Source organism: Microcaecilia unicolor, chromosome 10 (assembly GCF_901765095.1).
Source record: "Microcaecilia unicolor chromosome 10, aMicUni1.1, whole genome shotgun sequence".
In the NCBI taxonomy this organism is placed as follows: domain Eukaryota; kingdom Metazoa; phylum Chordata; class Amphibia; order Gymnophiona; family Siphonopidae; genus Microcaecilia; species Microcaecilia unicolor.
Window position 1 is genome coordinate 126,301,714 of NC_044040.1, and position 144,179 is coordinate 126,445,892.

The 144,179-nt window shown below is 47.5% G+C and overlaps 1 long non-coding RNA gene across 1 annotated transcript; it reads right to left on the reverse strand.

Annotated features, from left to right (window-relative positions):
- Positions 1–43,854: 43,854 nt before the first annotated feature.
- LOC115478888 lies at positions 43,855–99,345 on the reverse strand. Its single transcript, XR_003943587.1, has 3 exons — positions 99,266–99,345; positions 61,179–61,364; positions 43,855–45,197 (listed from the first exon to the last, which is right to left on the reverse strand). It is a non-coding gene; the product is annotated as an uncharacterized LOC115478888 (long non-coding RNA).
- Positions 99,346–144,179: the final 44,834 nt, after the last annotated feature.

Consider the following 144,179-nt stretch of genomic DNA (forward strand, 5'->3'; position numbering starts at 1 on the left):
GCCGGAGTGAGGCAAGCAATTGTGGCTCTATATACTGGTATGGAAGCATATGTTACAGCAAACGGGAGGCTCTCAACGAGGTTTCAGATAGGCAGGGGAACGCGTCAGGGCTGCCCCTTGTCCCCACTCCTGTTCGATCTCAGACTAGAACCACTATTACGTCTTCTAAACTCAGATCCGGGAATCAAGGGAGTATGGTTGGGAGAGCAGGAGGTCCGAGCTCTGGCCTATGCCGATGACGTCCTCCTGGTTCTGACCAACCCCCAGGAGTCCTTCAAGGCTGCCCTGGCATTGATCAAGGAGTATGGGCAGCTGTCAGGGTTCAGCCTTAACCTTTCTAAATCTTGCGTGATGCCCATGGATAGTGACACTAAATTATGCTGGCAGGGGGAGGCTCTACTTAGATGGGAGACAACAAAAATGAAATACTTAGGGGTGTACATAGCTAGTGATGGGTCCTCCATGTACAGAGATAACATAGGCCCATTGATAGAGATGACTAGAAATAAGTTGTCCATGTGGAGGGAATTACCACTTACAATCTGGGGTAGAATAGCGCTATTTAATATGATGGTCGCCCCTAGGTGGTTATATGTCTTCCAACAATTACCACTGTTTTTGAAACGCAAAGATGACAAGCTGTTGCAGCACCTGATACAAACGTTTCTCTGGCAGGGGAAGAAACCTAGAATACCTTATCATCAGATGACAGCCCCAAGGGAGGGGGGAGGCATGGGACTTCTAAACATCAAATTTTTGGCAATTGCAAGTTCCATGAGACATATAAATGACTGGTATCGGGGGACATCTGATTTCTCTATTACACCAGTGGAGACCACTTTAGCCACCTGCTCCACTCCGGGACTCCCCTGCCTACTGCAGCATTTCAGAGGCACCCTCTTTTGAAATCTCTCAGGGAAACGTGGAGGTGGGTGTGTAGACGTTATCACTTCTCTTCCTGTACATCCCCGTGGCTATCAATATGCGACAATCCAGCATTTCCACCAGGCCAAGGGGTTAGCATATTTAGCAGATGGGCACAAAAGGGGATAGTATACCTGGCACATATAGTCACAGAACAGGGACGAATTCTCCCATATCTAGAACTTCAGGCCCGGTACAGAATTCTCCCGACATGTCAATTTGCATATCGCCAGCTGAGCCACTATGTTGCTTCCCTAGAGTGGACAGACCTTACAGAGGATATGGTGGAGGTTCTCTCAGAAGAGTTTACTCTGGGAGCACAGCTCCCAATACCACTAAGATTCCACCACCAACAACTTAAAGACACGGCAGCAGAATTAGATTTTCGGCAGCTTGCGCGGGAGTGGTCAAGGGATTTGGGCTGTACACTCACAGAAGCAGAGTGTAGATCATATTTGAAATCCATTTATAAGCAACGGCTTTCCATACCACAGAGGGAGAGGCTATATAGATGGCTGCTGAGAACACACATATCTTCTCACAGAGCACAAAGGGCGGGGTTTACTACTGAAGGAACCTGCCCTAAATGTAACCAAAGGGCGGCCTCTCTAGGGCATATGTTCTGGAGTTGTCCCTTTGTGGAGCGGTTCTGGAGGCAGGTTGTGAAGGGAATAGACCAATTATGGAATTGCACCCTTATTTGGGAACCCCTAATCTTATTTAATCACTTCAAGTTCACTGTGGAAACCCCAGAGGGCTTTAGGGCATTTGTCAAGGTGGCTATGTATTTTGGAATAACTACAATTTTGCAATTTTGGAGGGCAAACGAAACACCCCCTTTACAGACATGGCGTGCGCAGCTAGTGCAACAAATGAGAATAGACCGGTGTGGGGTGACTGATTTGGAAAGCCCCGCGGGCCTTAGGTTCAGGGCACAGTGGGAGATGCTTTGGATCACTCTTCCGGCCAAAGCACGAAGTCTACTGTTGAATTTTTGAATCTTCCCCGGTACCCCGTGGCCCCGGTCAATAAGTAGAGCGACTGTTGATGGCGGTGTGGGTGGTATAATACCTACTGATATGTGGGGCATGCAGTATGTAATGAGTATGTAATGAGAGACACCATTGCATTTGATACTGACCACTGAGAGAACCGAATAACAAACACAGTTGACCTTACAATGGAGCAAAGGGGGGGGGGGGGAAGGGTAGAGGGAGGGACGGGTAGGGTAGGGTGGCAGGGAGGGGTACACCTCAAGGTTAACATAGTTTAAGTAACTCACACAAATCGCAGCGGAATAAAAGAGTTTATTCTGGAGTAATCTAGCCAGATGATTGTTAGCTGTTGCTCTCGTTATATTTGTAATATTGGGATGTGATAAGACATAGGGAGTACCAAGGTACCCTGAGGGGAGGGGGAGGGGGAGAAAACACAAATGTCATACTGTAACTTGATATGTTGCTTGAGCCTGTTGGATGACAATTTCTGTATATATCTTTTTCGACAAAGAACTGTCTAATTGTCTGTCACAATTAATAAAAATGATTTAAACTAAAAAAACGGGAGGAGTATCAAATAAAATAGACAGGGCACGGTACAAAGACATAGCAAGATGAAAAAGATAAAAAGGATAAAAAACATACCGATGTCTCTGCAGAAAGAAACCTCCGTTATGTGTTGATTGCTCCAGCACTTCTCTTCAAATGAAGAAAAAAGGGTCTCTGAAAAACCGTTATTGAAATATAGTAAAGCCCGCCCAAAAGCGAAATGAGCAGAGACAAATGATTGGTTGTTCTCGGACATTGTAACAGCTGACGTCATTCAAAACACACATCCCTTAACGAAGGGGGCGGGAAAAAGAAACAGAACTCAAGGTCCTATACTCCATAGGTTAAACAGAAGAGAGAAAAATAATAATACATAGATATACCAAAAATTATTAATGTATACAAGAAAAAAGCAAAAGCAAAAGAAATTCAATTAAAAATGAATAAAGCAATTATATTAAAAAATATATATAATAAAAATGATAAATTAAAAATATATATTAAAAAATAATAAAAAGGTAAATAAAAAAAAAATGAGAAAATAAAAAATATATAAATGTACGTAAAAAATAAAAAAGTATTTTATATCTATAAAATATTCCACTACTATGAGAACATATTGTTTATTATAAAATGTATTTCAAATTGATATATAAATACAAATGGATAAGAAATAATAAATATTAAAAAATATATAAAGTCTACCTGAGGCAAGTAAAATACTCTGCCGGAAACTTATTATTGCTTTTGAGGAAAACACTTCAGACACTCGGTCCAGCTGATTCTAATTTCGTTAGGACAGCTGACCGGCTTGCTTAGCATATGAAGCATCAAGCGAAGCAGGAGCTCGCTGTTGGGCGTGGACACACGATATAGTCTCGGCATAGAACACAGCTAAGTACCAGTTCCTTAACTTGTTATCAAAGAAAGTAAAGATTCAAACACAGTTTACAACATTGAGGTTTTTCTGACTAATGAGGATACTCGCTAGCGTACATACGGTATTGAATTTAAGGCATACGCTAAGCAAGCCGGTCAGCTGACCTAACAAAATTAGAATCAGCTGGACCGAGTGTCAGAAGTCTTTTCCTCAAAAGCAATAATAAGTTTCTGGCAGAGTATTTTACTTAAATCACAAAAAATCAGGAAGAACAAATCCACAAACCAAGTTAAACCTTAAACTCACTATATTAAACTTGGGTTCAAAATAATTTAATCTTTTTTTATTTTTATGTTTGCACTTTAAAAAAATACTATAAAGTGTTTTAAATTATTTTAAATGTGCTCAGACCATACCGTTTACACCCATTATATCCCCAAGAGGAATATGTGGTGGTGTCACAATGGAACCATCATTGCACATATGATGTTCCACTTGAGCTCAAACCTCCACCCATAGATTATGGTGCTTTCCTTATTACCATCTAATACATGGATAATAAAACATACCATTCAACATTTGTTTGAACCTAAAGGAGGTAAATGATAATTCATGACACCCTGATCTCACTTCCCCCACATATCTTACAAAAACCAACCCACAATGCGATATACACTCATATTCACATAATTATTTCACTTCCCTTGGGGTATATTGTGCTCGTGCTTGTGCTTCATTAAAATCACATATCATTCATCCATTCCAATCTTGCCCTTTAGGGAGCAGTTATTTTGATGGCAAGATTTATTATCCATGTATTAGATGGTAATAAGGAAAGCACCATAATCTATGGGTGGAGGTTTGAGCTCAAGTGGAACATCATATGTGCAATGATGGTTCCATTGTGACACCACCACATATTCCTCTTGGGGATATAATGGGTGTAAACGGTATGGTCTGAGCACATTTAAAATAATTTAAAACACTTTATAGTATTTTTTTAAAGTGCATACATAAAAATAAAAAAAGATAAATTATTTTGAACCCAAGTTTAATATAGTGAGAGTATTTTACTTGCCTCAGGTAGACTTTAGATACTTCTAATAGTGGCAAGTACCAGATATTTGGTTTATTAAAAAATATATAAAATGTATGTGGAAAAATGCATATCATTTAAACATGCCTAAAAAAATGCATGTGCATATTGATCTTATATTAAAAAATAAAAAATGTTTTATAATACATAAACAAAAATTATTTTTAAAAAAGTAGAAAAATGGTAAAATAATAAATGAAAAAAATATATATATATAAAAATATATAAAAAAACTAAAAAATGATATAGTAAATAAAATAATAGAAAAAAGAAAAAAATTATACATATCAAAAATATATATTATAGAAAAAGCAAAAAAAAAAAAGGATATATGTATACATATGTATGTATAAAGACCTGAAAATAAGTGAATGAAAATAATAAATAAAAAATAAAAAAAATTATATAATCAAAAATCAATGACAAACCAAAAATAAAAAAATAAAACATAAAAAATAAATAATAATAATCATGAATATGAATAAAATTTCATGTATAATCTACAAAAAATGTTTAAATTCGATATCTATGTTTAAACCTAAGGGTTCCAGAGTCTGTAAGGTAAAAATCAATTTCTGTTCCTCCTGCAGTAGCATTTTATCCGTTATATTCCGACGACAAGTGTTTTTCAGTACTTTAATGATGAAGAATTTCAAATCTGATATTGAATGATTCATGTCCTTCCAATGTAATACCAAGGGTGCAGATTCGACTCCTCTCCTAAGACAACTCCGGTGCACTATAATACGGGTCTTAACTGATCTCTTTGTTTTTCCAATATAAGCTCGAGGACAAGGACACATCACCATATAAATCACATTAGATGTAGTGCAGTCTGAACTATGTTGTAGTTTGTACTCTTTGTTAGTACTAGGATTAATAAACTCTGTAATCTCCAATGCATGATCACAAACACTGCATTTGCCACATCTTTTGTGTCCTACGGAAGGCAAATCGTTACTCTGTGGAAGTAGTTCTGGTAGGCTTGATGGAACTAGAAACTCTTTTAAATTTCTCTCCTGTGAGTAAGCAATTACTAAACGTTTATCTTTGAAGCACTCATGCTTTTCCAAAATGTTCCAATGTCTTCTGATAGATTTTTGTATGTCCCTTGACAAAAATGAAAATTTAAGAGTACATACTAAATCTGGTACTTCTCTTGTGGGTTTGGATCTTAACAAAAAATCACGATCTTCAGACACCGCTCTCTGATAACCTGCTTCAATATGTTTCTTAGGATACCCTCTGTTCTGGAATCTTCGTGCCATCGTTTCAGACTGATTTGTGAAATCATCAAAATCTGTAAAAAAAATTTCAAACGTAAGAATTTACATAATGGTAAATTCTTCTTCAATGTATGGTGATGATAACTATTGAAGTGTTAAAAGGTATTACGATCCGTTGATTTTCTAAAAAGTGTAGTTGTGAAATGGTAATCATCTTTATGGATTGATAAATCAAGAAAACTGATTACTTTGTCATCATACTGCATTTTAAAATGAAGATTGGGATCCTTGGTATTCAACCAATCGCCTTTCCAAATTAAAAATATATCGTCTATGTATCGTTTGTAAAACAAAATCTGTTGTTTTAAAGGATGATCACCGGAGGGTCACGTGATGCTCTGAAGAGAGGAAGACGTGGTCCCGCGATCTCCTGGGCCTTGGCTCCTTAATTTGCTTTTAAACTGGGACTATCAGCCTACAATCTCCCCCAAAACAGCATAAGACAGAGTCCAGCTCTTCATGGACAAATATCTGAGTTCGCCAACACATGCAATGGCGAACCGAGGGACAAAAAAGGATAAAGAAAAGACAAAGGCGCCAACCGCGATAGCTGAGGAACGTCCGGTGAGTGGGGGAATCCTGTTCACCATGGAACAATTACAGCAGATTGTGGAAGCGATGGACGCCGCATTGGATCCGAAGCTGGAAAAATTATACACTAAAGTGTCCAACCTGGAAGCACTTATCACGGACACGGTCCAAAGAACTGGAGAGCTGGAGAGAAGAATCTCCACTGTAGAAGATGCGGCAGGCCCCGCGACACAGAGGGAAAAGAAAATGGCCGCTACACTAGAAGCCCTGTCTGCAAAAATGGAAGACCTAGAAAATAGGTCACGGCGGGGGAACCTCCGCATAGTGGGGCTGCCAGAGTCAGTGCATGACCGCTTGTTATCAGACTTCCTAGAAAAGTGGTTGGCAGAAGAGTTCGCGCTATCGGACCATGCGGGGAAGCTGTGCCTGGAGAGGGCTCACCGCATAGGTCGGAGGCAGGAAGGCAGGCAGTCCCCACGGACAGTGATCGTAAAAGTGCACAACTATGTGCACAAAGAAGAAATATTAAGAGGTTTTCGCCAAAAAAGAAATACACTGCAGTATGAGGGGCAACAGATACGCATCTTTCAGGACTACTCAGCTGCGCTACAGGAAAAAAGAAAGAAGTTCACCCCACTGTGCCAGAAATTGCATGAAAATCAACAGGTTTTCATGCTGATTTACCCAGCAATATTGAAAATCAAACATGAAGGCCGGTGGAAGCAATATTGACGACATTCAAGAGGCACAGAGATTTGTGTTGGAGTTGAAGAAAAGTGATCAGAAAGGAAACACTGAGCCGGTAAACAGCTGAAGAGCACATGGGAAGTGAGATCTGCAGCGCAAAAGGTTTGCTGTTTGGGGACCTATACTGAGTAATGAAAATAGTTCCAGTACTGATGTAGAGTTAATGCGGGGGGGGGGGGGGGGGGGGGAGGGAGCTGGGGTCCGGGGACACGGGAAACCTCCAACACCCATTAATAGTAATGGGAGAAGACCACAAGGGTAGGGAGAAAGGGGGGAAGGGGGTCCAGGGGAGTTTCAAAGGAGAGGAGGGGGGAGAATGGGAGGGGGAGAGAGGGGGGGCAGGGACTGGGGGTCTTAATCAGAATGGATCATTGAAAGGATGGGAATCACTGAAGGGGAAGAGGTCTGAGCAGAAGGGGAGACTAGTAAATTCACAGATTAGGTGCAAACAGAGATGGACATTCCAAGGGGGGAGGCTGGGTCCCCTGAGGAGTGGCGTTGAGTGCAAACTGACGTCATATATTGCGCATAGAGGAGATGGCTAATCTGCCGGGAGGAGGGACTAGATTAATTTCCTGGAACGTAGGTGGGATTACATCCCCGGTTAAAAGGGCAAAGATCTTAGTTGCATTAAAGCGACATAAGGCGGGAGTGGCATGTATACAAGAAACTAGGTTATCTCAGTTAGAGCATCAGAAACTAAAAAGGCACTGGGTAGGAGAGGTCTTTTGCTCCTCAGCGGTGGGGAGGCGAGGGGGGGTGTGGCAATTCTAGTACACAAGGCAGCAGCAATAAGAGCTAAATTTTTATTTGCGGACAGTGGGGGGCATTATGTGGGGGTGCAATTGAATTGGCAGGGTCAGACGCGGCTGCTCGTAGCAGTTTATGCGCCCCAGTCAGGAGAGAAGAAATTTTTTGCAGATCTTTTTGCAAAATGTCAGGAATACGGTTCTGACCCATTAATTATTGCTGGAGATATGAATCAGGTCATGGAGCCGGGACTAGACAGGACGGGCCGACAGTCAAAGGGGGGGATGTCGACGCCTGGTGTGCTGGAAACCTTCTGTGGCGGGCTGGGTTTGGTGGACCCTTGGAGATTGCTGCACGATACAGAACGTGACTTTACGCATACATCGAGGGCCCACGGAACCCAGTCCCGCATAGATTATATTCTTGTTTCGCAGCAGCTGTTTTCTCAGGTTTTGAGCGCAACTATTGGTCCCGATGAGATATCGGACCATGCTTTGATCTGGGTGGACATGGAGCCCCAACCTTATTATCGAGCGTCCGGAGGTTGGTGATTCCCTGCATACCTTTATTCTTCTTCCGAGTTTGCCGCATATTTAGCTGATAAGTGGGCAGATTTTCAATCAAATAATGTACAGCACGTGGGTAATGCAGGCCTTTTTTGGTCTACTGCAAAAGTAGTAATGCGGGGGGAAGTGATAGCATACATCAGCAGGAGGAATCGGCAAATTGCGCAGCGGGTGGTACAGGCGGAGAGGAGGGTAAAACAGGCCAGGCGGAGGTACGCTGCCCACCCCACACAGGACTTGTTCGAGTCCTTGATCGCAGCACGGACAGAGCTCAATAGCCTGCTTCAGGAGAGGTTCATGAGAGCGACAGTGGTCCGCAGATATCAGCTCCATAGATTCGGAGATCGCCCGGGAGGTATGATGGCTCGGCTGATTAAGGGAGCCCGCAGAAGGCAAGTGGTGACTAGACTACGTAGCGGCCCTCATTCGTGCACCACGAACCCGGAGAATATTGCAGAGATTTTTCGAACGCATTTTGAGGGGGTGTACTCGGGGGAGCAGACAGAGAGAGAGACGCGGGGGAAGATTCGAGAATATTTAACTCGGTCTAAACTGCCGCATTTGACGGGAGACCAAATGGAGTCTCTAGATTCCCCCTTGGATGCAAAGGAAGTGATGAGGGCAATACAGGCCTTGAAAATGCACTCAGCACCCGGCCCGGATGGGTTTTCGGGTGAATTTTACAAATTGTTAAAACAACAAGTAGTGGGGCCCCTGATAGGTCTATTTGAGGAGGCGAACGAAGAAGGTCAGCTCCCCCGTTACGTGAATGAAGCGCTGATCACCTTAATCCCCAAACCAGGGCGAGACTTAACGGACCCAGCTGCCTATAGGCCTATTTCACTAATTAATGTGGACGTCAAGATTCTTTCACAGATATTGGCGGAGCGCCTGGCATGTGTACTCCCATCTATAATTGGGGAAGAACAAGTGGGATTCGTGCGCGGCAGACACTCAGTGTTAAATGTTCGGAAGCTGCTTGCAGCTGTGATGGAGGCGCCTGGAGAAGCTGCAACAGGTCTAGTGATCAGTTTGGACGCAGAGCGCGCTTTCGATAGGGTGACATGGCCTTTTATGTTTGAGGCGTTGCAGTGGATAGGTTTACGGGGCTGGTTCCTGCAGGCAGTTAAGATGCTCTATGCGGCTCCACGGGCCAGGTTATTGGTAAATGGGGTCAGAACTCAAGAATTCTTGATAAGACGGGGAACAAGGCAGGGATGCCCCCTGTCCCCACTACTGTTTTTGATATCGTTGGAACCCTTGTTATGCATAATTCGCACGGAGCCGGGAATTCGGGGCATGAAGGTGGGTAAAGGGGAGGTGAAGTTATTGGCATAAGCAGATGACTTGCTGCTTCTGGTGGAGGACCCACAAACATCAGTGGCCCGACTATTAGAGGAGATAGGGGAATATGGGATGTTATCGGGGTTTAGATTAAACCTAGAAAAGTCCTTGGCGCTCCCAATGTCCCCCACCATTAGATCTAGCTGGAATGGTCCCTTTCCTTTTAAGTGGGCGGAGGAGAAGCTTAAATACCTGGGGGTAGATGTCCCGGTGGATTTGTCCACGTTGTATAGAAGGAATGTGCATCTGCTGCTGGAGGAAACTAGACGCCTCTTGGGGATTTGGGGCTCTTGTCCCCTCTCCCTGACGGGGCGCATTGCCCTCTTTAACATGATGATAGCACCAAAATGGCTATACAGATTCCAGATGCTGCCGCTGTATCTGCGGGGGAGGGAGGAGAAAGCACTACATGCAGTTTTAAGGAAGTTTCTGTGGAATAACAAACGCCCCAGAATAGCGTTGAATGTGTTATGTAAACCTAAAACACATGGGGGCATGGGATTACTCAGTATCAGGTACCTCACAATTGCCTGCACTATGAGACATGTGCGTGATTGGCTAGTGGGAAGCCAGCAGTTTACAAACACCCAGCTGGAGGCCTCGCTGGTGCCGGGGGTGCAACTTAGTTGCCTAGTGCATACTTTAAAAATAAGACCTGCTGGACAGCAACCTTTGAACTGTTTTGTGCGATCAGCAAGAGCGATGTGGCATTGGTTGTGTCGCAGGCAAGGCTTTGCAGCAGATGCTACTCCGTTTGTGTCACTGAGTCTGAACCCGGATTTTCCAGATGGATCATCAGCAAAACATTTTAAATCTTGGAGGATGAAAGGGATTCAATACCTTTCTCAACTGCTAGATGAGGAAGGGCAGGTCAAGCCACTTGCAGACTTACAAAGAGAATTTGGTTTGACTGCGTCAGACTTTTTTGCATATGCACAGGTGAAACACTATGCCCATTCGTTGGGAGCAGTAAACTTGACTGAGGATGTGCAGGAAACGATCTCAACAGCACTCACACTGGGATCGGAAAAGTTTGTGCCACTCCGATTTCACCACAGACATCTCCTGGATACAACGGAAGATATTGATTATCGCAAAGTGGCGCAAAGATGGAAGCAGGAACTAAAGGTCGAGATCACGGCTGACATGCTACAAAGCTACCTGCTATCCATTCTGCATAGGTCAGCATTTACCAGGCAATGGGAGCAGCAGTATAAGTTTGCTACGCGGGCCTACATAGCACCAGCCAGAGCACGAAGGGCGGGTTTCAGAACAGGGAACTGCCCTAAATGTGGAGAGCAAATGGCAACTTTGGGCCATATGTTCTGGCTGTGCCCACAGATTAGAACATTTTGGAAGCAAATCTTGGCAGAGACCAGCCGATGCTGGAAGCGGGCAGTGGGAGACACCCCGTTGATATTATTTGACATATATGCTATTGCCAAACCGATCCCAGTGGGATGCACAGGCTTTCTCAGAAGGGCAGTGTTGACCAGAAAGAAAGTGATTTTGCTCAGCTGGAGAGAGACTCAGGCACCCACAAGAGAACTGTGGAGAAAGTGAATGATACATACCTGTAGCAGGTGTTCTCTGAGGACAGCAGGCTGATTGTTCTCACGACTGGGTGACGTCCGCGGCAGCCCCCACCAACCGGAACAAAACTTTGCGGGCGGTCCCGCACGCAGGGCACGCCCACCGCGCATGCGCGGCCGTCTTCCCGCCCGTGCGTGACCGTTCCCGCTCAGTTGAATGACAAGCAAAATGATGAAACGCAACTCCAAAGGGGAGGAGGGAGGGTAGGTGAGAACAATCAGCCTGCTGTCCTCGGAGAACACCTGCTACAGGTATGTATCATTCACTTTCTCCGAGGACAAGCAGGCTGCTTGTTCTCACGACTGGGGTATCCCTAGCTCTCAGGCTCACTCAAAACAATAACCCAGGTCAATTGAACCTCGCAACGGCGAGGGCATAACAGAAATTGACCTACGAAGAACAACTAACTGAGAGTGCAGCCTGACCAGAATAAATTCGGGTCCTGGAGGGTGGAGTTGGATTTACACCCCAAACAGATTCTGCAGCACCGACTGCCCGAGCCGACTGTCGCGTCGGGTATCCTGCTGGAGGCAGTAATGTGATGTGAATGTGTGGACAGATGACCACGTCGCAGCCTTGCAAATCTCTTCAATAGAGGCTGACTTCAAGTGGGCCCCCGACGCTGCCATGGCTCTGACACTATGAGCCGTGACATGACCCTCAAGAGCCAGCCCAGCCTGGGCATAAGTGAAGGAAATGCAATCTGCTAGCCAATTGGAGATGGTGTGTTTCCCGACAGCGACCCCTATCCTGTTATGGTCGAAAGAAACAAACAATTGGGCGGACTGTCTGTGGGGCTGTGTCCGCTCCAAGTAGAAGGCCAATAGTCTCTTGCAGTCCAATGTGTGCAACTGACGTTCAGCAGGGCGGGTATGCGGCCTGGGAAAGAATGTTGGCAAGACAATTGACTGGTTCAGATGGAACTCTGACACCACCTTCGGCAGGAACTTAGGGTGAGTGCGGAGCACTACTCTGTTGTGATGAAATTTGGTATACGGAGCATGAGCTACCAGGGCTTGAAGCTCACTGACCCTACGAGCTGAAGTAACTGCCACCAAGAAAATGACCTTCCAGGTCAAGTACTTCAGATGGCAGGTATTCAGTGGCTCAAAAGGAGGTTTCATCAGCTGGGTGAGGACGACGTTGAGATCCCATGACACTGTAGGAGGCTTGATAGGGGGCTTTGACAAAAGCAAGCCTCTCATGAAGCGAACGACTAAAGGCTCTCCAGAGATGGCTTTACCTTCCACACGATAATGGTAAGCACTAATCGCACTAAGGTGATTCCTTACTGAGTTGGTCTTGAGGCCAGACTCTGATAAGTGCAGAAGGTATTCAAGCAGGTTCTGTGCAGGGCAAGAACGAGGTTCTAGGGCCTTGCTCTCACACCAAACGACAAACCTCCTCCACTTGAAAAAGTAACTCTTTTTAGTGGAATCCTTCCTAGAGGCAAGCAAGATACGGGAGACACCCTCACACAGACCCAACGCAGTGAAGTCTACGCTCTCAACATCCAGGCCGTGAGAGCCAGAGACTGAAGGTTGGGGTGCAGCAACGCTCCGTCGTTCTGCGAAATGAGAGTCGGAAAACACTCCAATCTCCACGGTTCTTCTGAGGACAACTCCAGAAGGAGAGGGAACCAGATCTGACAGGGCCAAAAGGGCGCTATCAGAATCATGGTGCTGCGGTCTTGCTTGAGCTTCAGTAAGGTCTTCCCCACCAAAGGTATGGGAGGATAAGCATACAGGAGGCCGGTCCCCCAATGAAGGAGAAAGGCATCCGACGCTAGCCTGCCGTGTGTCAGAAGTCTGGAACAGAACAGAGGCAGCTTGTGGTTGGTCTGAGAGGCGAAAAGGTCCACCGAGGGGGTGCCCCACTCTCGGAAGATCTTGCGTACCACTCTGGAATGGAGCGACCACTCGTGCGGTTGCATGACTCTGCTCAGTCTGTCGGCCAGACTGTTGTTTACGCCTGCCAGGTATGTGGCTTGGAGGAGCATGCCGAACTGGCAAGCCCAACGCCACATCCCGACGGCTTCCTGACACAGGGGGCGAGATCTGGTGCCCCCCTGCTTGTTGATGTAAAACATTGCAACCTGATTGTCTGTCCGAATTTGGATAACTTGACAGGACAGCCGATCTCTGAAAGCCTTCAGTGCGTTCCAGATCGCTCGGAGCTCCAGGAGGTTGATCTGCAGATCCTTTTCCTGGAGGGACCACAGACCCTGGGTGTGAAGCCCATCGACATGAGCTCCCCACCCCAGGCGAGATGCATCCGTCATCAGCACCTTCGTGGGCTGTGGAATTTGGAATGGACGTCCCAGGGTCAAATTGGTCCGAATGGTCCACCAGTGCAGTGAAGTGCGGCAACTGGTGGAGAGGCGGATGACATCTTCTAGATTCCCGGTGGCTTGAAACCACTGGGAAGCTAGGGTCTATTGAGCAGATCTCATGTGAAGACGAGCCATGGGAGTCACATGAACTGTGGAGGCCATATGACCCAGAAGTCTCAACATCTGCCGAGCTGTGATCTGCTGAGACGCTCTGGTCCGTGAAGCCAGGGACAGGAGGTTGTTGGCCCTCGCTTCGGGAAGGAAGGCCTGAGCCGTCTGGGTATTCAGCAGAGCTCCTATGAATTCCAGAGACTGGGCTGGCTGGAGATGGGACTTTGGGTAATTTATCACAAACCCCAGCAGCTCCAGGAGTTGAATAGTGCACTGCGTGGACCGGAGAGCTCCTGCCTCCGAGGTGTTCTTGACCAGCCAATCGTCGAGATATGGGAACACGTGCACTCCCAGCTTGCGTAGATACGCCGCTACCACCACGAAGCACTTTGTAAACACCCGTGGGGCAGAGGCGAGCCCAAAGGGCAGCACACAATACTGAAAATGCCGTGTGCCCAGGCAGAATCTGAGATACTGTCTGTGAGCTGGCAGTATCGGGATGTGAGTGTATGCGTCCTTTAAATCCAGGGAACATAGCCAATCGTTTTTCTGAATCATTGGCAGAAGGGTGCCCAAGGAAAGCAGCCTGAACTTTTCTTTGACCAGGAATTTGTTCAGGCCTCTCAGGTCTAGGATGGGACGCATCCCCCCTGTTTTCTTTTCCACAAGGAAGTACCTGGAATAGAATCCCTGCCCTTCCTGCCCGGGTGGTATGGGCTCGACCGCATTGGCGCTGAGAAGGGCGGAAAGTTCCTCTGCAAGTACCTGCTTGTGATGGAAGCTGAAGGATTGAGCTCCCGGAGGACAATTTGGTGGAAGGGAGGCCAAATTCAGGGCGTATCCGCACCGCACTATTTGGAGAACCCACTGGTCGGAGGTTATGAGAGGTCACCTTTGGTGAAAAAATTTTAACCTCCCTCCGACCGGCAGATCGTCCGGTACGGACACTTTGAGGGTGGCTACGTTCCCATGGATCCAGTCAAAAGCCCGTCCCCGGCTTTTGCTGTGGAGGCGCAGGGGGCTGCTTAGGCGCACGCTGTTGACGAGAACGAGCGCGCTGGGACTGTCCCTGTGCCTGACGAGGCCTTCGGGCCGGCTGGGTGTACCTACGCTTGGGAAAAGCATAGGGCGCAGCCTGCCGGGCCCGGGAAAAACGTCCACCTGCTGAGGTGGATGCTGAAGGTGCCCGGTGGGAGAGCTTGTCGAGGGCGGTTTCCCGCTGATGCAGTTGGTCCACCAGCTGCTCGACCTTCTCACCAAAAATATTATCCCCCCGGCAAGGGACGTCGGCCAGTCTCTGCTGGGTGCGGTTGTCCAGGTCAGAGGCACACAGCCATGAGAGCCTGCGCATCACTATACCTTGGGCCGCAGCACGAGATGCCACGTCACAGGTGTCATATATAACCCTGGACAGGAACTTTCTGCACGCCTTCAGCTGCCTGACCACCTCCTGAAAAGGCCTGGACTGCTCCGGTGGGAGCTTGTCAACCAGGTCCGCCAGTTGCTTCACATTATTCCGCATGTGGATGCTCATGTAGAGCTGGTAAGACTGGATGCGGGTCATGAGCATGGAAGATTGGTAGGCCTTCCTCCCAAACGAGTCCAGAGTGCGAGATTCCCGCCCCGGGGGCGCCGAGGCGGTATCCCTCGAACTCCGTGCCCTCTTGAGAGCAGAGTCCACGACCGCCGAGTCATGAGGCAATTGGGGCCGCATTAACTCTGGGACCGAGTGGATTCTGTATTGGGACTCTGCTTTCTTGGGGATGGTGGGATTAGATAATGGTCTCATCCAGTTCCGAAGCAGTGTCTCTTTGAGGACATTGTGCAACGGTACCATGGAGGACTCTCTAGGTGGTGATGGATAATCGAGGACCTCGAGCATCTCAGCCCTCGGCTCATCCACAGAGACCACGGGGAAGGGAATGCATATAGACATGTCCCTGACAAAGGAGGCAAAAGAGAGGCTCTCAGGAGGCGAGAGCTTTCTCTCTGGTGAAGGCGTGGGGTCGGAGGGAAGGCCCACAGACTTCTCTGAGGAGAAATATCTGGGGTCCTCCTCCTCCCCCCACGAGGCCTCTTCCTCGGTATCGGACATAAGCTCGTGCAGCTGAGGCCTTGGTGTCGTCGAGCGGTGGACTCCCGCGCCGGCGGGGATGAAGCTCCCTCCATCGACATCGACGGGGACTCCACCTGCGAGGCGGTCAAGACCAGCGCCGCAAGCGGCGTCGAAGGCCTTGGCACCGGGCTAGAGCTCGCCGGCACCACAGTCAACGGCGCCGAGGGCGCAAGCACCCCCGGCGCCGGCAGAGTCTGGCGCATCAGCCCTTCCAGGATCCCCGGAAGGATGGCTCGGAGGCACTCGTCCAGGCCCGCTGCCGGGAAAGACGGGGGGGCCGGTAGAGGCGTCGGTGCTGGAAGCTGCTCGGGTCCAGGAGACTGCACCGAAGTGCTGGGACCCTGACGCGGCGGTACCACTACTATCGAGGGGGACCTCTCCTCTCGACGCTGATGCTTTCTCGGCGTCGACTCCTCTCCGGCGCCGGGGGCCGGATGCATCGATGGCGACCGATGACGGAGCTTCTTTGTTTTCTTACGATGCCTGTCATCGGCGCTAGGTGGAATGGAGGAGGAGGAGGTCGATCCCCCTCGGCCTCGAGGGACCGGGTCCGACAGGGTTCGGACCCGAGGGCCCTGGGTAGAGGGAGTGACCGGGGCCGATTGCCCACGCGGCCTCTCACCCCTGCCGTCACCGGATGACCGGCGGGCCGACGGGACCTGTGCTGATTGGGGTCGATGCCATCGGTGCCGATTTCGCGGACATCGATACCGGTACCGAAGAACCGGCCGTCGATACCGATGCCGTCGAGGTCGACGTCGAGGGACCGGCGCAAGTTCCAAAAAGACGGTCCCGAAGAACTTGCCTCGCTACTTGAGTCCGTTTCCGGAGACCAAGACACAAAGTACACGACTTGGTATCGTGCTCCGGCCCGAGGCACTGGAGGCACCAAGCGTGAGTGTCGGTCTGCGAGATAGGCCGGCTGCACTGACCACACTTCTTAAATCCACTCGGGACCTTCGAGGACATCGACGGAAAAATCGCGTCGGCGAAATCAAAGTCGTCGATGGTGGCGGTAAAATAACACCTCGAAAAGAAATCGACCGCGCGGCCACAAGGCGACGCCCCTGCTAAAAGACGAGGGAAAACAAGTACAGTGCGTTTTTTTTTTTTTAGAAGAAACTAAAGAGAAAACGCGGCAATCAAAATAAACGAAAAAATAAACGAAGATTCGCGAACACGCGATCTGGTTTCCAGGGCTGACTAAGAGAGAAACGAACACGTCTCTCTCCAGGCGCGGAAAAGAAAAGACTGAGCGGGAACGGTCACGCACGGGCGGGAAGACGGCCGCGCATGCGCGGTGGGCGTGCCCTGCGTGCGGGACCGCCCGCGAAGTTTTGTTCCGGTTGGTGGGGGCTGCCGCGGACGTCACCCAGTCGTGAGAACAAGCAGCCTGCTTGTCCTCGGAGAACAAAGATGACAGAATCGTTACACCTGGAACTGTGTGGACTTGCTAAGTCTGCTCATTCAGAGCAGGAGTGGAATGCATTTCGCAGGGTGTGGGAGCGCTATTGGACTACCCTTCAACCCCACACCAGGCAGAGGATTCTACACAGATTGAAATGGAGCGTCGAGACACCAATAGCACCTTCAACTGTTCTAAAGAAGTGACACCAGATCCCAAACCCAGAACTTTGAGGGGGAGAGGGTGAGGAGAAAGAGGGAGGGGAGGGAGGGGAGGGAGGTGGGAGGAGGGGTGGGGGGCTCATTATGGATACAATGGACTAATGATGATGTTTGCTTGTTGTTTCAGCAGCTATGAGACTAGATAAATGGTTGCTTGGTTAGTATGGGGGAGGGTGTTAACAAAAGAAACTATTCTCCAATAGATGCTGGGTAGCTATTTGATGTATAAGTCTTTTCGTTTTATCTGTTGGCAATCTTGGACATGTTTATTCATCTTAATAAAAAGATTTAAACATAAAAGGATGATCACCCAAATATGTTTTTTCAAAGTGTGCCACATACAAATTGGCTATGTCAGGAGCCATTGGAGACCCCATCATGGTACCTTTAATCTGTTGAAAAAAATTGCCCTGAAAACAAAAGTAGTTATTGGTCAATGCAATACTAGCACATGCGAGAATAAACCTGTTGGGTATTCTCTTATATGTATTGCGATTTTTAATTGTATCTTCAATGATCTGCATAGCTTCAAATTGTGGAATATTTGTGTACAATGAATCAATATCCAAGGTTACCATCAAGGTGTTGCTTAAATCACTGTCAAAATCATGAAGTAAATTAATCAAATGTGTTGAGTCTCGAACATATGACGGTATGTCCGAAACATAGGGTCTCAAAAAAAAGTCAACAAATACTGACAAAGGTTCAAGGATCAAACCATTTCCTGATATAATTGGCCTTCCTAGAGGATAAGTGATTTGTGAATTTTTGGCAATATGTAAATTGTAGGAATAGTCGGATCTGTGATATTGAGAAAATGAGCTTCTTTGAAAGTAATGTAACCAGCCTTAGATGCACACTTTTCTAAGGATGCAATGTCAGTTTGCAGATTTGGTGTAGGATCAGATGACAATGGTGCATAATAGTTTCTATCTTGAATTTGTCCCTCTATTTCAGCGACATATTGTGAACGATCCATTATGACAATTCCTCCGCCTTTGTCAGTGGGCTTGATCACTATTTGGTAATTTTTTGCCAAATGCTGCATTGCAAATTTCTTTTCTCTGGTAAGATTATAATACTACTACTACTACTTAACATTTCACTGAGGTCTCTTCTTCTGTTCAATTTTGGAAAGATCCTGTTCAATACATTAATTAAATGCTTGTATGAGTGGGTCTACTGGACCAGGGGGAATCCAGTAAGAAGGTCTTTTAATCACTGAAGTATCTATACCAGTGGGCTTATTTGAAAAGCAATGAATAATTTGCAACTTCCTAGAAAAACGAAAAAGATCAACTTGTGTTTGAAAAGCATTGTAGGGTGCTGTAGGTGAGGCCTTTTTGTAAGACTGAAGTTTCTGTAGTAGTGAGAGATATACAAGATAAATTAAACACTGGAATGCCTACCTCCAACTGTCGTGACGTGTCTGTGCCCTGTTGGCTGGTATGTATGGGCGTCCTGTCCCTCTCCCCCTCATTCCTATAGCATTGTGTCTCTGAGAATGTTCGTACATGGGGTAGGGTGGTCTGTATCATTCTGAAATCGTGGCGGAATCTCTCTGGTATCTTTGGGCTAAACCTTCTCTAAAAAAGATGACACAGGGGCAGTGGCCACAGTAGGGACAGGTGAAGACTGTGTTGTTACTCTATTTGGTTTTTCAATGCCAAGGTCCCTTTGTAGAGTAGTCCTCCCATGTACTCTCAAGGATAAAAGGTATTTTTCTGGCTATTAAAATGTACTTCTGACCAATACCATTGTGCTATTCTCACTGTTAACTGGACAACACACACATACATAAATAAATACATGTGATGCTTAAATTCACACCAATATATATGCTGATGACACACGTGAAAATGATATGCAGAAATGTGCACTTAAATGACATAATTGCTAAAGTGATTCCATGCTGAAATGCCACAATTGCCCAAGTGATGCACGCTTAACTGATGTGCACTGAAGTGACAGTCAACGTAGGGCTAGTTCAAGGCAGGGCCACAATGTTTTGGCCATGCTTGTGGGAGCTCCCAAGCAGATTGGCAGAAGAGTGGCCTAGTGGTTAGGGTGGTGGACTTTGGTCCTGGGGAACTGAGTTCTATTCCCACCTCAGGCACAGGCAGCTCCTTGTGACTCTGGGCAAGTCACTTAACCCTCCATTGCCCCATGTAAGCCGCATTGAGCCTGCCATGAGTGGGAAAGCGCGGGGTACAAATGTAACAAAAAAAAATCTCAAACAGGTTGCACAGTTTTATTCTCTGCAAGAGTCAACTGTCTTTTGAAGTCCTGGAGCTCTAGGGACTGGCAGGAAGTACTTATTGGAGATCTCTCCTCATCTCAGGCCCTGCCTCCCAATACTGCTTATTCTTGGTCCAAATTCAGAGGCCAAGAGCAATGCTATTCTGGCAGTTCCCTCCCTTCTTCAGGACGGTATTCCTGGACAGAAGATTTGACTGGGACAGCTCCTCCTTGTTGCAAACAGTTTTATTCTACCTGTGCTCCTTGATGGAAACATGTAGTGTCTTCTAACTAGGTAATTGCACACTACACAGAGGAACTTTCCTTCATCCTCATTGTATGCTTCGGGGACAACTGTTTTGGGCTCAAAAGAGGGTTCTGAGTCTACATGTTCTTGGGATCTCCATGCAGAATGGCAGACCTCTTCTCGTGTAGTTCCCCACATGAACACAAAGCCAGGGACACTCCCTTCAAGGATTTCTACCAGATGCACCCAGATTCGGTATCTTGGATCCCTCACTGCCGGCTTCTGACTCTCCTCCCTTTGGGTTAACCGTTGCCTAAGAAAAACATGGTCTTGTATCCTTGGACATTAGGGGCAAGACCTCGCTTTCAGTGCTTAGATCTCCTATTTCTAGGTCCTCCCTGTGAATGGTCCTGTCTGCAGGCACTAGGCTCCAGGACAATGGGGCCCTGTATTTTGTACCTTGTGCTCAAACCCATATGTCTCTCTCCTGGTTCAGATTCCTTTCATGGACACTTCCATTAACCCTCCCTTCTCTTTCACAGTTGTCTCCGGCAGAGAATGGATCAGGAGTCCCCTTCATGGTTATGTTGCACCACAGAAGTGAAATAGATAGGCTGAGAAAGGAGCTGTAGTCTGGGGCAGCTGAAGAGGTGACAGAGGTCCTGGTGGAGTACCAAGAGGCTAAAGTCTAGACTGAGGGCCAAATTCAGCCACTTAGCACTCCAGCAATTCTGGCTGCTAGCTCGGGAAAAAGTAGTCCACGTAATTGCAGTCAAGACAATGCTATTTGCTGATAGGAAAAAAGCTGAGGGAAAGTAGTAGCCCTCAGGTCCCTGGTGTGTCAGATTTGGTCTGGAATGGAGTCCCCTGCAGGACCTGGTATCAGCATACATGACTGACACCATTCTCAGTCTGATGAGTTTTCTGACGCTACCAAGTTTGGGATTCTGAAATGTAAGGACTTGAAGCAATAGTTATGGCTCTACAAGGTGTCAAGTAGGGTACCTCCATAAGTGGAGGGCTGGGCATATCAGCTCGCCAAAAGTCCAAGAGAAGCAAGTTCTTCAGCCAAAGAAAAACAGGGGCCAGAGAGCTGAACATCCTAGTTGAACCAGGACTAACATCCAGCCTCCTGAGCAGATTCCTGAGAGAGGCAGAGGTACATGGCATAGTTTTGCTCAAATACTCAAATGATATATTTGACTCTCTATTCTCCCAAGGCTCTGTAATAACATTAAATCAAGAAAATGGGTCATTATCCATTACCACATCTCATAGCAATTTCTCCAAATGTACATCTCAACATTTTAAACACTCATCCATTTTCTGAAAGGGCCAATCAGGAAGGATAATTCACCTTTTTCCCTTGTCAGATGATGTCCTCTGGAAGATCCCTATTCTCTTAATATCCTTCACTGCTGAAAGATTCTATATCAGGTCACCTACAGTTAGGTGCCAGTTTACATGCTCAGAGTAAAAAATACTAGTATTTATGCTAGTGAATGTTACAGATTCACATGTAAGTGCTAGTTGGGCGCTAAGGTGGTATTCTATAATCGTAACACACAACTTGCATAGCATGCAGTTGAGGGTTCATAAGGGCAGAGCATGGGTGTCTCCCATAATTACACATATATGTTACAGAATAGTGTCATCTATGTGCCAAAGTGCAAGATTTAAGCATGTGTATTTATATCTGCCACAGACATGGCATAAGTAGGCATGTATAAATGGAGCATAAATGCCAACACAAGCATTGCTATACTGGGACAGACTGAAGGTCCATCAAGTCCATTTCCCTGTTTCCAAAAGTGGCCAATCCAGGTCACAAGTAGCTGGCAAGATCCTAAAACAGTAAAACAGAGTTTACTGATTATCCTAGAAATAAGCAGTGGATTTTCCCAAGTCCATCTTCATAATAACTTATGCACTTTATTTTAGTAAACTATCCAAACCTTTGTTTTAAACCCTGCTAACCTGGCTGCCTTCACTGTATTCTCTGGCAAAGAATTCCAGAGATTTACACATTGAGTTTCCTTTAAATTTACTAAATAGTAGCTTAATTGTATGCCCCCTAATCCTACTATTTTTGGAGTAAACAAGCGATTCACTTCTACCTGTTCCACTCCATTCAGTATTTTATAGACCTCTATCATATCTCCCCTCAGCCGTCTCTTCTCCAAGCTAAAGTGCCCTAACCGCTTTAGCCTTTCCTCATAGGGAAGTCGTCCCATCCTCCTTATCCTTGCCCTTCTCTGTACCTATTCTAATTCCGCTATATCTTTTTTGAGATGCAGTGACCAGAATTGCACATGGTAATTGAGGTGCAGTTGCACCATGGCACAATACAAAGAGCGAATGCTACATACCTGTAGAAGGTATTCTCCGAGGACAGCAGGCTGATTGTTCTCACTGATGGGTGACGTCCACGGCAGCACCCTTCAACCGGAAACTTCACTAGCAAATGCCTTTGCTAGTCCTCGCGCGCCGATGCACACCGCGCATGCACAGCCGTCTTCCCGCCCGAACCGGCTCGTGTTCGTCAGTCCCATATGTAGCAAGACAAAGACAAGGGAAGACACAACTCCAAAGGGGAGGCGGGCGGGTTTGTGAGAACAATCAGCCTGCTGTCCTCGGAGAATACCTTCTACAGGTATGTAGCATTCGCTTTCTCCGAGGACAAGCAGGCTGCTTGTTCTCACTGATGGGGTATCCCTAGACCCCAGGCTCACTCAAAACAAACATGGTCAATTGGGCCTCACAACGGCGAGGACATAACTGAGATTGACCTAACAATTTATCCAACTAACTGAGAGTGTAGCCTGGAACAGAATAAACATGGGCCTAGGGGGGTGGAGTGGGATCCTAAACCCCGAACAGATTCTGAAGCACTGACTGCCCGAACTGACTGTCGCATCGGGTATCCTGCTGCAGGCAGTAATGAGATGTGAATGTGTGGACAGATGACCACGTCGCAGCCTTGCAAATCTCTTCAATAGTGGCTGACTTCAAGTGGGCCACTGACACTGCCATGGCTCTAACATTATGAGCCGTGACATGACCCTGAAGAGCCAGCCCAGCCTGGGCATAAGTGAAGGAAATGCAATCTGCTAGCCAACTGGATATGGTGCGTTTCCCCACAGCCACTCCCCTCCTGTTGGGATCAAAAGAAACAAACATTTGGGTGGACTGTCTGTTGGGCTGTGTTCGCTCCAGATAGAAACGCCAATGCTCTTTTGTAGTCCAATGTGTGCAGCTGACGTTCAGCAGGGCAGGAATGAGGACGGGGAAAGAATGTTGGCAAGACAATTGACTGGTTCAGATGGAACTCCGACACCACCTTTGGCAAGAACGTAGGGTGAGTGCGGAGGACTACTTTATTATGATGAAATTTGGTATAAGGAGCATGAGCTACTAGGGTTTGAAGCTCACTGACTCTACGAGCTGAACTTACTACCACCAAGAAAATGACCTTCCAGGTCAAGTACTTCAGATGGCATGAATTCAGTGGCTCAAAAGGAGGTTTCATCAGCTGGGTGAGAACGACATTGAGATCCCATGACACTGTAGGAGGCTTGACGGGGGGCTTTGACAAAAGCAAACCTCTCATAAAGGGAACAACTAAAGGCTGTCCTGAGATCGGCTTACCTTCTACACGATAATGATATGCACTAATTGCGCTAAGGTGAACCCTTACAGAGTTGGTCTTGAGACCAGACTCAGACAAGTGCAGAAGGTATTCAAGCAGGGTCTGTGTAGGACAGGAGCGAGGATCTAAGGCCTTGCTGTCACACCAGATGGCAAACCTCCTCCATAAGAAGAAGTAACTCCTCTTAGTGGAATCTTTTCTGGAAGCAAGCAAGACGCGGGAGACACCCTCCGACAGACCCAAAGAGGCAAAGTCTACGCTCTCAACATCCAGGCCGTGAGAGCCAGAGACTGGAGGTTGGGATGCAGAAGCGCCCCTTCGTTCTGCGTGATGAGGGTCGGAAAACACTCCAATCTCCACGGTTCTTCGGAGGACAACTCCAGAAGGAGAGGGAACCAGATCTGACGCGGCCAAAAGGGAGCAATCAGGATCATGGTGCCTCGGTCTTGCTTGAATTTCAACAAAGTCTTCCCCACCAGAGGTATGGGAGGATAAGCATACAGCAGGCCTTCCCCCCAATCCAGGAGGAAGGCATCCGATGCCAGTCTGCCGTGGGCCTGAAGTCTGGAACAGAACTGAGGGACCTTGTGGTTGGCTCGAGATGCAAAGAGATCTACCAAGGGGGTGCCCCACACCTGGAAGATCTGGCGCACTACTCTGGAGTTGAGCGACCACTAGTGGGGTTGCATAATCCTGCTCAACCTGTCGGCCAGACTGTTGTTTACGCCTGCCAGGTATGTGGCTTGGAGCAACATGCCGTAACGGCGAGCCCACAGCCACATGCTGACGGCTTCCTGACACAGGGGGCGAGATCCGGTGCCCCCCTGCTTGTTGATGTAATACATGGCAACCTGGTTGTCTGTCTGAATTTGGATAATTTGATGGGACAGCCGATCTCTGAAAGCCTTCAGAGCGTTCCAGACCGCTCGTAACTCCAGGAGATTGATCTGCAGATCGCGTTCCTGGAGGGACCAGCTTCCTTGGGTGTGAAGTCCATCGACATGAGCTCCCCACCCCAGGAGACACGCATCCGTAGTCAGCACTTTTTGTGGCTGAGCAATTTGGAAAGGGCGTCCCCGAGTCAAATTGGACCAAATCGTCACCAATACAGGGATTTGAGAAAACTCGTGGACAGGTGGATCACGTATTCTAGATCACAAGCAGCCATGGGAGTCATATGAACTGTGGAGGCCATGTGGCCAAGCAATCTCAACATCTGCCGAGCTGTGATCTGCTAGGACGCTTGCACCCGGGAGACGAGGGACAGCAGGTTGTTGGCCCTTGTCTCCGGAAGATAGGCACGAGCCGTCCGAGAATCCAGCAGAGCTCCTATGAATTCGAGTCTCTGTACTGGAAGAAGATGGGACTTTGGATAATTTATCACAAACCCTAGTAGCTCCAGAAGTCGAATAGTCATCTGCATGGACGGTAGAGCTCCTGCCTCGAATGTGTTCTTCACCAGCCAATCGTCGAGATAAGGGAACACATGCACTCCCAGCCTGCGAAGCGCTGCTGCTACTACAGCCAGGCACTTCATGAACACTCTGGGCGCAGAGGCGAGCCCAAAGGGTAGCACACAGTACTGGAAGTGATGTGTGCCCAGCTGAAATCGCAGATACTGCCTGTGAGCTGGCAATATTGGGATGTGCGTGTAGGCATCCTTCAAGTCCAGAGAGCATAGCCAATTGTGTTCCTGAAGCATGGGAAGAAGGGTGCCCAGGGAAAGCATCCTGAACGTTTCCTTGATCAGATATTTGTTCAGGGCCCTTAGGTCTAGAATGGGACGCATCCCCCCTGTTTTCTTTTCCACAAGGAAGTACCTGGAATAGAATCCCAGCCCTTCTTGCCCGGATGGCACGGGCTCGACCGCATTGGCGCTGAGAAGGGCGGAGAGTTCCTCTGCAAGTACCTGCTTGTGCTGGAAGCTGTAGGACTGAGCTCTCGGGGGGCAATTTGGAGGCTTCGAGGCCAAATTGAGGGCGTATCCTTGCCAGACTATTTGAAGAACCCAACGGTCGGAGGTTACAAGAGGCCACCTTTGGTGAAAAACTTTCAACCTCCCCCCGACCAGCAGATCACCCGGCACGGACACGTTGATGTCGGCTATGCTCTGGTGGAGCCAGTCAAAAGCTCGTCCCCTGCTTTTGCTGGGGAGCTGAGGGGCCTTGCTGAAGCGCACGCTGCTGACGAGAGCGAGCGTGCTGGGGCTTAGCCTGGGCCGCAGGCTGTCGAGAGGGAGGATTGTACCTACGCTTACCAGAAGAGTAGGGAACAGCCCTCCTTCCCCCATAAAAATGTCTACCTGAGGAGGTAGATGCTGAAGGCTGCCGGCGGGAGAATTTGTCGAAAGCGTTATCCCACTGGTTGAGCTGTTCTACCACCTGTTTGACTTTTTCTCCAAAAATGTTGTCCGCTCGGCAAGGGGAGTCCACAATCCGCTGCTGGATCCTATTCTCCAGGTCGGAGGCACGCAGCCATGAGAGTCTGCGCATCACCACACCTTGAGCAGCGGCCCTGGACACAACATCAAAGGTATCATACACCCCTCTGGCCAGGAATTTTCTGCACGCCTTCAGCTGCCTGACCACCTCCTGAAACGGCTTGGCTTGCTCAGGAGGGCGCTTGTCCACCAAGCCCGCCAACTGCCGCACATTGTTCCGCATATGGATGCTCGTGTAGAGCTGGTAGGACTGAATCTTGGCCACGAGCATAGAGGAATGATAGGCCTTCCTCCCAAAGGAGTCTAAGGTTCTGGAGTCTTTGCCCGGGGGCGCCGAAGCATGCTCTCTAGAACTCTTAGCCTTCTTTAGGGCCAGATCCACCACACCAGAGTCGTGAGGCAACTGAGTGCGCATCAGCTCTGGGTCCTCATGGATCCGATACTGGGATTCGATCTTCTTGGGAATGTGGGGATTAGTTAGTGGCTTGGTCCAGTTCGCCAGCAATATCTTTTTTAGGACATGATGCATGGGTACTGTGGACGCTTCCTTAGGTGGAGAAGGATAGTCCAAGAGCTCAAACATTTCAGCCCTGGGCTCATCCTCCACAACCACCGGGAAGGGGATGGCCGTAGACATCTCCCGGACAAAGGTTGCAAAAGACAGACTCTCGGGAGGAGAAAGCTGCCTTTCAGGGGAGGGAGTGGGATCAGAAGGAAGGCCATCAGACTCCTCGTCAGAGAAATATCTGATGTCCTCCTCCTCCTCCCACGAGGCCTCACCATCGGTATCAGACACAAGTTCATGAACCTGCGTCTGAAGCCGTGCCCGACTCGACTCCGTGGAAACACGGCCACGATAGGAGCGTCGAGAGGTGGACTCCCTCGCCAGCATCGGCGAAGCTCCCTCCGCCGACGTCGTCGGGGAGTCTGCCTGGGAGGCGGCCGTAACCGGTACCGCAAGCGGTACCGGTACCGGAGACCTCACCTTGGGCAAGGGGCCAGCCGGCACCTCACTCGACGGTACCGGTGGTGCAAGCACCCCCGGTACCGGAGGGGAAGGGCGCAACAGCTCTCCCAGAATCTCTGGAAGAACGGCCCGGAGACTCTCGTGCAGAGCGGCTGTGGAGAAAGACTGTGAAGCCGATGCAGGCGTCGATGTCAGAGTCTGTTCCGGGTGTGGAGGCTGTTCCGGGCTGTCCAAGGGGGAGCGCATCGACACCTCCTGAACAGAGGGTGAGCGGTCCTCCCGGTGCCGATGCCTACTGGGTGCCGACTGCCTCGGCGACCCAGAGCTCTCGGTACCGAGACGGGAAGGAGACCGGTGACGATGCTTCTTTGACTTCTTCAAGCGAAGCATGTCACCGGAGCTTCCCGGTACCGACGAGGAGGACGTAGAATCCAACCTTCGCTTCCTCGGGGCCGAGGCCGAAGAAGGTCGATCTCGGGGGGGCTGTACCGTAGGAGCCCTCAGGGCAGGGGGAGACCCACCCGAAGGCTCACCGCCACCAGCAGGGGAATGGACAGCCCTCACCTGCACTCCAGACGAAGCATCACCGTCCGACGACATCAGCAACAGCGGAGGTCTCGGTACCACCGACGTCGACGCAGCCTTTTGATACCTCGGTACCGACGGTGCCAAAGGAAGGAGCCTCGATGCAGTCGATGCCGAAGGTAGAGGCCTCGATGCAATCGATGCAGTCGATGCCGAAGACTTCGATGCTGTCGACGTCGATGAACTCGATGCCCATGCTGTTGTCGTCGAAGAGCCCGAGAACAACGCGTTCCACTGGGCTAATCTCGCTACCTGAGTCCTCTTTTTTAAAAGAGCACAAAGACTGCAGGCCTGCGGGCGGTGCCCAGCCCCCAGACACTGAAGACACGAAGTGTGCCTATCAGTGAGCGAGATTACCCGGGCACACTGGGTGCTGTTCTTGAAGCCACTGGAAGACTTCGATGACATGGGCGGAAAAATCACGCCGGCGAAATCAAAATTCGCGATGATGACGAAGGGCACCAAAAAGAAGGGAGAAAAAACCCGAATCGAGGCCAAATAGGCCGGTCCCGAAAGCGAAAGGAAACTTACGCGGGGAGAAAGCTGGAAACACGGGAAAAGGGTAAAGACCGACCGGTCTCTTTTTTTTTTTTTTTAAGCGAAAATCGCGAAGACGCGCGAGGTCAACTTGAGGGGCACGAAACGGCGGTAAAACACGACCGTCCCGAGCGTGGACAAAAGAAGACTGACGAACACGAGCCGGTTTGGGCGGGAAGACGGCCGCGCATGCGCAGTGCATATCGGCGCGCGAGGACTAGCAAAGGCCTTTGCTAGTGAAGTTTCCGGCTGGAGGGGGCTGCCGTGGACGTCACCCATCAGTGAGAACAAGCAGCCTGCTTGTCCTCGGAGAAGCATTATAACATTCTCATTTTTGTTTTCCATTCCTTTCCTAATAATTCCTAACATTCTATTTGCTTTCTTAGCTGCCACTGCACACTGAGCAGAGGGTTTCAATGTATCATCAATGATGACACCTGGATCCTTTTCCTGGACAGTGACTCCTAATGTGGAACCTAGCATCACGTAGCTGTAATTTGGGTTCCTCATTCCCAAATGCATCACTATGAACTTGCTCACATTAAATGTCATCTGTCATTTGGATGCCCAGTCTCCCGGACTTGTAAGGTCCTCTTGCAATTTATCACAATCCTCTTACGATTTAACAACTTTGAATAACTTTGTATCATCAGCAAATTTAATTAACTCACTAGCTATTCCCATCTTTAGATAATTTATAAATATGTTAAAAAGCAGTGGTCTGAGCACAGATCACTAGGGAACCCCACTATCCACTCTTCTCTATTGAGAATACTGACCATTCATATTTTCTTTTAACCAGTTTTTAATCCACATTACCTCCTATTCCATGACTTTCTAATTTCCTCAGGAATCTTTCAAGTGATACTATGTCAAATGCCTTTTGAAAAAATGAAGATACATACCTGTAGCAGGTATTCTCCGAGGACAGCAGGCTGGACATCATCACGCATGGGTCGTTGTCCGTGACGGCCCAGGAGCTCCAGAATTTAAAGAAAAACTTTAAAAAGTTCTAGAAGCAGCACAACGGGCGTGGGGACAACGCACCGGGCATGCGCGAATGACTTCCCGCCCGCTTCACTCAGTTAAATAATAAGCAACGAACAACTCCAAAGGGGAGAAGGGAGGGTTGTGATGATGTCCAGCCTGCTGTCCTCGGAGAATACCTGCTACAGGTATCTTCATTTTCTCCGAGGACAAGCAGGCTGGACATCATCACGCATGGTGTATCCCTAGCACCCAGGCTCACTCAAAACAATTAACAATGGTCAATTGGGCCTCGCAATGGCGAGGACATAACTGAGATTGACCTGAAAAACAAACACAACTAAGTGAGAGTGCAGCCTGGAACAGAACAGAAATGGGCCTAGGAGGGTGGAGTTGAATTCTAAACCCCAAACAGATTCTGTAACACCGACTGCCCAAATCAACTGTCGCGTCGGGTATCCTGCTGTAGGCAGTAGTGAGATGTGAATGTGTGGACTGATGACCACGTTGCAGCCTTGCAAATCTCTTCAATAGAAGCTGACTTTAGATGAGCCACTGACGCAGCCATGGCTCTGACATTATGAGCCGTGACATGGCCCTCCAAAGTCAACCCAGCTTGGGCGTAAGTGAAGGAAATGCAATCTGCTAGCCAATTGGAGATTGTGTGTTTTCCGATGGCAACCCCCATTCTGTTGGGATCAAAAGAAACAAACAACTGGGTGGACTGTCTATAGGGCTTCATCCGCTCCACGTAAAAGGCCAATACTCTCTTATAGTCCAAGGTATGCAACTTGTCCTCACCAGGGCAGGTATGCGGACGGGGAAAGAATGTTGGCAAGACAACTGACTGGTTCAGATGGAACTCCGACACCACCTTCGGCAGAAACTTAGGATGAGTGCGGAGGACTACCCTGTTAATGATGAAATTTAATGTAGGGCCCATGAACTACCAGGGCTTGGAGCTCACTGACTCTACGAGCTGAAGTAATAGCCACCAAGAAAATGACCTTCCAGGTCAAGAACTTCATATGGCGGGAATTCTGTGGCTCAAAAGGAGGTTTCATCAGCTAGGTGAGAACGACGTTGCGATCCCATGACACTGGTGGATGTTTGACAGGGGGCGTTGACAAAAGCAAACCTCCCATGAAGCGAACAACTAAAGGCTGTCCAGAGATAGGCTGACCTTCTACACGGTGATGATAAGCACTGATTGCACTAAGGTGAACTCTTACTGAGTTAGTCTTAAGACCAGACTCCCATAAGTGTAGAAGGTACTCAAGAAGGGTCCGTTTAGGACAAGGAAAGGGTCTAGGGCCTTGCTGTCACACCAGACGGCAAACCTCCTACATTTAAAACCATAACTCCTTTTCGTGGAATCTTTCCTGGAAGCAAGCAAGACTCGGGAAACACCCTCTGAAAGGCCTAAAGAGGCAACTTCTAAGCTCTCAACATCCAGGCCGTGAGAGCCAGAGACTGGAGGTTGGGATGTAGAAGCAACCCCTCGTTCTGAGTGATGAGGGTCGGAAAACAGTCCAATTTCCATGGTTCTTCGGAGGACAAGTCCAGAAGAAGAGGGAACCAAATCTGACGAGGCCAGAAAGGTGCTATTAGAATCATGGTTCCGCGGTCTTGCCTGAGTTTCAGCAGAGTCTTCCCCATTAAAGGAATGGGAGGGTATGCATACAGGAGACCCGTCCCCCAATGAAGGAGAAAGGCATCTGATGCTAGCCTGCCATGGGCTTGAAGCCTGGAACAGAATTGAGGAACTTTGTGATTGTACTGAGTGGCAAAAAGATCCACCGAGGGGGTAACCCACGCTCGAAAGATCTTGCGAACAACGTCCATGTTCAGAGACCACTCGTGAGGTTGCATGATCTTGCTCAACCTGTCAGCCAGGCCGTTGTTTACACCTGCCAGATATGTGGCCTGGAGAAGCATACCGTGCTGAGTCGCCCAAAGCCACATCCTGACGGCTTCCTGACACAGAGGGTGAGATCCGGTGCCCCCCTGCTTGTTGGTGTAATACATAGCAACCTGATTGTCTAAATTAGGATAATTTGGTTGGACAGCCAATCTCTGAAAGTCTTTAGGGCATTCCAGATCACTCGCAATTCCAAGAGGTTGATCTGAAGATGCGTTTCCTGGAAGGACCAAACTCCTTGAGTGTGGAGCCCATTCACATGAGCTCTCCACCCCAGAAGTGATGCATCCATCGTCAGCACTTTTTGCGGCTGAGGAATTTGGAATTGGCGTCCCAAGGTCAGATTGGAGTGAATGGTCCACCAGTGAAGGGAATTGCAAAATTCGGTGGAAATATGGATGATATCCTCTAGATCCCCCGTAGCCTGACACCACTGGGAAGCTGGGGTCCACTGAGCTGATCACATGTGTAGACGTGCCATGGGCGTAACATGGAGGCCATGTGGCCCAGAAATCTCAACATCTGCCGAGCTGTGATCTGTTGGGATGCTCGAGCTGAGGACACGAGGGCCAGAAGGCTGTCTGCCCGTGGCTGGGGAAGATAAGCTCGAGACGTCTGTGTGTTCAATAGAGCTCCTATGAATTCCAATTTCTGTACGGGAATCAGGTGGGACTTGGGATAGTTGATTACAAACCCCAGTAGTTCGAGCAATTGAATAGTAATCTGCATGGATCGTAGAGCCCCTGCCTCCGAGGTGCTCTTTAACAGCCAATCGTCGAGATAAGGGAACACATGCACTCCCAGTCTGCGTAGCGATGTTGCGACCACTGCCAAGCACTTTGTGAACACTCTGGGCGCGGAGGCGAGACCAAAGGGCAGTACGCAGTACTGAAAATGCTGAGTTCCCAGACAAAATCGAAGGTACCGCCTGTGATCTGGAAGCACCGAAATGTGAGTGTAGGCGTCCTTCAAATCCAGAGAGCATAGCCAATCATTTTCCTGAATCATGGGAAGAAGGGTGCCCAGGGAAAGCATCCTGAACTTTTCTCGGACCAGATATTTGTTCAGGGCCCTTAGGTCTAGGATAGGACGCATCCCTCCTGTTTTCTTTTCCACAAGGAAGTACCTAGAATAGAATCCCAGCCCTTCTTGCCGGCTCGACCGCATTGGCGCTGAGACGGGCAGAGAGTTCCTCTGCAAGTACCTGCTTGTGCTGGGAACTGAAAGATTGAGCACCCAGTGGACACTCTGGAGGCTTTGATTCCAGATTGAGGGTGTATCCGGACCGGACTATTTGAAGAACCCACCTGTCGGAGGTTACCAGAGGCCACCTTTGGTGAAAAACAGGAAGTTCGTCCGGTACAGACACTTTGATGTCGGCTATGCTGCTCTGGAGCCAGTCAAAAGCCCGTCCTTGCTTTTGCTAGGGAGCCGGAGAAGCCTGAGGCACACGCCGCTGACGAGAGCGAGCCTGCTGGGGGCGAGCCTGAACAGGCTGTCGGGAAGCAGGAGTGTACCTACGCCTATTTGAGGAATAGAGAGCACTCCTCCTCCCTCCAAGAAACCTCCTAGAAGAAGGCGTCCGGCGGGCAAGAGAGTCCATAGCATCATGGTGCTTCTTGAGGGAATCAACCATATCCTCAACCTTCTCTCCAAAAAGATTGTCCTCCCGGCAAGGAACATCCGCCATTCGGTGCTCGGTCTTCTGATCCAGGTCCGAGACACGCAGCCAGGAGAGTCTGCGCATCATGATACCTTGAGCAGCCACCCAGGATGCAGCATCAAAAGAATCAAAAGCTCCCCTGGCCAGGAATTTGCGACACGCCTTCTGCTGCCTGACCGCCTGGTGAAAAGGTTCGGCAAGCTCAGGAGGGAGAGCTTCAACCAAACTGGACAGTTACTTTATCAAGTTCCGTAAGTGGATGCTGGTGTACAGCTGGTATGTTTGAATCTTGGCCGCAAGCATTCCGGCTTGATACATACGCCTCCCAAAAGAATCCAAGGTCCTAGACTCTCTGCCCGGGGGTGCCGAGGCATAGTCCCTAGTACTCTTGGATCTTCTGAGAGCAGAGTCCACCACCATGGAATCGTGAGGAAGTTGGGCCTTCACCATCACAGGCTCACCGTGGACTCTGTACTGGGATTCGGACTTCTTGTTAGCCACTGAGTTAGATAGAGGGCAAGACCAACTTCGCAACATCACTTCCTGGAGTGTATTGTGCAAGGGGGCCGTTGCAACCTCTTTTGGCTGAGAAGGATAATCCAGGACCTCAAACATCTCAGCCCTGGGCTCATCCACAGCCTCCATAGGAAAAGGAATGTCCCTAGACGTTTCCCGCACAAAAGATGAAAAGGCGAGACACTCAGGTGGAGATTGTCTAACCTCAATAGACGGAGTGGGATCAGATGGAAGCCCCTGAGAATCTTCCTCCGAAAAATATCTGGGGTCTTCCTCCTCACCCCATGAGTGCTCCTGTTTGGTGTCAGACAATAGCTCTCGAAGAGCAGCCCGAACCCGAGCCTGCCTCGACCTCGAGGATCGATGTCCTCGTGAAGGGCGTTGAGAATTGGACCCTTGCCTGGACTCCGGCAAAGCTTCCTCCACTGACGTCGAGGGAGAGTCCATCCGGGTGGCAACCAGCTCAGGCACCGAAAGTGGTACCGAGGGCGGGGACCTCCACGCAGGAGATGGGCCAGACGCCGTCTCAGCAGTAGGTATCATAGGCGGAAGCACCTGTGGTACTGAGGCAGAAGGACGCATCATCCCTTCCAGAAGGCCTGGAAGCATGGCCCGGAGACACTCATCGAGGGCTGCCATTGGAACAAGCTGTAGGGCCGGTACGGGAGTCGGTGCCAGAATCAGATGAGGTTCGAGAGCCGGTACCTGGCTGCCAGATGACCGACGCATCGGCACCTCCTGAATGGAGTGTGAGCGGTCCTCCCGGCGCCGACGCTTCTCTGGTGCCACATCCCTTGGCTCCCCAGAGCTCTCAGTACCGTGACGGGAAGGAGATCGATGGCGATGCTTCTTAGCCTTCGCCTAACGCCCGTCATCGTCACTCCTCGGTACTGACGAGGACGTGGAATCCTCACGTCTCCTCAGGGCTGGGTCCGACTCAGGGCAGTCCCGGGGGGCCTGCATAGCAGTAGGCCTCGAGACGGGTGGAGACCCACTCGATGCCTCGCTGCTCCCAGCTGTAACAGGTCTCTCAGCAGCCATTACCTGACCTCTCGATGCCGCTTCCCTCGACGCCGTTATCGTCGACCTCGGTACCAATGTCGATGCTGACGTTGAAGGACCGGTCCGATCTGGAAAAAGCTTCTCGCGCTGAGCGTCTCGAGCCACCTGGGTCCTTTTTTTCATCAATTTACAAAGCTTACAAGAAGCTGGTAAATGGTCGGGCCCAAGGCACTGGAGACACCAAGCGTGAGGGTCGGTCGATGAGATGGTCCGGTTGCAGCGGGAACAGCGTTTGAAGCCGCTGGGAGTCCTCGATGACATGGGAGGAAAAATAGCGGTCGAAAAATCAAACGACTCGATGGTGCCACCGAAAATGCACAAAACAGGAAAATTCAACACGACCGGGCAGCCTAAAAGTGGCCGCGATCGGAAGAGGAAGGAAACTTAGAAAACTAAAAAAAAACCTACGAAAATAAGGACTTTCCTACTTTAAAAATAAATAAATAAATAAAACAATAAAGAGGCAAAAAAGGGACAATGGAGCACGTAAACGCGACGAAAACGTCTCCTGGGCCACAAACGCGAGGAGCGCTCAAAAAAATAAACCCTCTTTGTGAAGCGGAAAAAAAGAGACTGAGGGAAGCGCGCGGGCATCACAGGCGGGAAGTCACTCGCGCATGTGCGGTGCGTTGTCCCCGCGCCCATCGCGCTGCTTCTAGAACTTTTTTAAGTTTTTCTTTAAATTCCGGAGCCTGCTTGTCCTTGGAGAATCCCAGATACACAAAATTGACTGGCTCACCTTTATTCATGTTTATTCACCCCCTTCAAAGAAATGTAGTAGATTGGTGAGGCAAGATCCATGTTGCCTTTGTCTCATTAATGCCATTATACAATTTGCACTTAGTGGCCAGAATTTTGGCACACAACCGTTGCCACACTTTACAGAATTGCTCCCTTAGTGTCAAGTGATGCAACCTTTGGTGGTACAACAGAGGGGCCCATAGGAGATTTATGTTAAGAGTTTGAAGTCTCTGTGACTCCAGTGTTGGCGGGATACTGTTTCTCCTGAAGGATCTATTTCTTCAGCCTTCTTCCTCCACAACAGACTAGGGTGAAAATTAACTTACAATTCTTACAAGAAGCAGAAGCCGACTGGGATACAAGCACAGAAGCTCCCTCACTACTCATGCAGATGGGATAGTATCCTCCAGAGTTGAGCATGCAAAACTGCTACTTGGAACTTGTGTTTAGCTCTGAAGGCTCTGTTCTCCCTTCTTATCAAGCCTCATAGGGTGGAATATCTTCGGTCCTGAGACAGAGGTTGGTCTCCTTGGGTAATTTTAAAGGAAAGTGTTTCTCTGTGCCTAACACTCTCCCCCTTCTGAGTGTGGCATTTTACTCTGGCAAAATCAGTCTGTCTGTTTTTACGGATTAAAAAAAGAATGTTTGGTCACCTTTAAAAAAAAAATAAAGTTTGTAAATGCCCAGGTCCTTCTAAATTTTGGAATAGGCCTTTTTTTTGGTGCACCCTAATAAGGCACAGAAGCCTTTTCAGATATTGAGTCCAGGAACAGTCATGGAGATAATCACCGTGGGAGTTGGGAAGTCCTAGAAGGCTTGCTAGTCCACACGATCAAAGCACAAGAGTCCTTCTAGGCCGAGTTTGAGTTCAGAGGATATCGGTAAGACAGTGCCTTTGCCTTTATCATACACCTTCTCTAATTGCCTCAGCATGGGTATGCAGGTCTGAAGGTTTGGCATCTTGGAAGCTGTGGCAGTCGTGGGTTCTCAATCTAACAAATGACATAAATGGTCATGCCAAAAATTAAGTGTACCAATGCGCCTTTATGCTAGTATTCTATAACGGTATTTCGGTGCACAAATACAATTATAAAATTAGCACTTAGGACTAAATTTTATAGATGGAGCCCAAAAAATCGACACAAAAAAATAGCACTTAACGCTATTCTATAAGTGGCACTTAAAGTATGCAAGAACCGTGACTACATTAAGACGCTACCATTTACACCAATAAAACACCTTGGTGTAAATCCTCATGCCTAAATTAGGCACAGATCCCCTTTATTCTATAACAAGCATAAATTAAAGGAACGCCCCCGATCCGCCCATGACTCCTTTTTGGACTTCTGCCTAAATTTACGCTCATAAATTTTAATTAAATCCAATTAGCACCAATAATTGCTTGCTAAAATCTCAATTATTGGTGCTAATTGGCTTTTTATTCAATTGGGTGTGTACCCACATTTGCATGTGTAATTTTTAATGACTTTTACAGAATTCAGGTTAGCGTGGTGAATTGCCTTCATTACCTTTAATTTATCCATACATGGCAGGCTAACCTTTTCTGGAAAATATTTCATTAATGCCTTAATCCAGCCTCTAGAATGGATGTTAGCTTTTTAAAGACCATATATTCAACAATGGAGAAAAGCTGAATATAATTTCACATGCACCCCCTGAGCCTCTAGGCTGCCTATGGGCCACTGCTTTTTCTTCAACATAAAATCAACTGGTGGCTTCTCACACTTCACCAACAAGCTTTTATATTTGTTATTATTTAAAGTGGATGTTGTGAGGTTTATCAAGTAGCCTATGTAACGAGAAATCAATGCCTTACATAGGATGCATATGGCTTTACTTGGTTTTTCATCCATTACTATAAAGTATGTACTTCCATACAGGATTTCAATCATCCATTCCCTTTAAGTAACATTTAACAACACACTTCTATATATATAAAAACCTATATTTTGCCAATTAAACTACCAAAATGTATACAAAATATAAGTATATGAATGTTCACATCACAACATAAAGGTCAAACCAGAAGTAACAAAATACAAAGGAAGTTCATACCAGACCAGCATAAATGCACTGTAAAATTTGGTATGAAATTTTTATAGCACATTTATTATTTGTATTCATTTTCAGACTACCACTCGGCTGAATATGAATGATGTATTCTGTAGTATTTTGGGCCAAATCGGTTCAAATTTGAATATTCAGTACAGCTCTTGCTTAAACATGGTAGAGCCCCAGGGTTCGATGGGCTCATTTTCAAGTTTTATAAGATCTTTGTGACTTTACTAGCAACTTATTTGTTGATTATCTAACTCAAGTGCTAATTATTTGTTGATTCTCTAACTCAGGTGGTTATGATCAAAAGTACCGCGCTGTTCCAAACAGCGCTCTAAAAATAGCGCTGGAACAGCGCGGGCCTTTACCGCACCGATGATAATGCATGCAAATTTAAGCAGCGCAATTATCTCTGATCATGGGGTAGAAGTGCGGGCGAATTGTGCCGAGCATGCGCTCAGCACAATCCTCCCGCACTTGTTTGACAGGTCAGGGCTGTCAAAAGCCTAAACTTGTCAAACCCTCATGGGTCCATGGGACCACCAGGCCCTGTCTATCCCTGCCCCAAGCAACGGGGGCTGGAGGTCTGGTGGACCTCCGGTCCCCCCCCCCCCCCAGGTTCAGGGAGGCCTGGAGATCCGGTGGGTCTCCAGCCCCCCCAAACCCCCAGAAAATGTCGTGGCCGCTGGCCAAACCTTCTCTCACCCAGTGAGTGACGGGGGAGGGGGGGCTGGAGGTCCGGTGGACCTCCAGCCCACCCCAACTCCCCCCCCCCCCAGCGTTGTCCAACCGATCCCTGGTGGTCCAGTATGAGGATAAGTAGTAGTAGCGATAGTAGTAGTAAGGACAACCCCCCTCCCGGCCCCCCTACCTTTAGTTGGAGGAGGGACGCAGCCTGCCTCCCTCCTCTTCCTTCTGTTGATGACGCTGCAAAATGGCGGCACCCAGCCCCTGCCCATTACATCCTGGGATGCGCTGGTTAGGGCTACAGACCACGTAAGAGAGCGATTCCACCGGACCTCCAGCCCCCCCCCCCCCCGGTGCTCGCTGGGTGGGAGAGGGTTTGGCCGGTGGCCACTTGACATTTTCTGGGGGTTTGGGGGAGCTGGAGACCCACCGGATCTCCAGGCCTCCCTGAACCTGGAGAGGGGGTGGAATTGTCGGGTGGACCAGAGGTCCACTGGACCTCCAGCCCCCAGATGGCGTTTGCCTTGGGGGGGGGGAACAGGGGTCTGCCAGCATGCAACTGCATGCTGGACAGGGCTCACCATTCCTCCCCAATGATCGGCAAATTCTAACGCCAGCTTGGAGCTGGCGTAGGGTTTGCCGCAGCCAGCGACCCAAATTTTGGCATGCTGACTGCTGATCATTGGGGAGGAATACCTAATGCCCTGTTTAGCATGCTCTAATCATGAAGTGGTAGCAAACTCCGCTGCTAGTATGGCGCTAACAGCCACTAGCACCGGTGTTTGCTTTTGATTATCTGGGCATCAGTGCTAATGGAGGGTGAGCTAGCAAGCACAAGTATTGCTGTTAATACATAAAGAGAGTAAGGATCTTTTTGCAGTGCAGCTCTTACAACCTAATTTCACTATCGAACCTATATGTTAATATCCTATGAAGAACATTAGCTAAGAAATTAAACCATGTTATTGGGATGGCCATACATGATGATCAACAACTGGTGTTTATACCTGGGAGTGTTGCCTGCTCCCCCTCTTGCTTTTTGTAATAGTGATCAAGTCATTGACAGCCAAAATCAGATTGAATTGGAGGATTAGAGGGATAGAGCAATCCTTGCTGAAAATCCTGGAGGAGCTTAAGGCATATGGTAATTTATCAGGCAGTGGCGTAGCCAGACCTGACATTTTGACTAGGCCCAGAGCTAATACGGGTGGGCACTCAAACGCTGGCTGGTCACGGTGGTGGGCTTCTGGGTGGGGGTGGGCTCTTTAATGCCTAGGGCGAAAAAAGGTATATTTTAATCATTAAACATACATTTTTGCCCTAGGTACTGGCAGTGAAGTGCTTACCCCACCCAGAAATTCCCAACAATAAATTTTAATAGTGCCCAGCTAGTTTAATTTTTAAAAAATTATATGATGATGTTAAAAAAAAACCTAAAATGTTATTACCTGCAGTGCAGTGCAGCTGCTTGGCTGACCCGTATCGCCAACAAGAACCTTTCCTCGCACTAGTCAACCCCTGGCTGGCCTGGCAGTAAGCGTGTGTGCAGCTATTTTGACTGACGATGACCGAGAACAAGGCTGAGTGTGCTGCGCGGTTGGGGATATACAAAACATGACTACTCAACAGCAGCATGCAGCGAAGGAAGAGGACATCACCAGAGGTCAAGAGCTGCGACCTGCAGTGTGTGCTGAGTCTGCCTTTGCCAAAAGATAGGTGGGTGGGACTGGAGATCAACTGAGCAGGCGGCCATCGCTGGCACGACGATGCGGTATGGTAGAAGAAAAATGAGTGTGATGTGTGCGCTTTTCAACTGCGCTTGAGTAGGCGGGCCTGATCCAAGATTGGATAGGTCTGGGCCCACCCAGTTCTGCCCATAGCTAAGCCCCTGGTATAAGGAGTCAGAGTTAACCTAATCAAGTCTGAGGTGCTGAATGTCAAACTGAATGCAAGGAATATAAAGGAGTTGATTCATTTCTTTCCCTTTTGGAAAGCTAGGACTTCACGCTGATATCTGGGCATACAGCATTCAGATTGGTGCAGATATAGACTGTGTTATTCTAAGTACTAGGTCAGAGTACTTAAGAAAAAGTAAAGTGAAGATCACTTAAAAAATTTACTTAAGTAAAAATGTTTTGCCTCATATAATACTTTTTGAGTAAAAAAAGTAAAAGTACTGCAACTACAATGAAAGCAACTATTAACATTTTTATCCCAACAACTTTATTGCCCTACAATTCAATCCACTTTGCTTTTAGCAAAACTAAATTTTTGAAAATGTCTCTCTCATACGAGTGTGCTTGTGAGTCATTAATCCAGCACAGCAGAAAAGGTTTTCAACAACTGCACTAGCAGAAAGTGGATTGTTCAGTCTGATCAAATCAGACCACGATGTAATATTACTGATGCTTTCTAACAGAATTTGTAGATTTTAATTGAAAGAATCTCTGAAACATTTGACTTCCATATAACAAAGAATACTTTATCATTATTGTCATAGGCGCCGACTCCGTGGGTGCTCGAGCACCCCCAATATTTCACCCACCGGAAGTTCGTTCCCTCCCTCCCTCCGAGATCCAGGCCCCCTCCCTCCGAATTTTAAAAGTCATCTATTTTACCTTGTCAGGGTTAGGGCGGCAGCAGCAGTAAAAAGCATGCAGGCTTGGCTCGGTGCTTAGTTGTTTTCCCTTCTCTCTCAGCTCTGGTCCCGCCCTCATTTCCTGTTTCCGCAAGGGCGGGACCAGAGCTGAGAGAGAGAAGGGAAAACAACTAAGCATCAAGCCAAGCCTGCATGCTTTTTACCACTGCTGCCGCCCTAACCCTGACAAGGTAAAATAGATGACTTTTAAAATTCGGAGGGAGGGGGCCTGGATCTCGGAGGGAGGGAGGGAACGAACTTCCGGTGGGTGAAATATTGGGGGTGCTCGAGCACCCACGGAGTCGGCGCCTATGACAATAATGATAAAGTATTCTTTGCCCTAACCCCGACGAGGTAAGATAGATGACTTTTAAAATTCGGAGGGAGGGGGCCTGGAACTCGAAGGGAGGGAGGGAGACCCTGGAACTCAGAGGGGGGGAGGGAAAGGAGAGAGGGGGCCTGGAACTGGGAGGGGGGGAGGGAAAGGAGAGAGGGGGGCCTGGAACTCAGAGGGAGGGGAGACGAGGGAGGGGGCAGGGGGGAGAGGGAGGGAGACAGGGGGGAGATGGAGGGGGAAAGCACCACCTGTAAAAAAAAAAAAAATTTCAGCACCCCCAATCATGTTGAAAAGTTGGCTCCTATGATTATTGTCATTATCATCTGCATTAGTATTGCTATCTAATTCATCACTTGCATCTCCACCTTCATCCCTGTTATCATTGTCATGCTGTCCAACAGTGCCTATCAGTGCCTAGGGTCTCTGGCGCCCCCCTGCAGACTATCAGTTGGCGGCGGCGGCGGCGCCCCCCCCCCCCTCGTGAAAATGATCACTCACCACTTGCCACACAGACAGGAATTGTCAGCAATATTCTTAGAAAGAAATTGCTATACATTGCAAAATAAGATAGCAGATGTAAATTCTCAAAGTGGACATATTCCAAACACTAAAATGAAAATAAAATGATTTTTTTTCTACCTTTGTTGTCTGGTGACTTTCTTTTTCTGATCATGCTGGCCCAGTATCTGATTCTGCTATCTGTCCTCTTAACTCCGTTTCTAGGGCTTCCTTTCCATTTATTTCTTTCCTTTCCTCCTTTCTTCTTCATTTCTGGTCCTCAGCTTCTGCCTATTTTCTTCATCCATGTGCAGTTTTTCTCCTCTCTTCCTTTTCCCTCATTTCATCTCCTTCATCTCTCTTCCCTCCCCTCTATGTCCAGCAATTTCTCCTCTCTCCCTGAGCCCTGCCCTCCCAATCCATGCCCATCCATGCTCCTCTGTCCCCTGCCCCCTCCATTCATCCCTATCCAGCAATTCCCCTCTCTCCCTGAGCCCTGCCCTGCAATCCATATCCATCCATGCCCATCTGTCCCCTCCATTCATCCCTATCCAGCAATTCCCCTCTCTCCCTGAGCCCTGCCCTCCCAATCCATGCCCATCCATGCTCCTCTGTCCCCTGCCCCCTCCATTCATCCTTTTCCAGCAATTCCCCTCTCTCCCTTCCATGACTCCCCCTCGCATCCATGCTCCTCTCTCTCCCATGTCCCAGCCTGGCCTGCCCTCTTCTCCCCCGCCTTCGCATCCATGCTGTCGTTTCTCCCCTGCCCTCCCGCTCCCATTGTTCAACTGCCCACCCTCTTCTCTCCCCCCAACGTCCCTTTTCTTTTTAAATTTACCTCCGTGGCGGTTCCGACAGCACAGCGTCAGGGAAGGAGGCGGCGCTCCCGTCTAGCCTTCCCTTCGCTGTGTTCCGCCTTCTTCTGACATCATCCTTGACGTCAGAAGAAGGCGGAACACAGCGAAGGGAAGGCTAGAGACATCGGGAGCGCTGCCTCCTTCCCTGACGCTGCCGGAACCGCCACCACGGAGGTAAATTTAAAAAGAAAAAAAAGAAAAGGGATGTTGCGGGAGGACGAGCGAGGTGAGCATGGTGCGGCGGCGCCCCCCAGAGGGAAGCGCCCCCCTGCCATGCTTACCTCGCTTACCGGGTTAGCACGGCCCTGCTGTCCAATTACAAAGAAGGCTTTCACAAAGTTGTTCTAATAATTTTTCATCTGATGGCAAACTCTTGTTTGAAAATCTTTGAGTACTGATGCAAGAATGAATGTGTGGGAACCCTTCAGTCGTAAGAGCAGACAAGCAGACTTCCTCGCTAAGGAATCTATCAATCCAATAAAAAATCACCCAAATGTAAAATTTTCCATGGGATGACCAGCAGTCTGCTGTGATAGAGACATATGTCTGTTCATCAGAATTGCAACCTGCTTCAGCTTCATCTCTGCTTTAAAGTAACCCAACTCAGCACTGTTCTGTTTGGCTAGAGACCAGTAACCAATTCAACAAACACAGGAAACTCCACTGTTTTCATAGGCTATATTCACTGAACAGCAAAATTCAATATGAGATGATCCAATGTTTAAGTGATGAGGTTTGCAATAGCAAATACTGTTTCCAGTTTTGCTGTTTCATTTGGTTTGCTGTGGAATTGTCATTTACATCTCGCTTCCGCTTTTACTTTTAACTGCAAACATCATATGTAACCAAGTAAAAATTGGTGAAATTATTACTTCAGTAAAGTAACAAATGCTATCCTGTACTTCTTTACAAGTAAAAGTAACAAGTTGAGTACAGTAACTAGTTACATTTACTTAGTTACTATCAGGGGCGTGGCCAGAGCACAAGGTGGAGGAGCATATTTTGGTTGCTGCCCCCCCCACACCCCCCCAACTCCCCGCCAGCTGAAGCACAGCTGCCGCAAATACCTTGGCTGGCAGGGGTCCCCAACCCCGCCAGCTGAAGACTTTGTCTAGCATTGGTTTCTGGCACCGCCGCAGACCAGCGCTGGATGAAGTCTTCAGCTGGCGGGGGTTGGGGATTCCCGCCAGCCAACTAGGGACCCAGAGCAAATTTGGGCCCCCACCTAGCTACACCACTGGTTAATATACAACACGGGATGCATTCATGGAGTTACCCTCCCTTTTATTAGGAGCATGAGAAGGGATATGGAAAGTTGGAGTAAATTGAAACAGTCATCTATGGCTAGATAATGGTAGGAAAATCTTCCTATATCTGGAGAAGACAACCCCCAAGAGAAGGATGGAGGTACTACTGTATCATCTCATAAAATACATTGTTCTGTTCTGTTCTGTGTGTGTGCAATTTCAAAGCTATTTACACATATTTGGCCGCTGTCGGTGACAGGATGCTGGGCTCGATGGACCCTTGGTCTATCCCAGCATGGCGATACTTATGTACTTATATATGTATAAGCAAGTTTTTACTTGGGTAGAATGGTTAACTGAAAATTGCCTTCCTCAAATGCAACTAGCAGGATACAAACACTAAATTGCATCAGACAAAGGTGGTTTATGAATGTGTTGAAGGTCAGGGAAGAAAATAGCATACACACATGGGATTTCCAGCAGCAAATGCAAAATTTTGCCACCAGCACAGAGAGCAGAGCATGTGCCTTTTACATAGATGCTGTTTCCTGATTTTCCAGTGAGAACAATGCCAGTTTTTTTTTTAATGTGTTGAGGTCACAGAAACAATGTCAGCTGTTCCCTTTTGAGATTGATGCAAGGTATACAGACTAAAATAGCTTGCATACATTGTATAGAATAGGCCACATTCAGTAAATGGCGTCCAAGGTCAGACACCATTATGATCTGTGCTAAGATGGCATTCTGTAAAGGGTGCTCCGTGCAGAGCGACCTTTACAGAATACTAGCTTAGCGCACACTTCACATCGAACCTTGGGTGCAAGTACTTATGCCTGCCAGAAGCTGATGTACATGTTCATGCACAAGTAATGGCAGTTAGGCACATAAAGCCAGGTATTCTACTGCATGAGGCCTATAATTTCTGGGAATACCCTTGACTTGTTCATGCAACTTACATGGCCACATCCCTTTTTGAGTCACACGCTATGAAATATAGGCACGCATATTATAGAATAGGGTGTAGGGCAGATCCCTGTGTAATTCCTAATTACTGCCAATAACACCAATTATTGTTAGTACTGAATTGGCTAATTAGTTTAGGCACAACCTGCAAATTTGGGCAATCTTTACAGAATCCAGGAGAATATAGGCTATTAAAAACTGTTCCATATTGCTGCAGTAGTTGTATCCTCCATAAGGTAATAATTTATCTGGTAACATGATGACATATCGCAACAGTACCCTATCATATGTTGTAAGTTCTTTCATTCACCCAGATGTGGTCCAAGCTTGGTTTACAAAACAATCAAGACAAATTTCAGTATGTTGATCATTCCTTCTGGGCCTGAACAACAGGGAATGGATCTCATATAAAGGACTGGCTGGGTACTTCTAAGTGGCCACTTTTAGAGACAGGACACTGTGCTCAATGGACTACTGCTATGACCCAACATGGCACTTCTTACATTCTGACAGAATACAGCACAATCAGTGTTAAAAGAACTCCCTCTCACTTGAATTAAAATTTCATTCAATCCAATGCAAGAAAATGAGTTAGGGCTTGCAACATTTCATCCAGTTCTTCCAGGTTCCATAGTTTTTCCTACTGTTGCTGTCTGCTGCACCCCCACATAAAATGTAAACATAATGCAGCTACTGTGTCATGAATAAATACACTGAGCATTATGGACATATTTTCTACATCTGGAATAAAATCTATTTCCACCAGTCTTAAGAAATGTAGGTAAACATTAGATTGTCTATATAAAGACAGCTGAAACAAGATAGTCTTCAGTTTCTCTGGGGAAGTCTCTGTAAGTGAGGCAGGGACTCAGCATTTATATTTCATGGCAAGCTGGAAAAGAAGAAAGACACAAGAAAATTAATCTTTTAGGGGCAATTTCACCAGAAAATGGACCTGATTTTAGAAACTAGAAGTGAATTACACTAATCAGCAACTTGTCATCTAATTAACATTGTCACAAGCCGATTACCACAGGCAGAATCACTTTTTTAGATGGCGGTGTACAAATAAATTATCTTCATTCAGAAAACTAATACTCTGTCAAATTTATAAGTAAGAGAGAGTGACTGGTGAGAAGGATGGGCTTTTACAGTTTCATGCTATATGGTTTCTTTTTGATGATTATCAGGCTCATTTTCGAAAGAGGAGGATGCCCATCTTTTGACACAAATCAGAAGATGGGCGGCGTCCTTCTCACAGGGTCGCCCAAATCGAAAGCCAATTTTGGGCATCCCCAACTGCTTTCCGTCACGGGGACAACCAAAGTTAATGGGGGCGTGTCAGAGGCGTTGCAAAGGCGGGATTTGGGCGTGCCTAACACATGAGCGTCCTTGACCCATAATGGAAAAAAGGGCGTCCATGACGAGCACTTGGCCGACTTTACCTGGTCCTGTTTTCTTACGACCAAGCCACAAAAAGGTGCCCGAACTTAGCAGATGACCACTGGAGAGACTTGAGGATCAACTCCTCTTACTCCCCCAGTGGTAACTAACCCCCCTCCCACCCTCAAAAAAACTCTTTAAAAATATTTTGTGCCAGACTCTATGCCAGCTTCTAATGTCACACTCAAGTCCATCACAGCAGTATGCAGGTCCCTGGAGCAGTTTTAGTGGGTGCAGTGCACTCAGGCAGGCGGACCCAAGCCCATCCCCCTCTTTTACACTTGTGGTGGTAAATGTGAGCCCTCCAAAGCCCACCACAAACCCACTGTACCCACATCTAGGTGCCCCCTTCACCCGTAAGGGCTATGGTAGTGGTGTACAGTTAGTGGGCTCAGCACACAATGTAAGGGAGCTATGTACCTGGGAGCAATTTCTGAAGTCCACTGCAGTGCCCCCTAGGGTGCCCGGTTGGTGTCCTGGCATGTCAGGGGGACCAGTGCACTACGAATGCTGGCTCCTCCCATGACTAAAGGGCGTTCTTGGTTTCCATTATCGCTGAAAATCAGAAACGACCAAGTCCAGGGACGATCATCTCTAAGGATGACCTAAATGTCAAGATTTGGGCGTCCCCGACCTATTATCGAAATGAAAGATTTACATCCATCTTGTTTCGATAATATGGGTTTCCCCGCCCCCCCCCCCCGGGATGTTTTTCGAGGACGTCCTCAGCAAAACTTGGGCGTCCCTTTCGATTATGCCCCTCCACATCAATCAGCAACTTGTCCTTTGATCTTGTAGTTGAATCTGTTGTTGTTTTTAAATAAAATGAATTAAATATTTGAATTAAATGAAAATGTTTTTTCAAATAAACAGTGCTTATTGCCACAATAAAATATAACAGTTGATAAAACTGTTAAATTCTCGGTTAAATAGTTTTTAGCTATCAATAAATTTAGCTGAATTTGTACAATTATAAATTTTAACATTTGTTTTATGCAGATGAGAATCTTCTAAACCTTACACAATACCAAAAAAATTAGGTAAGTATTTAAGAGGCCTTTTACTAAAGTGTGATAAAATCTGGGCTTAACAGATTATAACATGGAACTTTACTGCATGCTAAACCCAGATTTAATGCAGTTTTTTAGGGCTCTTTTCCTTTTTTATTAAATCATGTACTAATGTTCCCATTAGCGCATGGTATCTGCAGAAAATTATCAGAGGAGCACTTAGCACCTGTTATTTAAGAGGTGCTAAATGCCCCTGTGATAAACTCTGCATTAACCAGTTAAGTGCATCACAATGCACAAATTTTTAGGGGCCCTTTTATAAAGTGTTGGTAAGTCCAATGCGGGCTTACCGCTCGCTATTCCAGGACTACCACCGGCTCAATGTGGCTGCCAGCGGTAGGTCCAGGTCAAGCATGCATCATTTCTGGGGGAAACTCCCCCTCCCCCCCCACCCCCGGAAATGGTTAGCATGGCAGTAACCCGGCAGTAATCGGGCATCACTGTGCACTGCCTGGTTACAGCGGGAGCCCTTACCACCACCACGGTGGGTAGCAGAAAGGGCTCCCTGCTGCATGGCCACGCAGTAAAAGTTTTCTTACTGCATGGTCATTTTATTTTTGGGGCTTTTTACCTGCTGCGGTAAAAAGGGCCCTGGTGTGTGGGAAAACTGGCCCCCACTCATAGGCGCCCGGTATAAGAGGCTTGGGGAGGCTGCAGGAAAGGGTTAGGGGTCCGGGGGGGGGGGGGGTTTGGGTGAGCGGCGCCGTGAGCCTCCCCTTCCTTACTCTCTGCCCCCCGCCGCCCTTAATCTTTAATGTACCTCCGTCCCAATGCCGGCTGCGTCATTTCGAAGCCCGCCCTGCTCGTGTCTATTCTTCTCTCCCTTCGTTCTGCAGAGTCCCGCCTTCTGACATCATTTCCTCCAGGGCAGGACTCTGAGGGAACAGAGTCCCGCCCTGGAGGAAATGATGTCAGAAGGCGTGACTCTGCAGAATGAAGGGAGAGAAGAATAGAGACGGGCAGGGTGGGCTTCGAAATGACGCGGCCGGTGCTGGGACGGAGGTACATTAAAGATTAAGGGCGGTGTGGGGCAGAGAGTAAGGAAGGGGAGACTCACGGCGCCGCTCCAGATGGATGGAGGCAGGGGAGAGGAGAATCGCGCTGGGTATGGATGGAGGGGGGCAGGGGACAAAATGGAGGACAGGGGAGATGAGGGCTGCTGGACATGGATGGAGGGGAGGTCAGGGGAGAGGAGATTTGCTGGACATGGGTGGGTGGCTAGAGGGGAGAGGAGGGTTGCTGGACATGGGTGGCTAGAGGGGAGAGGAGGGTTGCTGGACATGGATAGATGGAGGGCAGGGGAGAGAGGGGGGTTGCTGGACATGGATAGATGGAGGGCAGGGGAGAGAGGGGGGTTGCTGGACATGGATAGATGGAGGGCAGGGGAGAGAGGGGGGTTGCTGGACAGGGAGAGAGGAGAATTGTTGGACATGGATGGAGGGAAGGGAAGACAGGAAGGAGATGCACATGGATGGAGGGGAAGGGAGAGAGAAGAAATGCTGGACCTGGATGGAGGGGAGGGAAGAGAGAGGAAGGAGATGAGATGAGGGAAAAGGGAGAAAACCTGCACATCGATGGAGAAAATAGGCAGAAGCTGGATCCACTGGACAGTCATGTCTGCAGAGGACCCAGCTTTTACTTACGGATGTAAGGCAAGAAATGAAGAAGAAAGGCGGAAAGTAAAGAAATAAATGGAAAGGAAGCCCTGAAAACGGAGTTAAGAGGACAGATAGCAGCAGAATCGGATACTGGGCCAGCATGATCAGAAAAACAAAGTCACCAGACAACAAAAGGTAGAAAAGATCATTTTATTTTCATTATAGTGTTTGGAATGTGTCCACTTTGAGAATCAGGTGCTCAACATTAAAAGTTTATATTTATTTACTTATTTATGGCATTTTATCCCACATTAAACATGAATTAGGGTGTTTTGTGGCTGTACATGAGAATTGTGATATTATGATCCCTTGTTTCATATTGTTGACGGTCTGCATTTTCCGTATGGGTGGTATATTGGTGTATTAGGTTCTGCCCAGTGTAATATTTATGGTACAGTAAGGTTCTGAGTGTGTTTTTGCACAAAGTTGTGCATAGTGTTTTGCAGTTGAGTGATTGTGGTTAGTATATGCTTTGAGCAACCACTTTATTCTTTGACATATGATACATATCTAATATCTAAATTTAATAAAAGGTATTGTGACTTTTATTTTTATTTTATTTTCTGTATGTTATCATGGATTTAAGCTCCACCCCTGGCCCCACCCCTAACCCCGCCCCTTTAGCCTCCCCAAACAGTTGGGCCACCGACCGCCTATGCCCCCACTGCTACTGCAGAGCCCTTTTTCCCACAGCTTGGTAAAAGGCTCCCGTAGTGAGCAGAAAAAGGAAAAATACCACAAAACACTTAACACATTTGTGCCTGTTTCGGTATGCTTTTTGAATACCTTTTACAATATAGCGAAGATACTTACCTGTAACAGGTATTCTCCGAGGGCAACAGGCTGATTATTGTCACATGTGGGTCAACGTCCATGTCGGCCTGGGAACTGGCATTTTGCCATAGCAAAAACCAAAAACATTGCTAGTGTTCTGGTGCACATGTAGCATGTACCTCGCATGTGCGGACTGACTTCCTGCTCGCCGCGTGAGCGCATACCTCAGTCAAGTTTAAAAGCATAACAAATAACTCCAAGGGGAGGTGGGTGGGATTGTGAGAATAATCAGCCTGCTGTCCTTGGAGAATACCTACTACAGGTAATTATCTTCGCTTTCTCCGAGGACAAGCAGTCTGCATTATTCTCCTAGCATCCAGGCTCACCCAAAACAATAAACATTGGTCAACTGGGCCTCACAACAGCGAGGACATAACGTAGGTGGACCTGAAAACTATATACAGCTAGCTGAGAGTGCTGCCTGGAACAGAATAAACGGGCCTAGGGGGGTGGAGTTAGATTCTAAACCCCAAACAGATTCTGCAGCACTGCCTGTCCAAACCGACTGTCGTGTCGGGTATCCTGTTCAAGACAGTAATGTAAGGTGAATGTGTGGACTGAAGACCATGTTGCAGCTTTGCAAATCTCTTCAATGGAGGCTGACTAATAGAGGCTCATTTTCAAAGCACTTAGCCTCCCAAAGTTCCATAGAAACCTATGGAACTTAGCCTCCCAAAGTGCTTTGAAAATATGCCTCTAAGTGAGCTACTGACGCAGACATGGCCCCCCAAAGCCATCCCAGGTTGGGCATAAGTGAAGGATATGCAATCTGCTAGCCAACTGGAGATTGTGCGCTTTCCCGATGGTGACTCCTCTCCTGTTGGGATCAAAAGCAACAAACAACTGGGTGAACTGTCTAAAGGGCTTTGTCTGCTCCACGTAAAAGGCCAATGCTCTCTTGCAGTCCAAGGTGCGCATGCTGCTTTCGCCAGGGTGGGCAGGAGGACGGGGAAAAATGTTGGCAAGACAATGGACTGGTTTAGATGGAACTCAGACACCAACTTCGGCAGGAACTTAGGGTGCATGCGGAGGACTACTCTGTTGTGATAAAACTTAGTATAAGGTGCATCCACTACTAGGGCCTGAAGCTCACTGACCCTATGAGCTGAAGTAACAGCCACCAAGAAAATGACCTTCCAGGTCAAGTACTTCATATGGCAGGAATTCAGTGGCTCGAAAGGAGCTTTCATCAGCTGGGTGAGAATGACATTGAGATCCCATAATACTAGTGGAGGTTTGACAGGGGGCTTTGACAAAAGCAAACCTCTCATGAAGTGAACAACTAAAGGCTGTCCAGACATAGGCTTTCCTTCTACACGCCGATGGTAAGCACTAATTGCACTAAAGTGGAGTTGGTCTTGAGATCAGACTCTGACAAATGTAGACGGTATTCAAGCAGGGGCTGTGTAGGACAAGTGAGAGGATCTAGGGCCTTGCTGTCACAACAGATGGCAAGCCTCCTCCATTTGAAAGAGTAACACCTCTTCGTGGAATCTTTTCTGGAAGCAAGCAAGACTTGGGAGACATCCTCTGAAAGACCCAAGGCGGCAAATTCTAAGTTCTCAACATCCAGGCCGTGAGAGCCAGAGACAGGAGGTTGGGATGTAGAAGCAACCCCTCGTTCAGAGTGATGAGGGTTGGAAAACACTCCAATCTTCACGGTTCTTCGGAGGACAACTCCAAGAGAAGAGGGAACCAAATCTGATGCGACCAGAAGGGTGCAATTAGAATCATGGTTCCACGGTCTTGCCTGAGTTTCAGCAAAGTCTTCCCTACTAGAGGTATGGGAAGATACACATACAGAAGGCCTGTTTCCCAATGTAGGAGAAAGGCATCTGATGCTAGTCTGTCGTGGGCCTGAAGCCTGGAATAGAACTGATGGACCTTGTGATTGATTTGAGTGGCAAAAAGATCCACCAAGGGGGGGGGCCCCACGCTCAGAAGATCTTGCGGGTTACGCCCAAATTCAACCACTCGTGAGGTTGCATTACCCTGCTCAGCCTGTCGGCCATGACTGTTGTTTACACCTGCCAGCTTGGAGAAACATGTCATAACGGTGTGGCCAAAGCCACATCTGGACTGCTTCCTGACACGTTGGGCGAGATCCGGTGCCCTCCTGCTTGTTGGTGTAGTACATCGCAACCTGATTGTCTGTTTGAATCAAGATGACTTGGTTGAACAGCCGATCTCTGAAAGCCTTTCGGAGTGTTCCAGATCGCTCGAAATTCCACGAGGTTCATCTGAAGACTCATTTCCTGGAAGGATCAGGCTCCCTGAGTGTGAAGCCCATCTACACGAGCTCCCCACCCCAGGAGGGATGCATCCGTCATCAGCACGTTTTGTGGCTGAGGAATTTGGAATGATCGTCCCATGGTCAAACTGGATTGGATTGTCCACCACTGAAGAGAACTGCTAAAGTCGGTGGACAGTTGGATCACATCCTCTAGATTCCCCGCAACTTGATACCACTGGGAAGCTAGGGTCCATTGAGCTAATCTCATATGTAGATGTGCCATGGGTGTTACATGAACTGTGGAAGCCATGTGCTCCAAATGTCAACATCTGCTGAGCTGTGACCTTCTGGGATGCTCGAACTGTGGACACCAGGACCAGGATGTTGTTTGCCCTTGTCTCGGGGAGATATGCCTGAACTGTCTTCGTGTCCAATACTGCTCCAATGAACTCCAATTTGTGAACAAGAGTGAGATGGGACTTGGAATAATTTATTACGAACCCCAGTAGCTCTAGCACTTGAATAGTCATCCGCATGGACTCCCGAGCACCATCCTCCGAGGTGCTCTTTACCAGCCAATCATCGAGGAAAGGGAACACATGCACTCTCAGTCTGCGTAGCGATGCTGTGACTACTGCTAGGCACTTTATGAACACTCTGGGTGCAGACGCCAGATCAAAGGGCAGTACAAGGTACGGAACGTGCTGTGTTCCCAGCCGAAATCAAAGGTACTTCCTGTGAGCTGGAAATATTGAGATGTATGTAAGCATCCTTTAAGTCCAGAGAGTATTGTCAATTGTTTTCTTGAATCATGGGAAGAAGGGTGCCCAGGGAACCCATCCTGAACTTTTCTCGGACTAGGAATTTGTGCAGGGCCCTTAGGTCTAGGATGGGATGCACCCCCCCCCCCCCGTCTTTTTCTGCACAAGGAAGTACCTGGAATAGAATCCCAGCCCTTCTTCCCCTGGTGGAACGGGTTTGACCGCATGGACCGTTAAAAGGGCGGGGAGTTCCTCCGCAAGTACCTGCCTGTGCTGGGAGCTGTATGAATGAGCTCCCAGTGGACAATTTGGATTCCAGATTGTGGGTGTATCCTAACCGGACTATTTGAAGAACCCATCGGTCGGAGGTTACGAGAGGCCACCTTTGGTGAAAAAACATTAACCTCCCTCCAACTGGCAAGTTGTCCGGCATGGACACGTTTAGTGTGGTTATGCTTTGCTAGAGCCAGTCAAAAGCCCATCCCTTGCTTTTGCTGGGGAGCAGCAGGGGCCTTAGGTGCACGCTCTTGACGAGAATGAGTGCACTGGGGCTGAGCCTGACTAGGCTGTCGGGACGTCGGAGTGTACCTATGCCTAGCATAGGAATAGGGAGCACTCCATGCCCCTCCCCCAAAACCTCCTAGTTGAGGAGGCTGTGGCAGAAAACACCCGTTGGGAGGGAGAAGCAATAGCATCATTGTGCTTCTTAATCTGGTCAACCAGATCTTCCACCTTCTCTCCAAAAAGGTTATTCCCCCCCGGCAAAGTACATCCGCCATCCTCTGCTGGACCGAATGATCCAGGTCAGAGACACGCAGCCATGAGATCTTCCTTTGACTCCCACGTACGCTCCTCTTCAGTATCGGAAAGCACTTCCCTAAGGGAACTCCAAGACTGATCCTGCCTCAACGCCGAGGAACGACGTCCTCAATGGCGATGTCAAGAAGCTGATGCCTGCATTGACTGCAGTGAAGCTTCCTCCACTGACGTCGAAGGGGAGTTGACCTGGCGGCACCGAGGCGGGGATCTCATCGCAGGCAAAGGGCCAAACGCCACTGCAGCAGGTGGTGTGGAAGGCGTAAGCACCCCCGACACCGAAGCTGTCACGGTTGTGACTGTATCCCATGCCTACACTCACCTCGCCTCCTGGTGACCAGGCCCTAAGGGTGCTGTGGACTGTCTTCTTCCTGTTTCCCAAACATGTTCCAGAATCCGGTTGCAGCCAAGCCCATTCCAGTCCTATTCTGATGTTGCAGCATTCCAGACTTACTTGTGACCTCATCTGTAATTGCCTTTATTAAGCACCTGGGAACTTTCAGGCGTGCCTTTGCAACAGAGGTCTTCAGGTGAGTTTTCGTCTGTGTGTGTTTGTTGCCGTTCCAGCCCTGCTAGTTCTTGTCTTGCCAGTCTTCAACTTCTACTCCAACACTGCTTGTTCCAGCCCTGCTTCAGTTCTAATCCTGCTTGTGTTTGCCCTGTTGTCTTCAGCTTCAGTTCCTCCACTGTTTGTTCCAGCCCTGTCTGCTTTCACAGCTTCCATTCCAGATCTGCCTGAATCCTGTTCCAGCCAATCCTGTTTGAAAATCCTGAGTCCTGTTCTTGCCTTGTTTATTGTCTTGCTTCCAGTCAAGCCAAGCCCGTTCCAGAATCCAGTTCCAGTCAAACCAAGCCAAACCCGTTCTAGAATCCAGTTCCAGCCAAGCTTGTTTGAGAATCCTATCTACAGCTTCAGCTCCAGTCCGCTAATTCCAGCCCTGCTCATCTACAGCTTCAGTTCCCATCCTGCTAGTTCCGGTCCTGCTTGTACCAGCTTGTCTGTGTTCAGCCTCGCTTTCTGTTTGGGTGGTTCACCTGCTGCTGCTGGTCACTGGCAGTGGCCCAAGGGCTCACTACTCCGGACTCCGTGACAGTCCGTGACAGTCCGTGACAGAAGCAGACTGGCACAGCAGTCCTTCCAGAAGTTCTGGAAGCAGGGCCCGGATGTGCTCGTCGAGAGCTGCCATCGGAGAAGGCTGTGGGGCCAGTGGAGCAACCGGAGGCAGAATCTGCTGAGGTTCAGGAGCAGGTACCGTGCTGCTAAGAGGCCGACGCATCGGCACCTCCTGTATGGAGGGGGAACGGTCCTCTTGGCGCCGATGCCCCGGAGCTCCTGGCACCATGTGTCGAAGGAGTTCAGTGATGATGAGGATGACGTGGAATCCTCACGTCTCCTCAGGGTCGGGTCCGACGATGGTTGGTCCCAGGGGGCTGTATAGCAGGAAACCTCGAGATAGGTGGAGACCCACTTGACACCTTACTGCTCCCAGCGCGACTGGGCCTCTCAGCAGCCATTACCTCTGCTTCTGATGTTGATGCTTCCCTTGATGTCGGTGCCGCCGACCTCGGGTACCGATGTCGAAGCTGACGTTGAAGGACCAGACCGTGCCCCAAAAAGTTTCTTGCGTTGGGCTTCTCAAGCTACTTGGGTCTGCTTCTTCATACGAAGACACAGAACAGAAGAAGCTGGGCTGTGGTCAGGCCCAAGGCACTGGATACACCATGAATGGGTATCGGTACCTGAGATGGTCCGGTTGCACCGAGTACAATGTTTGAAGCCGCTGGGTGTCTTCGATGACATGGAAGGAAAAACGGCTCCAGCAAAAGACTCGATTGTGCCAATAAAAAGGGCACAAAAGGGCGGAAAAAGCCGGCCGTGTCGAAAAAGAAAGAAAGAAATGGGAAAAAAGACTAAGGATCAACTAAAAAAGGAAACCTAATCTCTTTTTTAAAAAAAGACAGAAAAAAACACGAACAATCACTCACAGAACAAAACTCTTTCCCGGGCCAGTATGAGGAGCACAGGAAGAACCTGCACACCTTGTAATGGAAAAAAATTAACTGATGTACGCGCTCGCGCGTGAGCAGAAAGTCAGTCCACGCATGCGCAGTACATGCTGCACACACGCCACAACACTCTAGCAAAGTTTTTGTTTTTTGCTATGGCAAAATGCCAGTTCCCGAGCCGACGCGGACGACGACTCACGTGTGAGAATAATACAGTCTGCTTGTCCATGGAGATTTACATTTAATTTCCAATTCCTTCACCAAACACTGATTTTGTCATTAAAAAATTTTTTTTATTTAGAGAACTACAAGTCACTATAAAGGCATAGCAATTTCACTTAAGTGACTATGTTGTTCTGTCTTGAATCCAATCCTTCCTCTGTCTTGTGGAGGGTCCCTTTTCAGGAACTCTTCAGGCTTTTCTTCCAGCTTTAGTTCCTATCGAACTGACTTAAATAAACAAAAGAGCCTAACTCCCTTTTTCAATCAGTGATTATCTAGGTGTTACCTTTCCAGTAATTTAACTGTATTAACTAGCTAATTTTAAATAGAACGATAACTGGTAATTTCTATCTAAATTTCCTTCTCTATACTTAAACGCTGTTGCCTCTTTCCAAACCAAACAGCACTTTTACATTTTCATTCAGTTTCATACAACATAGTGAATGTCTGATTATTCAGAAATCTTCTTATGGCTTAAATACATTGAATCAATCTTAAAGATGTCTTCAGAATTTCTTTCACCAGCACCAAGGAGAAATGATGCCTTACCTGATAAATTTCTCTCCTTTAGTTACAACAGATCAGACTATGGGTTATGTCCATCTACCAGCAGATGAAGACACGGAGAACAGAGCAAGAAAGTATTTCCTTGTGATCATTCAGTATTCTGAATGACAAAATAATGGAGGTTATATACAGAGGGCAGAGCATTGACATACACATACATCAAACTAGGCAGATCAGAAAATAATGTGCATTATATCATGTAAAAGAAGCAGTAGAGCAATGAAGAGGCACCTCAGTTCGTCTAGACTGATAAGCGTGCCTCAATCAAGGTAGAGCAGCATTCCAAAAGGTAGAGTGCCATTCCAAAACGCATGCGGCTCTACAATTTGTTAAAAGCTTGAGATTTTGTAGACTGCAGTAAGAATGCAATCAAGGTACAGCAGAAAAGCCATCAGAAAATTATCAGGTAAAGCAATTTCTTCTTCCTCTTCATACCAACAGATTAGTCCATACTAATGGGATGTAGAGCAGTACCCAAACAGAGGCGCAGAATAGAGCTTTAGGTAATCACCTTGACCAAAAATGTCCAAAGAAAAGAATCAATGCTGACAGCAACTCAGCTCCTGGGATGGAACACTGATAGACAACAGAATACAAATGCTCCTCAATACGAGATGTCAAGAAAACATAGTCCGATTGGCCGCATTTCAAAAGAACATGAGAGAAGGGTCGAGGTCTGTGAACATAGGAAGGGACTGTGTATACAGGGCAAGTTCCCAAACCTCAAGGTACATGCTCAAAAGCCGACGATAAGGAAAAGCTAGGAGTCCAAACACAAAATTCCCGGCACAAGAATGAAGAAAACGTTCCCCGAGAACCAGGCCAAGCTGGATATCGTATTCAGGGAACTTGAGGAACCATGGCTAAGATATGTCAATATCAACAAGAAGGAAGAAAGTGAACAGCAATTCCCAAAAATCAAACCAGACCTAACCAGGCATACCAATCTGAGATGAGGAAAGGAAACTACTCCATAAAAAGCAAAGTGAGAGGTGGTACAGAGGAAAAAAATCCCCAGAGCAAGGCTAAGGTTGTTAGCCCTGGATTGAAAATTATATACCTCTTGATTGCGCACTATGAGCTGGAAGCTAAGCACAACCTAAGTAAGGGTCCCACACTACAACCAGGTCAGGGTAAGAGAAGTGGGCCTAAAATCTAATTGCAGTACCAGATCAGTTCTGCTGAATGTAGAAACCCTTTCACAGGCATGCAACATTACCTTTACCAACCAGATCCAAATCAGGCATACCCAAAAGGAGGGCTGCTCAGAAGACCCCTTGAGGAATGGTGTTTAGAGTCCTGTTGAAAGATCAGGGGCTTAATACAAAGGAGATGCTGTAGAGGAAACTGTCATACCCAGAAGGAGCACAACATAAGGAGAACTGAGAGAGACAGAGAGAGACGAACAAAGCCAATGAATGGCCTAAGTCCTAAAGAAGCCATGGAAGCTGAATGAAGGCTGGCATAAGAGCCCTGGCTAAAGGGAATAAATCAGCTCAATTAAGACCAAGAAATTAATAGCTGTGAGCGAAAGTACCACAATCTTCCTTTTTTGTCAAAAATAATGGAAACTATAGTATTTTTGCAGCTTCAATCATACTCTGAATCTATAAATGCATTACATCCAAGGCAGTCAGGTTTTAGAAAAGGCAGTGGCATAGGAAGAGGGGGGGGGGGGGGGGGGGGGGGCGTCAGCGCCACTGGTTCCTTGCTCTCTCTGCTCCGGAACAGGTTACTTCCTATTCCGGGGCAGAGAGAGCAGGGAACCAGCGGAGCCGACGCAGCTCCCAGCGACGTGCACTCAGGGTGGAGCGGCCCTCCCACCCGTCCCCTTTCCTACGCCAGTGGTAAGAATGTGCTCTGGGGGGGGGGGGGGGTATGTGCGCGCGCCGAGGGGGGAGGGTGCGCCGTGCTGCACCCAGGGGGGGGGGGGTGCGCAGCGGCAACCCGCCCTGGGTGTCAGCCGCCCTCGCTACGGCACTGAGAAAAGGCTATAGTACAGAGACAGTAGTGACCGCACTCCTGAATGAAATACATTCTAGACTTGAACAGGGCAGGATTGCATTACTTATCTCACTTGACCTATCTGCGGCATTTGATTGATCATACTTTATTATTAGAACATTTACAATCACTGGGAATTTCTGGTACTGTCTATAACTGGTTCTCCTCGTTTTTGAAAAGTCGTTCAAAGTGGTTCAAAATTCATCTATTTCGAAAGTTCATAATATTTCCTGTGGTGTTCCACAAGGTTCAGTTTTGTCACCATTACTGTTCAATTTATTTGTCAGTCCATTGGTGTTGCTTGTTCAAACATTGGGTATTAGTTCATATTCTTATGCTGATGATTTCTTGTTGATTTACTATGTAGATCCAATAAACTTAAATTTAAAGCCTATACAAGATTGTCTCAGCAGGGTTGCCAGCTGGCTCTTTGAGCATAAACTACTACTAAATCCTGAAAAGACAATAGCTTGTTGGATAACAGGTCATAGTTCAATACCGACTCTAATTCTTACTTTGTTTGACAGGCCAATTGTCCCGGTACAATCTGTCAAATATTTAGGTGTGATCATAGATTCAGCTCTATCATTTAATGATCAGATATCAGAGGCAGAAAAATAGACTTTTTATTATCCAAGGCAATTATGTTCTATTAGAAATACAGTAGATAACTCATTGCATATCTTGGCCTATGCATACATTATGACACGTCTCGATTATTGTAATATCTGCTATGCGGGCATCACAAAATTAACTTGAAACGCTACAAACTATTCAAAACACAGCTGCTCGTATAATTTGTAGAGCTTCAATTTATGATAAGGCTACGCTTTTATTATGTCAACTACATCGGATTCCAATCCATTTGAAAATTTCTTTTAAGGTTCTCATCCTTACATATAAAGTGTATATTTATCTACACCATCATATCTTGCAAATCTAACTATTCCATACACACCGTCACAAACTTTACGTTTATTTACTGATAATAGTACTACTACTACTATACTATAAATCACTTCTATAGCACTACCAGTCGTATGCAGCGCTTTACAATTGAACATGAAGAAGACAGTCCCCCTGCTCAAAAGAGCTTACAAGCTCCCTCCCCTTTGAGTTCCAGGATGACCCCCTCCCCTTCCCTTCGACTTGTAGGATGCCCCCTCCCTCCGAGGTCCACGCCCCCCTCTCCTCCGACTTCCACGCCCTGGCACCTCCCTCCCTCTGCCCTCCAAGCATGACCTGTCCTCCGGCAGCCCCTTGCTTTCATAAATGCTGGCTGTATTTTAAAAATTCTTACCTTGGGGTGCGGCGTCCACAGTGAAGGCGAGCGGCGCTTCACACTGCCTTCGCATGTGTCTCAGCTGGGCCTCTGGTCCCGCCCTTCCGGAAACAGGAAATGAGGGCGGGACCAGAGGCCCAGCTGAGACACATGCGAAGGCAGTGTGAAGCGCCGCTCGCCTTCACTGTGGACGCCGCACCCCAAGGTAAGAATTTCTAAAATATAGCCAGCACTTAGGAAGGCGAGGGGCTGCCAGAGGACAGATTGTGCTTAGAGGGCAGAGAGAGGGAGGGAGGTGCGGGGGCTGGCAACTATACAGCATTCCCTCAACGTCGCGTTCCTTTGCCTAGCAACTCTGCAGCGTTCCCCTCTCAATGTTCCACCCTCGACGTCATCACGTTTTGACACGAGGGCGGGACAGAGAGAGATGGTTACAGAGTTACAAACCCTATGAACCCTTCACTGCAGTCTGCCACGGAGTCAGCTTCAGAACGTTGGAGGTGCAAATTATTATAGTAGATATTATTGTATTTTTATTTGTATTTTAAAGATGATATTATATGTCATTTATATTTTAAAGATGTAAACCGTTCTGATTTGCGATGTAAGAAGTAACGGTATGATTCCAAAATGTCACCTATTTGGTTGAAATCAGCTCTCTGTGCGTCATAAGTACCTCTCTGAATTCCAAAATCGTCTCAACTCCTGAAGAATCCAATTGAAAAAACTTGAACACGAAGTCCTCCTGAACAGGAACTGAAGACTAAACTTGAACCTGAAATGCAACCAGAATATAAACAGTACAGATATCTGGGAGGAGCTATGGATTGATCAGCTATGATTAATGGAAAGAAAATTATCAGGTATGACACATAATTTTACCTTCCATATCATCATGCTGATCAATCCATAGACTGGTGGGATGTACCGAAGCAGTACTCACCCAGGGCGGGACACAGAAATCCCTGACCGCAACACTGAAGCTCCAAACCGGGCCTCCGCCCGAGCAGCCACAGTCAAGCGGTAATGTCTGGAGAAGGTATGAGCCGATGCCCAAGTTGCCGCCCTACAAATCTCTTCCAAGGAGACGGACCCGGCCTCTGCCATCGAGGCCGCCTGTGCACACACGCGGTCCGGGGAGCGAATCCTCGCGCCCTCGCTCTCCGACGCCATAAGCCACGTGGAGACCAAACGGGGAACCCCCTGCCCGCTATAAAAAGGTAAAATTACCTGCTTCTCGCTCCGAGCTGTAACAAACTGGTGTCCCAGTGAGCAGCTGCAATAAACGCTGATATAAACGTTGAAATAAACGCCCTTAAAGGAAGTCAATTTTTTTTTTTTTTTTTTTAAACGGAGCCAGCGGGAGGGGGGAGAAAAGGAGGGACCTGGCACCACCAGGTTTGCACTTGCTCAAGAAGAGCCCTCAACCCCAGGTACTCAACAAAACCTAAAGATTAGGCTTGGAGACCTAGCCAGAGCTGCTGCTGTGTGTGACCACCACCTGCTGAGATAGAGAACATACTGACCACATATAGGGAGGCAAAAGGATTGCTCTCTATCTCCACCTGCTGGTAGATGGACACAACCCACCAGTCTATGGATTGATCAGCATGATGATATGGAAATAAAGGTTATGCTATATTCTCCCAGGGAGGAGGGAGGACAGGGAAGAGCATGAACCCTGCATTGTTATTGACCAACCTTCAAAAAAAAAAAAGTTTTGATTAGTCAACATGCAAATTTTTACATTAGTATACAGTTGAACAAAACAACATTTGACATCATTCATATTTAAAAACACCTCTGAAGTATTACTTCCTGCAACAGATGGCATTTGAAGTCTAGCTGGCTCTCAATACTAAAAAGACCCTACCTGAAAGGCAGACGTATGTTGAATAGTCTCCCTGACCCCCAGTAGCTAAGAAGGGGATTGGCATTTGAAGTCTAGCTGGTTCTCAATACTAAAATGACCCTACCTGAAAGGCAGATGTATGTTGAATAGTCTCCCTGACCCCCAGTAGCTAAGAAGGGGATTCTTTTCTTTTCTTAGTTCTCCGTTTGACTTGGACAGCTCCAAGCATCCTTTCATCACGAGGGGTGAATATTTCCTTATTAATTGCAGATTTGGCACTCATTGCACTGCCAGAGGAGATATTCATCACCTGAAAAAAAATTCATTGCTCAGGTTAAGAGGAACTGTGAGAGCAGGCAAGTCATACCTGTTAATTCCCTTTCTTGTCATCAGCAGCAGATGAATCCATTACGAATGGGTTGTGTCCACCTATCAGCAGGGGGAGATAGAGAACACTGAAAACCATAGTGCCTCTAGGACGGCTAGCTCCATCTGCCTCTCAGTATTTCTCAATCTCCCAGCAGGGTTGGACACAGCTTGTTCAGCTCCTTGAAGATTCTGCCTGGGGTGGCTCCTGTGCTTTTGCCAGTTACAGCAGGGGTGTTGTGGCTAAGTGGAGCCCACTTTAAAGGCACATAGGTTCGCCCTTTCCCTGCCTTACCCTTCCCCCTGTGTGGATGCAGGCATATAGGTTCGCCCTTTCCCTGCCTGTCCCACCCTCTTCTGCCTCCGGAGTGCCTCTGTAGATGTTTGCCTCCAAATTTCCTCACAGTGTTTAAAAAAAAACAACAACCCAAAAACGCGCTTTTCAGCGCTGCTATTTCTGAGACTTTTCCTGACTGTGCAGCGTGACCGGAGCTCGTGGACTCAGTCATTTGAGGTAAGAGCGGCACCCAGCTCCTCCGGGGAGGGCCCGCGGACGGCGTTCCGATCAGGGTGATTTTGGAGCGAAACCACCATTTTGAATTTTATTCCGCCGTTTTTCGGCGATGGCTGCTGAGGGAGTTAAGCGCTGTTCCCATTGTGGCAAGCGCAAATCAGCAGCGGGGCTCTGTAAAACGTGCTGTTTAGACAGTAGAGTCAGTATGAGCATGGCGAGCGATGATTCTTCCTGCTCGATTGAGCTGGCAGCGGGCGCCATTTTGGAAGCGCCGCATGGCTCGACCCCCGCAGTTGCGGAGGAGTCTGAGAGCAGAGGGGCGCCTCAGGCCGAGGCTACCAAAGGAGCTCAGTTCCGAGACGGGAGGTCAGGGTGAGTTTTTCTCCCCCGAGTTTGTGCTTATTTTACATAAAGCCTTCATGCTGAAAAGAGCTCTGCCGCAAATGTCTGACACTGCGTTGCTACCTGGCTCCCCTCTGACTGATGATGGCCTGGGGCTGATGCCAGACGTGGATGCCCCTGAGCGTTGGATGCACGCTAAGCATAGACGGGTATATTCCCTGTCGGAGAGTGGCGCACCCCCTATTCCCCCCCCCCCCCCCCCCCCCCCGTGGTTGGGCTGTAGAGACTCTGAGGGATCTGGCAGGCCTTCGTGGTCTGAAGAGCCAGAGGAAGGTACCGGTTTGCCACTGGATCTGGATGATCCCACTGCGGTTCAGATTTTCCACCGCGATGAGCTGCCAGCACTTATCTCTGATGCCTTACAGGCCCTCTCTATTGATGACCCTGTTCAAGGCGAGGCCTCCTCTGCCTTTCCTTTGCATGACTCCATCCAAGAGCTTATTTCTGCTCAGTGGGTTGACCCCGAGGGGCCCTTGAAAGTGGCCAGGGCGATGGGGCATCTTTACCATCTGAGTGAGGAGCAATTGGCCCGTTTTGGGATGCCTAAAGTGGATGCCTTAGTCACGGCGGTGACAAAAAAAGACCACCCTCCTAGTAGAGGGAAGGGTCGCCCTGAAGGACATTCAGGACCGGCGGATGGAATCAGCGCTAATACGGTCCTTTGAAATTTCGTGCCTAGCCTTAAGGGCGTTTGTTTGCAGTTCTTATGTGGCTCGAGCCTGCCTCTCTTGGTTACAACAGGCAGTAGAACAGCCCGTGAATGGTGCGGAGTCCCTCACTGAGGTAGCACCGCGCATGGAGTCGGCCTTGTCATTTTTAGCTGACGCCCTCTATGATCTGGTCAGAGCTTCAGCTAAACAGATGTCTGTGGCGGTGTCCGCCCGCCGCCTTCTATGGCTACGGCATTGGGCGGCTGACATGACCTCTAAGCAAAGGTTGGTGAAGTTGCCCTTTCGAGGCCTTCTGTTATTTGGAGAGGAGTTGGAGAAGATTGTTAAAGACCTGGGGGGTGCTAAACCCCAGCGGTTACCTGAGGATAGGCCGCAGCCTTCTTCCAAGGGTCAAGTGGTTCCCTCCTCCTCCAGACCTTGCTTCCGTGAAGCTAGAAGGTATCGCCCGGGGCGCTCTGCTGGTTTTACTCAACGTGCCCGCTTTCAGCAGAGGAACTCCTTTCGCTCAGACAAACGCTCCGCAGCGACAGGCTCAAGGCCAGGAGTTCAGGGCCGTCCTCCACAATGATGGGACGCCGGTCCACTCCTCCTTTACAGCTGTAGGAGGACGCCTTTCCCTCTTTCTTGAGGAGTGGACAAAGATTACCTCAGATCAGTGGGTCCTGGACCTGATCAGAGAAGGTTACCGATTGGAATTCGGTGCGTCCTGGACCTGATCAGAGAAGGTTACCGATTGGAATTCGGTGCCCCGGTGAGAGACGTGTTTGTGGAGTCCTGATGCGGTACTGCCGTCAAACGGGCGGCAGTAAAGGAGACCTTAGAAGTCTTGTTGCACCTTGGAGCAGTGATCCCTGTGCCTCCCACCGAACACGGCTGTGGTCGTTACTCCATTTATTTTGTGGTGCCGCGAAAAGGCGGGTCTTTTCGGCCCATTCTCGACTTAAAGAAAGTCAACGAGTCACTAAGAGTGTGGCATTTTCACATGGAAACCCTGCGCTCCGTCATTGCGGCGGTACAGCCAGGAGAATTCCTCACGTCTCTGGACCTAAAAGAAGCTTACTTGCACATTCCTATATGGCCCCCGCACCAACGGTTCCTCCGGTTTGCGGTGTTGGGAAATCATTTCCCCTTTCAGGCCTTGCCTTTTGGCCTCGCCACAGCTCCACGAACTTTTTCCAAGGTAATGGTGGTAGTAGCAGCTTTTCTCAGGCGAGAGGGTATCCGGGTTCACCCGTACCTCGACAACAGGCTCATCAGTGCAGACTCTGCAGTAGAGAGTCATCACGTAACAGCCAGAGTGGTCTCAGTACTGCAATCTCTGGGCTGGGTTGTCAATATACCCAAAAGTCACCTGACGCCCTCTCAATCTCTAGAATATTTGGGGGTCCGGTTCGACCCTTGGGGTTTGTCTTTCTACCCGACCAAAGGCAGTGCAAGCTTCAGAATCAGGTCCATCTGCTCCTGAGGATGCCTTGCCCACGAGCTTGGGACTTTGTCCAGCTGTTGGGGTCAATGACAACCACCTTGGAAGTGGTGCCATGGGTGAGAGCGCACATGAGACCTCTGCAGATTGCCCTGCTTCAACGATGGTCTCCTATGTCCCACGATTATCAACGCAGACTCACATGGCTCCCTGCGGCCCGACTCAGTATGGAGTGGTGGCTCTCAGACAGCATGCTGTGGTGAGGAATGCCGCTAGCACTTCCCGATTGGTGCCTGGTGGTAAAGGATGCCAGCCTGAAGGGCTGGGGAGCACATTGCCAGGGAAGCTATGCCCAGGGTCTGTGGACACCCGAGGAAACTGGGTGGTCCATCAATCGCTTGGAACTGAGAGCGATATTCCAGGCTCTTCTGGCCTTTCACATGACCCTGGAGGGACTGGCGGTCAGAGTTCAGTCGGACAACACAACAGCAGTGGCCTACATAAATCGACAAGGCAGCACTCAGTGTCAAACACTGGCCGCAGAGGCCGCTCAGATATGCCACTGGGCCGAGATACATCTGCAGCTTCTGTCAGCAGCTCACATAGCAGGTCAGAGCAACGTGCAAGCCGACTTTCTAAGCAGGTATCAAATCGACCCTGCGGAGCGGGAACTGGAAGACGAAGTGTTCCTTCAGATCTGTGCCAAATGGGGAACGCCCGTAGCGGATCTTATGGCCTCAAGCACAAGTGCCAAAGTCCCGTCCTTTTTCAGCAGACGGAGAGATCCTCGCTCGGCAGGGTTGGATGCCTTGGTTCAACCTTGGCCCCCGGGCCTCCTGTATGTGTTCCCTCCTTGGCCCTTAATAGGGCGAAGACTCCTGCGAATTCGGCTGCATCAAGGAGTGGTGATCCTCATTGCCCCGGTTTGGCCCAGGCGGCCATGGCATGCGGACCTCCGGCGGGTGCTGGTGGAGGCTCTCCTTCCTTTGCCTCTGGTACCGAACCTGTTGACGCAGGGTCCGGTAACCATGGAGGATCCATGCTGCTTTGGTCTTAACGGCATGGCTATTGAGAGGGCGCAATTGAGAGACAAGGGCTATTCTAACAAGGTCATCTCCACTCTCCTGCAGGCCCGCAAGCATTCCACTTCCATTGTCTATGCTCAGATCTGACGACGGTTTGAGGCTTGGTGTGTTTCTAAAGCGATCACACCCATGCGAGCTTCTGTCTCGCTGATACTTGACTTTTTGCAGGATGATATACAAAAAGGCTTGGCCTATAATTCCCTGGGTGTTCAAGTGGCAGCCTTGGCATGTTTTCGGGGGAAGGTCGCTGGCCTCTCCCCTGGCTGCGCATCCGGACATTGCACGGTTTCTTAGAGGGGTGCTTCGGCTCCGGCCTCCCGTGCGGGCCCCTTGTCCTGTTTGGAACCTGGGGCTAGTATTAAAGGCTCTTCAGTGTTCGCCCTTCGAGTCGCTGAGGCGAGCTTCGGAGAAGGATGTGACTCTAAAGACAGTCTTTTTGGTGGCCATTACATCGGCGAGTCGGGTGTCTGAGCTCCAGGCGCTGTCCTGTCGAGACCCATTTCTGCAATTCTCAGAGTCTGGAGTAACGGTACGTACTGTGCCTTCCTTCCTGCCTAAGGTGGTTTCAGCGTTTCACCTAAACCAGCCTATTTATCTGCCCTCCTTTACTAGGGAGGCGTTTCCGGAATCTTTTGGGCAGTTGCACCTTCTGGATGTGCGCAGGGCTCTGTTGCAGTATCTGCAGATGGGAAAATTAGGTTCTTACCTTGGTAATTTTCTTTCCTTTAGTCATAGCAGATGAAGCCATTACGTATGGGTTATGTCAATCAACCAGCAGGGGAGATAGAGAGCACTCAAACTTTCACAGTGCCCTCTTGGCCAGCTAGCTCCACTGCCTCTTCAGTATTTGAAGCTTCCAAAGCAGTATGGCAAACCGCAACGGGAATCACAAGAGCTTTCCTCACAGCGAACGATGGCCCATCACAAGGGCATGAACTCATAAAGGAGGGAATGCACATCCTCCTGGAGGGAATAAACTCATCCTCCTTATTGTATAAGTGGAGGGGAACACACGAGCCTCCTGGAGGGAATCACACATCCTCCCAACACACTGGAGGGAATGAACTCATCCTCCTATTGATAGAACTGGAGGGGAACACACGCGCCTCCTGGAGAGAATCAACACATCCTCCAAAAAAAAACATGCTGGAGGGAATGAACACATCCTCCTAAATTTAAACTGAACATGAATCCTGAAGATTGTTTTCCAACTTTCTCCCAAGGAAGGAACTTCAGGAAATTAGAACAGAACCTGAAAAACAGATTCACAGCATACAGACAATCATACAGGGAGGGCTCATGGCTTCATCTGCTATGACTAAAGGAAAGAAAATTACCAAGGTAAGAACCTAATTTCCCCTTCCTTGTCATCAAGCAGATGAAGCCATTACGTATGGGATGTAACAAAGCAATCCCTAGATAGGGTGGGAACAAGCCACACCACGCGCTAGCACTTGTGCACCAAAATGCGCATCCCTCCTGGCAGCCACATCCAGCCTGTAATGTCGGGCAAAGGACAGCTTAGAAGCCCATGTTGCTGCACTGCATATCTCTTGAAGAGAGAGTGCTCCAGTTTCAGCCCAAGAGGAAGAAATCGCTCTAGTAGAATGTGCCTTAAAGGCTACAGGCGGAACCCTGCCGGCCAGCAGATAAGCTGAAAAGATAGTTCCTTTGAGCCAGCGGGCAATAGTGGCTTTAGACGCTGGAGACCCTCTGCGAGAACCGGATAGCAAAACAAACAGATGATCAGAAGTCCTGAAAGAGTTAGTAACTCGCAGATACTGCAGCAGAGTCCTGCGCACATCCAAAAGGTGCAGCTGCCCAAAAGATTCTGAAAAAGAGGGCAAGAAAATAGGCTGGTTTAAGTGAAAGGCTGAAACCACCTTAGGCATAAAGGAAGGCACGGTCCGAACCGTGACTCCAGACTCTGAAAATTGCAGAAATGGGTCTCTACAGGACAGCGCCTGGAGCTCTGACACCCGTCTCGCCGAGGTAATGGCCACCAGAAAAACGGCCTTCAGTGTCAAGTCTTTCTCCGATGCTCGCCGAAGCGGCTCAAAAGGAGATGCCTGCAGGGTTTTCAAAACTAGCCCCAGGTTCCAAGCTGGACAGGGTGCTCGCACTGGAGGTCGGAGGCGAAGCACCCCTCTAAGAAACCGTGCCACATCTGGGTGAGCAGCCAAAGACACGCCTTCCACCTTACCACGAAGGGAGGCCAACGCTGCCACCTGCACCCGCAGGGAATTATAGGCCAAGCCTTTTTGTACACCTTCCTGCAAAAAGTCCAGAATCGGCGAGACAGGAGCCCGCATTGGAACAATGGCTCTGGAAGCACACCAAGACTCCCGCTTGCGGGCTTGCAGGAGAGTGGAAATAACTTTATTGGAATAACCTTTATCCCTCAATTGCGCCCTCTCAATAGCCATGCCGTAAGACCAAAGCGGCCGGCGTCCTCCATGGCTACCGGTCCCTGAGTCAACAGGTTCGGTACCAGAGGTAACGGCAGAGGAGCCTCCAGGAGCATCTGTTGGAGATCTGCATACCAAGGTCTCCTTGGCCAATCCGGGGCGATGAGGACCACTTCTCCTGGGTGCAGCCGAATCCGCAAAGCAGGCGCTCTATCAAGGGCCATGGGGGAAACACATAAAGAAGACCCGGAGGCCAGGGTTGAGCCAAGGCATCCAACCCCGCCGAGCGAGGATCTCTCCGTCTGCTGAAGAAGCACGGGACTTTGGTATTGGCACTTGTCGCCATTAGATCCATCACGGGCTTGCCCCATTTGGCACAGATCTGCAGGAATACTTCGTCTGCCAGATTCCATTCTGCTGGATCGATCTGATGCCTGCTCAGATAATCGGCCTGCACATTGCTCTGACCTGCAATATGAGCTGCCGACAGACACTGAAGATGCAGCTCGGCCCAGTGGCAAATCAGTTCGGCCTGCGTGGCTAGTGCTCTGCACCTTGTTCCACCTTGTCGATTTATATAGGCCACCGTTGTCGTGTTGTCCGACATCACTCTGACAGCCAATCCTTCCAGGGTCACTTGAAAAGGCCAGAAGCGCCTGAAACACCGCTTTCAACTCTAGGCGGTTGATGGACCACTCCGACTCCTCGGGTGTCCATAGACCCTGGGCATGCTTCCCCTTGCAGTGTGCGCCCCAGCCCTTCAGGCTGGCATCTGTTACCACTAGGCACCAAACGGGGAGTGTCAGCGGCATTCCTCGCCGCAGCATGCTGTCCGAGAGCCACCACTCCATGCTGAGACGGGCCGCAGGGAGCCAAGTAAGTCTGCATTGGTAATCCTGAGAAATAGGAGACCATCTCCAGAGTAGGGAATACTGTAGAGGTCTCAGGTGCGCTCTTGCCCAGGGTACCACTTCCATCGTGGCTGTCATCGATCCCAGCAGCTGGACAATGTCCCAAGCTCACGGGCGGGGCATCCTCAGGAGCAGACGGACCTGATTCTGAAGCTTGCACCGCCTTAGCTCGGGTAGGAACACATAGCCCGAGACTGTGTCGAACCTGGCCCCCAAAAACTCTAGAGATTGTGAAGGGGTCAGGTGACTTTTGGCCATATTGACGACCCAGCCTAGAGATTGCAGTACTGAGACCACTCTGGCTGTAGCTTGTAAGCTCTCTGTTGCAGAGTCTGCTCTGATGAGCCAGTCGTCTAGGTACGGGTGAACCCTGATACCTTCTCGCCTGAGAAAACCAGCTACTACCACCATTACCTTCGAAAAGGTTCGGGGAGCTGTGGCGAGGCCAAAAGGCAAGGCCCTGAACTGGAAATGTTTTCCCAACACCGCAAACCTCAGAAACTTCTGGTGCGGGGGCCAAATCGGAATGTGCAAGTAAGCTTCTTTCAGGTCTAGATACGTGAGAAACTCTCCTGGCTGAACCGCCGCAATGACGGAGCGCAGGGATTCCATGTGGAAATGCCGCACTCTCAGGGACTTGTTCACTTCTTTTAAGTCCAGAATAGGGCGAAAGGACCCACCTTTTTGCGGCACCACAAAGTAGATGGAGTATCGGCCGCAGCCTTGCTCGGCGGGAGGCACCGGGGTCACTGCCCTTAACTGAATCAGACCTTGTAAAGTCTCCTCCACCGCCGCCCGTTTGACGGCAGAACCGCATCGGGACTCCACAAACACGTCTCTTACTGGGGCGTTGAATTCTATTCTGTATCCATCTCTGATCAGGTCCAGAACCCACTGATCTGAGGAAATCTTGGCCCACTCCTCGACAAAGAGGGAAAGCCGTCCTCCGATGACAGGCATCGAGGAGAGGGCCGGTGCACCATCATTGAGAGGGTCGCCCCTGAACTCCTGGTCTTGAGCCACCGGCTGCAGAACGCTTGTCCGAGCGAAAGGAGTTCCTCTGCTGACCCCGGGCACGTGAAGTGAACCCAGCAGAACGCCCCGGGCGGTACCTTCTAGCTTCACGGAAGCGAGGTCTGTACGAGGAGTGGACCGCCTGGCCCTTAGAGGAAGGCCTCTGCCTATCTTCAGGCAAGCGCTGGGGTTTTGGATCACCCAGGCCGTTCACAATTTTCTCTAACTCCTCACCAAATAGGAGAAGTTCTTGAAAAGGCAACTTCACCAACCTTTGCTTAGAGGCCATGTCCGCTGCCCAGTGTCGTAGCCACAGACGACGGCGAGCCGCCACTGCTACTGCCATTTGTTTAGCCGAAGCTCTGACAAGGTTATAAAGGGCATCAGCCAGAAAGGACAAGGCCACCTCCATCCGCGGAGCCACATCCAAAAAGGGCTCCGCTCCATCTCCGGGCTGAGCCACTGCCTGTTGCAGCCAAGCTAGGCAGGCTCTCACAGCATAACAGCTGCATGCAGACGCCTGAACAGTGAGACCTGCAATTTCAAAGGACCGTTTCAACGCTGTTTCCAGCCTACGGTCTTGAACATCCTTCAGGGCAACACCTCCTTCAACAGGGAGGGTAGTTCTCTTTGTCACCGCAGTGACTAGGGCATCCACTGTAGGCATTTGAAAACGAGCCATATGTCCCTCACGCAGAGGGTATAACTGCCCCATAGCCCTGGAAACTCTCAAAGGTCCCTCGGGGTCAGCCCACTGAGCCGAAACAAGCTCTAGGATGGAGTCATGCAAAGGGAAGGCCCGAGCAGCTTTCTTGGTACTAGCCATCCTGGGATTACCCGAGGAGGCCATGCCACTGTCAGGATCTTCAATCGAGAGGGCCTGCAGGGTATCTGAAATAAGCGCTGGCAGCTCATCACGGTGGAAAATCCTCACCGCGGAGGGATCATCCAGATCCTGTGGTAAATCCACACCTGACTCTGGTTCCTCAGACCAAGAACGTCTGTCAGAGTTCTCCGAATCCTCACACCCCGACCACGGGGGGGAAAAAGGTGCACCACAATCTGAAGGGGAATTAACCCTTCTGCGCTTATCTTTAGGCCAAGCATCCGGGAAAAAAGCCTCACTGGGCAGTCCCAGGCCAGAATCCATCGGGGGGGGGGGGGGGGGGGCAATCAGAGGAGCCTCAGGCGACCCTTGAGGAAGGGCTCTTTTCATCATGTATGCTTTATGCAGCAAAAGCACAAAATCCGGGGAGAAAATCTCACCCTGGGCACCCAAATCCTGTCCGGTGCTAGCCACTCCTGAAATAACCTCATCTCGAGGTGCCCCACCCGGCTCAGGTCTCTCCGTGTCCACGGAGGCCGCGCCATGCGGTGTAAGCAAAATGGCGCCCGCTGCCAGCTCAGAGCGGGAAGAAACATCGCTCGCCATGCTCGGGCCGGCTCCTACGCCAATACAGCACGATTTACAGAGCCCTGCTGCTAATTTGCACTTGCCACAAGTGGAACAGCGCTTTACATTGTCCGCAGCCATCGCCGAAAAACGGCGGTAAAGTCCAAAATGGCGGTTTCGCGCCAAAATCGCCCTGATCGCGGGCCCATCCCGGAGGAGTTGGAAAACACTCTTACCTCAAAGGATCTAGTGTACAACTACGATCCTGCTGAAAATCAGGTCAAAAACCTCTGTTTCAGCGTCTCTGCGTTTAAAAACGCGACGCGACTTTTTTTTTTTTTTTTTAAAGCTGTGAGGAAAGCAGAGGTATTGAAGACTCCGGAGGCTCAGATGAGTGGGAAAAGCAGGGAAAGGGCGAACCTATATGCCTGCATCCACTGTTGGTGGGTAAGGACAGGGAAAGCAAGGCAATATGTCCACATCCACAGAGGTATGGGTAAGGCAGGGAAAGGGCTAACCTATGTGCCTTTAAAGTGAAGCTGCTATAGCCTCCAACACCCCGGTTAACAACTGGCAAGCCAGGAACCACCTCTCGGCAGATTTTTCTGGAACTCGAACAAGCTGCAGCCACCCTGCTAAGGGAGATAGAGAATACTGAAGAGGCAGTGGAGCTAGCTGGCCAAGAGGGCACTGTGAAAGTTTGAGTGCTCTCTATCTCCCCTGCTGGTTGATGGACATAACCCATACGTAATGGCTTCATCTGCTTGATGACAAGGAATGAGCTATTACAGCGGAGCTGCCCTGCTTGTTTAAAATCCAGACAGACACAGCTCAAATACAAACACAGACCAAAAGGCCGGATTTTTTTTTTTTTTTGGGGGGGGGGGGGGGGTCCAAGCAGCTGCCTCTCCCTTTACCTCTAAAGCACTTCCCATGAAGAGCTTGAGGAAACCTTTAGGATATTACTTTTTGGGCTTTACACAAACACCCAAAATTAACAGGGAGGCTGAGAGGGGAGGGACTCAGACACCAGAGTGTGACACCCCCGAGGCAGAAAGAGAACCCCAGGGGCCTCAGCCTCTGTTCAACAGGTTTTTTTTTTTGTTTGTTTTTAAAGATGCACAGAAATAATTATCACAATTCTCTAAGAAAATCAAAGAATATAGAATAGGGATAGAAAATGAAACAGAAGGGCTCATCACCTTCCACCTGCTGAAGACTGAGATTACTGGATCTTTCTCTACTTGGCAAGGGCTCTTATTGGCTCGCTAGAGTCACAGTTTTTTTCTCAGTCTCCACCTGCTGGAAGGCGTGCACAACCCATCAGTCACATTCTGGGCCGGTCCGGAGGAATGCTAAGGAAGTTGAACCTTAAGCAAATTCAGCGCCAATCTCTAATCAAATCCTTGCTGCAGAAACCAGAGAAGGGGGGAGGCGGAATGCTGACTGCACTAGCTCTCAAAGGCTTTCCAAACCTGGAAATAACCGGGAAATGGAAGACTTGTGGGCCTTCAGTAAGATGAAAATCATTGCAGGTGCCTTTCCCTGATAATTGCCACCTCTTAAGGGCCAAAACCATGAGCCAGAAGAGATTCAGATCCTCCATTCAACCTTCGGGAAGGGGAATCAGATCCACGTACCCTGGTCTCCGTGGCTTATCTGGGGCCATCAGAAGAATCAGAAAGGGATGCCATGCTATCCAATACAGTACTTGACATCATTCATATTTTAAAATACCTCTGAAGTATTACTTCCTGCAATAGATGGCATTACCTGAAAGGCAGATGTATGCTGAATAGTCTCCCTGACCCCCAGTGGCTAAGAAGGGGATTCTTTTCTTAGTTCTGCATTTGATTTGGACAGCTCCAAGCATCCTTTCATCATGAGGGGTGAATATTTCCTTATTAATTGCAGATTTGGAACTCATTGCACAGCCAGAGGAGATGTTCATTACCTGAAAGAAAAAATCCTTCGCTCAGGTTAAGAGCAGGTAACAGTCATACCTGTTAATTCCCTTACTTTTCGTTGGGCTGTGCCATCCTGAACACGGTGCTATCCCCTCCTACCAGTACATGGGAGGTAGAGAAAGTGATCTTTCCCAGTGACATCGCCACTGGTACAGGAGAAGCTGAAAGGATGCTGGACCCAGCTCCCATTCCCCTGGATGCAAAAGAGATTTGACTGGACAAGATGAAGCCAGCAGATTTGCTTAACTCCTGGAATCACCCTGCTTGTTGATATAGGCCACCGCAGTTTCACTATATACCATCACATGACCACTCATCTCAGTATAAGTGAGAGGAACTCCACCAGTGCCAATCTCACTGCCTTGGTCTCCAGGCAGTTGACGGACCAACAGACCTCCAAAAAGGGACCCAAGACCCCTGCACCACCCTACCCAAGTAGTCAGATCCCCAACAGAGGAGACTGCTTTGGTGGTCACAACCACCCAGTAGGGCAGATCCAATGGAATTCCCCACAAGAGATGTCGGGGACTGTTTTCCACCAGTCCCGACCACAACACGCTGTGGGAGGAAGCAGTAGACAGTAGTTGAATTTCTAGCAGGCGAAAGTCTATTGAAATGAGAGCTGCCCGAACAGGACGCATATGAGCCAACCTGGGGCACCACTTAAAGGGTGGCTGCCATGGAGCCCAAAAGCTGGAGGTAGTGCAGCCTGGAAGCCCCTGGGCCTCGGACTAACCACCTTGTGGCCTGCAGCTTTTGAGTTATTTTATAAGGACAGACTGATCCCAGTACTTATCAAACCAAAGCCCCAGGTAATCCACGGTCTGGTTTAATATATAAGGTCTTATGGATTGGCACCTTTCTATTTGATACAGTGTTTTGTTTTATCTAGTTCAGTTAGGTCTTCTTGATTAAATAATCTGTTTACCTATCTATGAAAGGTAGAAGATGTACTGATTCTTTGTTCTCTTTTCAGGTAGCTAAGTTAGATAAAGAGGTCTCCTCTCTGATTTTAAAGGCATCTGGGTTTGTAAATTTTAGACGTTTGCTTAACACATTTTTGAAACAAGGATGTTTTAAGAATTGAATGTATTAATTTTAAATGATTATGTTTGTTTCTTTGTCATTAAATTATGTGTTCCTGGCTTGTCCAGCTTCTTGTTTTGTAACCTGCATTGAACTGCAAGGTATTGCAGGCTATAAGGGAAAATTAGGTTCTTACCATGTTAATTTTCTTTCCTTTAGTGATAGCAGATGAAGCCATGGGTTGTGTCCATCAACCAGCAGAGGGAGATAGAGAGCACTCAACTTTTCACAGTGCCTCATGGCCAGCTAGCTCCACTGCCTCTTCAGTATTTGAAGCTTCCAAAGCAGTATGGCAAACCGCAATGGGAATAACATGAACTTTCCTCACAGCGAACGATGGCCCCCTTAACAAGGGCATAAACTCAAAAAAAGGAGGAAATGAACTCATCCTCCTGGAGGGAATAAACTCGTCCTCCACTTTGTATAAACAGAGGGAATACTTGCATCCTCCTGGAGGGAATAAACTCATCCTCCCAAAACATGAACTGGAGGTAATGAACTCATCCTCCTATCACTGTAACAAGAATCCTGAAGACTGTTTTCCGACTCCCCAAGGAAGGAATATAACTTCAGGAAACAAGAACAGCACCTAAAATCAGAATCACTGCAATACAGACAATCATACAGGGAAGGCTCATGGCTTCATCTGCTATGACTAAAGGAAAGAAAATTATCATGGTAAGAACATGATTTTCCCTTCCTTGTCATCAAGCAGATGAAGCCATTACGTATGGGATTTAACAAAGCAATCCCTAAATAGGGTGGGAACAAGCCACACCATGCGCTAGCACCTGTGCTCCAAAACGCGCATCTCTCCTGGCAGCCACATCCAGCCTGTAATGTCGGGCGAAAGAAAGCTTAGAAGCCCATGTTGCAGCACTGCAAATCTCATGAAGAGATAGTGCTCCAGTTTCCGCCCAGGAAGAGGAAATCGCTCTTGTGGAATGTGCCTTAAAGGCTTCAGGCGGAGCCCGGCCAGACAGCAGATATGCTGAAAAGATAGTTTCTTTAAGCCAACGGACAATAGTGGCTTCAGACGCTGAAGACCCTCTGCGAGGACCTGCAAACAGCACAAAAAGATGATCAGAGGTCCTGAAAGAATTTGTAATTCGCAGATACTGCAACAGAGTCCTGCGCACATCCAAAAGGTGCAACTGCCCAAATTAATCTGGAAACTCCTCCTCAACAAAGGAGGGAAGAAAAACAGGCTGGTTTAGGTGATACGCTGAAACCACCTTAGGCATGAAGGAAGGCACGGTCCGAACCATGACCCCTGACACTGAGAATTGCAGAAAAGGGTCTCTACAGAACAGCACCTGGAGCTCTGACACCCGTCTCGCCGAGGTAATGGCCACTAAAAAGACCGCCTTCAGTGTCAAATCTTTCTTTGAAGCACGCCGAAGCGGTTCAAAGGGAGCCCCCTGAAGGGCCTTCAATACTAACCCCAGGTTCCAAGCTGGACAAGGTGCCCGCACGGGAGGACGGAGCCGAAGCACCCCTCTAAGAAACCGTGCCACATCTGGATGAGCAGCTAAGGACACGCCTTCAACTTTGCCACGCAGGGAGGCCAATGCTGCCACTTGCACCCGCAGGGAATTATAGGCCAAGCCTTTGTGTACACCATCCTGCAAAAAGTCCAGAATTGGCGAGACAGGAGCCCGCAACGGAGAAAGCGCTCTTGAAACACACCAGACTTCAAACTGGCACCAAATCCTGGCATAAGCCACGGAAGTGGAGCGCTTACGGGCCTGCAGGAGAGTGGAAATTACCTTATTTGAGTAGCCTTTCTCTCTCAATTGCGCCCTCTCAATCGCCATGCCGTCCTCCATGGCCACCGGACCCTGTGACAACAGGTGCGGAACCAGAGGTAACGGAAAGGGAGCCTCCAACAGCATCTGTCGGAGGTCCGCATACCAAGGCCTCCTGGGCCAATCCGGGGCGATGAGCACCACTTCTCCTGGATGCAGCCGAATCCGCAGGAGCACTCGCCCTATCAAGGGCCACGGAGGGAAGACATACAGCAAGCCCAGAGGCCAGGGTTGAGCCAAGGCATCCAACGCGGCAGAGCGAGGATCCCTCCGTCTGCTGAAGAAGCACGGGACTTTGGCATTGGAACTGGTCGCCATAAGATCCATCACTGGCTTGCCCCATTTGGCACATATCTGCAGGAATACATCATCTGCTAGTTCCCACTCCGCTGGATCGATCTGATGCCTGTTTAGATAGCCAGCTTGCACGTTGCTCTGACCTGCAATGTGAGTTGCTGACAGGGACTGTAGATGCAGCTCGGCCCAGTGGCAAATTTGTTCGGCCTGCGCGGCTAGAGCTCTGCACTGAGTACTGCCTTGTTGATTTATGTAGGCCACTGCTGTCGTGTTGTCTGACATCACTCGGACAGCCAATCCTTCCAGGGTCACTTGAAAGGCCAGAAGAGCCAGAAACCCACTTTCAACTCCAGGCGGTTGATAGACCACTCCGACTCGTCGGGCGTCCACAGACCCTGGGCATGCTTCCCCTGGCAATGTGCGCCCCAGCCCTTCAGGCTGGCATCTGTCATCACTAGGCACCAATCGGGGAGCGCCAGCGGCATTCCCCACTGCAACATGCTGTCCAAGAGCCACCACTCCATACTGAGGTGGGCCGCAGGGAGCCAAGAAAGTCTGCACTGATAATCCTGAGATACTGGAGACCATCGTTTAAGTACAGAATACTGTAGAGGTCTCAGGTGCGCTCTCGCCCATGGCACCACTTCCAAGGTGGCTGTCATCGATCCCAATAGCTGGACAAGGTCCCAAGCTCGCAGGCGGGGCATCCTCAGGAGCAGACGGACCTGATTCTGAAGCTTGCACTGCCTTTGCTCGGGAAGAAACACATAGTCCGAGACTGTGTCGAACCTGGCCCCCAAATATTCTAGAGATTGCGAGGGGGTCAGGTAACTTTTGGCCATATTGACGACCCAGCCCACAGATTGAAGGACTGAAACCACTCTGGCTGTAGCTATATGACTCTCTTTTTCTGAGTCTGCTCTGATGAACCAGTCGTCTAGGTACGGGTGAACCCAGATACCCTCTCGCCTGAGAAAGGTAGCTACTGCCACCATTACCTTGGAGAAGGTTCGGGGGAGCTGTGGCGAGGCCAAAAGGCAAGGCCCGAAACTGGAAATGTTTTCCCAACACCGCAAACCGCAGAAACTTCTGGTGCGGGGGCCAAATTGAAATGTGCAAGTAAGCTTCTTTCAGGTCCAGAGACGTGAGAAACTCTCCTGGCTGTACTGCCGCAATGACGGAGCGCAGGGTTTCCATGTGAAAATGCCGCACTCTTAAGGACTTGTTTAGCTCTTTTAAGTCCAAGATCGGGCGAAAAGACCCGCCTTTTCGTGGCACCACAAAGTAAATGGAGTAGCGGCCTAGACCTTGTTCGGCGGGAGGCACCGGGGTCACAGCCCCTATCCGGCACAGACTGTGCAAAGTCTCCTCTACCGCCGCCCGTTTGGTGGCAGAACCGCATCGGGACTCCACAAACACTTCTCTCACCGGGGCATCGAATTCTATTCGGTATCCCTCTCTGATCAGGTCCAAGACCCACTGATCTGCGGAGATTTTGGACCACTCCTCGAAAAAGAGGGAAGTCTTCCTCCGATGACAGGAAACGAGGAAGGGGCCGGCGCACCATCATTAAGAGGATGATGGTCGCCCCTGAACTCCAGGCCTTGAACCGGCAGCTGCGGAACGTTTGTCCGAGCGAAAGGAGTTTCTCTGCTAAAAGCGGGCACGCGAAGTGAACCCAGCAGCACACCCCGGGCGGTACCTTCTAGCTTCACGGAAGCGAGGTCTGTAAGAGGAGCGGACTGCCTGACCCCTAGAGGAAGGCTTCGGCCTATCTTCGGGCAAGCGCTGAGGTTTGGAATCCCCCAGGCCTTTAACAATGTTTTCCAGCTCCTCACCAAACAGGAGAAGGCCTTGAAAGGGCAACTTCACCAACCTTTGCTTACAGGCCATGTCCGCCGCCCAATGTCGTAGCCAAAGAGTGCGGCGAGCCGCCACTGCTACAGCCATTTGTTTAGCCGAAGCTCTGACCATATCATAAAGAGCATCAGCCAAAAAGGACAAGGCCGACTCCATCCGTGGAGCCACTTCAGATAAGGTCTCCGCTCCATCTCCGGGCTGTTCCACTGCCTGCTGTAACTAAGCCAGGCAGGCTCTAGCAGCATAACAACTGCATGCAGACGCCCGAACAGTGAGACCTGCCAAATCAAAGGACCGCTTCAGAGCTGAATCAAGCCTGCGGTCTTGAATATCCTTCAGGGCAACACCTCCTTCAACAGGGAGGGTAGTTCTCTTTGTCACAGCCGTGACCAGGGCATCCACTTTAGGCATAGCAAAGCGAGCCAAATGTTCCTCACTCAGAGGGTATAATTGCCCCATAGCCCTGGCAACCTTCAAAGGTCCCTCGGGGTCAGCCCATTGAGCCGAAATAAGCTCTTGGATGGAGTCATGCAAAGGAAAGGCTCGCGCAGGCTTTCTGGTACTAGCCATCCTTGGATTAACAGAGGAGGCTGTGCCACTCCCAGGATCTTCAATCGAGAGGGCTTGTAAGGCATCTGAAATAAGCGCTGCCAGCTCCTCGCGGTGGAAAATCCTCACCGCAGACGGATCATCAAGCTCCTGTGGCAATTCTGCACCCGACTCTGGCTCCTCAGCCCAAGAAGTTCTGCCCGACCCCAGGGGGGGGGGGGGGGGGAAGGGGGTGCGCCACACTCAGAAGGGGAATTAGCCCTTCTGCGTTTATCAGGAGGATAAGAAACAGGCAAAGTCAACTCCAAAAGGCCAGGATCCACCGGGGGTTTGGGGGGGGGGGGCAAGCAGAGGGTCCGAAGAACCCTGTGGAAGAACTCTTAAGCACGTACGTCCTATGCAGCATTAAAACAAAATCAGGGGAAAAAACCGCTCCCTGACCGCCCGGATCCTACCCAGGGCTATCAGCTCTATTAGCCTCACTCAGAGGACCCCCCCTCCCGGATTCAGGGCTCTCTGTTGCAACGGAGGCCACGCCATGTGGAAAATCCAAAATGGCGTCCACTGCCAGCTCAGAGCGCAACTGATCGCCGCTCGCCATGCTCGGGCCGGCTCTACCGTCTGTACAGCACAAATTACAGAGCCCCGCTGCTGATTTGCGCTTGCCACATTTAGAACAGTGCTTTACAGTCTCCGCAGCCATCGCCGAAAACGGCGGTAAAATTCAAAAATGGCGGTCCACGCCAAAAACGTCCCGATCGCGGGCCCACCCCGGAGGAGTCAGAAAACACTCTTACCTCACTGGACCGAGTATCACAGCTCTGGTCCTGCAGAAGAATCTCAAGAAAAAAAAAAACTCTTTTCCAAGATCGCTGCGCTAAAGCGCGACGCAACTTTAATTATTTATTTATTTTCACGCTGTGAGGAAAGCAGAGTCAAAAGAGGTAAATAAAAACACTCCGGAGGCTCAGATAAGTGGGAAAGGCAGGGAAAGGCGAACCAATGTGCCTGCATCCACTGAGTGGGAAAGGACAGGGAAAAGCAAGCTAATATGTCCACATCCACAGGGGCATGGGTAAGGTAGGGAAAGGGCTGACCTATGTGCCTTCAAAGTGAAGCTGCTATAGCCTCTAACACCCCGGCTAACAACTGGCAAGCCAGGAGCCACCCCCAGGCAGATTTTTGATGGAGGTCAAAGAAGCTGCAGCCACCCTGCTTGGGGAGATAGAGAATACTGAAGAGGCAGTGGAGCTAGCTGGCCATGAGGCGCTGTGAAAAATTGAGTGCTCTCTATCTCCCCCTGCTGGTTGATGGACACAACCCATACGTAATGGCTTCATCTGCTTGATGACAAGGAATGTAATTTTCTGATGACGATGACTCTGCCTTGCTTTCGACCATAGAAACATATTTGGCTTTACACTTGTGAAGCCTGGCCAAAAAATGTGTTCCATGTGTTTTCAATTTTTTCAAATCATCGGACATGGCTAGATCGACTTTCAACAGTCCATGTTTAACTATGTGATTTTGTCAAATGGGTTGCAGCACGACTTTTGCTTCATTTCGTACTTTTCCAAATACATCGCTTTGTGATGCAGGCAGATTTGTTCGTCTGTGAACTCAACCTCCGATCGCCAAGTAATGAGCATTTTTTCATTGGCGGACAAGCTGTGCTGTACAACACTGATATGTTTTTGTTTTGCAATGCCACCATTAAGTAGCCATTTACTCAGATCAAAATATGTTATATTTAGTATGCTTGATGCGCTAATTTTTCTTCATTTCTAGGAAATTGAGTCTTAATAGTCACTTAAAAGTATTGATATATTTATTTATTCATTCGCATTTTATTCATTGATTGTCCAATCGTTTATTGTGCGCTGTTATCATTGCTGTTATTCCAGCTCCATCAGTGGCATCATCTGGTCGGCAATATAGTTTCCCTGAAACCGTTCTCTTGCAGATCAATGATGCTTTCAGAATGATGAAGTAACTGAAGAAGGCAGGCTTGCGATCCTGCAGTAAAAGATACCCACCCGTGGCTGTTACTGCATGGCTATCGGGCATGGCCCCTATGTCGATGGGGATGCTGGTTTCAATGTGATAACCAGTAATGGCTCAGCCATCATGGACCAACGCAATACATCACGCACACAAAATATAACATACTTTGACCTGAGTAAATGGCTACTTAATGGTGGCACTGCAAAACAAAAACACTGTTGTAGAGCACAATTTTCTCTTTCAGATGATACTGTTCACAAGCTGATTCAGGCAGACTCTTTTTTAATAATTGGCTTTGAACTTTGGTATATTTTACCATTTGCGCTGATAGTGCCAACTTTGAAGAGATCCAGCAGGGCGGTTATAGATGCTGGTTAGTTGCAAATCTGGCAGTATTATGTCCAGCACAAGCATAATGCTTGTTCAAAATTTCAAGTCCATATCTTTGTTTGCATGGAAGTTGTTGCGGTCTGAATATTGGTCCAAATATGTTCCGATGAGTCGCGACCAATTTTGATGCACACTTTGAGTCAGTCAACTTGTTTGACTGGATTTTGCATCCATAATGTTAAAATGTATTTCATCGGAATTAGCATCAAAAACTGTACAGGATTTGAATTTTTTAGCCACTCTTATGTGTTTGGATTTTATTAGACCCCAAAAATGGCATTTTGGTAAATGTTGCGCGCTCATGGACTGACAACCTTTCAGAAAAGGGGGTCCAGATCTGCAACTATTGCAGTTCTCAAATTTGTAGAAACTTCGTTTAACACCTGACTCGCACAACAGATAAAATTTGAACAAAATTGGAGACATGATGGTGGGAAGGTTTAGACCACTTGGCATGGAATGACCCCTGAAGCAGCAGAGACCGGACGGTCTGAAAAAGAACTGACCAACAGCGTAAGGCTGACAGGAATGAAAAAATAGTCCTGGACTAAAAAGACCGAGCCTGCAGTCAAACGGAGCCAGCGAGAGACTTCCCCTACTTTGGCAATGGCAGACTAAGACCTCCAAACCACAAAGGTACAAATTACAGCAACGGGGCTGCCCTCTGAACCAGCCACCGTCTAGGACCGTGAAGAGGAGAAAAACAACTGAGTTCCGTGATCTAGACATGAGCCGTGCCCCACAAAAAAAAAAAAAAAAAAAAAAAAAAACTGGTCCCACCTCAGAAGGGTCCAAGATCAGAATCAGACGCCGACCAGCAAAATTCAAAGAAACTTCACAAGCAGCCCCCTAGAATACATTGCCAAAAGGTAGAAAATAAATCAGGTAACAGGCAAGAGAAAGAAGGAAAAACAAAGTTGTTTCTTCTTTTTCTTTATTTTTAACGATCTTCTTCTCTAGTGACAGGAATAAATAAAGGTTTACCTCAGAGGCAGAAAAGGAGGGAAAAGGTAAAATTAGTTCTTACCTGATAATTTTCTTTCCATTAGTCCCGACAGATCAATCCAGAGACTGGTGGTTATGTCCCTCTGCCAGCAGGTGGAGATAGAGAGAACGGATAAATTAGACCTTACCTGCTAATTTGCTTTCCTTTACTCCCTCCGGACCGGCCCAGAATGTGACTGATGGGTTGTGCACGCCTTCCAGCAGGTGGAGACTGAGAAAAAAGTGTGACTCCAGAGAGCCAATAAGAGCCCTTGCCATACAGGGAAAGATCCAGTAATAGAGTACCAAAGCAGAAGAAAGAAAAACCTAAAATCTAAAATCTGTGCATCCAAAAAACCTGAGCAGCCGCCGGCACCTTGCCAACCAAGGGTGAGTGCCTGAAACAAACAGCCAAAGTTTGGACAGTATTGTTTCCACAACTTTATGTGCCTTCTTATTTAGCTTTCATTCATTTATATTAGAGAGCTACAACGAGCAACACAGCTCCAAACAACCAAACATCGAACCAATGGAACCCTTGAACCAAACAAATCCGGTATCTGACGGGAGGGATCTGGGCCGGTCCGGAGGGAGTAAAGGAAAGCAAATTAGCAGGTAAGGTCTAATTTATCCTTCCTTAGCCTCCCTCCGGACCGGCCCAGAATGTGACTGATGGGAAGTAACAAAGCAGTACACTTATGGGAGGGACCCCAGCAGCCCCGCCGACAACACGCGCTCTCCAAAAGCCACCCGTCGACGACTGAGAACGTCCAAACGGTAGTGCTTAGAAAAGGAATGCAAGGACGACCAGGTCGCCGCTCTACAAATGTCCTCCGGAGGCACCAGACAACGCTCCGCCCACGAAGCTGCCTGACTTCTCGTCGAATGAGCCTTGACGTGCTCTGGAACGGATTTCCCAGAAAGCAGATAGGCTGAAGCAATCATTTCCTTGAGCCAGCGAGAAATAGTAGGCTTAGATGCCATCAGCCCCTTACGCGCACCTCCAACCAGAAGAAACAAACGATCCGATCTGCGAAATTCCTCTGTAGACTTAATATAGTGCTTCAAGACTCGCTTGACATCCAAACACTTCAATCTCCGCTGCTCCTCCGCACCGGAGAAGGAACCCAAGACAGGCAAGACAACCGGCTGAGAAACATGAAACCGAGATACCACCTTGGGAAGAAAAGATGGAACCGGTCTCAAAACTACGCGATCGGGACAGAACTCCAAAAATGGAGACCTACATGACAATGCCTGCAGCTCAGAAACTCGCCTAGCTGAAGCAATGGCCACCAAAAATACGGTCTTCAGAGTCAAATCTTTTAAGGTACAGGACGCCAAAGGCTCAAAAGGGGGCTTGGTAAGAACCGAAAGCACCACATTCAGATCCCACGGAGGAAACGAACACCGAGTGGGAGGACGAAGAAGATTAACTCCCTTGAGAAAACGCACGACATCCGGATGACTGGCCAACGACTTCCCTTTGATACGACCACGAAAACACGTTAAAGCCGCAATCTGTACCTTAAGAGAAGACAAGGCCAACCCCTTGTCAAATCCTTGCTGCAAAAAATCCAACATCTGCGGCACCGAAGCCCGAAAAGGCGACAGACTATGCTCCGTACACCAGCTCTCAAAAATCCTCCAAGTACGCACATAACTCAGAGAAGTGGAACGCCGCCGAGACCGCAGCATTGTAGCAATGACCGGAGCAGAGAGACCTCTTTTAGTCAACCTAGCCCTCTCAAGAGCCATGCCGTAAGACAGAATCGACCCGGATCCGGATGAACGACCGGACCCTGCGACAAGAGATCTTGCGTGACCGGAAGCTTGAAGGGACGATCGACCAGAAGACGCTGGAGGTCGGCATACCACGGCCTGCGGGGCCAATCCGGCGCCACCAGAATTAGGCGACCCTTGTGACCCTCTACCTTCTGAAGCAGACGCCCGATCAAAGGCCAAGGCAGAAACGCATACATCAGGCCGTCCGGCCAGGCTTGAAGAAGAGCGTCCACTGCACGCGCTTTGGGATCTCTGCGACGACTGTAGAACAGCGGCAACTTTGCGTTGGTCGCGGACGCCAACAGATCCATTTTGGGGACTCCCCAGCGATCTACCAACAGCTGAAACGCCACGTCGCTGAGCGCCCACTCTCCGGGATCGAGCAAGTGACGACTGAGAAAATCCGCCTGAACGTTTAGCACTCCTGCTACATGAGCCGCGGAGAGAGCCACCAGATTGACCTCTGCCCAATGAAAGAGCAGTGACGCCTCCCGCTCCAACGGGAGACTCCGCGTCCCTCCTTGGCGATTGATGTATGACACCGCTGTGGCATTGTCCGACATGACTCTCACCGCCCGTCCGGTAAGTAGCGGAAGAAAACTTCGAAGCGCCAGACGGATAGCCCGGGTCTCCAACAAGTTGATCGAACACCTGGACTCCGGAAGTGACCAAAGACCTTGAGCCACTTGTCCCTGACAATGAGCCCCCCAGCCGTGAAGGCTGGCATCCGTCGTTACCACTACCCAATCGAGCTGATCCAGAGGCATGCCTTTGGACAAGTTGGCCTCCCGAAGCCACCAACGTAAACTGGCTCTCACCGACAACGACAGTGGCAACCTGTGAAGAAGCGACCCGGTCTGGGATGACCACCTGGATAGGAGGGACCTCTGCAGGAGCCTCATGTGAGCCCTGGCCCAGGGCACCGTCTCTATCGTCGCCGCCATCAGACCCAGCACCTGAAGGTAATCCCTTGCCACTGGACTGGACCTCTGCAAGAAAAGCCGAATCTGAGACTGCAATTTCAGAACGCGGACCGACGGAAGAAACACACGGCCCCGCTGCGTATCGAAGAGGACTCCCAGATACTCTAAGGACTGAGAAGGCTGAAGACGACTCTTTTGCATATTGACTACCCAACCTAGATGCTGTAACAATTCGACTACCCGAGCCGTCGCCTGAACGCTCTCTTGGGCCGATTTTGCCCGAATCAACCAGTCGTCTAAATAAGGATGGACCAAGATACCTTCTGCTCTGAGAGCTGCCGCCACAACAACCATGACCTTGGTAAACGTGCGGGGAGCGGTTGCAAGCCCGAAGGGAAGAGCCCGAAATTGAAAATGACGCCCCAGAATAGCAAACCTTAGGAACCGCTGATGAGCCGGGCGAATGGGAATATGAAAATAGGCTTCTGCAAGATCTAGGGAAATCAGAAACTCCCCGGCCCGCACCGCAACAATGACGGACCGAAGAGTCTCCATCCGAAACGAGGGCACTCGGAGAGCTCGATTGACCGCCTTGAGATCTAAAATCGGACGAAAGGAGTCGTCCTTTTTGGGCACCAGAAAATAAATGGAATACCGGCCCTGGCCCCTCTCCGCCGCCGGTACCACAGAAATCGCTCGAAGATCCAGCAGCCTGCGAAGAGTAAGCCGGACCGCGGCGGCCTTGACGCGAGACCGACAAGGGGATTGCAGGAAAGCATCTGACAAGGGACGAGCAAATTCTAATGCGTACCCGTCGCGAATCACCTCTAAGACCCACTGGTCCGAAGTAATTTGGGCCCACCTCTCTTGAAATTGCGCTAACCGAGCGCCGATCCGAAGGAGAGGCTGGGCCCGCACACCTTCATTGCTGAGGCTTGGAGGTGGAGGAGAAAGAACCCCCGGCCTCCCGACCTCCTCGACGACCTCCCCGAAAGGACTGAGTTCTTTGTAAGAATCTAGACCGAGGAGCTTGAAAACCTCTGACAGAGCGAAAACGACGAAAATCACGACCTCTACTACGAGCTGAGAACTGCCCGCGCCCCGAACCTCTGGGGCGATCCTCCGGCAACCGCGGAACTTTAGCCTCTCCTAGACTACTTACCAACTTATCCAACTCCGGACCAAACAAAAAGGAACCCTTAAAGGGAAGCTTACTAAGTTTAGACTTTGAGGCCGCATCCGCTGACCAACCACGAAGCCACAGAACACGGCGAGCAGTCACTGAGAAAGCCATAGACTTTGAAGAGGCCCTCAGCAAATCATACATAGCATCCGCCAAGAAAGCTGAAGCCATCTCCAGCTTAGCCACGTCATGATCAATAGCAGCAAGATCATCCGAAGAACGGTCTAAAATCCTCTCGGACCACCGAAAACTCGCCCTTGCGACCAGAGAACCACAAATAGCGGCCTGAACCGCTAGAGCTGAAACATCAAAAACATTCTTCAGGAGGGTCTCAATCCGGCGCTCCTGAGGGTCCCGCAGAGCTGTGCCACCATCTACTGGCACCGTGTTCCGCTTAGTCACCGCGGAGACAACTGCATCCACTACAGGGGAACTCAAAAGCTCTTTATCGGAATCCGGAACCGGGTAAAGCCTGCTCATGGCCCTTGCAAGCCGAAAACCAGAGTCCGGACGCTCCCACTGAGCCTGGACAACATCCCTAATGTCTTGATGCATGGGAAACGATCTACCAGACCTGCGGACTCCTTTGATCAACAAGTCCACCTTCCTAGGCTCAGCCACCGCACCATCATCATCCTCAAAACGGAGAGTAGAAGAAACCTGGGAAATAAGCTCCTGAAGGTCATCCCTATGGAAGATTCTAACCACCGAGGGATCCTCCCCCACAGGAAGGGATTCCTCCATATCACCTGTATTAGAAAACTCTTCAGACCAATCCTCCTCAGGCAACCAAGAATCCTCTGCCATGGCAGGGAACTCCTGCTCAGGCTCAAAGAAATCATCCTGCTCTGCCTGCCCAGAAGGCTTGAAGCGTTTTACAGGTACAGAAGGAGCCTCCACAGAACTCCTTACTGTAGGTGCAGCAGGAGCAGACTGCTGCAGTAAAAAAGCCTGATACATTTGAACAACAAAGGCAGGAGGGAAACCAGCTGTCCCCTGAGACGGTACTGTAGCTGGAGCAGCTGGCAGCGAGACCAGGGGATCCCGAGACAGATCAGAGCGGGCTACATCCAAAATGGCGGGCGTTCCCGCCAAAACCGGCAACGAGGGAGCGGGAGATGCAACTGCCTTACCGCTACTCGAATCGGACCCCCCCGACGGCGGAACTACTGGCGCCGACGAAACAGACGGTCCTGCACCCTGATCCTGCAAAATGTCTACCGCCGTGCAAAATTTACAGACACCACTGGATGCGAGGCCCCGGCGCTGACAAACTGCACACCGCCGCAACTTTTCCGACATCGCGAACAGCTGATCAGGTAAACAAAACTCCGGCACGAAAACGAAAGTAAAAACCGCTACTTCGCTAAAACAAACACCGGAGCTGCTCTGCTTGCCGAAGCTCAAGGAGAAAAACAGCAGGCTGTCAGAAATCACAGGATCAAAGCCTGGGTTGCTGAAGCTCCGTTTTTTTTTTTTTATTGCTCTTTTACAAGCGGCTGCCTCTCCCTGCCTCCACAGTTCTTAACATTAAGAGCTGGAGGGAATTCACTTCAGTCAGACTGCTCCTGTCAACAGTCTGCTATATAACAACAGCAGAAATAGGCACCAAGGGAGGACTAGGGGGGGAGGGACTCAGATACTCGAGTGTGACACCCCCAGGGACCTCAGCCCCTAACAAGCAGGTTTTTTTTTTTTTTGTAATTCAAATGCACAGTAATAATCTGAACCTTTCAGCAGAAACTAGAAAATACTAAGACTCACTAAGAATAAATAGACCAGAAAAAGGAATGAGACTGAAGGACTCACCACCTTCCACCTGCTGGAGACTGAGATTACTGGATCTTTCCCTGTATGGCAAGGGCTCTTATTGGCTCTCTGGAGTCACACTTTTTTCTCAGTCTCCACCTGCTGGAAGGCGTGCACAACCCATCAGTCACATTCTGGGCCGGTCCGGAGGGAGGCTAAGGAATCAGAGGTTCACTATATGTGGGCATGTGCAGCCACCCAAACCTCAGTATTGTCGATACCAAAGCCACGTGGATCTTCAACTCATCACTTAACTCGTATTCCTGTGCTTTCAGAAATACTAAAAATTATCCTGCAACCGCCCACGCAGGAGGAACTCATGCAGCTCACAGCAAGTACAAGATTCGCTCCAACCTTCGTAGAACTAACAACAAAACTCTGCAACTGCAAACTATAAACACAAACCAGAAGCATCAAACGATACTAGCAGAAATCTCTGGGTGGGCCTCTAGATTGATCTGTCGGGACTAATGGAAAGAAAATTAATTAGGTAAGGAGAAATTAGATCTTACCTGCTAATTTGCTTTCCTTTAGTCCCTCCGGACCGGACCGGACCAGGATTGGACTGATGGGTTGTGCTCGCCTTCCAGCAGGTGGAGACTGAGAAAAAAACCTGACTCTAGAGAGCCAATAAGAGCCCTGGTCATGTGACCTTAGCCTCAGTATTTGACTAACAAAGCAGGAAAGAAAGAAAGACCTTCTGTGCCGTATGGAATCCTAGCAGCCACAAAGCACTCGGCAATGCCAAGTATTAGAGCTCACCAGCAACTCTAACCAGAGAAGTGGTATGGCCCCTTTTTTATTAGAGCTCACCAGCAACTCTCACTAGAGAAGTGGTATGGCCCCTTTTTTATTAGAGCTCACCAGCGACTCTCACCAGAGAAGTGGTATGGCTTACTTATATTATAGCTTACCAGTAACTCTCACCAGAGAAGTGGTATGGCTCACTTGTATTATAGCGTACCAGCAACTCTCACCAGAGAAGAGGTATGTCTCAGTTGTATTATAGCTCACTATGAACTCCCACCAGAGAAGTGGTATAGGCCACTTAAAGTTTTACATATACATACCAGCAACTGAGCACCCTAGCAACTCTCACTAGAGAAGTGGTATGTCCCTCTCTCAATAAAGCTTACTAGCAACTCCCACCAGATGGCTCACATGAATTATAACTCACCAGCAACTCGCAGCAGAGAAAAGGTTAAGACCCTATTTAAAGTTCTATATATATATATAAACCTATACATACATATAGCTACATATAAATTCCAGCAACTGAGCCTACCAGCAACTCTGACCAGAGACATGGCATGGCCCACTTAAAGGTCACTATATATAGTAGCATCTGGTTGTTTTTTTTTGTTTTTTTTTTTAATTATTCTGTTGAAAACAAAAGATGAAACCTGGGAGGGGCCTGGTCCGGTCCGGAGGGACTAAAGGAAAGCAAATTAGCAGGTAAGATCTAATTTCTCCTTCCTTAGCGTCCCTCCGGACCGGACCAGGATTGGACTGATGGGAAGTACCAAAGCAGTAATGTTACGGGAGGGACCCTATGAAACCCTGAGGGAATACTGGAGTTGCCAAGACCGCCTACTGGCGACAGGGACCATTGAATATACAAAGGACTTTGAGGGCCCCCAAAAGAAATCACTCTGCAAAGGGACAACCGATTATCTAGTTGTGAAATGAGTTTCATTACTGTAACTGTACCCCCAGTGAGAAGACAATTAGAAGGTCTGAATTTCCTAATGCAGCAAAATATAGTGAAGCAGAAATGACCAATATGTTACGCCGATCGGCTAGAAGGACAGAAGGACTATCCCAGCGCCGAAAATGTTCAATAGTGGTGAACCACCATGTAACAGAAGGACAGGACAATCCCAACACTGAAAATGGTAAATAGTTGTGAAATACCATGTAACAGCTCCCTTCATTAGCAAGATCCCCGTTAATGTTGAAATCATTTAATCTCTTGTTATCTTAAGATCACGAAGAAGACCCCAGAACAGCAAGAAAAAAACTGATTGAGAAAGATGAAAACATGACCTTCCGGGAGACAGAAAAGAAGGAACCAGAAGAAAAAACAGCTGCAACCTGCAGGTAAAGAAAAGAGAGAGACGCGGTCCGACGATGCAACCGCAGCCTAGTTACAATTACTGAAGCAGCAAATCCTGTCTTAGCTCAACAAGGCCGTAGAAAAAACCAAAGAAGAAGACCAAAACAAACCTGTTCTGAAAGAAAGATGGGACTGTGGAACAGCAGGGCCTTGCGAACAGGAAGATGTAGAATAGACACCAAGAAAGACGCTAAAGATCCGATTATCCCGGATCTCAGGACCAATATGGAGCTGCCAGATCTACTGGGCCCCCATGTGTCTCTATCTCTTGTAAAAGACGACCTCAGAGAAAAAACGGAGGAAAGAGATAGAGAAGACTACCGCTGCAAGAGGACACCTACCCCTGCCGCTGACGAGACAGTGAGAGACTAAGCGAGGAGCCTGTGAGGACAGAGCAAAAGCAAAAGGTTGTAGAACTGAAGCGTCCCACTAAGGAACTATCAGCTGACCACGCTCATAAGGTGAGAGTCCATCCCTCGGAAACTAGAGAGAAACAAAAGAGAAAAATGCACTTAATAAATCTCGGGTTTTTTTTGTTTTTTTTTACTCCGATCACATGAAAAACTGAGAGCGACAGTAAGGCGAAAAACTACCCATGCTAATAAAGTCGCTTTCTGCCATATGAAGCGTAGACTCTACATTGATCTTTGAGAAAAGACATAGGCTGTCAAGGAATTGTCCGACGGACTCTCACAGAGAAAGAAACTCCTCTAGAAGTAAAGAAAGTATTCAAATTTTGAAGAAATTGAAGAAGTGACAAGTTGCCCACTGAAAATGGGGTAGCCTGCCTAACCAACAGGCACCCCAGCCACGGAAACTGCCAAGGAATGATAAAACATGTCCACTGTGCATATTATAGAGACATACGTGCAGTAAGGATGCTTTAGTTTGTTCTTTTACAAAGAATGAGCCAGCATTACTACTAGTAACAGGTGTGGTAACCTTAGTACTGTGGTGGTAGTGGTCGTTATGATTGAAACACCAGAACAGAGTGCTGCACTATTGAGAAGAGAGAGACCACCTCAGGTGATCCGGATATGAGAGAATAGCAGAAAAATGTCAAGAAAAATATAGCCTAGGAAAGAACTCCAACAAATCGCTGTCATGGACAGTAACCTGAATATAATGTTGAACATAAAGAACGCAACCTAGAAGCTATATTTGAATCTGCACCACCTTAGTAGCCAGCCGCTCGGTCTAAGACCGGTCAACTTGCTTGATAAAAAGTTTTCCTGATGAGCCGGACATGTAGATACTGGAAAGTAGAATTCTCTCTTCCATAAGAACTACTGCCACCACTACCAAAAGCTTGATAACGGTGGGAGTGACTGTTGCGAGATACAACGGAAGCGCAAGAAAGCGAAAAAAAAATGGTGTCCCAGAATCTCAAATCGCACAAAACGTTTGGCAAGCAGTCCTGAAAGGAATATGTAGGTAAGTTGCCATCAGATCCAAGGATATTAAAAACAGTATGCCATATTCAAATGTCTCCTTAGGAAAAACATGTGACATGGAGAACGCAGTACCTTGAAAACAAACATAATAGGCTGCTTGCAAAGTCAAAAGCTTGAAGATCCAAGAACCGCCAACAAACAAAATAGGAGGATTACAAATCAAAAATCCTGAGGGTCCAAGAGCCGCTGTAGATTGCTCCCTACCGCACTAGCAATGCAGCGAGAAGGACAGGAAGACTCTAGAAAGATGGCTGAAATAAAGTTGGCAAAGCTAGAGGCATAACCGTCTCGAAAAATCTGCAATGATTCCGCCTCAGCTGCAGAAAGTGGAAACAGGAATCCTGAACTACAAACTCCTACTTGTCTCTTACAGAGCTTGCAGTACAGTGATAGCGACAGGTAGCCTGTAAACATACGCGGAAACGAAACTGGACCAAAAGTAAGGAATAGCCTCCCCACTGAACAGAGAAAATATAGGCCCTTCTGAGCTGTAGAAAGTGTAAAAACAGGGGTCCTGAACTACCAAGCCTCACCTGATACAGTTAGGTGCTAGACTATTGGCCACATAGGAGCAGATAGCGAGATGCGCAAAGAGTGTCATCCACATCTTACTTCCTCTCCCCTGAAACCAGAGAGGTGAGAATTGAACAAATTAAACATGTACCCATAGAAAGTAAGTTATGAGAAGAAATATACATCCATACCAGGCAGAAAAACTGCGTGTGACTGCTACTGCTGCAAGGATATTCTCAGTGGGGGTTTTTTTTTTTTTTAAATCTGGCTACTGTTACCAATATTATGATGCCCAGTCCGCCTTCCAGTGGCGAACCCAGACTGCTCCTGATGAGCTGGGCACTTGCGTCATCTGGAATGCACACCTGCACCACACTGCAGCTGCCCTCTGTTTTGTTTTGGGTTTTTTTTCAGAAAGTGCAGCTACCTGAATGCCGGCCTGCCACAAAAATCGGATACCTGACATGAGAAAAGGCAAAAATAATGTGAAGGAGGTCCTCACTGTGAACTATCTACTCACACACAAAAATCAAACAGTCTGTCCAAATACAAAACCAATAGATATCGGCACCAAAAACATACAGGTATCTCCTAAAGGGTGACCTGATATTAAGAACCAAAGGGACAAGCAAAATATTATTATTATAATTACTAGTAAAAAAGCCCCGTTTCTGATGCAAATGAAACGGGGGCTAGCAAGGTTTTTTTCTGTGTGCATGTGGGAGTGTGTGTGTCCCTGCCCTCTGCCCTCTCTCCCCTCCCCCCTCTGAGACCTTCACTATCAGAACCGCGCAAAAGTGAAGAAGGGCCAGTCGAATCGCTCTGAGTTCCAACCGATTGATGGACCAGGACGCCTCCACCGGAGTACACGACCCCTGCACAGTCTGTCCCATATAATGGGCACCCCAGCCCACGAGGCTGGCATCCGTGGTCACAACCACCCAGTCCGGGACTGCAAACGGCATTCCCAGTTCCAGCTTGTCCCAGCGAAGCCACCACCTTACAGCTAGTTTGACAGACAGCTCCCCAGGGAAGGCGAACAGTATAATCCTCTGACAAGGTGGACCACCGACTCAAAAGCGACTTCTGAAGAGGTCACATGTGGCTCCTGGCCCACGGCACCACGTCTAGCGTGGCCACCATGGAGCCCAACACTTGAACATAATCCCAGGTCTTGGGCACCTGCATCTCCAAAAGATTCCGAACTTGAGACTGGAGCTTCCACCTCCGAATCTCCGACAAGAATACTTTGCCTGCTCGAGTGTCAAACAACACCCCGAGATATTCCAGGGACTGGGAAGGCACCAATTGGCTCTTGTCCAAATTGATTATCCAACCCGAGCACAGCAAAGTGACCACTCTGTCCATCGCCTGCACACTCTCCTGGTAGGAAGGCGCCCTTATCAGCCAATCGTCCAAATAAGGGTGAACCTGCACCCCCATCTCGACGCAAGAATGCAGCGATGACTAACATAACCTTGGAGAAAGTCCGCGGCGCAGTGGCTAGTTCGAAGGGCAAGGCCAGAAACTGAAAAGTGTTGTCCCAGAATCGCAAACCACGATTTGAGGCGGCCAAATGGGAATGTGCAAGTAAGCCTCTTTGAGATCGACAGAGGTGAGAAACTCTCCTGGCTGAACTGCGGCCATAACCGACCGCAGAGTTTCCATTCGAAAGTGACGTACTCACAGGGCCTTTTTCACGCCCTTGAGATCGAGTACAGGACGAAAAGTATCCCCTTTTTTTGGTACCATGAAGTAAATGGAGTAACGGCCTAAACCTCTCTGCTCCGGGGGCACGGAAACCACGGCCCCGAGCTGAATCAAATTTGTAGAGTCTCCTTGACTGCTGCTACCTTGTGCGGGGCCTTGCAAGGAGATTCCATGAAAAACTCTGCCAGGGTTCGATAAAATTCCAACTTGTAACCGTCTCGGATGACCTCCAAGACCCACTCGTCTGACATCACCCCGGCCCATCCTCCGAGGAAAAGGGGCAGCCGCCCTCCTATTACCATCGGAAGATGGACCAAGGCCTCATCATTGGGCACGAGCTCCGGCTGCTGGTCTTGAAGAGGCGCCGTCGGAGCAGTGATCCCCACGAAACGGCTGTTTCTGAGGAAAGCGGGAATTCGTGAAGGATCCAGATATGCCCAGAGGGACGCTAAGGAAAATTATTTTAAAGTCCTGACCCTCCCTTGTTTTGGAATTGGCGTAATTTTTTTTCATATTGCATTGATGGAGAAGCAGAAGATAGAAGTGTTCTTAAAAATGTATAATATAACAAAAGAGAGGTAACGAAGTACAAACTGAAGTCCAAACAAAAAAACAGCACCACGGGCCTTTAAAAATGGAATACAGTTCTTTCATGAATGAGCCTTGACAAAAAGACCCGACACAGGCCGTGTTTCGGTGACTAGCACCACAGTGATGACGTGGAAAACTTGGGGAATAATTCGAATATATTCCTCTACAATACATTATTCCTTACCCCACGTCTCATATAGTAAAAGCTACAAAGCAACAAGGCACTTTCACTTTTGTATCCAGTTTGGGTAAGGAATAATATATTGTAGAGGAATATATTCGAGTTATTCCCCAAGTTTTCCAAGTCATCACTGTGGTGCTAGTCACCGAAACACGGCCCATGTTGGCTTAAAAATGTATAAAGCATTTCTTATCTGTGTGGGATCCTTATATACATTCCCTTTCTCCCTGAGCCCGCAGTCTGATTTTGAATACTTAGTAATTTTGTATTTAAAAAATTATTTTTTATTTTTGTAGGGGGGGGGGGGTTGTGGATGGTTGGGGTGTTGACTTCGTTTTGGGATAGATGTTCTCTGTCTTTCAGCGGGGCTATCAAACTCAAAGCTCCTCTTGATTTATGTATCATTGTGACCAGTGATGCGTGATTTGTTTTGTTATTTTTTTGTTCATTTAATAAACAGATTTAAACAAAATGCACACACGGGGGGAGGGGGGGAGGGGTGGAGATTCCGTACCTTGGTGGAGGACTGAGCCGGAGAGAAACTTTTCATGCTCAACCACTTTGGTCTCAGATCACCCACAACTGGCCATCTGACTATACCACACTTGTACAATAGGAGCGCCTTAGCAGCATTCCCCAGGATACCTGACAAGCGCAGTGGGAAGTGAGCATGCCTAACACACAAATAAGTGCCCCACTTGTGCAAGGAAGTGGAAAAAGGCCACCTAATATTCAAAGCAATTTAAATGGCCCGAAGAGGCTCCTACAGCCAGATTATCAAAAGTAAATGAGGGCACTAGAGGCTACTAGCGCACACATTGACCTGCGCATAATGATCATAGGTCTCTCGTTTGCAAACAATGAGGACATTTAAATTAGCTCATTGGTATTCCCCCCTCATGATCAGAAAGCTGCACTCTGATCCTGCCATGCTCCTACTGCCTTAACCCTAAACCAGCTTAGAGCTGGCATTAGCGTTAAGGGAAGAGCCTCCCCCCTACTCTGGCAAGGCAGCCCGGGCTGTCACTGACCCCCGGACTCCCCTACATGCAAATAAAAAATAACCATCCTGGTGGTCCAGTGGGACCCCTTGTCCTCATTTCCCCCAGCCACTGCCCCGAGTCTAATGTGACACGTGACAGGGGGCCTGACCTGATCCACTCCCCCCGAAAGCTTTCCCTGGTGGGCTACTGGTGGATGGATCCCTCCAACCCAACCCCCTCCCCAGTACCTTGAAAGCTGGAGGAAGCAGTATGGATGCCACATCAAAATGGTGCGTGCCCTGCCCAGTGCATTTTGAACTGGCGACCACTGGGGAGTGCTAGTCCCCCCCTCCTCCAACTTTCAAGGTCACTAGACCACCAGAGAAAGCTTTCTGGGGAATGGGTCAGGTCAGGCCCCCTGTCGCAGGTCACACTGGACCCACAGTGGTGGCTGGGGGGGGGGGGGGCAGTGAGGACAGGGGTCCCACTGGACCATTAACGTGGTTGTTTTTATTTGCATGTGGGGGTCTTGGGGTCCACCGGATCCTCAGGGCCATACCGATGGGGGTCTGGGGGGGGAGGTGACAACCCAGCGACACTTGACAGCCCGCATCCTGGGCATGTGTTCAAAATTTGTGCTTAATGAACAACTTTTGAACATATGCAACAGGCACCATCCGCCCACTTTGCTCCCTCATGAAGGAAGCTAATAGCATTCAAATCATTTGCACACTATTAGCTTTGATCATGAGGGAGTTAGGTCAGGGCACTGCTGTGTCAGTGCACTCCAGCGCTGTTCCTTGCAGCGCCAGAGTTTTGATCATCAGGCCATTTAAGTCACTTGTCTAAGACTAACTGCAAATATTCAGGTGCACTTAATGTAACCTAAGGGTTAATGGAAAAAAATAAATAAATACTTACCTGGGTTTTCTGGGGTGTGTCTGGGCCCCAGAAGATGATGAACTGGCAGTGCTGGGTAGTTGTGGCTGATTCTGGCCATTCAGAAGGAGTCCTGCGGGTTAGGGAAGCAGGACAGGTTGGGGCAGGTATTAATAATAGGGATTTAGTAGGGCTGACCAACATTCCGTTGGTCAGCAGGAAGGTTTGGAATTCTGAAAAAGGCTTGGGATTGTCTGGGGAGTGCTCGGAATGGCAAGCCAAGACTGGGTTTCCTAGGAAACGGGTGTTAGTGGCAGTTTAGAGGAGTTTGCTGCTTTGATGGGGAAAGGTGATGTCTGATTGAGCTCTGAGTGCTGGTGAAAAACTGAGGATAAATTGAGGGTAAAAATAGGATTTTCAGAACTGAGGTGTGTGAATGAGTATGGTAAAGGTGTGGTAATAAGGGAAAGTGCAGGAGAATCTGTTTGAGGTAAAGTAAAGGGAGTTGATGGTTGACAGAGAATGAAAGCCAAATGGTGATTGGGTTTGAGTGAGCAGAAGGGGGGATTGAATGAGGTTGGATGTGAAAAGGGAGAAAACCATTTATTTAAAATTTGAAAAGGAGTAAAATGGTTTGAGGGTTTTTTGTATCCAATGTACCAAGAGAGAGCGGAATAGAATGTTCACTGCCTGAATGAAAATAGAACCTGGAGTAGAGTGAGTGGCAACCAAAGCAGTGCAGCGCCTCAGATTAGGGAGCTTCAGTACAGTATAGGTGTTTAGAAGGGAATACTTAATTAAATTTATTTTAATTAGAAAAGCTGACCACAGTATTTGAGTCCTGATTAAAATTCCCATTGAGGTTGCTGAGAACTGATAGGAAGATAAGGTCTTGCTTCCAGTTATTTTTTTTAAAGAGTGTGAGGTTTAGGAAGAAGAATACGGAAGGGAAGGAGAATATTACAGCGATCGTCTGGGCCCCCACGCAAGAAAGCAATTGCTCCATCTGAAGCTTGCCGTGCAGCTAAGTGACTGAAAAAGGAAGAGAACCCCCCCCCCCCCCCCCCCACAAAGAATCATTTTCTTGCAGGGTGATTTTACATGTTATAGTTTGAAAAAGGGAAGGAAAGGGAGATTTGAATATTTTAAGTGTTTTAATGATATATGTACTTATCTGATAGGCGTCTAGCTGGTTGTGGGTGGGACACAGTTCTGTAATGAAGTAAAATCATACAAGTGTTCACATGGTTATGTATAGTTGAAATATTTTGCAAAGAAAAGAAATTGTATGCAGAGTGATAGTACTTAAATGGTTATTTTAATACATGCAAATAAATGCTGCATTTGTTAAACCAAAGATTTGAATTTGTGCTTACTAAAACAGGAAAAATCTAACTTTAGTTTATTTTCCCCACACACTCTTTGAGAGTAGGTGGCGAGGTTAGTGATTTGTAAGTCCCTCCGGTTTCAGTGGTGAGCCTGAATATTGGTCACGACTACTCACAACAGATATTCTGATGCATCACCTTTGCTGAAACTCAGGGGGGGTCTTTTACATTAACCAGTTGGTGCCAATGATCATCCACAGTTAGCACCTAAGCAGAAACTGGTTAACTGTGGGTGTTCCAGGGACGGAGTAAGCACTTATGTGGTTAAGTGCCGATATTCAGCCCCTAACCACTAAAGAACCACAAATTGGTCTGCATCAGTGTTGCCAGGTGGGTGGTTTTACCGCCCAATTGGGCGGTTTTCCGCAACCCGCCGCGGGAAATTTTTGCCCGCGGCGGGTTGCGGTTTTTTGGGCTGCTTTTTGGGCTTCAGGGTGGTTTTTTCGGCCGCGGGGGGCGGGGTTAGTGACGTTTTGGGCGGGGCTGATGACGGGGGAGGCGGGGCCGATGACGGGGGAGGCGGGGGTGTCAGGGGCGGGGTTTGGGCTGGATTTAGGCTGGTTTGGGTGGGGAAAAAAATTTCCACCTGGCAACCCTCGTCTGCATAAAAAGGCTGTCCTATGTTTTTAAGGGCTGTATATTGCACTTAACTGCACAAGTTTTTAGCAGCCAACATACAACCTGATATTCAGTGCGAGTGCCCGGAAATGAATCCAGCATTCAAAATCCAATAATACAGCCAGCAGCGGACATAAAAACACTGACCACCGCCAGCTGAATACTGACAGGACGGTTTTTACTATGCATACACATATGTAAACTACACAGACCATCACACTTAATCTTTGGCAAGACAGCATCCTATTCCTACTTAAGAACACAAAATGAAACAGAAACGTTACTCCGAAGCTACCAAATTAACAGTTTAAATGAACTATAGAGTAAAATAAGGTTTAGCAACTAATGTATCATATAAAATTTAAACGGAAAAAAAACCCAACTCAGGGCCCATTCCTAAAGGCCTGCCATTTGTTCAACTGTAGAAACTCGCTAGTCAAAACTGGTACACTTGATTTATTAACCGAACATTAAAGCCGCATTGTCACTGGCAACAAGTACACCTGGGGCCAAAGCAGGAAAAAAAATGATCTCTTGCTTTTTATGACAAAAAACAAACCCTTTTCGACGATCGTTACAAATTAGAAATTACGCTTCATTATTCACATAGACAACACAGAACAAAAACATTAGCAGAAGCCTTTGGAACCAGGAAAACAAATCATTCGAGTGCCAACGTCCATGGCAGTTTGGGATAAACACTAAATCAAACTAAACCACAGGAAGAAACATTTGGTGCAGCTTGTGCTAATCAAAATTCGGCAGAGGGCTTCCTCACAAAGTGGAACGAGATTAAAAAAACATTATCGCTGCTCATTTACACTACTTCTTCTGCGATAAAGTTTTTGCAGAAGCTTCGCTTCAACTCTCTTGACAACTTTTCCCCCGCACCCAACTCACTCATACACGTTCCCCGTCTCTCACAAGTACACTCCAGCGAACTCACCTCGAAAGCAGGCTAAACGAAGCCTGCCTGCCAACCTGCCTGCTCACTCACTCGAAACCTGACAGCATATAGCATCCCGCCTCCACTCCAGACCAGGGTTGCCAGGTGGAAATTTTTTTCCCAGCCTAAAGGAGCCCAAAATCCAGCCCAAAACCCGCCCAAACTCAAACCCCGCCCCTGACACCCCCGCCCCCGCGTCATCACCCGCGCCCCCGCCGTCATCAACCCCGCCCCCGCCGTCATCGGCCCCGCCTCCCCGTCACTAACCCCGCCTCCCCCGTCACTAACCCCGCCTCCCCCGTCACTAACCCCGCCTCCCACGTCACTAACCCCGCCCAGAAACGTCATTAACCCCGCCCACCGCGGCCGAAAAAAGCCGGCGAAAAAACCGCAAAAGCCGGCGAAAAAACCGCCCCGAAGCCAAAAAGGAGCCCAAAAAACCGCAACCCGCCGCGGGCAAAAATTTCCCGCGGCGGGTCGCGGAAAACCGCCCAATTGGGCGGTAAAACCGCCCACCTGGCAACACTGCTCCAGACTCGGGATTCTGAATAAAACCAGGCATGCGCACGCGCCCAACCCCTCTCCCCCACCCCTTCATACCCCGTTCCTGCCCGGTAACCATGGAAACCACCAACCTCAAGCTCCAAAACAAAATTATTAGCGGCAAAGCCCACTCATTAGCTCTCAATGCCAGTCTTAAAAGGCGGGAAACTCCTTTCTCTAATCTCCGGTTCTTTTGCATGTAAAAGGAGAGGTGGAGTGGGTGTAGACGTCACGGCAAGTGGCAAGTGCCTCTGCGCCACCCCCTCCCCCAACTAAAACTATACAGTACCTATAAACAGGAGACGAGATGACGTCAAAAAGTTACTTTAAGCCGATTAGTTAAACTTGTTTCCTTTCCTCCACGCAGCCGTCATCTCCGTACCAGTGTTGCCAGGTGGGCGGTTTTACCGCCCAATTGGGCGGTTTTCCGCGACCCGCCGCGGGAAATTTTTGCCCGCGGCGGGTTGCGGTTTTTTGGGCTCCTTTTTGGCTTCGGGGCGGTTTTTTCGCCGGCTTTTGCGGTTTTTTCGCCGGCTTTTTTCGGCCGCGGTGGGCGGGGTTAATGACGTTTCTGGGCGGGGTTAGTGACGTGGGAGGCGTGGTTAGTGACGTGGGAGGCGGGGTTAGTGACGGGGGAGGCGGGGTTAGTGACGGGGAGGCGGGGCCGATGACGGCGGGGGCGGGGTTGATGACGGCGGGGGCGGGGGTGATGACGCGGGGGCGGGGGTGTCAGGGGCGGGGTTTGAGTTTGGGCGGGTTTTGGGCTGGATTTTGGGCTCCTTTAGGCTGGAAAAAAATTTTCCACCTGGCAACCCTGCTCCGTACACTAAAAACAAGTCTAACAAACGTATGAGCTGCTGAATCCACTTTGTCGTTCTTTATTGTTGGTAGCCTTTTTATTTAATCTCACTTATATTTTCAAACATAACAGCTTGTGCAGCATACGGATGTACACAGAGGAAGTATAATAACAGAATAACTTTTCATAGGTAGAGTAATAATTTGTTATAAATGCGGAGGGAAAGATTTTTTTTCCTCCTGTTAAAGAGCCACTTTGAACAGTCATCATCTTAGAATCAGGTGCTCAACAGAGTTTCTATGTATTTATTTACTTATTTATGACATTGATATCCAACATTAAACATGAATTAGGTTGAAACCTGGGAGCCTTTAAAATCCATTTTTTTTCTAGATCAAAAAGAGAAATATGGTTTGTGTGAACTTGCTCATTTTGATTTGTAGAATGCAGAGGTATGTTATAAAAATGCACTTAATATTATTTATTACTACTATTTAAAAGACAAATATTGAATTATGAGGGCAAAACTACCTTCATGCAGAAGTCTAAAAGTGCCAAGATTCTCCAGTTCTATGATATATATTTATTTCTTCTTCAAGTCTGTTTGATTGTAAAAGGCATGATTTTGTGTGTGTGTATGGGGGGGTTAATCTTTGTCTTCTGGCTGCGTGTTTGTATATAGATGAGTCCCGGGAATAATGATGGCTAAGATGCTGTAGGAGCTGAATGACATGTTTCCCAAACGGTGATGCACAGCTTGATGGGATTTCCTTGTTGTAAGACCAGAGTAAATCATTTGTTAGCTTCTTGTTTAAAATTAACCAAGGAGGAACAAATCTGGTGAAGGGGAAATGAATCAGCATGAATTCTGCAAACAAACTCTAGCCTTAAAACTATTAGGTGGTTGATAATCAGCAGAAGTTAACCAGATTGTCATCAAGCTTCCTAATATGATTTGATAACAACATTTTCTCAGTTATTACCCAATTATAACATGTCTGCCTCTGATGGTAATTAGGGTTACCCATTCATACAATAATAGCCGCAGTCTACAATTTGGTAATTGTTACATGTTCTTTGCTTAGGTTTCCATCAGAGCCCTTTCTTTGACAGCTTTCGTTAACTAAAGCTGTGGCACAAAAATATTTGCAAGTGCGATTTTATTATGCAGGTAAATAATACACTGCCAAAATACAAAATAGCAAGCAGCACAGATTTAGCCTTTAAGTTCATACAAAGTTAATTATTTTCAGTGGAAATTAAATCTGTGGGCTGCCTGCTATGTGAGTATTCCATCACTGTTTCATTATTGCTACCAAGTATTACATATTTAGGGCATATGCCTTAAACATAGATTGTTTAAATTCATTTATCTAGACCTTACATGTAAGTGGCATTGCTTGTTAAACCCAAAGGCAAAACCTAAGGGTGGTTACACAATTTGGTATAAACTGTATTGTTTATGACTTGACTTGTTTTGTACTGTTTTGGGTCCTACTGATCCATACATCTGTTGTGTTGTTTTGGTGAGTGGAAACAGTTGGGTGGGTTTATAGGGAGGGAGGAAGGGGAGTACAGAAGGGGAAGGTTTCTTGGGGTATGTTCTCTGTAAAACATTTTATTGTACCATGTTGGACGGTTCACTGTCTTTTCTTGTTCTCTATTAAGCTTATCAACCAATGTGTTGTGCTTTGAATATAGATGGCTGTTATGATTGTGGTCATAACTCCTCTCAAACTTACCTTTTTCCTGGTGGTCAGCTTAACTGGCTTCTGTTTCTTTTGTCTGTCCTTTCTGAGCTGGCTCTCTCTCTCTGTGCTGGCAGCTTCCAGCAGCATGGGGCTAATTGTCTCACTTTACTGCAGCTGTGAGTGTTGCCTGAGTTGCTCTACCTCTCTTTGGGTGTACTGGCTTCAAGTGCCTCACGGTGCTGCATTGGTGTGGGTTGGGCCTCTATGGGTTTCAGTGTGTTCTCTGTGTTTCAGTGTGCTGCCTGGGTCTAGGGAGTGTGACATCATCAGGGAGGGCCTTGATAAGGAAGTGGTGTTCTTTCTTTCAGGGCCTTTGCAACGGTGGTGTTTGTTTTAGGTAGGGTGGTGCAGTGTGCACTTCTGACTTTGTGTCTAGTTTCCCTGCTTGCTTTTGCTAAGGTCCAGGTTAGTGTTAGGGCAGTGTGCACTGGTGTCTGTGTGTTTAGGTTTCCTGCTTTTCCCTTGGGGTTCCCCTGCTTTTCCCTCTTGGTTTTGGAAGCACCTTGTTAGTTTTGTGTCTAGCTTGCTAGGGTAGTGCTTAGGAAGCACCTTGATAGTTTGTGTCTAGCTTGCTAGAGTAGTGCTTAGGAAGCACCTTGTTAGTTTTATATCTAGCTTGCTAGAGTAGGGCTTAGGAAGCACCTTGTTAGTTTTGTGTCTAGCTTGCTAGGATAGTGCTTAGGAAGCACCTTGTTAGTTTTGTATCTAGCTTGCTAGAGTAGTGCTTAGGAAGCTTGTTAGTTTTGTGTTTAGCTTGTTAGTATAGGGCTTAGGAAGTCCTTTTGTTAGTGTAGGCCTAGGAGTGCCCTGGTTAGTCCAGTTCCTTGGAGCACTGTTGTCTCTTCTGTTTCCAGTCCTGGTCCTTGTGTCATCCGGTATCCGGTAAGTCCTGCCGGCCACTCAAACCCAAGGGCTCAACCCTTGGGGGGGGGGGGGGGTAGTAGCCAAGTGCAGGTGAAGCTGTACGGACCAGACTAGTGTGCTCCAGTCCAGTGTGTTCCGGTCCGGTGTGTGTTCCAGTCTGGTGCACTCCAGTCTAGTGTGTTCCGGTCCAGTGTGTGTTCCAGTCCTGTGTCCTCCAGTCCGGGGGATTGCAGTCCCGTGTTCCAGTCCTGTGTCCTCCAGTCCGGGGGATTCCAGTCCGTGTGTTCCGGCTCGCTGGGCGGTGCCTGCAGTCCCTGCCGGTGCCGGTGTGTTTGCCCAGCGTTGATTGGTGGGTTTTGCCTGCTGCTGTCGCTCCTCGTCAGCAGCCCAAGGGCTCACGTTTGCTCCAGAGCCCGGCCCAGCGGGCTCTGAACCTGAGAACCTGACAATGATTAAAACATAAAAAATATGTTTTGGATGCTACTGAATTCTATTATTCTATCTCATAAGAACATAAGAGTAGCCATACTGGGTCAGACCAATGGTCCATCAAACCCAGTATCCTATTTCCAACAGTGGCCAAGCCAGGTCACAAGTACCTGGTACAAACTAAAATCATGGCAACATTCCATGCTACAAATCCCAGGGCAAGCAGTTGCTTCCCAAAGTCTGTCTCAATAGCAGATTATGGACGTTTCCTCCGGTAACTTGTCCAACCCTTTTTTAAACCCAGATATGCTAAACTCTGTTACCGCATCAACCAGCATCAACCAGCTTAACTATTCATTGAGTGAAAAAATATTTCCTCCTATTTGTTTTAAAAGTATTTCCTAAGTGAACTTATGTGTTACAAATTTACCTATATTCCTTAAACATGGAGATGATAAACTGGTGATGCGTCTGGTGACACGTTATCATGGCAGGGTAAGAGACCTAAGTTACAGGCGTCTCAACTCTTTCTCCCTCACCTGCAGGGGGGAATGGGGCTACTTAGTGTAAAGCTATATTCGGTGGCCAGCAATATGCGTCATCTTACTGATTGGTTTCGTGACTCTTCTTACTTCTCGTGTACCGAGGCCGAGACAGGGTTGCTTGCTCCGCTTCATTTTAGTGCTTGGCTGCATGCGTCGCCAAGGAGTCTGTGTACGCCTGCCGCTTCTGCACCGTGTGGCGTAGCGTTGGATGTCATTTTTATGGCTTGTCAGCAGAGTCCTCTCCATTGTTACCGTTACAGGGTAGTGCGGACTTTCTGCCAGGATCCACCTCAGTGAATTTTGCTTCTTGGGCATCTAGGGGGTTCAATATTTGCATCAGTTATACAGAGAGGATGGAGCCCTTAAGTCCCTGGAGGACCTGCAAGTGGAGTATGGTTTGGAGGGCGTGAACTTTTTCTGTATGTTTCAGTTGCGCCACTATGTAAGGTCTGTTCCTTCGTCTTCTTTAACACCACAGGTATGGGAAAAGCTTCTTACCATTTTTGGGCTCGATGCTCAGTTGTCAATCCCTCTCAAATATTATCATTCTATTTTGCGGGAACACTTGGGTGAAGTTGATTATGGTAAATTAGTGTGCAGTAGGAAAAGAGAGTTAGCAGTGAATCTTCAGGGGGATAAGCTGAAGACGTGTCTCTTGGGTATTCAAAATTTAACTGAAAATGTGACATTGCGAGAAACACATTATAAATTTTTACTGCGGATGTACATATCCCCACATAGGGCTTACCAGGCAGCCATGAGGGCGGATGATGTATGCACAAAATGTGCTCAATCTCCAGCAGTCTTAGGACACATGTTTTGGACTTGCCCACGGATTTTTGAGTTTTGGAGGCAAGTGTGTCAAAATGTCTCTTTGCTTTGGGGGGTTATTTGGCAACCAAATCCGTCCCAACTGTTTGACATTTTCAGGGTGTCCCCGTTTTTGCCTAAGGATTTGAAGCCATTTTTAAAAAGGGCAATCCTTATTGGTAAGAAATCCATTCTTCAGCATTGGATAACTGTGGAGTCTCCAACATTACAGCAGTGGTGATCTAGCATGATTTTTCTCTGTTCATTGGAACGCAGAGGTATAGGGGACTTGTCTTCCCCCAAGGAAGAATATTTCTTCAGAGGTGGTGTCCGTTTTGGGAATCATTGACCGCAGTGGCACGTAGTAGAATACTGAATGCTTAAAGTAGTGTGAAGTGGCATGTGGCATGGGTCTGGGTAGAGGGGGGATGGTTGGGATTGGGGAGGGGTAAGGATAAGTTTTTCTCATTTATGATAACGCCAGCAATGGGTTAATATCACGCAGTTACTTGATATTTTGATATTGGAGTGTCTTTAACAGATGTTGTGTTATGCCAATTGGGAGGGGCATTGTTATTGAAATGTGTGTGTATATCAATGAGATATTTGGTATGTTGGCCAGGTTGACTATAACTAATTAAAATGCTCTAATATAATAACTGGGGGAAGGAGGGGGGTTGGGGAGGGAGTAAATTGGGGGGGGGGGGGAGGGATGGGTGAGGTTAATTGAAAAATTGTAATGGATGGTGAGATTCAATGCGAATGTGCAGTGTTGTTATGTGCACAGTCTGGTTGTTAATGAGACAGTTTCAATATGTTATTTGTCTTTTGCTTATACAATCAATAAAAACATTGAAATATTAAAAGTATTTCCATGTAATTTCCTTGAGTGTCCCGTAGTCTTTGTGCTTTTGGAATGAGTAAAAAATTGATTTACTTCTACTCGTTCTATACCACTCAGGATTTTGTAGACTTCATTCATATTTCCCCTCATCCATCTCTTTTCCAAGGTAAGAGCCCTAACCTCTTTAGCCTTTCCTCATAGAAGAGGAGTTCCATCCCCTTTATCACTTTGGTCACTCTTCTTTGAACCTTTTCTAATTCCACTATATCTTTTTTGAGATACGGCGAGCAGAACTGAACGTAGTACTCACTGTATTTCCAGTTTTGGCACAGTATAAGTCATCACAAGAACAAAATATAAGAAAACCAATGTACTGCATTAAGGTCTTACAGCCCATTTAGTTATGTTTATTTTTAAATAGTTTTTATTAACGGTAACATAGCAGATACAAATCTCAAGAACTCCACAGATACAATATATCATCATCGTAGCTAATATCACCATACAGTTTTATCTTTTCTCTCTCACTTCCATACCCCCCCCCCCCCCCACGATTAACTGTAACCCCTACTTATTCTATGGTTCAACTTATCTTGCGCCAACCCTGTGTGCATGTGTCTGTCGAGCGCAATGTGTCAAGTATTCCTTCGACAGAATATACAACCAAATGTCACCAAGAAAGCACATAACATTTTACTACTTGAGGCTGAGTGCCATACAGTATTATATATTGCCCAGGGCCTTGTTTCTTATAGCCCTTCGGTTGGGAGTGTTGCCTCCACTATGTTTAAATCTATTATTTGATGACAAAGTTAAAATACATTTTCGCTTTCGCTGTGAAAAGTGATCCACATTCTGTCCTCATTACCCGCTTGTTAACTTGAGAATACCTTATATTAATAGTAACAGTATCTTACAAGCACACCCATATAACGAGGGTGTATGTTGAAATTTAGTCTATCCTGCTTATAATTGAAAGAGAAAAATGCCTATATTGCGACCCAAATCGGGAGATGGGCGTCTTTCTCCCATGGGCGCCCAAATCGGTATAATCGAAAGCCGATTTTGGGCGTTTCCAATTGCAATCCGTCGCGGAAACAGGTAAAGTTGACGGGGGGTGTCGGAGGCATGGTGAAGGCGGAACTGGGGCGTGGTTATCGGTCAAGGAGGGACACCACCTTTTAAGTGGTGGAGGGGCTTCCGTGTTTCAATGACTTAGAGGGCTATGCTGAAGGGTTACCCATATCAGACAGGCCTCTGAGGAGAAACCAGACAAAGAGTGTCCCAAACTGGAGGATCCAAGATGGCGTCGAGGGAGGACGTACGTTAGTTGAGTTCCCGTTTTACACCAGAATACCTGAAGAAGTAGGCGCACTCCCCAGAGAATGGGGAAGAAATAAGGCAAAGCCGTGGTGGTGTCCTCCTCGAACATGGCTGGGGTTCCCACCACTTCTCAGTCTACTTTGGAGAGATTCGGGGTCATAACGTCGGGGATATCGGTTCCTGCTTCGGGGAACAGCAAGGCTTTATTGCCGAATCTCAGTGGAGAGGGAGTGACTTTGAGTCCCCCTGTTGGCATGACCTCTCCAAGACCCGGAAACAGTAACGCTTCGCTATGGAGGTCGACAGTGGAAACGCCCGAAGTGGGTTAGGATTCTCACGCGATCTGAGGAGGTCCTGGCGCAGCATTGACTCTGGATAATAAACCAACTGGGGGATTGGAGAGTGAGCTCTTCCCCCCGAAAATATCTGGAGCGGTTTCTGTGGAGAAATTGGACCTGGTGAAGCCAAAAAATGTCATAATGGACGCACTATGGGAAGTGTTGCAGAGTGTGAATAATTCTCTTCTTCAGATGTCAAAACTTTTTCAGGAATATGTGATTATATCAATACTTATCTAACAAAGTGGAAGTCCAAGATATAAAAATAGAGACTTTGATTACGGAAATGGTTTCTCTACGAAAATCAGTTAAGCTGGTAATGAAGGACAGTCATGTTTCTTGTAAAAAAGTGGAACTTCTGGAGAACCAATTAAGGAAAAATAACTTGAGAATGATAAATCTTCCTAAAATACCCTATATAGAGAGTTATATTACTAGTGACTTTTGCCTTTGATTTAGATAGGAACAATGTTTTGAAATTGTATTTCTGATACATGGCTGATAGTTTTTTGGGTTCAAAGATAAATATATTTCCTGATATATCAAGGGAATCGCAGACTAGGAGGTGTGAACTCTTGGCTTTTAAGCCAAGAATCATTGCCCTAGGTGGGACCTTCCTAGAGCGATTCCTTTGTAAGTGTTTTATTTCCTTATTACTTATTTGTTGAACCCAAGAAATTACAAGAGTTTGTGGAGTTAAAAGAACAGATGAAGAACCCTCTGCAGCAACTTCCTTTAGTTACCACTGTACTGGCTGCAATTACCGATTAACCAAAATCTCCTGCAAAGGAAAGGTTTAATTCTGACCTATAAATCCCCACACTTCTCAACTAGCTGGTTTCTCTAGGTGAGCTACCTGATCATCTCTTTAAATTTTAATGCTTATTGCTTAATAATTTTAATTAGCACTGTGAAACCTCTCTCTCTTTCTTTCTGGCTTTCTTTCTGTTCCTGCCAAAATCTGATAGAGAGGAACTGCTATAATTATTGGGAATATTTAGACTTAGTGATAAGGAAAGTTAGCAATATCAGTTTTAAAAGTTAAATCAAGTGAAAATTCTTGCTCAGACTGGACCATTTGGGTCCATTCAACTAGAGCATTCCCTTGATAACAGCAGCATTTAGCTGACACTTTGGGACTTATAATCCCACCCCAGGGTTTGCCACTCATTTATAGACAAACCAGTCCTCATTAATTTACCCAATCATACACAGGCAGTCTTGCAGGCTATTACTCCAACATAGTACACCTGTTCATACCCATTTCAACCAATCAGGATGACTTGTATTCTCTGCAATAATTGTGATGCTTTAGTTTCAAGGCCAATCATCTGGAGACTTAAAGCTTGTCCTATCTGTCTTCAGCTATCTACTTTAAAACAAGAGCTCTGTAAAGTAATGCAAGAATTAGATGCAATTAAAGCAACTTATAGGACTGTGCAGAATCATAACTTCTCACCACTGCCTCAAAGAATAAAACCACATAAGAACAGATGGTTCACAGTAGGCTCGGGCAGACTTCATCATGTGACACAGAAGCATCCGCCCGCACAAGTGTTGCCACTACAAAATTCTTTTGCTCCACTACTGCACTCTGATGTTCCTGAAAATAAAACTGAAGCGGAAAAAGAAGAAAAAGCAAGGAAGGGGGAACAAAAATATGAGAAGGTACCCAAACAGAAAACACCCTCACAAATCACTAAAACCAAAACACATACTAGGAAATGTACATGGAAAGCGATGACCACAAATGCTCGCAGTCTAAGCAATAAAATTCCTGACCTTCAAGCCCTGATTTTGGAGTCTGACTTGGACATAGTTGCAGTCACAGAGACATGGCTCAATGGTTCCCATGAATGGGATGTAAACATACCAGGCTATAATCTTTTTAGGAAGGATAGAGAGGGACATATAGGTGGAGGAGTAGCTCTGTATGTGAGAAATGATATCCCAGCGACTGAAATGACAGGGAACTGGGGAAAGGAGGAAGCGATATGGATCACCTTAAAAAGAGAGGATAGAACCTTGGTCCACGTGGGTGTTGTCTATAGACCCCCGACACAATTGGTAGAACTAGATGAAGATCTGATTGCTGATATTCAAAAGTTGGGGAAGAAAAGAGAGGTGCTGTTGTTGGGAGATTTTAAACTGCCGGATGTAGATTGGAAGGTTCTGTCTGCAAAATTGGAAAGAAGTAGAGAGATTGTGGATGCTTTCCAAAGTGCTCTGCTCAGACAAATGGTGAACGAACCCACGAGGGAGGGAGCCACGTTGGATCTGGTGCTCACGAATGGGGATAGTGTGTCAAATGTCCGAGTGGCTGCGCACCTGGGAAACAGTGACCATCAAACGGTTTGTTTTGATGTAACGGCTCATGTGGACAGCGGCCACTCTAAACTCAAAGTCCTCGATTTCAAGCGAGCTGACTTTAACAAAATGGGAGAATACCTGAGGAAGGAGCTGATGGGCTGGGAGGACATACGAGAAGTGGAAGGACAGTGGTCCAGGCTAAAAGAAGTAATAAACAGGGCCACAGACCTTTATGTAAGGAGAGTAAATAAAAGCAAGAGAAAAAGGAAACCGATATGGTTCTCAAAGCAAGTGGCTGAGAAAATAAAGATTAAAGAGTTAGCGTTCCAGAAATATAGAAAATCTCAAGAGGAGGAACACGGGGAGGAATACCGGATGAAACTGAAAGAAGCCAAGAGAGAGGTACGTCTGGCGAAGGCGCAAGCGGAAGAACAAATGGCTAGAAATATAAGGAGGGGAGACAAAAACTTCTTCAGGTATATTAGTGAAAGGAGAAAGACTATAAAGGGAATTGTGAGACTAAAAGATACAACAAAACGCTATGTAGAAAATGATGAAGAAAAAGCCAATTTGCTAAATAGATACTTTTGTTCTGTTTTCACTGAAGAAAACCCTGGGGAAGGACCGAGAGGGACTAGCAAAAGTACACCTGAGAATGAGGTGGATAGAGCGCCGTTCACAGAAGAGAGTGTGTATCAACAACTCGGAAAGCTGAAGGTGGACAAAGCCATGGGGCCGGACGGGATCCACCCCAGAATACTGAGGGAGCTCAGAGAGGTTCTGGCGGGTCCTCTTAAAGACTTGTTTAATAAATCCTTGGAGACGGGAGAGGTTCCGAGGGATTGGAGAACGGCGGAGGTGGTCCCTCTTCACAAAAGTGGGGATAGGGAAGAAGCTGGAAACTACAGGCCGGTAAGCCTCACTTCGGTTATTGGAAAAGTAATGGAAGCCATGCTGAAGGAAAGGATAGTGAATTTTCTGGAAGCCAATAAGTTGCAAGATCCGAGACAACATGGTTTCACCAAAGGGAAATCGTGCCAAACGAATCTCATTGAATTCTTTGACTGGGTGACAGGAGAATTAAATCAAGGCCGTGCTATGGACGTCATCTACTTAGATTTCAGCAAGGCTTTCGACACGGTTCCCCACAGGAGGCTCTTAAATAAACTAAACGGCCTGAAGATAGGACCCGAAGTGGTGAACTGGATTAGGAACTGGTTGACGGACAGACGCCAGAGGGTGGTGGTGAATGGAGTTCGCTCGGAGGAGGGAAAGGTGAGTAGTGGAGTGCCTCAGGGATCGGTGCTGGGGCCGATTCTGTTCAATATATTTGTGAGTGACATTGCCGAAGGGTTACAAGGTAAGGTTTGCCTTTTTGCGGATGACACCAAGATTTCCAACAGAGTGGACACCCCGGAGGGTGTGGAAAACATGAAGAAAGATATGAAGAAGCTAGAAGAATGGTCTAACGTTTGGCAATTAAAATTCAATGTGAAGAAATGCAAAGTGATGCACTTGGGGAGTAGAAATCCAAGGGAGACGTATGTGTTAGGCGGGGAGAGTCTGATAGGCACGGACGGGGAGAGGGATCTTGGGGTGATAGTATCTGAGGACCTGAAGGCGACGAAACAGTGCGACAAGGCGGTGGCAGTAGCTAGAAGATTGCTAGGCTGTATAGAGAGAGGAGTGACCAGCAGAAGAAAGGAGGTTTTAATGCCCCTGTATAAGACGTTGGTGAGGCCCCACCTGGAGTATTGTATTCAGTTTTGGAGGCCGTATCTTGCGAAGGATGTTAAAAAAATGGAAGCGGTGCAAAGAAAAGCTACGAGGATGGTATGGGATTTACGTTCCAAGACGTATGAAGAGAGGCTTGCTGACCTGAACATGTACACCCTGGAGGAAAGGAGGACCAGGGGTGATATGATACAGACGTTCAAATATTTGAAAGGTATTAATCCGCAAACGAACCTTTTCCGGAGATGGGAAGGCGGTAGAACGAGAGGACATGAAATGAGATTGAAGGGGGGCAGACTCAGGAAAGATGTCAGGAAGTATTTTTTCACGGAGAGGGTGGTGGACGCTTGGAATGCCCTCCCGCGGGAGGTGGTGGAGATGAAAACGGTAACGGAGTTCAAACATGCATGGGATATGCATAGAGGAATCCTGTGCAGAAGGAATGGATCCTCAGAAGCTTAGCTGAAATTGGGTGGCGGAGCAGTTGGGGGGAAGAGGGGGTGGTGGTTGGGAGGCGAGGATAGGGGAGGGCAGACTTATACGGTCTGTACCAGAGCCGGTGATGGGAGGCGGGACTGGTGGTTGGGAGGCGAGAAATACTGCTGGGCAGACTTATATGGTCTGTGCCCTGAAAAGGACAGGTACAAATTCAAGGTAAGGTATACACATATGAGTTTGTCATGGGCAGACTGGATGGACCATGCAGGTCTTTATCTGCCGTCATCTACTATGTTACTATGTTAACCTTCCTCCCTCAGAAAATATGAATCTGTAAGACTAACCACTTGGTGTTTTTCTTATTTTCTTTGAGATTGTTTTCCTGATCTTGGTCCCCCCAATTGTGGACAATTATATATATTGTTGAGAGAAAAAAAAATCTCAAGAACTCCACAGATACAATATATCATCATCGTAGCTAATATCACCATACAGTTTTATCTTTTCTCTCCCACTTCCATACCCCCCCCCCCCCCCCACCGATTAACTGTAACCCCTACTGATTCTATGGTTCGACTTATCTTGTGCCAACCCTGTGTGCATGTGTCTGTCGAGCGCAATGTGTCAAGTATTCCTTCGACAGAATATACAACCAAATGTCACCAAGAAAGCACATAACATTTTGCTACTTGAGGCTGAGTGCCATACAGTATTGTATATTGCCCAGGGCCTTGTTTCTTATAGCCCTTCGGTTGGGAGTGTCGCCTCCACTATGTTTAAATCTATTATTTGATGACAAAGTTAAAATACATTTTCGCTTTCGCTGTGAAAAGTGATCCACATTCTGTCCTCATTACCCGCTTGTTAACTTGAGAATACCTTATATTAATAGTAACAGTATCTTACAAGCACACCCATATAACGAGGGTGTATGTTGAAATTTAGTCTATCCTGCTTATAATCGAAAGAGAAAAATGCCTATATTGCGACCCAAATCGGGAGATGGGCGTCTTTCTCCCGTGGGCGCCCAAATCGGTATAATTGAAAGCCGATTTTGGGCATTTCCAACTGCAATCCGTCGCGGAAACGGGTAAAGTTGACGGGGGCATGTCGGAGGCATGGTGAAGGCGGAACTGGGGCGTGGTTATCGGCCAAGGAGAGATGGGCGTGTTTAGCTGATAATCGAAAATAAAAAGGCGTTTTTACCGCGATTTTGGGTCACTTTTTTGGACCCTTTTTTTTCACGAACAGATCCCAAAAAAGTGCCCCAACTGACCAGATGACCACTGGAGGGAATCGGGGATGACCTCCCCAGACTCCCCCAGTGGTCACTAACCCCCTCCCACCAAAAAAAAAAACCACTTAAAAAACTTTTTTTCCAGCCTGTATGCCAGCCTCAAATGCCGTACCCACCTCCATGACAGCAGAATGTGTTCTATCCTCTGACAGCTTTTCCCTGGTTCTGATGTGGCTCTCGGGTGAGTGTGACACCTTTTCTGTTATGCGCACTGCAGAGTCACATCAGCAATGCATTGTGGTGGGTTTAGGGTATTGGGCTCCGTGATTCCACTAGCTTGTGGCAAATGCTCACGATGTTGGTAGTTGGTAGGCTACTCCCATGGTGCTTTTCCCCCTGCTTACTGGGTCAGAGTGTGCCCTGCTTTGTTTCCGGTAGTCCATGAGGTAGTGGCCATTTTTGTAAGCCAGTTTTAGATCCCTTTCACGTGTTAGCCACGTTACAGAACTTAGTTCTTACCTTGAATGTGGCTGAAAGAGGGCATTGTACAGCATTCTGCCAGCTGGGACGTACTGCTAATCTCAGTACCAGGGAGACTCGTTGCCAGTGGGGCACAACCTCTGATCTGCAGTTAACTGTGAGTAAGCGTAATTAGTCTTCAAGTGTCAACTGGTGTGCCAATGTTATATAGCAGCAACAAGTCCTAGAGGCTTACGTGTATGCAGGTCCCTGGAGCACTTTTAGTGGGTACTGCAGTGCACTTCAGCCAGGTGGACCCAGGCCCATCCCCCCCACCTGTAACACTTATGCTGGTAAATGGGAGGTCTGCAAAACCCACTGTACCCACATGTAGGTGCCCCCTTCACCCCTAAGAGCTATGGTAGTGTTGTACATTTGTGGGTAGTGGGTTTTGGGGGAGGGGGGTTGGGTGCTCAGCACCCGTGGTAAGGGAGCGTTGTCTGAAGTCCACCGCACTGACCTCTAGGGTGCCTAGTTGGTGTCCTGGCATGTTAAGGGGGCGAGTGTACTACGAATCGTCACCCTTCCCATGACCAAATGGCTCGGATTAGGACGTTTTTGAGCTGGGCGTTTTTAGTTTCCATTATCGCTAAAAAAAACAAACGCCCAGCTGAAAAACGTCCATTTTTTCGAAAATATGGTCTGTCCCGCCTCTTCACATACCTGTTTTTGGACATAGACGCCCATGGAGATAGGCGTTTGCGTTCGATTATGCCCCTCAAAATCATTATAAACAGTACCAACATTATCCCAACATCTTTTTAGTTTAACTTACTACACCCTCCCCCTCCCTCCCCCTCCCCTCCTTCCCCTACACTTTCTATCTAAAGTCTGCAATGATCTGTTCCTTGCCAAATCCAAAGGTCACTACTCCATCCTTATCCTCCTTGACCTATCCGTCACTTTTGACACTGTCAATCACAACTTACTTCTCTCCACACTGTCCTCACTTGGGTTCCAGGGCTCTTTCCTCTCCTGGTCCTCTTCTTATCTCTCCCACGGTACCTTCAGAGTACATTCTCAGGGTTCTTCCTCCACCCCCATCCCGCTCTCTGTTGGAGTTCCTCAGGGATCTGTCCTTGGACCCCTTCTTTTCTCAATCTATACACCCTCCCTGGGTTCCCTAATCTCCTCCCATGGGTTCCAATATCATCTTTATGCTGATGACACCCAGCTTTATCTCTCCACACCAGACATCACTGCAGAAACCCAGGCTAAAGTATCGGCCTGCTTAGCCGACATTGCGACCTGGATGTCCAACCGCCACTTGAAACTGAACATGGCCAAGACCGAGCTTATTGTCTTCCCTCCCAAACCCACTTCTCCTCTCCCTCCACTTCTATCTCTGTTGATAACACCCTCATCGTCCCCATCTCATCTGCCCACAACCTCGGGGTCATCTTTGACTCCTCCCTCTCCTTCTCTGCGCATATCCAGCAGATAGCCAAGACCTGTCGCTTCTTCCTCTATAACATCAGCAAAATTCGCCCCTTCCTGTCTGAGCACACCACCCGAACTCTCATCCACTCTCTCATTACCTCTCGCCTTGACTACTGCAACCTACTCCTCACTGGCATCCCACTTTGCCATCTATCCCCTCTTCAGTCCATTCAAAACTCTGCTGCACGTCTTATCTTCCACCTGAACTGGTACACTGATATCACCCCTCTCCTCAAGTCACTTAACTGGCTTCCGATCAGGTACCGCATACAGTTTAAGCTTCTCCTTTTAACCTACAAATGCACTTGATCTACAGCCCCTCCCTACCTCTCTACCCTCGTCTCCCCTTACATTCCTACCCGTAACCTCCATTCTCAAGACAATCCCTCCTGTCAGCACCCTTCTCCACCACCGCCAGCTCCAGGCTCCGCCCTTGTGCCCCACACTTGAGGCATGCTTCATCGGACGATGCTCCCATAAGAAAGGCTCGTCTTGGTGAGATGTAGAGGCGCAAGGTAAACTTGTAGTTCAACTCCCAGTGTGCCAGCATTTTACCAGCATCGTGGAGTGACAGTATATACACTTTAAGTTCTGATTTTGAAATATCAACTCCTAGATCTAAACTCCAAGCTTCCGCTAATTTGTTGTAATCTAGTTCTAATGTGGTGTCTCTGATATGTCTATGATGCATTCTTAGAGCAACTTTATTCTGTGCTTGCAAAGAGAACGCTGAGGATATCTCCTTCTGCACATCCTCTGTCAAGTCTGTCCATGGCAGTGAAGTTATATAATGCTTCAGCTGATTATAGTGGAAGAGATCTGATTGTACACAGGGAAATCTGGTCTTGAGTTGTGCAAAATTTTGAATGCGACCTTCCTCAGTTAGTACTTGTGATAAATAGGTCAATCCACCTCTGTGCCATCGACGGTTATGTTTAAAACAACTGAGAGATCTGCATGAAAGAAAATATTTTTTTTCCAAATCCTTTTTATTTCAAGGCAATTCAACATATTCAAACAGCTCAAAAGAAAGTTACAACACAATGTTTGGCTTGCCTGAAAATTTTAACATTTTCCGAACTCAACCCTTCCCCCCCCTTTCCCCTCCTTCTATCCTCTAACCCTATCCCCCCCCCCCCCCCAAAAAAAAAAAAAAAAAACAACTTCAGGAGTTCAATATCTTGCTTCTTGCCATTGGAGTGAGAGTGTCCCAGAATGGAGACCAGGTGCAGCAAAATTGGTCACCTCTCTTGGAGGCTAAGTCTCTTATACCTTTCTTTTCTATGGCACATGCTTGAATCATTGCGGACCTCCAATGTGCTATACTCGGGTGGTCTGCTACCAGCCACAGTTGCAATATGACACGCGGCCGCTGCATCTCAAAGAGATCAAACAGTTGTTTGGGAGTTGGTCTCCATACATGATTCCAAATTTGAGAGACATGTCTGCTCAGGTCAGTCCAAAAGACATTAATTGGCGCACATGTCCAATACATGTGCCCCAAATGAGCCTTGATGCCATTACATTTTGGGCAATTGTCCAAGTCTCGGAGCGTGGCTTTATGTGCTCTGTGCGGGGATACATGTAAACGAAGTAAAAATTTATATTGTAGCTCCCACCAGGCAGCATTGTCTGTCAGGGTAGAAATAGATTTAGGCATTTGTCAAGTTGCTCAGGTTGGAGATTAATCCGCAAGTCCTCATTCCAGGCTTGCGCCACCTGGTGACAATCAATTTGCTGCAAAGAGTCCCTCAAACCACGATGAAAGTAGCTCAAGGGCACTCGTGATTGTGCTTCTAGGCCCAATATATCATCAAAATTTTCCCAGGAAACATTAGTTAATGATTCTGCCGGCAGAGAGTTTACGTGGTGCCGTAATTGCGTATATGCTAACCAGTCATTCACACTCAAACCATACTCTTTCCTCAATTCCTCAAATGCTTTTATTGCCCCTTGCTCGGTTACCACATGAAATAGATACCTAATTCCCACTGTAGCCAACCTCTGGAAGGGGACCAAAGAACCTCCCGCCGGGAAAGCCAAATTACCCCCCAGGGGCAGTAAAACAGAAATCCTTGTATCTATCCGGTGGAGTTTACCCATCCATCTCCACATGGCTCTCAATGGTGAGAGAATCGGTTGATAAGGACCCAACCCCGGCAATTCTCCGGAGGGCGCATGGAGCCAATAAGAGAAATGCATTTTTCCCAAAATTGCCACTTCTGCTCCTGTACAAGAGAAAAAATTTGAAGAGCAGAACCAATCTGACAGGTGTCTCATGCTACTAGCCAGAGAAAACAATTTGAGATCTAGTAGTCCCAATCCCCCCTTTGAGCGCGGTAGCAGTACTTTGGAAAAGGGCAAATGGGCCCACTTTCCCTGCCATAAAAAATGAGTCAATTTTTTTCCGCAGCCAGTGTCCATCACGGGGCCTCAAATGAAATGGCAACATTTGAAACACGTAAGTCCACTTAGGGAAAAGGACCATATTATAAAGCGCTATTCGTCCCAGTAAAGTGATTGGAAGTGCATGCCACCGCTGTAGAGTCTCTACCGCTCGCCGCTTTATCGGCCCCATATTGAGTTCATAAAGCTCCACTAAATCTGTGGGAATATGGACCCCCAGATATTTAATACTGGAGTTTGCCCATTGAAAAGGGAAATTCCCCTCCCACTGAGTTTGAATGTCCGCTTGAATAGGGAGGGCCACGGACTTGTGATAATTTAGGGAAAATCCTGCAAAAAACTAAATTCATCTAAATTTGCCATTAAGTGTTGCACCGACGAAGCAGGATTAGTCAATGTCAGAAGGATATCATCGGCAAAGGCCAACACCTTGACCTCCAGCGATGGCATGCTTATCCCCACAACATCCGGGTCCCTCATGATCGTTCGGAGCAGTGGCTCTAAGTATAATAGAAACAGTAGTGGGGACAAAGGACAACCCTGCCTAGTACCCCTCTGTAATTGAAATGGAGCAGACTGGAGCCGATTCGCAACTACTCGAGCAGAGGGGTTATTGTATAGTGTTGAAACCGCCTCCATGAACCAGTCCCCCACGCCGACATGATTTAGCACTTGAAACAAGTAGGCCCACTGTACCCTGTCAAATGCTTTTTCAGCATCTAGGCTTACCAGCCGCTCCCCTATGGCATGACTGCGTGCAATAGACAACAGCACCTTTCGTACATTTACCGTTGCCTGACGGCCTCTAACAAAACCAACCTGATCATTTCCAATTAACGATGGCAAGTGCTGCACAAGCCTGTCCGCCAAAACTCATGCCAAAATTTTTATATTCACATTTAACAAAGATATGGGTCTGTAGGCTTCTACTTGGTCTGGAGATTTACCCGGTTTTGGAAACAATGTAATAAGTGCTTCGTTTTCTCCAGTTGAAAAGTAACCACACTCCACCGCAGCATCAAAATACGAGGTTAGGGACCCTACCAGCTCCGGGCCCAAGATTTTATAATATTCACTTGAGAATCCATCTGGACCCGGAGCCGATTTCAATGGGAGGGACTTTATCACCTGTTGGATTTCCTTTATTACATTTATTTTGTTCCAAAGATCCATAAGTCCACTGTGGATCCTCCTGGTCGCCCCATTGTGTCCACAAGGGATTCCATATTGGAACCCCTGTCTCAGATGATTGATTATATACTCAAACCATTTGTAAGTCAGGCACGCTCGTATGTTCGAGATTCTTCAGATTTTATTACTGTGTTAGATAATAGGGACAGAGGGGAATATATAAAGGAGGATGGTAATTTTTACATGGTAGGTTTATTTTTTTTTTTTTATTTTTTTTTATTATTATTTTTATTAAGCTTTTAACAAACATAATTTCACATTTATGAATGATATTACACTATATAGAAATATCCAACAGAAATAATTTCTAAACATAAGTTATAAACTTTATATCGACCACAAGTTAAAGAAATGATCCAAGAAGAAAGATTATTCAAATAACCTAAAAAGAAATAAATCAGTAACACAATTTACAATGATGCGCCCGACCTGGGTAGTTCCACCTGCTCCGGTTAATCAGTGTACATATAAGATTACACCTTAACATTTACTTCTTCCCTACTTATTATAAATTCCTCCAACTGTTTGGGATCAAAGAATTGGAACTGTTTAGACTGAAATACAATTCTACAAACACAAGGAAATTTCAACAGGAAACTAGCTCCTATTGCCAGAGTTCTTGTGCGCAAAGCCAAAAAGGCTTTACGCCGTTTTTGAGTCTCTCTTGATAAGTCAGGATAAATTCTTATTTTAGACCCCAAAAAGTTTGAATCCAGGTGTCTTAATGAGAGCCTCAAAACTGCATCCCTATCAATCTCTAAAGCAAAGGTAACTATTAACGTTGCTCTCTTCGTAATAACCTCTAGTGATGATTCCAAAAAGGCTGTTAGATTCATCTCTCCACCCTCTTGAGGAAATTTTTCTGATACCCTAGGATCAATTTGTAAATAAAATGCACGAGTAATGGGTGGGAGAGAAGTGTCCAACATACCCAGTATTTCTACAAGATATTTTTTTACCATTTGTACTAGGGATACTAGAGGAGAGCTAGGAAAGTTTATTAGCCTTAAATTAAGTCTTTTAGACTGATTCTCAAGATATTCCAACCGTCGTGAAGTAAAATTCTTTTCTTTAATCAGCGATTGAGCCAGAAGTTCCATCTTAGAAGTTCTTTCAGTAAGACATTTTACTTCTTCGGTTTGGGAGTCAGTCTTTTTCATTTGTAATAATGCAGCCTCTGATAAAGTTTTAATAGTCCCCACATTTTTAACCACCAGAGATTGTAGGGAGGTGTATGCTGTGAAGGTTAAATCCCATAGTGACTCTAAAGTCACTACGGCTGGCTTTTCCATTCTCCCAGCACTAAACTCAGGAAGTGGTGCATTTGCAGCCAGCTCCAGGGTACTCACTGTCTGTGTAGACAGCGTCGAAGATGGTAACATCACTGGAACTTCTGTGCTGACAGCACTTCGATCTCCATGCGTCTCCATCTGGCTCCCTCCCTGTGCACATCGAACTCCATTTCGGGCCGAGGCATCTGGACTATGAAGGAAACGTTCACTTCCTGGTTGCAGGGGCGCCGCACGTTCGACAGGGCTCAGGGAAGCCCCGTCTTCACTGACGACCAGCGTCGAAGCGCCAGCCTCATCGGAAGGAGTAGAAACTCTCCCAGGACCCAGCGCGATGTTAAATTCCTCCATTTTCGCTTGGCGTAGCTGGTTGGACCCGCCAGGGAGAGAGGGAATCTCCCTGACTTTGCCTCTCCTTTTTCCCATGGCGAGAATCAGGTAGGGAACCGCTATCCGCCGCGTTTCAAGGGAGGAGACAGATCGCGTCTGGTTGCGCAACTCAGACCGTCGCCATCTTGGATCCTTACATGGTAGGTTTAGACGTAGTATCCTTATATACCAGTTTGCCCCAAGATAAAGTCATCGACGTTGCCTGTACGTACTTTGATAAGTCATCCATACCGAAGTCTAAAATACCAGTTTTGAGACAATTGCTAACTTGGGTTATCTGTGATAACTATTTCGAATTTCAGAACAAATATTATGTACAGAAACAGGGTGTAGCGATGGGGGCGACGGTCGCCCCATCGCTTGCATGTCTGTATATGACAATGTTTGAAATTAATCATGTTTATACCTCTTCCATGTACAGCAAAGTAGTACTATGGAAGAGGTATATAGATGATGTAGTTATGTTTTGGCAGGGATCTGAACAAGATTTATATACGTTCATTGATTTCCTCAATACGGCGGACCCTTGCATCAAATTCACTCATCGAATTTCAAAATCAGACATAGAATTTTTAGATATAAGAATTTTTAGTAGGGAGGATGGAGGTTTCTCTACTTCTATATATCGGAAGATTTACCCGGTTTTGGAAACAATGTAATAAGTGCTTCGTTTTCTCCAGTTGAAAAGTAACCACACTCCACCGCAGCATCAAAATACGAGGTTAGGGACCCTACCAGCTCCGGGCCCAAGATTTTATAATATTCACTTGAGAATCCATCTGGACCCGGAGCCGATTTCAATGGGAGGGACTTTATCACCTGTTGGATTTCCTTTATTACATTTATTTTGTTCCAAAGATCCATAAGTCCACTGTGGATCCTCCTGGTCGCCCCATTGTGTCCACAAGGGATTCCATATTGGAACCCCTGTCTCAGATGATTGATTATATACTCAAACCATTTGTAAGTCAGGCACGCTCGTATGTTCGAGATTCTTCAGATTTTATTACTGTGTTAGATAATAGGGACAGAGGGGAATATATAAAGGAGGATGGTAATTTTTACATGGTAGGTTTATTTTTTTTTTTTTATTTTTTTTTATTATTATTTTTATTAAGCTTTTAACAAACATAATTTCACATTTATGAATGATATTACACTATATAGAAATATCCAACAGAAATAATTTCTAAACATAAGTTATAAACTTTATATCGACCACAAGTTAAAGAAATGATCCAAGAAGAAAGATTATTCAAATAACCTAAAAAGAAATAAATCAGTAACACAATTTACAATGATGCGCCCGACCTGGGTAGTTCCACCTGCTCCGGTTAATCAGTGTACATATAAGATTACACCTTAACATTTACTTCTTCCCTACTTATTATAAATTCCTCCAACTGTTTGGGATCAAAGAATTGGAACTGTTTAGACTGAAATACAATTCTACAAACACAAGGAAATTTCAACAGGAAACTAGCTCCTATTGCCAGAGTTCTTGTGCGCAAAGCCAAAAAGGCTTTACGCCGTTTTTGAGTCTCTCTTGATAAGTCAGGATAAATTCTTATTTTAGACCCCAAAAAGTTTGAATCCAGGTGTCTTAATGAGAGCCTCAAAACTGCATCCCTATCAATCTCTAAAGCAAAGGTAACTATTAACGTTGCTCTCTTCGTAATAACCTCTAGTGATGATTCCAAAAAGGCTGTTAGATTCATCTCTCCACCCTCTTGAGGAAATTTTTCTGATACCCTAGGATCAATTTGTAAATAAAATGCACGAGTAATGGGTGGGAGAGAAGTGTCCAACATACCCAGTATTTCTACAAGATATTTTTTTACCATTTGTACTAGGGATACTAGAGGAGAGCTAGGAAAGTTTATTAGCCTTAAATTAAGTCTTTTAGACTGATTCTCAAGATATTCCAACCGTCGTGAAGTAAAATTCTTTTCTTTAATCAGCGATTGAGCCAGAAGTTCCATCTTAGAAGTTCTTTCAGTAAGACATTTTACTTCTTCGGTTTGGGAGTCAGTCTTTTTCATTTGTAATAATGCAGCCTCTGATAAAGTTTTAATAGTCCCCACATTTTTAACCACCAGAGATTGTAGGGAGGTGTATGCTGTGAAGGTTAAATCCCATAGTGACTCTAAAGTCACTACGGCTGGCTTTTCCATTCTCCCAGCACTAAACTCAGGAAGTGGTGCATTTGCAGCCAGCTCCAGGGTACTCACTGTCTGTGTAGACAGCGTCGAAGATGGTAACATCACTGGAACTTCTGTGCTGACAGCACTTCGATCTCCATGCGTCTCCATCTGGCTCCCTCCCTGTGCACATCGAACTCCATTTCGGGCCGAGGCATCTGGACTATGAAGGAAACGTTCACTTCCTGGTTGCAGGGGCGCCGCACGTTCGACAGGGCTCAGGGAAGCCCCGTCTTCACTGACGACCAGCGTCGAAGCGCCAGCCTCATCGGAAGGAGTAGAAACTCTCCCAGGACCCAGCGCGATGTTAAATTCCTCCATTTTCGCTTGGCGTAGCTGGTTGGACCCGCCAGGGAGAGAGGGAATCTCCCTGACTTTGCCTCTCCTTTTTCCCATGGCGAGAATCAGGTAGGGAACCGCTATCCGCCGCGTTTCAAGGGAGGAGACAGATCGCGTCTGGTTGCGCAACTCAGACCGTCGCCATCTTGGATCCTTACATGGTAGGTTTAGACGTAGTATCCTTATATACCAGTTTGCCCCAAGATAAAGTCATCGACGTTGCCTGTACGTACTTTGATAAGTCATCCATACCGAAGTCTAAAATACCAGTTTTGAGACAATTGCTAACTTGGGTTATCTGTGATAACTATTTCGAATTTCAGAACAAATATTATGTACAGAAACAGGGTGTAGCGATGGGGGCGACGGTCGCCCCATCGCTTGCATGTCTGTATATGACAATGTTTGAAATTAATCATGTTTATACCTCTTCCATGTACAGCAAAGTAGTACTATGGAAGAGGTATATAGATGATGTAGTTATGTTTTGGCAGGGATCTGAACAAGATTTATATACGTTCATTGATTTCCTCAATACGGCGGACCCTTGCATCAAATTCACTCATCGAATTTCAAAATCAGACATAGAATTTTTAGATATAAGAATTTTTAGTAGGGAGGATGGAGGTTTCTCTACTTCTATATATCGGAAGCCGACCGACAGGAACACCCTCCTCCATTACAACAGTTACCATCATATAGGATTAAAGAGAGGGGTTCCTGTCGGTCAGTTTTTGAGGCTGAGAAGACTATGTTCGTCACTTGAGGACTTTAAGTCTCAAGCGGAGGATATGATGCATAGGTTTCGCCAACGAGGGTATCCTATGAGCGTTTTAAAAAAGGCATATAAGAGAGCGCGGTATGCGCACAGACCATGGTTGTTTGTTCCCAGGCAGAAATCTATGGTCAGATCTATAGCATGTGTGATTCCATTTTCCCACCGAGCATCAAAGGTTGGACAGTTAGTCCATAAATATTGGCACGTTTTATCAGTGCATTCGGAGTTCAGCGAGCGCCCCAAAATAGCGTATCGGCGTAAATCTAATGTGGGAGAGTTATTTAAAAAAACGGATAGATATAAAAAAGAGGGCACTCATGGGCCCTGCGGTAGATGTGTCTACTGTAAACATGCAATTAATACCAGTTGGATCAATATTCCAGGGTCCAATAGACGGTTTTATTTATCTACCCACACCACTTGTGAAAGTGAAAGGGTTATTTACTGCATTATATGCCCCTGTATGCTGTATTACAAAGGGCACACGAAGAGGAAGTTTAAGACTCGCCTGGCTGAACATGTTAGTAATATCAGAATTCAAAAGGCAGAAGCTCCACTGGTTAATCACTGGATAGAACAAAAGCATAAGATTGAAGATTTAAAATGTGTAGTGTTGATACAGCTAACAGGGTCTGCTCGTGGGGGAGATATAAGTGCCCAGCTTCATAATATGGAACAGCGTTACATCTTTGAGTGGGACACAGTGACCCCTAATGGCCTCAATCTTGAGGTAGAATGGCTTTAGAGTGATTATGTAGCCAGGAGGGAGGAGCTAGGTGAGTTATAAACCTCCGGGTTCGTTGAGCTTTTGTATACAGCATTTTTTGATGCAGGGAGACAAACCCTGATTTGGATTGAAATCCCGATGGTAAGCAGTTTAGTCTTTCATTGAATAATTTATGAATAAGAGCAGGATTGAAATTATATTACTTGTGCCTATAGTGGTATGCTTTTCTTTTTATATACATCACACAGATATCGGGTGTTAGTTCCTCCTGATGAAGGACATTTCCGAAATGTGGACTCGCATATTTAAATATGGTCTCGCATAGAGAGAAACTGGAGAAGAGGAGAATATCAGCTGGCTTTATAAGGCTTTAAAAAGGTCTTTTCAATAAGGAGTGAATGCTGATGACTAGTGTCCCTCGCTAGCCTTTCTCACACAGCGGGGCTCCACATGGAACACAGGTTTAATTGCTTTCCAACACAGCTATTTGGAAACACAAAGATGTTTGGACTTTGAACCTAAGGAACTGAACTGATAAAATCAGCATAAACATTAATAGGCACCCTAACCGGTACTTAAGAAGGATGCCTGAAGTAGATCTGGAGGCATTGATTAGAAATGTTTTGAAACAAGGCAGTGAAACAACTGTATAGCTAGTGCATTGTATCAGAAAGTGAATGTAGAAGTTAAACGGTTGATTAATTGACAAGGTAATATATAAAGGTACTGTGAGCTATGTGTGAATGCAATGTGAGAATGTGAGTTTCGAGGATAGAGGTATTAGGCATATGTAATATAATAAAGAAATAAGTTTAAGATACTTAAGGTGTAAGGAGTACTTTATATAAGTAGCCCTAATGGGGAGGGCCAAGGAATCGCGGACTCGCGGCTCCAGGCGCAGCATACCTGCATCCTCTAGGTAATCTTGTATCAGTGGACCCTGATGATCCCCTGGTTGAGAATATATCCCTTTAAAATATTCCCGAAACACAGTTATAATCTCTACTTTGACTTTGTCTTCGCTTAACCTCACAATGTAATCCATAACTGATTTGTAACAAATCATATTTCCATTATTTACAATGTATTGTAAGCCACACTGAGCCCGCAAATAGGTGGGAAAATGTGGGATACAAATGCAATAAAATAAATAAAATAAATAAATACTGGCTGCGAGAGCCGGGACCCATCTTGCAATTGGATATGAGGAATAAATTGATTTGATTTCCTAATTCTAGCTACTTGTGCTAATAGCCTACCAGTCTTATTTCCATATCTTAGAAAATTAAGACGCCTAGCAAAAAATAAGCTCTGATATTTTTCATGGATCATTGTATTCAATGCTACCAAAGCAGCTGCCATGTTTTCTTTATTTTCCTTAGTTGGATTAGCAATATGGAGTCTCTTTGCTGCCCTGTATGCCGATTCTAAACGAATGATGCCCGTCGCCAGTCGCTTTGCACGTGCGCTCATAAAGGCAATGACCTCTCCCCGGAGAACTGCTTTCGAGGCCTCCCAAAATATTGTTGGCGCCACGTCAGGCTGAGTATTCATCTCTACATAAAAACGCCAACGAGCTCTCATGTGATCTATGAATGTTTGATCTTGGTAAAGATAGGAAGGGAAGCGCCAATATCTGCTACGAGACCCACTGACACCCAAGTCCAACTTTATCCCAATTATAGTGTGGTCTGAAATTTCAGTAGGACCTATGAAGGCGTTCCTTACTCTAAAAAACCAAGACTGGGTCAACAAAATATAATCAATCCGGGACCAAGAGTAATACACTTTAGATTGGTGAGTATAATCCCAGGTATCAGGGTGCAGCAAGCGCCAAGGATTGACCACATGCAGGGATTTACATAGGGCCGGTAGGCCCCTCCCACAGCTCAGCGCTGCTATAGCCTTGGGGGAAGATCTATCCAACACTGGATCCATTACTTGATTGAAGTCCCCTGCCCACACCCACGGGGCATCCGTATATTGTAAGCCAAGCGCTGCTAAAGATTGAAAAAACTGCGGGCAATAGGTGTTTGGGCCATAAACAGTGCAGAGGTAAAACTTTGTTCCCTGGTAATTAAAGTGCACAAGCACCACTCTCCCCTCCGTATCCCTATATATCAATTTTGAGTGGCAAGGGACGCCTTTTTTACCAAAACAACCACTCCACTTCTGCGATTCCCAGAGGACGAGTAGTGACAGTCCCCCACCCACTGTTGACAAAGTTTGGCGTGCTCTACATCGGACAGTTTTGTCTCCTGGAGAAGCAATATCTGCTCCATGCGCCCTCAATTGTGATATAATGTTGTATCTCTTCACCGGGGATGTAATCCCTGCCACATTCCAAGAAAGGATATTCAACTTGTTTCTACCCTGAATCTCTAAAAATTAAAAATTGGACAGTCCCAAGTCCTCCCATCTCAAGTAACCCCGGGAGCCCAGCCTCCCCCGAGGGTGTCTGCCTCCAAATGTTAAGCCCTTGATTAGCTTTTCCAAAACCTCCCTTTCTCCCAGTAAGAACAACGGCAAACCTCTCCACTCTCACTCCCCGTTCATTCGCTCCATCTACGCCCCCCAACCCCCTGTACCCCTCCCCCTCCAACCCCCCTCCCCATAACCAATCCTGTGCACCATCCTCTGGTGTCACTAAGGTCACTTGCCTGCTAGGGACCCCACTCCCCAAATCCAAAATTATACAACTGTTACTCAACATAACATTCCCTTTCCACCAGATTTTTTACCTACATAGGTGTCTCATGAAATGTCCAAAGTCCACTCCTCTGCTTAGTAAAGTCGTCCTGAGCTGGCTATCTTGCACTCCTCAAGGAGTAGAGACCTGGCCATCAATTTCTCTGTTTATAAAATCTGTAGCCAGCTGCTCTGAAACAAAGCTTTGCCATTTCCCATTCCTGTAGATCTTAAGGACAGCAGGATAAGCCAGTGTGAAACGAATCTTCTTCTCCACTAGTGTTGTGCATAAAGGATGAAATCTCCTTCTCTTTTCCTGTAATCCAGTCGAGTAATCTGGGAAAATCAGAATCTCATACCCTTCAAATGTCAGGTTGCCCCGTTTGGACTTAAATCCCTGTATGATTTCCTCTTTGTGTATATAATTATGAACTTTGAGAATAACAACTCGAGATTTCTTGCCTTCTTGATACCGTCCAAGTCTACGTGCTCTTTCAATATAGAGGCTTTCCCTGCTGTCCGATAATGCAAATTCATGCTGGAGCCATTTTTCTAGTGCAGGCCCCAGATTTTTCTCCATCACGAACTCAGGAATGCCCACCAGTCTCATGTTGGAGCGTCACGCTCGATTTTCTAAATCATCAATTTTCGCTGCCTGCGTGCTAATCTGCTTTGCCAGCTCTGCGATCTTTGGTTCTGTAGCATGCCACGTGTCCTCCATGTCCGACACATGCTGTTCCAGCGCTTGGGTACGTGTCGCTATCCCCGCTATAGTAGCATCCAATTTCCCCAGGTAGACTGCCAGGGAGTCAAACCTCGTTTCCAGGGCTGCTTCAATCACCTTCGAGATCTGTGCCAGCTGGCACTCTGAGAAATCTTCCCGCGCCGCTCGTTCTCCATCTGCCATCTTAGGTTCCGCCGGTGGAGGCGAGGATTTCCCTTTTTCCGTTTTAATGCTGCGTTTCGCTGTTCCAGCTGACATCGGGACCAAATATTGGTCCATACAGCTTCCCGCAGCAGTAGACAAGGTCAGAAGAGGTATTTCTTTATCTTTTCAGTAAGTTTTTCAGCTGTATGAGGAGTGGGGTCCCCGGAGCTCAGCCACTACACTGCTGACGCTCTCAGCACATCACATGACCTTCTCGAAAATATTTATTTTTTAAGTTTGAACAATTTTTATTCAGGATCAAACATATCCAACAACTAAGTATCAAGTCTATACAAGAACTTCAATCAAATATAACAGAATAAAAATCAAAGACAACAAACAGCAAAGAACTGGATAACACATGATCCCATTTTTGTTTTGTGAGAATGCTCCCCCACCCTCCCCCCTCATTACCCTAGTCCTTGTTCAAAGTATCAATTTGCATTCAAAATCACCCCTCTCCCCCCTCCAATCCTACCATACCCTGAACTTAAACACTAAGATAACCTGGTATCTGGCGTCACACCGCAATGCCTCTTGGGTGTACTCAGTTCCTTGTGAGGACGGGGCCAAACCTCCCCTGCGGGTTTTCTATACAACCTTGCTTTTTAATTATTTGAAATCATCACAGTTAATAAACATAAAGCTCTATAGTCGTGGGACCCTTCTTCTTCTGGTTCCCTCTTTACAAAACAACTAAGTTCAGGCCGGGTGCTGACTTAAGTCTTTTGCTTATCAAGGGCACCAAATAAGGCTATCCAAGTACAGTCAGTATGTGCTAGAGATGTAATGCAGTAAAGTGATACTCAAAAAGAATAAACTCTAGCAAAACAATTACTCACATGTGTGCTCAAGTATTTCTCTGGAGAGAAAGCCCTCAGAAACCATTAGAAAACTTGCTAATGGTTTAAAGCACTATTACGTTACAAGGACTTTTAAATATAAAAACGTGCTAGATTTCTTTCATTGGGCAAAAAACTCCAAAGAGATTTGCTGATTTATGATAAATATTTTACTTCTTTGTCAAAAATAATAATCCTCTCAGCTATAGATTTCACTTGACTCATTCTTAATACAGCACTATTTCTTGATTAGCAGAATGTATTAAGTTATGTCCAATAAAAAAGGTATCATCTTATTTTCTTTTCCATGTTTTATTTTGTTTGATTTCTATTGATAACCTTAAGAGTGGACTATCACGGCTACCATACCTCTCTACTTAATCAGAGATAAAAAAAAATTTTGATTAACAACAATCCCACCATACCTGTCATGTATTTTTTTTTACCAAAATTACACAAAAGATTAATAAGTCCGCCGGGTAGACCTATTCTATCTGGCAAGAATTCTGTTTTAGAACCACTTTCCACATTTGTTGATGCGTTTTTAAGAGCAGAAGTTTCAAAAAGTCCTTCATACATCAAAGACAGTACTCATTTTCTATCAAAATTACAGGAAGTCAATTTTGAACATAGTCCATTATTGATGGTCACTCTTGACGTCTGCTCACTATATACTTCCATTCCCCAAGAAGATGCTCTGCTAACCATCAGAAACACATTGGAAGCCAGGGAGAGACCACACCTCATGCCTACTGATTTTCTATTGACTCTTGCTAGAATTGCTCTTAAAGAGAACTATTTCAGGTTTAATGGCAAGTTCTATTTGCAAACTAGTGGAGTAATGATGGGTGCTACCTTTGCACCTTCCATCGCAAATTTATTCATGATACAATTTGAATCTGAATGGATTGCCAAGTCGCCCTTCAGCTCAGTGATTGCACATTGGTGGAGATATATTGACGATGTATTCATGTTTTGGAAAGGCACAACGTCAGAATTAGCCAACTTTATGATTTGGATCAACAGTTGCAATCCCGATCACTGAACAACATTCTTTTTCTCAGATACACTACTTGGATGTTGAAGTATCTATAAAAGAAAAAAATGTTGCAACTAAGGTCTTTAAGAAAATCACAGATCGCAACACCTTTCTTCATAATTCTAGCTGTCATCCTGCACATCTCAAAAATAGCCTCCCGTTTTCTCATATGTTAAGGTTTAGAAGAATCTGCACTGATCTGTGCACCTTCAAACAACAAGCGCAGTCACTAATGGTTGATTTATTGATTTATTGGACAGAGGGTACTCCAAGAATGTTTTGAAGATAGCATATAAACTGATTGGGAAATTGCTTCCAACTTCTTCATAAGGTTTCTCCATTCAATTCAAAACATAATTTTAAATCTTTACCATTGTGGTTTTTCTGAGTAACCAGCAGGCTTATTTTCGAAAGAGAAAGACGCCCATATTTCGACCCAAATCGAGAGATGGGCGCCCAAATCGGTATAATCAAAAGCCGATTTTGGGTGCCTCCAACTGCAGTCTGTCGTGGGAACAGACAAAGTTGACGGGGGCGTGGTGAAGGCGGGACTGGGGCGTGTTTATCGGCCGAGGAGAGATGAGCGCGCTCGGCCGATAATGGAAAAAAGAAGGGCGGCAGAAGTGAGAATTTGGGCCACTTTTTTGGACCTTTTTTTTCACAAACAAGTCCCCAAAAAGTGCCCCAACTGCCCAGATGACCACCGGAGGGAATCGGGGATGACCTCCCCTGACTCCCCCAGTGGTCACTAACCCCCTCCCACCAAAAAAAGAACGTTAAAAACGTTTTTTTTTCAGCCTGTATGCCAGCCTCAAATGTCATACCCAGCTCCCTGACAGCAGTATGCAGGTCCCTGGAGCAGTTGTTAGTGGGTGCAGTGGGACTTCAGGCAGGTGGACCCGGGACCATCCCCCCTACCTGTTACACTTGTGCTGGTAAATGGGAGCCCTCCAAACCGCCCCCAAAACCCACTGTACCCACATCTAGGTGCCCCCCTTCAGCCTTAAGTGCTATGGTAATGGTGTAGAGTTGTGGGGAGTGGGTTTGGGGGGGGGGATTTGGGGGGCTCAGCACCCAAGGTAAGGGAGCTATGGACTTGGAAGGTATTTAAAATTTGTTTTAATTGTTACAAGTGCCCCCTAGGGTGCTCGGTTGGTGTCCTGGCATGTGAGGGGGACCAGTGCACTACGAATCCTGGCCCCTCCCACGACCCAATGCCTTGGATTTGTTCATTTTTGAGCTGGGCACCTTCGGTTTCCATTATCGCTGAAAACCAATACTGCCCAGCTCAAATCTGCCCAAATCCGATGCATTTGCCCGGCACCAACCGTATTATTGAAAAAAAAATGGACGCCCATCTTTTTTGAAAATACGGTCTGGCCTGCCCCTTCGCAAACCTGTCCTCAGAGATAGACGCCCATGGAGATGGGTGTTCACATTCGATTATGCCCCTCCAGGTCTGCTACAAACAAGCCTCTACTTAAAATCATTAGACAGGCACATGTCATTTAGGGAAAAACAAATTAGGGAAACATAAAAATTACACCAGTATCCAATTATTGACAGTGGAAATTAAGGAAAATAAAGTTCTAAACAAAGGATACAGAAAATGGAAGAAAATAGTTTAACATTCCAGATGTTTGTAAAGAGTATCTAAAAAAAAAGAAAAAAAAAGATATATATATATATATATATATATATATATTTATCTTGAAACACCCCTCTTGTTGCTGAAACAATATGATGAAAGAGAAGGCAATTTAAGCAATTTGGGGCAAACTAGGCAGTTGCCTAGAAAGGTTATGTCTTTGTTCTGGGACAGTATAAAACATTTTATTTCAAGGCACATAAAATATCTTAACTTCTTCTTAATCTAAACATTCATCTAGATTTACTTTTCCTGTGAGGCAGTTTCTCTAGAATCTCAGCTACCTGATGTGAAGTGACACAGATATTAATGAACTAAACATATTGAGTAAAACAGGACACAAATGTTACCTTGCATTATTAGCAAAACAAAAAGTTTCAGCAGGACTGTTGTAAATCCTATGTTGATGAATCTCACTTGCAAAGTACAGCCGATTGCTCAGGGATATAAGAATGTAAACATATGGGAACAATAAAGCATGTAGAAATAACAGAAAAATACAGGCAGGAACCTTACAGTAAATCTCACAGTTAATGTAAAATTTATCCTTGTAAATCAAAATCCAAAAGTGAATGTTAAAGTTTTGAAACCAATCTAAGAAAAATCAGCTTTAAGAAAAGTCCTAATGAGGCAGACAAAAAGCTGTATCCTTGACTGACCTTTACAAAGAGTCACATAATCAAGATCGGGCAAAAATATCTTCAACATAGAAGTTATCTTTAAGGGAAAACTGTATTCTTAAAGAAAATGAGGCCGTAATTCTGTACGGAATGTGAAAACATTACACTTTAGCTTGTAACTAATACATTTGCTACCACCCCCCCTTCTGCCTGGCGTTTTCCTGGAAAAAGGCAAGACAGAGATATTTGGGCTTATCTGAGCAGTATAAGGGTCCGGGAGTCTATAGTATTGTTGCGTTCTCGAGGGCCTTGGCATCCTGTCAGGTCCTCGAGGCAGGACTGGAGTTCGTGAGCCCTTGGGCCACTGCCGAGGAGCAGCAGCGGCAGGCAAGACCACATTGGAACTGGATACCCCGAAGAGCAGTATTGGAACTCTGGACTGGAGTAGTACAAGGCAGGCAACTAGAACAGATGAAACAGGAACAGCTTCACCTGCACTTAGCCACCGTTCCTTCAGAGTTGAGCTCCGAAGTGCAGGTGGCCGGCAGGACTTGCAGGATCCAGAGGACCCACCCTGGGTCTGGGATACACGAGGGAGACCAGACTAGGAACTAAACACAGACAGTGTGTTGCTGCACAGCCACTAGCAAGACCCAGAAGACAGACCAAGGAACACAAGGCGTACAGAAGCCTAGCAGGAGCAAGGACTAGGGCAGCATACACTCTAGGCAGAACGGGAATCCGGGAATACCCACAGGGTAAACCCTCTAGCTAGTTGGAGACAGGATACAAGAATAATCACCCAGGAAAACACACTAGCCAGACAGATACAGGATTCAGGATATACACTCAGGATATACAAGCAGGGTAGGCACACAGGCTAGGCAAGGCAGGACTTAGGGTAAAGAGAGCAAACCAGGAAGAACAGGCTGGCAGCAGAGCAAACAGAGTAACCAGGAATAACAGGCCAAAGGTCTTTGGGGCAGACAGGAGAACAAACAAAGTAAACCAGGACAAAGGCTTCACTCCAACCCAGGGTAAGCCAGGGACAGAGGCTTCACCCCAACACAGGGTAAGCCTGGAGCAGAGGCTTCACCCCAAACACAGGGTAAGCCAGGAACAGAGGCTTCACCCAAACACAGGGTAAGCCAGGAAAGACCCGCAGTCCATAGACAGACAGTGGCAGGGAAGACCCCCCACGGAAGGACAACAGAGACACAGCACAGAAAGAAACTGGGCTGGAACCCAGAGAGAGGCTAAGCAGTAGTGCAGCAGACACTTACTAACCTGACCTGGCCTAAGAGCATAACACTTATGCAAAGGCCTTGACTGCAAGCACAGCACTTCCTTATGAAGGCTCTCACTGATGAGTCACCAGCAGTAGGACAGAAGCAGGAAGTACACTGACCCCAAGAGAGGCTTGACACACATAGGAAGTGAGCCCACAGGAAAGACAAGCAGGAGCCATCTTGGAAGCTGGCACAGAGCCGGTGGCAGCCATCTTAGATGCTGGCTCCCTAGAGAGGCATAGCCCACACAGGTGAGGTCTAGTGAAGCAATCAGCACAGAGACTAGAGACAAGACAAACACAAACACAGACAGAAGCCAGCAGAGCTGCTGACCCCCAGAAAGAAGGTAAGGCTGAGGGTGGTCACGGCCACAAACGTGACAAGTATACAGTTTCAATAGGTATTTCATCGGCAATATAATGTATGTAAGGGGTAACCTAAGGACAGAATGAAAGACAAAGAATTAAAAGGTAGTAAATTAGATCATGCTATTGCGTATCCTTTAAATAAACATGGTGGTATTCACAAGTATGCATGAGAAATTACCAAAACAGTGTCCTAGGGCTAGAAGTATATGAGATACCGTGTTTCCCTGAAAATAAGACACTGTCTTATATTAATTTTTGCCCCCAAAAATGCGCTAGATCTTATTTTCAGGGGCTGTCTTATTTTTCGGGGAAACATCGGGGTTGGCCCGCCCGCCCTCCGTCGCTCCTGGAACTAACCTTAAACACCTCCTTTCACCTTCGCAGCAAGCAGCAGCAGGGCAGGCCACTCCTTCCTTCTGTGTCCTGCCCTCGCCTGACGTAACGTCTGCGAGGGCGGGGCACGGAAGGAAGGAGAGGTCTGCCCTGCTGCTGCTTGCTGCGAAGGTGAAAGGAGGCGTTTAAGGTTAGTTCCGGGAGCGACGGAGGGCAGGTGGGGGGGGGGGGGGACCTTATCCTGCTCTCTGCAGCCCTGCTTTCAAACAAAAATATGCTAGGTCTTACTTTCGGGGGAGGCCTTATATCTAGCAATTCAGGAAAACCTCTACTAGGTCTTATTTTCGGGGGATGTCTTACTTTCAGGGAAACAGGGTAGCTACTCCAGAAGGAAGGGAAAAATGTACAATAGTACTGTTTAAATGCTCCACTGAGATTCCGTATCTCTGCAGCTGATCAGAAATCTCGGTGCATTGAAATAATTAAAAAGAAAATATTTCTTTATATTCCACTGGTCTAGCTATTGTGAAGAGGAGGACGAGGGGTTGGATAAAATGGAAGTGGAAGAAGAAGAAGTGAAGAGGGTCCAGAGGAAAGGGAGACAAAACAGAGCCTTGCCTGGGCTACTTCTGCAGAGGGAGAAAAGAAAAGGGTTTCTTCCCACTGAAAAATGGGGCTGGAAAAGAACTACAATACCCACTAGCCCCAGGGAAAACCCTGGTATAGAAACTATCTTCCCCAGCAGCCTCCAGGGGAGAACCATGACAAGGCAAGGCAGGTGCCCCCTGGGGTTAATCAGGAGGAGGAGGAACAGCTGAGAAAAGGGTGGGACGAGGAACCCATGGAGTGGCAAGAGGCTGGAGAGAGAGAGAAGGGGGAGAGCCCGGAGGAACCCATGGACACAACAGCATGGGCTCAATCATTGGGGAAAAAGCTGAGGAAGCAGGTGACTTCTTGGTATGGCAGCTGGACTGAAAGGGGGAAGAAAAGGGTCATGCAGGATGAGGGTCAGTGATAGTGAAAGTGTGGCCCAGAAAGGGTGGGACCCTTGTATCTCCCCATAGAGTTCAGGCTGTTTTGAACTGTGTGCTGCTGAACTACTTAGAGTGAAAAGTGTGTTGTTTTGGGGAGGGAGTAATGGTTTTGCCTGTGTGCACTACTCAAAGAAAAAGGAAGATGTTTTTTTTAACTGTTTGCCACTGCACCTGGGGAAGACATGTAGCAGTGGTTGTGTTTTTTGAGCTGTAGCCTGCGGACGCTCCCCTGGGGGGGGGGGGGGGGGGATGCGCTAGGCTGTAGGACTGTTTAAGGGGAATGAACTGGGTTCTTGAAGCAGTGGGGTTTATGTTTCTTTTTACCCTGCTGTGCTGTTTCCCTTGAAGAGGAAAAACAGTGGGGGCTGTGTTTTTGTTCCTGTTTTATTTTGAACTACTGGACTGTGAGCATGAAGGAAATAAAAGCTTGCTGGTTTTCTTTTGGAATTGTTGGTTACCCGAGTCGGACCCTGAGGATTGCAGTGGGTTATAGGGCTGGGCATGGAGCTTGGCCCATAGCCGGAGTCTCAAGGGAGGAGACGGGATCCTGAGAACCCCTGGAGGAGGGTCGGATCTTTCACAAGTGGTGGCAGTGGTGGGATCTTGCAGCGGATGTCCAAGCAGAAGGGAAGGAGGAGCAGAAAGGATCCAGAAACCCTTCGAGGGGGCCAACGCTGAGAACCGTGCAGATTCGTCTCTGCTTCCGGTAAGCATACACGGGAGCAGGGGTGGAGTGGAGGTGAGAAGGGAGCGACCAACGGGTGGCTAAGTGTCAAGGTGCTGCACTTGGAGAGTCTGTTTGTGTGCCCTCTTTGTAGGTGACGGCAGTAGCAGAAGCGATGGATCCAAAGGAGATTTTCGCCTGGATGACCCTGCAATTTCAGAAGCAGCATGAGTTGGCGGAGAAGATGATTGGGGATTCGCTGGCGGCTAACCGAGCCCAGCAGCAGCCGGTACTGGACCTGTTTCAAGGGTCCCTGCAGAGGGAAGCCCATGCCCAGGGAGCCGTGAGTGGGACAAGAGACCGGGACTTGACTTTGGATGGGACAAGTATGGTAGGACCTTATCCAATGAACTGGCTCACTTGGGGTAAAGTGTCGGAGAAAGACAATGTGGATGATTTTTTGTGTGCTTTTGAAAGGGTGGCAGTGGCGGCTAAGTGGCCTCAGGAACAATGGGCCATTCGGTTAGCTCCCTCTCTGTCAGGGGAGGCCCTAGCTGCTTTCCACGGACTATCGCCCACGGACGCTGGGGATTACGGGAAAGTGAAGGAGGCCATTAGGGATAGGTATGGGCTTAGTGCTCAGGCCTTCAGGCCTATCAGAGACAGTTTAGGGCCCTAGCATGGGGTAAAGGGGAATCTCCGAAGGCCCAAGCCAATAAATTGATGGATTTATCAAAGAAGCGGCTAGAACCAGAAAGACGCACTGTTGAGGATATCCTGCAAGAGCTGGTGCTGGAACAATTCCTGCAAGCCTTACCCGGAGGTAAGGGAGGTAAGGGTATTGGTGGTGCAGAGGGGGTGTGATACCCTAGAGGAAGCGGTGGGAAGCCTAGAGTGTTGTATGGAAGCCCAGCATTGGAGTAAGGTGGGAAAAGACCAAAGGGGAGGGGAAGCTAGTAGCAGCTCTCCAGATGGGTGGGGATTGCCATCCCTGACCCCTAAGGGTGGCATGGGGGGGCTTGGGCCTGCCTTGTCCAGTTCTAAGGGCCAGCCTCTGGGAAGGGATCAGCAGGGGGCAGGGATGACTAAGGAATGCCTCTGCTATCGCTGTGGGGGGGGGGGGGGGGGGGGGGAGGGGACATTTTAAAGTAAGTGTCCAGGTCGAGCTGGGTGGATCTCCCGTGTCTTTCCTAGTGTCCACTCGAGTTATACCCAGGAGGTGGAGGTGGAAGGCATCAAGGCTCTCCTGGACTCAGGGGCGGATCAGTATGATTTCGAGGGCCCTGTGGGAAGAGATAAGGAGAACCAGGAAGCAGGAAAAGGGGACCTATGATGGGCAGGTTATTATTCAGTGAATTCATGGGGCCAGCACCCAGTATGGTTTGCACCGGGTGCGCATTCGGGGACCCACAGGGGAGATAAAGGTAGCAGTTGCTGTCTTGCCCCGATTGCCCCAAGAGATGATTTTGGGCAGGGACTGGCAGCCGTTCACAGAGTGTCTGGAAAATCAAAAGGGTTATGGTAACCACCCGAGCACAGGCACGGGAGTGACGGGGAATAGAGCCCAGGTTGGACCAAATCTTCCCTTTCCAGGATGAGGTGGTAGGGGAGCCAGGAAATACTCGCAAGGCGAGGGCGGACAGAATGGCAGAGAAAAGGGAACGAAGAGAGGCCTTTGACCAGGGAGAGAGGGGAGCTTATCTACCCCGGGAGGCAGGCCGGCTAAAAGAGCAGTTTCCTCATTTCCCTAGGGAGCAGGAGTCTGATCCTACTCTGGAATATGCCTGGGAAGGAGCCCGTAGGGAGGAGGGAAGCCGGGCACCGAAGTTTGTAGTAGAAGAAGGAGTGTTGTATAGGGTCAGGCCCACCTGGGAGAAACCAGAGGGAGGGAAGCAATTGGTGGTACCCCGGGCGTTCAGGCCCTTAGTAATACGCATGGCCCATGATCATCCCCTAGGAGGGCATAAGGGGGCACAAGCCACACTGGGGCAGGTACTGGAGTGATTCTATTGGCCCAGGGTGTACAAGGAGGTGGAAGGATACTGGAGGTCCTGTCCGAATTGCCAGAAAGTAGCCGATCGCCTCCCACCCCGGGCTCCCTTATGCCCCTTGCCCCTAGTGGGTCGTCCCATAATGCGTATGGCCATGGACATAATTGGCCCAGTTACTAAATCAAAAATGGGGTACATGGTGGTGATGGATGTCGCTACGCGATTCCCTTGGGCCATTCCCCTAAGGAATATATCGGCTAGGGTGATAGCGGCCGAAATAATTAAACTTTTTTGTGAGGTGGGGTTTCCCAGGGAGGTGATGACAGACCGGGGCTCTAACTTCATGTCCAGAACTTTACAGCAGGTGTGGGAAGTGTTTCAGATACACCATGTGAGAACTTCAGCCTACCATCCGCAAACAAATGGGATGGTTGAAAGGTTTAACAGAACCCTTAAGGGGATGCTGAAGAGAGGGTTAGGGGCTGAGTTAGAGAACTGGGACCAGTTGCTCCCCTTTGTGCTGTATGCCTGCCGGGAATCTGTCCAGGCCTCCTTGGGGGTGGCACCCTTTGAGCTCATGTTCGAGAGACCACCAAGGGGGATTCTGAATTTCCTAAAGGAGCAGTGGGTGGCCCCGGAGACGGAGGATGAATCAGTAGGGTCCTTCCTGCAGGATTTAAGAGGGAGACTCGAACAATTAAGGGACTATTCCCAAGAGCAACTTAGGCAGAGTCAAGAGAGGCAAAAGGCATATTACGATCGGGGCACTCAGGAGAGGGAGTTTCAAGAGGGGGATAAAGTCCTCATATTAGTATCGGAGGTTACGCATAAGTTTGAGAGTAGGTAGAGGGAACCCTGGGTGGTGCATAGGAGACTGGGGCCTCTGACGTATGAAGTAGCCCGGGGGTCTGGCAAGGTGCAGACCTTTCATGTTAATCTGATGAAGCCCTGGATTGAAAGGGAAGGGTTTCAGGCTTGTGCTAAAGAGGAGGCGGAGGAGGACCTGGGTCCACAGATAAATGAGATTTTTAGGCCCGGGATACCGGACATTAATGCCCAGTTAGGTTTCGCCCAGAAAAGGGAAATGCAAAAGCTCCTGAGGGAATTTAAAGATGTCCTTACACCCTGTCCCGGGCAAACTCATGTATTGCAGCATAAAATTGTAACGGAGGAGGGGAAGGTGGTTAGGCAGAGGCCTTATAGGCTGTCCCCCTAAAAAAGGCAGGAGGTCATGAGGCAGGTACAAGAGATGCTAGGATTTGGGGTGATCGAGGAGTCTAATAGCCCCTGGTCACGTCCGGTGGTGCTGGTGCCTAAGCAAGATGGGTCATGGCGGTTCTGCATCGATTTTCGTCAGCTAAACACCATTGCGAGGACCGATGCTTACCCTATGCCCCATATTGATGAATTGTTAGATAGGCTGGGAACAGCCCAGTTCCTCACCACTTTAGACTTGACCAAAGGGTATTGGCAAATCCCCCTGTCAGAGGAGGCCCGTCCCAAGACGGCCTTCAGTACGCCCCAGGGGCTTTACCAATTTACGCGGTTGCCTTTTGGGTTTAACTCGGCATCAGCTAGCTGCCAACACCTTCTGGATAGGGTGCTGCGGCCCCATCAAAACTATGCTGCGGCCTACATGGACGACATGGTTATTCACAGTAGGGACTGGAATACCCACGTGGGCAGGGTCCGAGCAGTGCTTAGTTCTTTCAGGGAGGCTGGACTAACGCTTAATCCAGAAAAATGCCACTTTGCCCAAAGGAGGGTGAAATATCTGGGCTATAGGGTAGGTCAGGGCGAGGTGAGGCCACTGATTGACAAGGTCCAGAGCGTCCAGGAGTTTCCCCGGCCTAACACAAAGAAACAGCTAAGGGGGTTCTTGGGGCTTATTGGGTACTACCGCCGGTTTATCCCCCATTTCTCTACCCTGCCCGCTCCCCTTACGGATATGCTGAAGGGGGGTAAGCCCCATCAATTAAAGTGGAGGGAGGAAGGGGAGAGGGCGATAGAAACCTTGAAAAGGGCCCTGTGTCAGGAGCCAGTGTTGAAGGCCGTAGATTTTGGGAAAAGCTTTGTCCTGCAGACCGATGCTTCCGGGGTAGGTCTGGGGGCGGTGTTGTCCCAGGAACATGAGGGGGAAGAGCATTCAGTGCTCTACTTAAGTAGGAAGCTCTTTCCACTTGAAGTCCACTACTCGACTATTGAAAAGGAGTGCTTGGCCATTAGATGGGCAGTCCAGGCCTGTCAGGTGTATTTGGAGGGGAGGGAGTTTAAGCTGGTAACAGATCATGCCCCCCTAAAATGGCTTAATCAAATGAAAAATAATAATGCTCGCCTCATGTGATGGTATTTGGCTCTGCAGCCGTTCCACTATTCGGTGGAGCATCGGCCGGGCAGTGCCCTAGCAATGTGGATGCTTTATCCCGAATGGGGGAGGAGGGTGCAGAACCTGGGCATCAGGAGAGGGGAAGTCTCTTAAGGGGGGTATGTGAAGAGGAGGACGAGGGGGTGGATAAAATGGAAGTGGAAGAAGAAGAAGTGAAGAGGGTCCAGAGGAAAGGGAGACAAAACAAAGCCTTGCCTGGGCTACTTCTGCAGAGGGAGAAAAGAAAAGGGTTTCTTCCCACTGAAAAATGGAGGCTGGAAAAGAACTACAATACCCACTAGCCCCGGGGAAAACCCTGGTATAGAAACTATCCTCCCCAGCAGCCTCCAGGGGAGAACCATGACAAGGCAAGGCAGGTGCCCCCTGGGGTTAATCAGGAGGAGGAGGAACAGCTGAGAAAAGGGTAGGACGAGGAACCCATGGAGTGGCAAGAGGCTGGAGAGAGAGAGAAGGGGGAGAGCCCGGAGGAACCCATGGACACAGCAGCATGGGTTCAATCATTGGGGAAAAAGCTGAGGAAGCAGGTGACTTCTTGGTATGGCAGCTGGACTGAAAGGGGGAAGAAAAGGATCATGCGGGAGGAGGGTCAGTGATAGTGAAAGTGTGGCCCAGAAAGGGTGGGACCCTTGTATCTCCCCATAGAGTTCAGGCTGTTTAGAACTGTGTGCTGCTGAACTACTTAGAGTGAAAAGTGTGTTGTTTTGGGGAGGGAGTAATGGTTTTGCCTGTGTGCACTACTCAAAGAAAAAGGAAGATGTTTTTTTTTAACTGTTTGCCACTGCACCTGGGGAAGACATGTAACAGTGGTTGTGTTTTTTGAGCTGTAGCCTGCGGACGCTCCCCCGGGGGGGGGGGGGGGAGGAGCGCTAGGCTGTAGGACTGTTTAAGGGGAATGAACTGAGTTCTTGAAGCAGTGGGGTTTATGTTTCTTTTTACCCTGCTGTGCTGTTTCCCTTGAAGAGGAAAAACAGTGGGGGCTGCGTTTTTGTTCCTGTTTTATTTTGAACTGCTGGACTGTGAGCATGAAGGAAATAAAAACTTACTGGTTTTCTTTTGGAACTGTTGGTTACCCGAGTCGGACCCTGTGGATTGCAGTGGGTTATGGGGCTGGGCATGGAGCTTGGCCCATAGCTGGAGTCTCAAGGGAGGAGACGGGATCCTGAGAACCCCTGGAGGAGGGTCGGATCTTTCACACTATAATTTTTTTTAGAACACATATGTACATGTTTGATTATAGTTTCTCAAAAGAAGCATTTAGACCAAATAGTTCTAATAGGTTATGTATCCTGAAAATAAAATTGTCAAAATTCTTAGCAGAAAAACAAAGTTGTTATCTAGAATACACAAAATAAAAGAGTAAAATAGAATTATATACAAAAGAAAACATTGATGGGATTTAAGCCAAAAGAAACAAAACTAAGACAAACTGAGGAAATGCCAGGGCAGCAGTTAATCACCTCGCGCTAAGAACAAAAAGCAATTCAATCCTTATCAGTAGAGCTGGATTTCAAAGCTCACACAAAGAGACAGCCAGACTGGGAAAACCAGTCCATCATTTAACTGAAGACAAAGTTATTTACAAAGGAATGTTGCTAAGTAAACATGACAGAGATACAAACCATTCATTCCAGACAAAAGAAACAATTCATCTATACTCTCAGAAATATTCCCTCTAAGCAGGAAAAGAAAAAATGTGTTTAAAATAAAACAAAACTCTGCTTACAACTAAAATGAAATCCTAATTACAGTGCTTTAGAGCCATAAAATCAAACATTAAAAACAACCAAGAATGTAAAGAAAGCCTTCTGTGGCCCCATAGAAGGGATTATCTTCTGTGCCTTTTGCTTTCTCGTTTTGTATAGAGCACTATAGTTTTAGTAATCCAAGCAGTCAGAACACAAAGAGAAAACATAGTTAGGAACAAAACCAAAAAATATATTTAGCAACAGTTATTACAGCAAATATCAAAGAGTTATGCTGTGTTGGCTCTGGGATGTAAAAATTATTTTAAAAGTTAAATTGCGCCAATAAGTCTCTGCCTAGTAAATTTACGGGGCACAGTAGGGCAGACAATAAAAGAACTTATGACTTCTTATCCAGAGAAATAAATTTTAACAAACCCATTTTGGTAACATGTTCATGGGATAACTTTAATTCTTTTTAGTAATTTCATAGGGGCATTGGCCAAAACTAAACTGTATGGGGCTGAAAATAATTATTATAGGAACTCCCTCGTGTCTGGGGGCTGCTCCTACACTCCGAAGCATAATGACCAATATTATTACATTGCCAACACTGAATATTAGGTCGGCGAGATGAACTAGGTTATCCAGCTCTGCCGTGGCCAGAGAAACCAAAGCCTCTCTGTTTCCCACGAAAATTACTTTCAGGTGGTTTATCATATGGTGGAGGTGCTGGCGAAGCCGTAGCTTCAGGTGGAGGAGGTGGGAATTTACCGACCAAAGCACATGTATCTCTGCATTTAGAGGCAAAATGTCCAAAGTCGTTACATTCCCAGCACTGAATATTATAGTGGTGGGACGGACTAGGTCCATCTCTGCCATACATATAAAAAACAAAATTGTGGTCTTTTTCGCCCTTGTCAAGATGAGAACAATTTTGATCTTGGTGGTGTTTGACACGAGATTTGCCCTTCTTATGTTTTTCATTATAATCAATTAATGCTTTTAAAGTGGGCGGATCAAAAGATCTGTATAGTGGCCAACAAAAATCAGTTTGTTTTTGGTTCCATTTATGCAATTTAGTACGGGTCTTAGTAAAATCATTTTTTTCTAATGGAAAGCATTTAATTACTATCTCACAAAACATAGCCATCTTACACTGAATACTGTGAACAAAATATAATAAAAATAAAGGTTCGACTTACCACTGTGCATCCTAATCAGGATTCCAGAAGTCTTGCAGCTTGAAAACTGAAGACTATTTTTACTCGTCACGTAGTCAGCTAGTCGGATGACCTCGTCCAGCGTCCCAGATCGAGGTTCTATCCAACCCTATCCAAGTATAAAACTAAAAACTTGGATCCACTTTTTATTGTCTTTTTCCTTGTACTTTTTATGGTCTTTATTGTTTATATATATATATATATATATGTAACTTGACCTCTCAGGGGATTCAAATATCCCTCCTATCGACGTTGGGGTTTACCAATGTTTTTATATTACTAGTCTTTTTACTACCTCCCCAAATTAGTACTCACCAACCACCCGCAATTTAGAGAGATAAAAGACTAGGAAGGCCACGCGTATGAGAAAAGCAATTCTTTAATTACTTACCAAGAGAAAGTTACAATTTACAAATGCTAGTTCCTCATATGGAGAGCAGGGGACACAAACATGTGGTCTGCCACTGTCTCTCAAACGTAATGTTCTGGTTCAGTTGTGTTAAGCAAGGCAGTGGCGTTCCAAGGGCGGGGCGCTGGGGGCGGTCCGCCCCGGGTGTCAGCAGGTGTGTGGGGGGGGGGTGCTCCACCAGCGCCCCAGTCCCCACCTGCCTACCAGCTCCGTGGACAGACGACCCTCTTCTCCTGCCACCTAGCACCTGACCCAGCCTTTTATGTTTAAATCATTTTTATTAACAGTAACACCTTTGCTAATTACAGTTTTTGCAATGAAACACATACAGAATACTCTACGATAGTTACAGCCACTTTGTAAGTTTCCATTTTCTCCCCCTTCCCAGCCCTACCTTCCTCCCAATCCCCATCCTCTCCCTTCCCCACTTCCTTCCCCTCTCAACTACCCCTCCCATCAACCTTATTAAGCTTCTAGCAACTTTCTCTGTCCATACATTTATTTATTTATTTGTTGCATTTGTAT